General features: G+C 42.9%; 10 protein-coding genes and 1 long non-coding RNA gene across 19 annotated transcripts; 9 read left to right on the forward strand and 2 right to left on the reverse strand.

Annotated features, from left to right (window-relative positions):
• Positions 1-5,833: 5,833 nt before the first annotated feature.
• LOC108035457 (germ cell nuclear acidic protein) lies at positions 5,834-17,583 on the forward strand. 3 transcript variants are annotated; one of them, XM_044095039.2, is made up of 9 exons: positions 5,834-6,002; positions 9,829-9,953; positions 11,273-11,508; positions 11,754-11,906; positions 12,008-12,271; positions 12,725-12,823; positions 15,961-16,192; positions 16,580-17,213; positions 17,281-17,583. In XM_044095039.2, the coding sequence occupies exons 2-9, from the start codon at positions 9,895-9,897 to the stop codon at positions 17,428-17,430; spliced, it is 1,827 nt and encodes a 608-aa protein (XP_043950974.1). In that variant the 5' UTR covers positions 5,834-6,002; positions 9,829-9,894; the 3' UTR covers positions 17,431-17,583. The 3 variants fall into 3 exon arrangements, with proteins under 3 accessions (XP_043950974.1, XP_050742496.1, XP_050742497.1); XM_050886539.1 differs by lacking the exon at positions 9,829-9,953 and having other exon boundaries at positions 5,835-6,002; XM_050886540.1 differs by lacking the exons at positions 5,834-6,002; positions 9,829-9,953 and adding an exon at positions 6,097-6,233.
• A 5,037-nt stretch (positions 17,584-22,620) lies between these two features.
• Positions 22,621-63,653, forward strand: LOC108035387 (zwei Ig domain protein zig-8). Of its 5 annotated transcripts, none has more exons than XM_017110995.3 (8): positions 22,621-22,780; positions 26,275-26,482; positions 53,645-53,856; positions 55,631-55,841; positions 57,302-57,439; positions 59,980-60,107; positions 60,569-60,737; positions 61,437-63,653. In XM_017110995.3, exons 2-8 carry the CDS (start codon positions 26,443-26,445, stop codon positions 61,754-61,756), a joined length of 1,218 nt encoding a protein of 405 aa, XP_016966484.1. In that variant the 5' UTR covers positions 22,621-22,780; positions 26,275-26,442; the 3' UTR covers positions 61,757-63,653. The 5 variants fall into 5 exon arrangements, with proteins under 5 accessions (XP_016966484.1, XP_016966483.1, XP_050742499.1 ...); XM_017110994.3 differs by having other exon boundaries at positions 22,621-22,778; positions 26,193-26,482; XM_050886542.1 differs by having other exon boundaries at positions 22,621-22,730.
• On the forward strand, positions 42,260-43,436 carry LOC108035388 (antigen 5 like allergen Cul n 1). Its single transcript, XM_017110999.3, has 3 exons — positions 42,260-42,426; positions 42,493-42,899; positions 42,960-43,436. The coding sequence occupies exons 1-3, from the start codon at positions 42,277-42,279 to the stop codon at positions 43,234-43,236; spliced, it is 834 nt and encodes a 277-aa protein (XP_016966488.1). The 5' UTR covers positions 42,260-42,276; the 3' UTR covers positions 43,237-43,436.
• LOC108035389 (scoloptoxin SSD552) lies at positions 57,974-59,158 on the reverse strand. Its single transcript, XM_017111001.3, has 2 exons — positions 58,905-59,158; positions 57,974-58,852 (listed from the first exon to the last, which is right to left on the reverse strand). The coding sequence occupies exons 1-2, from the start codon at positions 59,028-59,030 to the stop codon at positions 58,235-58,237; spliced, it is 744 nt and encodes a 247-aa protein (XP_016966490.1). The 5' UTR covers positions 59,031-59,158; the 3' UTR covers positions 57,974-58,234.
• A 19,485-nt stretch (positions 63,654-83,138) lies between the features above and the next one.
• On the reverse strand, positions 83,139-84,956 carry LOC108034461 (antigen 5 like allergen Cul n 1-like). Its single transcript, XM_017109345.3, has 3 exons — positions 84,731-84,956; positions 84,126-84,544; positions 83,139-84,047 (listed from the first exon to the last, which is right to left on the reverse strand). The coding sequence occupies exons 1-3, from the start codon at positions 84,929-84,931 to the stop codon at positions 83,822-83,824; spliced, it is 846 nt and encodes a 281-aa protein (XP_016964834.1). The 5' UTR covers positions 84,932-84,956; the 3' UTR covers positions 83,139-83,821.
• Positions 84,957-114,811: 29,855 nt separating this feature from the next.
• On the forward strand, positions 114,812-116,346 carry LOC108034681 (uncharacterized). Its single transcript, XM_017109622.3, has 2 exons — positions 114,812-115,111; positions 115,188-116,346. The coding sequence occupies exons 1-2, from the start codon at positions 114,812-114,814 to the stop codon at positions 116,307-116,309; spliced, it is 1,422 nt and encodes a 473-aa protein (XP_016965111.1). The 3' UTR covers positions 116,310-116,346.
• A 325-nt stretch (positions 116,347-116,671) lies between these two features.
• On the forward strand, positions 116,672-117,327 carry LOC108034718 (uncharacterized). Its single transcript, XR_001768727.2, has 3 exons — positions 116,672-116,795; positions 116,921-117,042; positions 117,106-117,327. It is a non-coding gene; the product is annotated as an uncharacterized LOC108034718 (long non-coding RNA).
• Positions 117,328-118,202: 875 nt separating this feature from the next.
• On the forward strand, positions 118,203-120,591 carry LOC108034510 (uncharacterized). Its single transcript, XM_017109434.3, has 3 exons — positions 118,203-118,521; positions 118,892-119,064; positions 119,127-120,591. Exons 1-3 carry the CDS (start codon positions 118,260-118,262, stop codon positions 120,249-120,251), a joined length of 1,560 nt encoding a protein of 519 aa, XP_016964923.1. The 5' UTR covers positions 118,203-118,259; the 3' UTR covers positions 120,252-120,591.
• Positions 120,592-120,941: 350 nt separating this feature from the next.
• LOC108035614 (uncharacterized) lies at positions 120,942-122,809 on the forward strand. 2 transcript variants are annotated; one of them, XM_017111301.3, is made up of 4 exons: positions 120,942-121,331; positions 121,398-121,570; positions 121,626-121,649; positions 121,707-122,809. In XM_017111301.3, the coding sequence occupies exons 1-4, from the start codon at positions 120,983-120,985 to the stop codon at positions 122,760-122,762; spliced, it is 1,602 nt and encodes a 533-aa protein (XP_016966790.1). In that variant the 5' UTR covers positions 120,942-120,982; the 3' UTR covers positions 122,763-122,809. The 2 variants fall into 2 exon arrangements, with proteins under 2 accessions (XP_016966790.1, XP_016966789.1); XM_017111300.3 differs by having other exon boundaries at positions 121,626-122,809.
• Positions 122,810-122,903: 94 nt separating this feature from the next.
• LOC108035615 (uncharacterized) lies at positions 122,904-125,720 on the forward strand. Its single transcript, XM_017111302.3, has 3 exons — positions 122,904-123,452; positions 124,245-124,420; positions 124,485-125,720. The coding sequence occupies exons 1-3, from the start codon at positions 123,245-123,247 to the stop codon at positions 125,613-125,615; spliced, it is 1,515 nt and encodes a 504-aa protein (XP_016966791.1). The 5' UTR covers positions 122,904-123,244; the 3' UTR covers positions 125,616-125,720.
• A 553-nt stretch (positions 125,721-126,273) lies between these two features.
• LOC108034605 (uncharacterized) lies at positions 126,274-128,952 on the forward strand. Of its 2 annotated transcripts, none has more exons than XM_017109538.3 (3): positions 126,274-126,691; positions 126,755-126,936; positions 127,426-128,952. In XM_017109538.3, the coding sequence occupies exons 1-3, from the start codon at positions 126,598-126,600 to the stop codon at positions 128,599-128,601; spliced, it is 1,452 nt and encodes a 483-aa protein (XP_016965027.1). In that variant the 5' UTR covers positions 126,274-126,597; the 3' UTR covers positions 128,602-128,952. The 2 variants fall into 2 exon arrangements, with proteins under 2 accessions (XP_016965027.1, XP_050741976.1); XM_050886019.1 differs by having other exon boundaries at positions 127,483-128,952.
• Positions 128,953-140,970: the final 12,018 nt, after the last annotated feature.

Consider the following 140,970-nt stretch of genomic DNA (forward strand, 5'->3'; position numbering starts at 1 on the left):
AGTGCCCGGAGCCAGTTTTTTTTTCGGTATTTTTACTTCTCTTATTTTGTTGTTCGAATTGTTGTCGATGTGTTGCTGATGCTGCCGGCGGACTGTCGGCCCAGGGGCGGGCGGCTTAGGGGGCGGGGCGGGACGGCAAAGAATGTCAATTTCTGGCCATAATGTGCCTCAGACTTTTGCTTTTCTTTGGAGCCGTAAAACAAGACCGAGGCACACACACTCGGATGCTCGGCAACGTCGGCAGCTTTCCCTTCCTGTGCGAGAGCTGAATTCCGCTCTCAGCAGGCTGCACTGAGAGAAATGTCAGTTGAATTAACTCATTTTATGAAGGAGTGTTTGGTAGAGCAGACTGAATTTTTATTTACTGAATTAGGATTTAAAAATTCATATTTTGATAACTTTTAAAATGAAGAATTTGACGTTTGAAACTAATCTTTGTATTATCTTATGTTGTAGATCTATGGACAAATATTTCACTTCAAATAAAACCCTTCTCAGTAAGAACAAAGTTAGTATTTAAAGAACTTTATTAAATGGTAAAGACATTTATTTAATTTCTTACCTGAAAAAAGAGATTTCTTTAGAGTTCGGATTCGAGGTTTTTTATTCCTTTTGTATCTTTGTCCAAATAAATACAAAATACATTTTTTTATTCTATAAAATAAAACTTAATAATTTTAAGGCTACAAATTTTTTCTTACATTTAGCGGACTATAAAATTTCTTTAAAAATCTAAGTTGTAGGCCCTCACTTTTTCGCAGTGTGCCACTTGTCTGTTGACCAACTTTGAATAGGCCTTGGCTATTGGTTATTGGCCCTGGAGAAGAAGTAGAAGCCGCTGGCCTGAAAGTAAAACTAGGCATAAGCAGCTCATTAGGCGGCGTTTTAACGATCCCCGGCCGCCGATGACGGCTTTTTCTTTCCGCTCCGGGTAGAACCCGCTTCATATGCATATCGGACTTTCGCTAATTGAAAGCCGGCGAGTTCTCTCTGCAGTCGGTCCCTCGATCGCTCCATCGTCATTCAGTCAGTCACTCACTGCACTGCGACACAATTAAGCCCAACCTCAAAGAGACATAAAAAAAGTCCGAGTAAAAACGGGAAAAAAATAAAAAACGGAATTGGAAAAAACTCTTCTTCGCGCACTTGGAGGTACAAATTTAGAAAACCTTTTGAGGGCACTTTCATTTACCATTTCTTGTTGCCGTCGCTGCCGTTGCCGTTGCCGTTGATTTTGTTCGCTTGTATTGAAATTGCCTCGGTTGTCTTGGCTTTCGTTCGATGGATGGATGCGTGCGCTTATTGAATGCGAAATGAGACTGGAGGCGGGCAAAGGCGGTTGCAGAGGCACTCGGAAAAACCCTACTGCAGTTGCCCATTTTTCATGACCTATCAGGAAAAACAACGCGCTTGCAAAGACCTTTTTCTGTAACCAAGGGGATAAAATATGTTTAGATATTTAGATATATTGCACTCCAAATAATTGTTCAAAGGAACATGCATAGATAGTATCTATAGATACCACTGAATATAGAATATAAGATAGAGTTAAAAGAGTGAGGTTGTTCAAAAATATGGGATGTTTCATTGGTTGAAGATACAAATATATCTGATGGATATGTACTTAAATAAATTAAACCCATTCATTGCAATGGGTATGACAAATATTAGGAATAGATTTAAGTAAAAATAAAATTATTATAAATTATTTAAATTTTTTTTTGTTATATATTTTTTTAGAAAAATGAAGCTGTCAGGATAATCGACGCCATGCTTTAGATGATGCAATCTGTGTGCTCTAAAATTACCAATTAAGTATTATAATATTATATTTATGTTTATTTCATATCCCCTGGTACATTTTCCTGGCATTCCGAGGGCTCTTGAATTTTTCCCCGTGCAGGAACTTAACGGTCAAGAGGGTTCGCGTTGAGTTGCCTATTGTGCGCGGTACGTGAATGAATTTATAAAGAAATAAAAACGAAACCAAAAGGCAGCCCCTTGCAGGGCAGCTGGAAAAAACGGAAAAAATTGAATGTAATGCGCAAATGAAATTCAACGGCGTCAAACGCGAATCCAAATACAAATCCCGGCGATGTCCGATGGTTTCCATTTGGCTGTGGCTGCGGCGACATGCATGCTCCGTACCACATATATTCACTTTAAACAAAGCGAAATTAGCGGCACGCACTTTGCATTTCATTAGTACGCACAGCGGCAACACCAATTGGCACGGCGGCAACATCGGTGGCAACAGCAGCAGCAACAACAGCAGCAGCCATATTAGCCACTAACTATAAGCCGCTTTTGAAAATCGATTAGTTTTCGTGGCCGAAAGGGGGGAGGCTGCCAGTCCACCCCCCGCCCAATCACTGTCTCAATTTATTGACAGTGGCGCGCGTGAGGAGCAGCCTCCCCCCTGGCTGCCACGCCCCTGAAAAAGTGCCAGCCTTGTATATTCCAAGCACACGGCGGCGCTTTCATGCATAATCTCACCTATAACAGCCATTACACCAATACCACAAATACTTACAGCCAGCCACACGTGGAGTTCGCGTTGCGGCTAAGGAAAAGCCGGGAAAATTCGTGCTCGTGAAAAGCGAAATTCGTTCGAGACAGCGACAAAACGCTGGTAATCAAATAATTTCATGCCTTTAATTGTCGACGGAGGTCGGTTAGTGAGGATAATTGGATTGCCTGAATGAGCGCCGGAACAATAACGAGCGTTAAATGAACAATGTACGTGGCGGTGGGCGACTCTCGGGGCGGGGGCTTCATTGGGTTAATAAGGAGTTTCATGGACGAGCAGCGGTTAAGGACCGCGTCGGGCCAATTAGTGATAAGCTGATAGGAGTTAAAGGGAAGAGGAGCTCAGGGAAAAGCTAGGGAGCAGAGGAGCTGCTACTTTCACGCAGAATTTTAGAGGATTAAAAGTTTGAAACCATTAAATAAAAACGCAGCATTAATTTTTAACAGGAGTTTATGGTTTAGCATAAATTGGCATAATATTATAGGTGTCCAGGAGTGCTTTTCTACTTGGGACTTTTTAAAAAGAAGTTAACACAAGAAAATGTGTCTAAAAACAGGAATAAGATAGAGCAAGTATTTTTAAATTTTTTGGATTTTAAATTAAAATTTATGTAGACGCTACACGTCTTATAAAAAAAAAATACATACATATTGCAATTTCTAGCATTTAGTTACATTTCCCTTTACAATATATATTTATTTTAAAGACTTCCAGATAATTCTTGCATTCTTCTTACTTATAATATTTCCTACTTTCTTAATATTTAACTTTAAATGATTTTTTAATAAACAAAGAGCAAAAACTGCTCAAATTCTTACTACAAATTCTAATAAATAATTTAAAATAATCTTCCCAACAAAACCTCTCTTAAAAATCTTTCTTGCTTCGAAGTTATCTCTTTTTCTGGATAGTTTTATTCCCTATTTGGCCATGTACATATTAAAACTAAGCCCAGAACCACTTAAACTCTTGAAATGTATAATTAATCGACGAATCTATACCCGAATAGAATATCTGCGGACACTCTCAATTAGAACTGCCAATCGCCGACAAAGATTTTCAGCAATCTCGGAAACTAAAATGCCAAGCAACAACAAGTGCAACCAAAATTAATAAACCGGAAAAACTTTTGGCATTCCCCCACCAAGCAACTAAAGCCTGGCAAGTTGGCCAGAAATTAATTAGTCAAATGGAGCGGGAAAATAGCCCTAAAATATTTAGCAGAAGAAGGGTTTTGATTGGCCCTCGTAGAAAGGAAGGCCAAGTGTTGATAGGATTGTTTCTTTTTTTTTTGTACCACCTGGGTGACCCCAAAAACCAGGCAAATGTCAAAGTGTATTAAGCCATTAAAATGTAAAATTATATGCTTTTTGAACTTGCCTCCGGGCCTGACTTCCCCTCACAAATAGTTAAAGTTTGGCCAAGCGAAGAGTGTTGTTTGTTGCCTTGGAATGAAAGTTTGGGCCATTGTTCACTGAGCAGAGCTTTGTTTTCTTCAGATTGTTTTTACTGCATATTTCTTTTTTTTCTGGATTTTTTTTTGGCACATTACATAAAATTTCGTAACATTCTGCAGACACTCGGTTTCGGTTTCTGCCTTTCGGCGGCGGGCTAAGTTGGAAGTTTAAGAAAACTCCACTGACCTGTTAACAGAGAGACTTTACTATGCCGCACAGCCAGTTAACTTGGCTGGCAGCGGCTCCAGTTGGCCAAGAAGAAAGTTATAGACAGCTACACTACAGTAAAAACAGCTTTTGCCCAAGAAGAGGCGGCCGTCGCCGCGGCGTTGGCCATAAACGAGTAGAACACGTTTTACTGTTGGAGTCTACCGTCGCTGCCGCGGTCGGCGTCGCTGCTGCGGTCGACGCCGCTGCCTCGGTCGCCGTCGCTGCTCTCCGGCGACGTCGAACAATTTTCCCAAGTATGTGGGAAAGCTCGGACTCGTGGTGTCAGTGCAGTGACTGTCAATTTTCCTCGTCCCGGACACTGAAAATGAAACGTCAGTCAGCGCCAGGGCGAATCGAATTAATTACACCTCAATCTATCATCGGATGTATTTCTATAAAGCGCCAGAGTACGTGTATTTGCCCATGCTTCCCCACCTGCCCCACGGCGATTTCACTTCGGAATGGACTGGGCTGGTCCGCCGGACAGAAGCAGAAATTAGCACTTGGCTTATATATGCATAATGCTCTTCGATCGGATCGGGGCCGCGATGGGGAGAATGCGGAATGGGGTTAGGGTGCGGAACGATGACTGAATAAATCAATATTAATATAGCACTCTGCGATTCGCAACTCCAGGTGGCGAAAATATTTATGAGGGGCTGGGAGTGGGAGGGGAAACCAGGAAGTCAGTGGGAAGAATTTTATTTGACCACGAGTCAAAAAAAAATAGTCAAAGAATGTCGTCAAAAGAGGGAATGTTAATTTAAGTAAAACACAAATAGTTTATGAATTTTATCAGAAGAAATGAAAGTACAATACAGTTCCAAAACCTGTTTTTACTATCAGGATTAGTAGCCAATATTAAATAATGATTTTATTATATAATATGAACTATAATAATATTGGATTTACCTCCCAACAAATACTTTTTATTACCAAACGTTGATAAGATCTTCAAGAAACAGCACCACAATATATATAAAGTTGGTGTGTTACCTAACTAGGTATTTTAAAAATGATGATTAAAATAACTGAGACGAGAACTTTAAACTATTAATGAGAGTTTTTCAATATTAAGACTAATTTTATTTAACCTGATGGTACCGACGAATCCATCCAAAATAAGGTTAATTGAGTTCCTTAAGATCGGTTGCATCTTTAATCTGCATTTAATCCCACCTCGGCCCATTTCATGCTCGGGCTTTCTCATTTGTGTAACTGAAAATTGGAGTTTTACGATTCGTGCAGTAATTCAAATGGGTTTTACGGCCCGGCCGTGTTCCATTTAGACATTTATTTGTTTAGAGCTGCAATAAAAGCGCCCCGCCGCCAACGAGACTCGCCCGTCGTGGATTCTTAGATCATAGCTCACGAGTGCCTGGGAGGTTGTCGGTCCGCTGACAAGCCGCTAACTGTTATAGCCGGCCGCTTAGTGTGCCAAATACTTTCCCAGGCCAGCCCAGCTCGTCAAATTAATTGAGGAATCGGTCGAAGAGAGCCAAGAAAGCAGCCAAAATGTAAATTCACGCTTCGGGCCGAGCTTCGGGTTTTTGTAAGCCAGCTTGGCTGGTGGGTTGGCTGCTTGGCTGGTTGGCTGGTTGGCTGGTTGGTAAGTTGGTAAGACGAGCTGGCTGCCAGCGATCAGTTGCAGACGGTCAGTCGAGCGAGACAGTTGTGTGCGCGGCGGTGTTGGAAAACCGAACTCGAATCCGAATCTCTGGAAAGCCAACCAAGCTCAGGCCAGAATCCACAATCGACTCGAATCGAAACGAATCGAATCGCCACAAAACAAAAAACCCAAACAGGTAAAGAGAGGCGGCAAAAAAGAAAGTCACTGCCCAAGAATCGGGCAGAAGGAAAGGGGGGCCACCGGGCCAAGACTGAAGACTAAAACCATCCCAGAGGCAGTCCGCCAGCGACAGTCTTTCACGGCAACTCGAGGAGATCGCAGCGCTGCGAATCGGTCTAAAATAATACCACCTACTATCGGTTGTTATCGGTTCAGTGCCAAGATCAGTGAATAATACTTAGTCAAGGTTAGCCTTTGGATTACGAAAGCCGAGAAACACTGTGTGAAGGCGGAAAGGATTATCCGCAATTCATAAATAGTTCGTGATAATACTGGATAAATATTTAAAGTCTATTTTAGAAAAATGGCTTTAATCGTAAAGGACTATCTTGAGTGCCTACTTTCTTAGCTTTTCAAATGGATACAACACCATTGTGTAAAGCCTTGAGGACTATAAACAGATTTAAAATAAACTTTTCTGAGACATTTTGCATTTTCTGAAAATATTTTAATCATTTTATATGTTTTCCCAATCTTTAATTTTTTAGTTCTTAACACTTCTCTTGTGACGTTCTAAAGGTGTGAGTTTCACTTTATTTTTGGGAATAATATTTTTAATAGCACCTTTTCTCTAATTGGTTTCTAAATATTGCTTATAAACATGTGAAATCTGGAGAACATCTCGCCTAGAAAATCAGATCAAGAGCATTTGGAGGGGACTACGCATTCCTAATAGTTTCTGCTAATATTTGCAGTATCAAAAACTGTGAAACAGCTCGGAGGATTATCATCGATTTTGCTGTGTGAAAATATGAGTATCCTTAAAGTCAAGTTTGCAAGTTAGCATTGGACTGAAAAAGTACGTGAAAGTGGAGCGGCATGCCAGCGATTTCGATCTGTTCCATTTAACCCCCACTCTTGTACTGTGTTTTTTTCTGGGAAATGTGGAGCGTTTGCATGCCCCGTTTTTAGTTTTCTCGGTTTTCACCCTACAGGGTTTTCCCTCTCCTGATTTTCCCCCAACCTCAAGGGGCCATAAAGCCCAGCTCGACGCGATGTGCGGCCTTGGAATGGGCCAAACGTCTTGGGCAAGAACTTTTAATTGATTTTCAACTGCGGAAGGCAACTTGGGCCCGGAGTCGGACTCTTAGCTGACCGGGTCATAAATTGTATCTGCGGCAATTTAGGGCCAAGTACAATACACTACAGCACGATGGCAATTTCTCTGGTTTTTATGCGCTCTATTTTCACATGTGCTGCTGATGTTGTTTGGGCTTCTGCGGTCAGCAGAGCAGGCCATCCAGGCCAGGCCAAAAACCAAACCGAATCGTACAGAACCGATGCGAACCAAGTTGAGTAATCATCTCTCGTGGCTCTCAGGTTTCTTCTGCCCAGATGACCCACATACGAGCGACTTGAAGCAGTTAATTTAAGTGTTTCCTGGCCAGCAACTGCGGCAGCTCCGGCAGCATCTCAACCTCCAACCAGTTCCAGTTCCAAGTTATAGTTTACACTGTTTACATTGGCCAGCACTTTGCTGCCAAAACAAAACACACTTGGGACGGGTTGGTCCGGGTTGCTCCGGGTTGGGCAGGGCCAACAGGGCGGATGAGCTGGGGTGTACTTGTGCAGCAAGGACAAGCTATTAACAGAGCAAAGTCTGCTGGCAATTCGAGTGGCTCCAATTCATTTTCCACTTTTCCGCACATTCCCCGGCAGTGCTCTTATTTCTCCGTCTTTTGTTGCCTGCGTTTTGCCCACTTCTAAGTAGTTAGTTCATGACCAAGTTTATGCAGCCTGTCAGTCAGGAGATCTTCGAGGGGATTCCCCTGTCCGGCCGGCAGTGCCAGCTTGTTCCGCCAGGTGGCGCCGCCGTGACGATAACAAAGTCCTAATTCAAGTGACGTGCGAGTGCATGCGAAAAAGAAAGAAGCGCTGCGAGGGGCAAACAAAATGCAGAAAGCACGATAGCGGCTATTTTCCGTAGATAGTGCACTGGGAAAAATAAAGAATTTGTTCTAAAAAAATGTATATTTTGGCCAATGCCTTTGGAGTACACTTTTATTTTCATAAAAAGTGCAGAAAGAATTACCTTACTTATAAAAATTCAACTGAACTTTAATTTTCTTTTAGATAAACAATATTTTCTATAAATTTGTTTATTAAATATTTTTACGTTAAAAAATTATTTTTAATTGGGTTGAATTTTTTGCTATCCATTTAAGCTTACCCTTTTTTACCAGGCCTTTTAAGGAACTGTTTCTCCCTGAGAATCCATTCCCTTCTTATTCTGTGATTTAAGGCCCCCCAAAAACTCCGAGCAACTGCATCTGCTCCCCCCCAAAAAACGCTTACCGTAAATTTCGAGGGGGCGTGGTCGTTGAGGCGGCACGTGTAAAGCTTATTTTTCTGCCCCACCTCGTGGGCCATTGTCTTGGAAAATTAACTGCAACGCAGCTGCGACGACAAGGCTCCGCAAACATATGAGACAAACTCGAACAAAGAAGGATCCCAGAAGCTCTGGGAAATCAGGTGCAGAGGGGCGTGGCAGTGGGTTAGGGTATGCAAATCCTGTCTGCACGTGGCCTTTTGTGCGGCCTGCATATTTATTGATATGACGCTGATATGACAATGCACGGAGCCAAGGAACCCCCACGTCAAGTGGCAGCTGCTGCGCCTCAGGCCACCGCCTTCAATAGTTACCCCAGTTGTGCCCCCAGCTCTCCCGATCCCAGTCGATCCCCCTAGTGGGGCTTAAGTAATTTTTGCTGGCTATGTGACGTGCAAGTGCACAGCAAACACTGCCAAAGTGCACTGGGAAAAAGTGGGGGCAGCTCTTCCTAACTGGAAAAATTTGGAAAAGTACAAAAGTCTATCTTTCATTTTGTATAAGATTTTATTACTTTTTTTTAAAAATGATGAAATATATAATAGTTTAGAAAAGAACATGAAAACGTTGCTTTTGTTTTGAAAATGTTGCAAATGCTACCTTATATTTAATGATAGTTTAATTCATTTATGAATTTTTTTTCTATAAATTATTTATAGCGAAGATCTTTATTTCTATCTGTGCACCCCAACCCGGTATCTTTTCCATCAGCATCACGCACATGAATATTAATGTAGAATGCACACACGGTTAGCTGCGTTTTCTATGGGGGCATTAAAATATTGTATAGTGGGAGCAGCGTTCCATATGAGTTAGTCCCTACAATAGACAACACCATAACGGAGGAGAAGAGGAATCTGATGAGGGAGCAGCAGAGAGGGCCAAGTGGTTGCCAAAGCTAAAGAACTGCAAAAACTTGCAGCCCCCTCGCTTTCTGTCCCACGCTTGTCAGAAGTTTTGCATTGCATTGTTGCCCTGCCCTTCAGCCTTCAGCCTTCTGCCCAAACCCTTTCCACCCACCAGAACCTCCCAGCCCACCAGTAACCCCAAGAACCCCTCGCCTTTCTTGTTCTAGCCCTTCTTGCGGCATGACGCGTGAAATGTTCCGAGTTCGGTGAGAAAAATGGTAGATAAAGGCGCTTTGCTGGAAAAGTGCGGCAACGGTGCGAAAAGTAAATGCAATTTCCCCAAGACTTCAATAGGCAGGAGTTTATAAGTACTTCGAAACAGAAGGCCCTTTGGGAAAGCGGCGGTGGAGGGGGCCTACAGTGGAAAAACTGCATGTTTAGTGGAGTGATTTTAGTGTAGACTTTATTTTTTCACAGATTTCATCAGAAAACTTCCCAACTTTTGGGGGTTTTCGTGAAATATGCACAAATACCTATGAAGTTTTTTGTGTACCCACTATAACCTTCGTTAAAGTATATCAGAGTTTTGATCTATCTCTTTTTAGGCCTCATATTTCCTAGGCATTCAACACCCACTGTCGCGGAGACTTGGTTGCCTGGGCCCGGGTGATATGTCATCATATTTTCCAGAGCTTTCCCCTCACTCCACAGCCCACCGACGGCTCAGAAGGTATTTGCCTAGAGCATCGGTATTTAATAAACACCGCTCAGGAGCTTCGCTCGCTAAAACTTTTAATTAAGCGACGGCGAACTGCTGATGTTGCTGCCGGCTGTCTTCCACTCGAAGAACTTGAGATACTGGGAACGCCATGAAACAGCGACTTGGCGGCTTATCAAAAACCGAGCCCTTAACCCGAAACTAAAACCCACTCAAATCCGTTGAGACGCTGCGAGTTGCAATGTTGCTGCTGCCAGTAGGTCACTGGGTTTTCACTTTGGTTTATGGCCACTTGGCCGTTTGCTTATCAGCGCCGGACTTGATTTCCAGAAAGCGTTTTACTCAGTTTTCAATAAGCAGCTGCAGTTACAAATTGCTGCAAACAAGTTTTTGGGAAAACGTTGCGTCGCCGCCAGCGCCTCAGTCGCTTTCACTAAGCCCGCAGCCGCCGCACTTGACACTGCGACAATAACAGCAGCAACAACTGCGACAGCAGCAGCAACAACTGCGACAGCAGCAGCAGCAACAACTGCAACAGCAGCAACAACAATTGCTGCGGTCGTGTGCTATTGCCGTTGGCTGTTGGTCGTGCTGATTGTCATGGCTAAAAAGCCACCGGCGATGGCAACAACAGGACATCAAGCCGAAGTTGCAAATACTCTTTGAAGCCGGACATCCTCTGTAGACTCTGTGCCAAGCGTTTTTGCCCCGATTCGAGGCGAGTTCAGGGATAGTGGGACCCGACCAGCCTTCATCTGCCGTTGTGGCGCCTGCAGCTGTCCAAAAAGGTGTTGTTGTTGCTCAGGTGGCAGTTGCCGTTGCTGCTGCAACTGTTGCTGCTGTGTGTCAAGTGCCAGCAACTGGACATGTGAACGCCGCCGGCGGCAACTTTGAGGCGTAGCTCAAAAACATGTTTACACTCGCACTCTCACACGGCGCCGTTTCTTTGTCTGCTTTCTTCAGTGGCTGGCTTATTGACCGAAAGACCACTCCACCGACGACCGACGTTTGTCCACTAAATGTAATTTCGCAGTCATGAAAAAGAAAGTGATTGCACAGAGAGAAAAATTAGGGGTATATGAGGTCACCGTATTAAAATATCTAGAGGTTTTGGAGCTTAAATGGCCAAGGGGCAACCTATATTACTTTAAAATCAGTGAAGGATTGCACAAAAAAGTATAAACTACAGGGATATCATGCCATAAGAAGGAGGAGAACTAATAATTATTTAATAAAATGGTCCTAAATAGTAATAGTAGTCAAAAGCTATGATAAATCACAATAAATCTTATTGATCTCATTCTTATCACCCTCTGTTCAATCTCTTGCAGATCTGACAACATGAAGTTCGTGATTTTGCTGTGCGTGCTGAGCGCGTTGCTGCTGCAAATTGAGGCATCGCCCCTTCAGCGACTTTCGAGGAGCGAGCGGGCTGTGTCCCGTCAGCAGGCGGTCAACAACGAGGTGGCTCCAGCGGTCGCCCCCGCCAGCGAAGATGATGATGACGATGACGACGAGGACGATGATGATGAGCCCGATCTAGGGGATCTGATCGATGACGATGAGGGTAGGTCCAGCGATATCAACCACTTGTAGATCACTGAATGCACCCAGGCCGCACCACCAGCACAGCACCACTGTATGAACTGTTCGAACCACCGAACAACAGAACCACTGAACCACTGAGCAATGCAACAAGCACCCAGCCAAATCGATATATTGTCCTGCTTTTATTAACCTCATATTTTTGACTCTCCTCTGTGGCTCCCTTCTCCTTGGGTAACAAAGTTCTTTTGATTTCGGGACTTTCAGATGATGATGAGGAGGAGGACGATGACGACGACGAGGAGGATGACACTCCCCAGGGTCAGGCTGCTCCTGCTGCCACTGCCAGCGATGATGACGAAGAGGAAGACGATGATGATGATGATTATCTGGACAGGCTGTTCGACGACATTCTGGGTGGTAAGTGAAAGTGTACTTGAGCATGAGATATGTTACAAGCCTCCGCCCCACCGGGGGCGCCATAAAATAAATGCAAACTTACTGATATGTCTTTTTTCCAGATGATGATGATGAGGATGACGATGACGAGGTGGCGCCCGCTGCCGCCGCCCAGCAGAGCCCTGTGGCCGCCGCCCCCGCCCAGACTTTGGATGAGGTCGCCCCGGCTGCCGCCTCCTCCGTGGGCGCCGGAATCTCCGATGGCGTCGATTTGCCCGCCGAGTCCGGAAACGCTGCCGATGCCGTGGCTGCCGGAAATGCCGCCGATGAGTCTGTTTCCGCTGCCGTTGCTCCGGCGCAGTCCGCTGCCGCCAGCAACAACGAAGGTGAACAAAATGTTTTTTACGATGAAGACGCACTTGTAGATGGTGTTAGTGGTGGCACAAGTAGTTTAAGTAGCACCCTTGCAATTGACGAACAACAGAAACAAACAAACATACGGCTGCAGCAGCAGCAGCAAACGCAACTGCAACAGCAACAGCAATCACAGGCCTCATCTCAGCATGCGACAACATCAGTCACAAGCACAGTCAACAAGAACACTCTAACCAACAACAATAACAACCACATCATTAACAATAAGCTGGTGGCCAGTGGGACGACCTCGGGGCAACCGGCAACACTTGTTGCCGGTGTTGCTCCCGGGAGTGTTGCCGCTGGCACCGACAACGATAACAACGACACGGACAACGTAGACGATGACGATTATGATGAGGACGACGAGGACGATGATGATGATGATATTGATGATGGAGTCGATGAAATTGGTGAAATTACAGGTATCGCCGGTGACGATGACGAGGAGGCCGACGATGATGATGACGATGACGACGATGACATTATCGGCGATGACATCATCGAGGCCCGCCGCGAAGCACGTGAGTCCAAATCGAAGTCGGAAACGGCGACGAAAGAAACCAAGGCCAAGAAATCAACAAGTCCCTCCAAGAAGGCCAAAAAAGAGCTGAAGCATTAACCAAACAATTGCTGAATTGAACAACAACCGCAACAACAACTTAAGACAGGGACCCACAACAACAACAAAAATAGAACCAACAACAGAGAACGACAAGCCCCAAAAAAGTAGAAAAAGGAAAGCGAATTTTCTAAACATTTTCCCATGGGGCAGGACGCGATCCGGACATTTGCAATTGCATCTTTGCCTGCACTGACTATCCTCCCCCCACCCCACGCTATCCTATAATTTATTAAAAACTGAGTTAAGTACATATGTTTACGCATCCCCCGGAAGATCGGGGGAAGCACTTATCGAGAGTTTGGTGCTAGTCAAACTATCTGCAAAACAGCGAAAACAGCACAATTACCCCAAAAACATACCACTATATCCCTCCAACGCACAATTGTTGAGTTATTTACGCACGGACTGTTTCACCTGACAAAAGAATTGCAACAGCAACTGTACGCACAACAGCAGCACAAGTTGCAGCTGCAACTGCAACAGCAACAGCAACATGTTTAATGCCCAAGCACAAAAATGGTTGAATTCAAAGAGAGCACAAAGCAGAAGACGATGTAGACGAAGATGGCGCTGAAGAATTGAAGGCGGAAGAATGAGAAGAAGCAGAGCAAGAGAAGATTTGACAGGAGATATCGCTGAAGGAGAAGAATTGATAAGAAAGAGATATCGCTGAAAGAAAGGCTTCCCTTGCTCTCTCTTTCCCACTGCATCACACCCACATATCTCTCTCTCTCTATCTCTATCTCCCTCACACACACACCCCACATTTATAGCTAAATTGATGTAACAACTACAAAACACAGCAATAAGAATTGTTCACTTAGTGTAATTTATTTATTCCTAGTTGTAATATCTTTTTCGTATTTATTTGTGTAATTAAACAAAAAAATTGATCCGATTCGGAATTAGCTATCATGATGTAAACACTGCACTCTCACTCGCTCTGTCTCCCTCTACCTGTCTATTTCTATCTCTCTCACGCACACACCTACATACGCAATTAAGCACTATCGCTATCTCTTGCTTTCACACATTTGGCTTACAATTGAACATTTTAGATGAAACAAAAGATGTACATTTTGTATCTTTGGCTTTTCCTCTATCTTTTTTCGGCTCGCTTAATTTTCCAAACGTAAATAACGCAAATTTTGTAAAAATATTGAAAAATAACTCAACCAAATTAAAAAGAACAACAAGAAATTGTAGCTAAAAGTTGAACGCTTGAAAGGCAGCGCAAAATTTCACAAGAAAAATAAAGAATTGTTAAACTTTGCGTTTTAGGTCATTTAATTTATAATTTATTATTTATTTATTTATTTATTATTTATTGTAAAAACAAAGAACAAAAGCAAGATGATGAAGAACAAACCACAAAACAACATGAACATTTGCTTAAATAAATTTGCGAAATGAAATTCCTGTGCAACTTTTAATGGTATTGGAATATGCGGAATTGGAAATTTTGTGTTCTATTTCTCGTAGCATACTTTCAAGCGTCTCCTTAGGTCAGGTACTGGTGTCTCGGTCTCTGTTTGTTCTCTCTAGCCCTCTCTGTCGCTCCTCACTCACACACACTCATCATTAGCAGCATCCGTCATTACAGTAATGTTCCTTCCTATCTAGCCGAAAACCCTCATATACCATCCCATCAGCAGGTGTAATTAGTTAGGACCTGATCCTTAACCATTGTAATTGCGCCTTTCTGACCCCCAGAACTGTGATGTAACCCCACCGAACGCCCACACAATTATCTATTTTAGAATATGCCGCTTTAAATGTAAAATTCCCGCTTCAATTAACAGCCAGAGAAAAGGGCAACTGCTAAAAGTAAACCCTGTTCCGGTCGTGGGCGTGGGCGAGTACTTAACGGACCCACTGTGGGTGGGGCGGGCTTAACATGCAAAAAGTACATTAGTACCTCATCACGTTCAGCGGTGGTCGAGTGTGAGATTATATCCGCTTGTGGGCTGGGGATCCCGCCCGGAGGGCAGGTGCCCCGGCGATGGGTCAGCGCGATAAGGAGGAGACAAGGATTAGGACCTGGGGTCCTGGCTGTCGGGAATGTCCTGCGAATCGCAGCACACACTCTCGCCGCGGGTGACAGTTTCGGAAATAAATTTATGGGGTTAGATGACCACAAAACTGGGACCCTGGCAATTTGTTGGATCTTCTTTAAAATAATTAGTAGTACCAAAATGAGGAAAATAAGTAGGACACTTATATACTTAAAAATACTTTACTTAAAAAAATGAACTAAAAACTACATAAAATGGCATTAGATTTTACTTAAAATATCAAATAAATTAATTATCTAACACTTTTAAACATTTATTAAATTATAAAAGCAAAAATGGCAGCCTATTTTAAGTTGTCCCTATTAATCAGACTAATTCACGTTTGCTAATGAAATAAAAATAATAATCTTAATGGTTTCTTGTTAATATCGTTAAAATTATGGCTGTTTCCTAGCAAACCTTGATATTAAATTATTATTCAACAATAACAAAAAGGCGCAACAAATCACTTAATTATCAGATGATTAAGTACGCTATTAATTAGCACTAAAGTGTCCATGATTTATGATAGGGAAATGCTGTAAATTGCTTCGTTCAGCCATGGTTATTGGATTTTTATTTCCCCGTACACGAATGTGAACTTAACTGCTTGTTGGCGGTGGGGCTTTAATGCTAGTGTTGTTTTTTACGTTATTTGCTAGCCCCAGCCACCAGCACACTCGCACTGTATAATCACTGGGGTCTTAGTGTGTTACTGTGTATCTGTGGTCTCTGGTCAGCACTCACACACCCTTTTGCACTCGAATGTAATTAGAGGTTGAAAACAAAGCGAATGCCTATGGAAAATCACACCCACCCACACACCCTCACGAAAATGAAACCACAATGTCCGCCCACTCCCACAATGTCCCGCCCCGATTTGAACTTTCAATGTTCTCAGCTGAACCGAACTAATGTGAACATTTTTCCGTCCTCGCCGCCCTTTGGCCGCCCTTCCCCCACGACCTTTGGCCCCCCGCAGGTGACCTGAAGAACAACGTCATCGACATGTCCACGGATGCTTTCCAGGCCCGACACAATCACTTCATCGACGCCATCTTCTCGAGAATCAATCGCATTGTGTCCGATAACTACGATCCCTATGTGGTCAACCTCACTGGTCGCACGGCCGCGCCCAATGCCGCCGGGTCAACGGTCAAGGCCGCCAACAAGAAGCAGTCCACCACCAGCAAGGTCGGAGGTCACAAGAAGCTGTAAGTGATTAATATCATATATTTTTTATTATTCTCTATGATTATAGTTAATTAACTAAAATATTCAACACTTAATATGGATAGATTTAAGAGCTCTTATCATTATCATTTCGCGTTCTTAACATTTTTAAAATGACTATTTTTCATTTTTAACATAATCAAAATTACAAAAAAAAATTTATTTAAATTTTTAAGCGACTAACAGTCTATAAATTAATCTCAGTATTTCCATATTTAGCTCTATTATAGTTAGTTTTTTATGTTTAATTAAAGCTCTGTCAACGATTTTAAAGTTTTCGAATAAATTTTCAAAATTTGTTAAAGCCCTGCACGGGCTGCAATCAGTCTGAGTCCCATTTACCAACTCAAATTTGGTCCCTTTTGCAGGAAGAACACGCGCTCGGAGCCTCGTTCCGTCAGCGGGAATCAGGCGGCTCGGGAGGCTGCGGTGAAGCTGCAGGAGCAATTGACGCAATTACAGTCCGAACTGGCCATCAAAGCCGTTGAGAAGAGGGCCGGTGAGGCGGCGACCTCCGACCCCGCAGCCCCGGCAGCCGATGCATCCGATTCCGAGTCACCGAAGGCGGAAACGCGCACCGTTTCGTCCCCGAAAACCGGTCAAAAGAAGTCCTCGAACAAGGCAAACACGAAAAAGGCGGCTGGCCTAAAATCCGGCAACTACAATCAGCCTGCGGGCAGCAGCAAGGCAGGAGCCTCCGGGTCGGGAGTTCAGGTAGAGAAGCTGCAGAAGGCCGAGGGCAGGCTCTCGGGACTGGCATCCCTGAAGCGGGTGGGCAATGTGAAGGTGATCAGCGATGCCGAGGGACGCAACTCCACGATCAAGGCCAAGTTCACCCTGGGTCCATTGGTGCTGCGGGTGGAGAAGTCCTTCAAGAAGGGCAGCGTGAGGAGCGTGAAGAGTGCGACGGCCAGGACGAACGAGATGATGGGACGCATCAAGTTCAGCGTGCACGATGATCGGGCCACCCTAATGTCCATCAAGGTGCAGCAGCCCAAGCAGGTGAGTGGGCAGAGCCGATTCCCCTCGTATCCTTTGACCAATCAACCTTTGATCCTTTGACGCACAGGTGGAGGTGGAGAGCAAGGACAATCACGACCGCACCCGCGAATTCGTGTGGCGGCGCACGCCCAAAATCGCCAAATTGGTCAACGAGAAGCTCAAATTGGCAGCCGAGTCCCTATTCGCCCCTCAGGGCGTCGAGGTTGTCAGGCTCTGAGTGCACAAAGGATCCCTGGGATGTCCTCGAGGATAAAAGCCATTTCTCACTGCTCTGCTCAGCTGTAGTCTACGCCTAATTGTAGTGCCTAATTTATTTATTTATTTAACTTATTTACCCATCTATTTATTGAACCCATCTATCGATAATAAATCAACTCTGTCTATGCAATGCTTTTGTTTTCATAAATCTGAGCTGGTAAATCCAAAATAAGCAATCAGTGCTTATTTAGAAATGCATCCACACAAGTTTTGACTCAATTAAAGCTCACTTTGCACTTGTCTACGGTTTAAAATAATTATTTATTTGAGAGGCTTTCTGTATTTTATTAGTGAGTATAAATCCTTTTGGCTTTGTGTCTACGCAAATATGGGGTTTTAATATGCACATTTTAAATTAGGCATACAGCTGTCTAGAAAATTGAAAAAATCTCTGAAATTGAATTCGAAATTTACCGATAAAAAATCTTTTCAGGCTACCTGCTCAAACTGTTCAACAAATGGTTTTAGCTTATATTTTTGACAAATAACCATTTAGTGTTAAATGGGAAGCATTTTGTGTAATTTATTGCCTCGTACATTTTATCGACTGAAATTGCAAGCATATATTTGCATTTAGAATATGTTACCAACATTTATTTGTTATCTTCTCAAAATGCAGTTGGCTCAAATTGCGGACCCTTGCCAAACCATTAAGCCCAGTTTAGTTGGCAATTATCCTGGATCTCCTGGAGGAAAATCAGGCACTGAAAGTGTCTAAAAATATTGCCCAATTCTGGAAAAGCTTCCCCCTGCTCCCCTTTTTTCTGTAAATAAAGGTGCAGTCATGGTCGTGTGTCCTTCTTCGCCTATTTTCGCCTCCCCTTTCCCCGGTTTTCCCGCTTTTCCCCCACCCCACACGTATCTGTGTCAGGTCGCTTGCAGTTTTCATTAATGTTGCAACTGGGCGAGGAGTTCGTCGGGGTCCAGGTGCGCGTGAGAGGGGACGGTGGCAGAGACAGAGACAGGGAGAGGGAGCTTGGGAACAGGATCCTCCGAACAAAGTAAATATGAGTGCGTTGTATATTGTGTTGCAACCTTAGGCGGAAGGACATGCAATTTGTTGTTGTTTGCCTTTGTTGTTACGCCAGCCATCGCCCCTCCCCTTCCACATCCTATAGCCCCTATGGCGCCCTCTCGCTCTCGCTCATCACGCATGCTGTTTGTTTTGTCTTGTTCTTGTCCTCGTCTGTCGCCGGATGGAAAGAGACGGGGGCATTGCTGCTCTTTGTTGCACCTAAATTGACAACAATATCGTTTCATTTGCTCACTGAAGTGAACTCATCAGTGCCCAGGTCCTGCAGCCTTCTGCCCACGAAACCCCTTTTATACAGTTAGAAAAAATAATAAAACACAAACCAACATGAAAATGTATGTTGACAAACCTGCCCAAGTCCTCAGCCACCAAGGTAAGTGTCCTCTTTAGGCAAAACTATAACATGAAAATGGGTTAAAATTTTGACCACCGTCAAGATAAGAACTTTACTTGTAGAATATTAGAGTATTCAACCACGAATCCAAAGAGGTATCCCACGTCCAAATCGGAATTCAATCACTCAAGTCATGGAATCGGGAAGTTTACTTTTGGGTGCCTATTCTGAAACCACCCGTATTACTGAAATATCTAACATGAAAACGGGTTAAAATTTCGACCACCGCCAAAATGAAAAATTTTAATGTGGAATATAAAAGAATGCATCCACGAACCCAAAGAGGTATCCCACGTCTAAATCGGAATTCTATCACTCAAGTTATGGAATCTGGAAGTTCAGTTTTGGGTGGCCATTCTGAAACCATTGGTAACACGGAAAAATCGTACATGAAAATGGCTTAAAATTTCGACCACCGCCAAAATGAAAGCTTTTAATTTTGAATATAAGAGAATTCAACCACAAATCCAAAGAGGTATCCCACGTCCAAATCGGAATTCAATCACCAAAGTTATGGAATCGGGAAGTTCACTTTTGGGGACCTATTCTGAGCCCATTTTTATTACGGAAAAGCGGAACATCAAAATGGGTTAAAATTTTAACCCCCGCCAAATTTAAAACTTTTGATGTAGAATATTAGACAGTTCAACCAAAAATCCAAAGAGGTATCCCACGTCCAAATCGGAAGTCAATCTCTCAAGTTATGGAATCGGGAATTTCAGTTTCTGGTGCATATTCTCAAACTATCCGTATTAAGAATATGTTTTTTTCCAGTGCATCCCGCACATACCCACACATTGCCACATAATTTTTTGCCAGCTGCTGCCGCTTGATTATATTGGCTCTCAGCGAGGAGGACAATGTGCTTCTACTTGGAGTTTTAGTGGATATCCCCTTTCCTGATTGCTGATGCATGGCTACGATTCCGCTGCTCCCTCGGAAATTTAGCAGGCAACAATTTAAACAAATTCAATTGTCAGGGGAAGAGGGCCGGCAAAACTCATTTGCACTTTTGCCTGCTGTTGCCGAAGGCAAAAAGCACAAATAAGTAAAATATGAGCTTGCAAAAAAATGTATACAATTTTTGCTAACGAAAATTCTTGAGCTTAAAATTTGCATTTGTTATTACTTCGTCGGTTTGCAGATGCAATTGTTGAATATGCAACAATGCCCCAGAACAGAATCTCCAGTCCGCACCTCCTCCAGCGCTATAACTCGGTTAGCAGATTTAATTCCAAGCCAGATCCTGATTGTATTACAATGTGGGCGGAATCACACCCTTCCATTTGAATGTGGGGAGAGCCCAGAAATATTCGTAGAACATTTTCATAAATCATAAAATTTTAGCTCAGCAAATGAACTGCATTTGCCACGGGGCTGCTGAGCTAGGGGAAATGTTTTGTAAGATGCCAAATGAGTGAAGACCTAAGCAGAAACCAAAAATAAAAAAAGAACTTTGGCACTTACTCGAAACAATAAATATTTGGCTTCCCCCAAAGCCATTAATCATTCAAGAAAACTTTTAAAGAGTTTTGCTATTGCAAAAGTTGAAATTAAAAATAAATTGTATAACTCCCCACCTGAAAGTAAGCACCTATTTTAAAGTTAATTATAAAAGCCAATATATACCTCAAGAGTTTAGTTTTCAATCAATTTTAAAGTGCATTTTGTAGTCGCCTACTTGAGTGCTAAACCAATTTCGGCAACAATACTTTCTGTGCAACTAAATTGGAAACTTTTGGTTTTTTGCCTTTTCGTAAAGTTTCTAAAACCGAGCAAGTACCGAATGCTGCTCATTACACTGCAGCCACGCCCCCAGCTATGCCCCACCGCCCACTTAACCCACCAGCGACCCACCAGACTTTTAAACACCTCTGACAATATGTGCAGAAAGTTGATAACCGTACAAATGTTACGGGGTCGTGTCGGTTAGGAGTTGTGGCAAACTTTTCCCAGGTGGACTAGGAGTGGGTGGTGGCAGGCTGGTGGGGGGTCAAGGTCAGCGGGATGCCGGGCCGTAATCGGCTTGTTTAATTAGCTCAGTAAGCCCCACCTGGATGGGCATTATGCGGCTGTCGGAATAAGATGCTCTGATTGAAAGTGTCGCGCGGCTTGCCACAAAAGCGACAACTAATTGCCACATAATCAACAACAGCAGCCGAGGCAGCGGCAACCACAAAAACAAGGGACAACTACAGCCACTCTGTTGGGGGGTGGGGCTTGGCGGCCCTTTGCGTGGGTGGGGGTGCGACCTCACAAGTGGGTGGGTGGATTTTGAACACTTGCGGTTTTTACCAACTCAATTTACGCTAATTACTGCCTTTCGCTCCAGCGATAACTGCTGTCAGCTGCCTCGCTTCCCCGCCATTTTCCCCGATTTTCATCATCCCGATTCCGCTTTCCCTTTAAAAAGCGGGAAATCCCACGGCCAGGTCCCCGGGATCCCCCCGTCTGCCAAGCATTTCCATACGCCACGCGAATTTATATTGTCATTAGCTCTTTTTGTGCCAACTCCAGTGAATTTTATTGAAATCCCTGCCTTCTGGCCACATTATCCAATTCGCCGTAAAAATGGCTAAGGGAGTGTAAGAGAACGTTGAAATTTCCCAGTACATGCGCCGTATTTTTATAAGTTTGCTCTTTGACACTGACCTAAGGCTGTCAGTCTTGCTTAAGATATTGTCTGAGGCAGACGGATGCTTCGTTCCATATAGAAAAGAAGTACGAAAATATGAAATTCAAATTTTAATAAAGTTCTTAACATTTTTTACAATTAAAGCCAAAATTCAAAAGGGCAACTAATAAAATAAATACATATATAATATTTTTGACTTATTTCTAAAATTATTAAGCTAATTAAAAAATGAATAACAATATGGGGTTGAATAAGTTAACAACCCAAAACTCCAACTATTTAAACTCTAACTCCAATATTTTAATTTAAACAAAAAATAAGAGAGATGCTTAGAGGGTCCTATAAAAAATAAAATAGTTTAGTAAGTTCATAAAAATATGAATAAACTCTTTACAGCTTAAACCTTTTAATTTTTTAAGAATGACAAATGTTATTTAATATTCATGAAAGAGGGTTTATTTACTCTTTATGATCGTCCACATTATTTTATTAGGTAACTCTGTCCATTTTAAGCAAGAGCTAGAATTAGGTTTACGTGCTAAAAAAGCTTTTTAATGGACCTCTTTAGAAACCCTTTATAACTGATTTACACTTTTGTGCTACTCTTATCTATTACTCCCTCCCTCCACCATAACCATAAACAAAATTATTACCTTTCATTTCCATTTAATTTCCCCAGCGTTTAAGCTCCCACCATGAAAATCAACTTAACCCCTTAAAAACAGAATCGTTAAACAAGAACATAATTCGGCGTCATTAAGCTATTCCCCCTGTTGCCACTAACAAAATAATCGCAAATATCCAAAACTATTTGAGACATTTTAATGTAAGGCCTTGAAAGAGCATTTGGTTTAAGAGCTAAGAGAAAACATGGATAAAGCACGGCGAATTCAGCGGGAGTGTTTCACTCGGCACACGATTTCCCACCCCGCTTTCCACCACATTTTCCCGAGACGAAGACAACAAACCCGAATCGCCGCTGATAAAGGCTCGTGCGAGTTCGGGAAATCCCCCCGGAGGCCCCAGAAAAGTGCTCCACTGCTGGCAGAAATCAGTTTCAGTTTCTGTTTCAGTTTCAGCGCGACATCGACGGTGAACGAAAGGCGAAGGCGCGGAAAAGAGCGTGGAAAACCCAAATAAAAAGTTGATGGAAATGTGAGGCCCGAATACGTGAGGCGCGACATTTTCCGGACCAAAGTGTGTGTGTGCCAGGGCCTGTGTGTTTTTGTGACTAGGGGCAAAAGTGTGTGAGTGCAAACCGATAAGAAAAGCGGGCACAATTGGGTCGTAAATTTTGGAAAACGTGTGAAAACGCAGGAAAAGCCTCATTGCCCCATTGCCGGCAGTCGAAAATTGAATGACCTTTTGTCGCTTTTGTGCTGTTCCAGTTATTGCCATTGCTGTTGTTGCTAAGTCAAAACGTTCTCGGCACGCGAATATTTTACGACATCGTCTCCAAAAATTATATACCGAAAAGCAAAAAAAATGTAATATGAAATCTAACGAAATTCAGTGCGTGTTAGCAGCTTGTCAGCTGTGGCAGGCGACAAAAGACCAGACTACAAGCAGAAAGCCAGAGCTAGAATCCAAACAAATTATAAAAGTGTTAAACGCCCACACAACGACCTCCGGCCCCGCCCCCTGGGCCGCCTCATTGGCATGCAGCAAATTAAGTTGTTTTATATTTAGACGAACTGGGGGAGCCCAGACCCCAAAACACAAATTAACAAATTAAAACAACACAAAAGAGCTAAAAAGAACGGGGAAATCTATGAATCTTTGATCTGCGTCAAAACAGAAATCGCCGCCACAAATATCGAGCGTTAATACACTTTTTGGTGAAATCCAATATTGTGGCCCCCTGGCGAAACACTAAAAGAATGTGACAAAAATTAATAGAAAACACATAAAATATTAACGGAAAACAAGTGTGCTGGGAAATTTACGACAGACTGATCACACTGCGTATGCGCAATGTGACGCTGGGAAAAGAACCGAAATACACACATCTCATATGATGATACGATAGGATGCTGTGGCTGGTTGGGAAAATCAAGTTTCCTTGGGAGAAACTTTCACTTGTCGCAACTGCATTTGTTGATGGCAAACTTTTGTCAAGTGTCAAGTACTTTGGCTTCTCAGCGTTTTCCTTTCTTGTGCCAGCACTATTGTTTTGTAGTATCAACTTTTAATGCCACCAGCTTATGTGGAATCCCGCCTGCCATACCCAAACACAATTAAGTTCTTTCTTTGTTCTCGCACATAATGCCCATGTTGCCGATAAAAAGAGAAAACCTTGCTCAATAAAATATTCATGCAGCAGGAATTAACCGACACACACAATGGGGCAGAAACAAAGGCCAGGACTGCCCCTGGGGGGAAAAAGGGTACGGGGTGGGTGGCAAATTAAACCCACCCGGAACTAAAGTTGCCTCCTAATCACAGTTACTAAGCATTAGAGCAGACACTGCCCCCGAGCTGAGTAGCAAAATGCAGACGCTTACAATTAGAAAGAGAGGCAGGAGGACACTTGGAAAGAGACGGGCATAGCGGGCCGAGAAAGAGACAGGCAGATGCAGAGCAATTGAGTGCGTTAACACTTTTGAGAGACACTGCTGACGTTGGCAGGAGTCTCAGACTCCGTCTCCGAGTCCTTAGTCCTTGCCCTGGGCCTTGTCCTCCTGACTGCCACATTCCCGGACACCCTGCCCCTCTCTAATTCCATTACGGAAGCAACAGTGACAAGTGGCCAAGGGTTCTAGGCAGGATTCCGCGGATAGTCCCTGGAGCAGACGAGAGGGACAACATGTCAGCTGCAGCCACTTCTGATTGAAGTCACACAGTGAGGATCCTGCAGAGAAACAAATTAGAGACAGGAATAAGGAATGAGTTTGATACTTTCAAATGATAGAATTTCTTTTACTGAAAAATCTGTTAAAAAATAAATTTGCTAGAAACAATCTTCTTATTATAATTTTCGAAATATGTTCGTTTTCTGGTTTTAGTATTTATCTATAATTTATAATTTATATTTAATTTGTTCGTATTTAGATTTTTTTTATTCGAAAATCTTTTAAAAACAAATATTTTACTTATTAAATTTTAAATAAAAAATCCTATATCTCTACCCCTAAAATCATTATCATTTCTATGATTATAATTTGAAATCCATTCATATTTTTCCGTGTACTGTAATTTTTCTTTTTTCTTTGCGTGTCGAATGAGCCCTGCATTTGAACTCGGACCCTAATCTCTTCCCGGTCCTCATTAGTGTGTCTGTCGCTTTCGACCCAGCGAAGTTTGCAATTAATTAAGTTTTAATTAATTTCACACAGTGTGGGGAGCATTTTTCCAGAGAAAAACACACCGTTTTCCAGGGCGTGTGAAAAAGGCAATTCCCCAGCAAATGTTTAACAAATTAGATGTGAGGGAAATGCCGAAGTAGCAGTAAAGTTTTTCCCCTGGGCAGGGCAATTGATTGATGCCAAAGTGAATGGATGGCAGCAGGTCTGAAAATAGCCGCAGGCGGATATATGTGGAAAAGAGGCGTGACGGCTTTGAACAGTCTTCCGAAAACTCCTAATAATTTTCGGGTTCCCCAGGGGCGGGGATTTATTTTTGTAACCGGACACATGCCACCGAAGTTTTGGTCCCCATGAAATATGCAGGGGCAGCTGACCAGCGGCTCAGACGAACTTTGGTCAATAACCGATTCTGCTTTATGCATTAACCATAATTAACTGTATGATGTGAGCAGGTTTTTCAAAGGAGTTACGTTTGGGCGTTGCCCCAAACCCAGGTCCTTATAATTTGTAGTGTAAACTTTCAAGTGTCCAAGGTGAGGGTAAAGTAATTGTTCTTGAGCTTTTTTAATCCTTAAGGGAAAATTATTCTTAGATTTTAATCCCCTTAATAAAGACAAGCAGGAAATTCCTTTCCTTTTTGCCAAGTTTTGGTAAACAATGTATTTTACTTACCAGGCACTCCATCAAAATCTGGCTTATCAGCCCCGACAAAAACACAAATTTAATCAATTTATGTTCCATAACAACAGGGGGAGAGGCGGCCGAAAACAACGGGAACAGGACAAATGAAATTCCCTTTAAAGCCTCTTTAGCCCCAGACGAAAATCAATTCTTTTTGGGTAGGTTCCAGGCGGAGAGAAAATAAAAAGTCGTTCATGGAAATGCGAAACGAACAGGGCAACAAAAAATATTATTCCGGCCTAGGACGAGCCAAAAGAGCAAATACAATTGCAACTGCAGTGCAACAGCAGCAACAGCAATAAGGACGAAAAACAACCAGGACAATGCTGAAAAAGTTCAACAAACGAACGTTAAAGGATTAAACTGTCTGCCATTGATATTAAGTGTTTTAAATGTCATTGCAAGTGTTTAATTCACGCGAAACGAGAAGAGAGAAGCGGAAGCAGGCTCAGCTGCAGAGAGAATAATTGTCCCTTACTTGAAAACCAAACCATTATTTTTTAAAATTATAAGCCATAATGAAATCTAAAGAAATCTTTCAATGGTTTCTGTAAATCATATTTAAATATTTTCTTAGGAGAAACATATACTGTTTTCCAATAGCCTAATAAAATTATCAAAAATAAACAAAAAAAATATTATAAATATATATTCCCAATTGTTCTCTCTGTAGAAGGCCCTAATAGAAGCAGAGACACAAAAAAGTGTTGTGTGTGAACAGGGGAAATCAAAACAAAAATATATCTTGCCCACAGAGATAGCCATAGATCAAAGCTCGCAAAGCAAACAAAGTGCGAATTGATAGGACGCAGAGCCAACCTTATAAAGTGTTAGGAAACGGCATAAATCGAGGATTGGAGGGAAAGTGAAAAAGTATAGCTGCAGCGCAAGAAGAGACCGCAAATCGAGTGGGTCATCGCAAAATGTTGACCCTGTGGACGGCACTTTTCTGCTGCCTGACGGGTAAGTCAAGCACCTCCTCCCCGCCAGCCTCCTCCTCCCACAGGATCCCTGCATATAGCCTGCTTAAGCATGCGTAAGATTATCAGCAATATATATACACATACCATATAGGCCCAGCAACCCGCTCAAGGTTGTTATTGTTGCCGCCTCGCCGGGCGCTGAATCCTTTTAAAAACATTTGTGGTTCGGGCTGCGAAAATCCTGATTTATGTTTCTGCCTGCTGCGTTGTCCTTGCAGTCCTGTGCTGCTGCTCTGACATGGCCACTGCCAACCGCAGCAGGAGCAGCGAAAGCGATGGAACACGCAGAGAAAAGTCTGTCCTTTGTAATGGTATATCAGAACCACTGACTCAAAATTGTATTTTATATTATAAATGTGAGATCTGCCTTTTATATGTATAAAAAAATCTTTTTTTATACGTATTTTTCAGGTTTATTTAACTTAATTTTATAAAAAGAACATAGTTCATTTGGGGTTAATACTATCCATCAAAAAATCAATACCTAATATATACATCTAGTTTAAATAAATTTCTTATCCCTTAAGTATTTGATATTTATATATATATATACATAATTTCATTTATTTTCGGAATTTTTGGCCACATTTTCTCCCTGTGTAAAAGTGAAAGACCAACGTGGAGCCAAAGCAAACAAATGCGGTCGCTTGGGGTCGTTTTTAAGGGCATATCGCATAACAGCAGCTCCATTGAGGAATGAGAACCGGGGGTTAAGGGTTATGGAGTGCGGAGTGCGGTTCGTTGAGGGGTTAAGGTTGAGAGGCGCCTGGTGTCACTGCACTTTAAATTTTAAACGCGCTCCAAACACACACAAATTGCTTTCTACACATAATTATGCATAATTGAAAAGTGTAATTATGCCCGAGACTCTGACTTTATGAGCCGCAAACTGTGAGCTCAATCAGGCGAAAAGCAACAGTTGTGGGTGGTTGGCTCTCACACAGTGGGTGGCTGGTTGGCTTGCTGGCTGGGTGGTGCTGAGGCAGACGAACCACCAGGCCATCCACTCAAGCGCAATGTTTATGAGTCGCAAGTCCTTTTAATTGCGTGCCGCCTGCAAAGAGCAAAGGGCAAGAAAGAGCCAAGGAGTCCTGGCAGTCTGCCCTACGCCCATGTCCTTGCTCCCTCCTGCCCATTAAAACTCCTACTGACATCACCAGACCTTTCTTGAGAATGGCTGGAAATTAAATGGAAAGTATATGGCCATCTCTAAGACTTCGATGTATAAAATGTTACTTTCTTTAAGAGTTGGGCTCTCTTCTAAATGTTATATTTATATTTATCACTTAAAAATTTTATAAGATTATACCAACTTAAAATAATGTATTACAAAACCTTAAAAAATGGCCTAAGAGCTTAGTACTAAAATGTATAAAGGCAATAGGAAGTCACTGCAATACATATTTTAAAGGCCCAAAAATGTTTAGTTAGTAAAGTTTTATGTATTTTATGTATTTTCTGTTTTTTTTTCTGTTTTATTTAAATAAATAACTCTCAAAATGAGCTGACAAGGCAGCACTTTTCCCCAATGATCTTTATAAATGTGTGTTCTCCCTGCCTGTGACAGATATGTTTGTCATTCAATGTTCGAGGGCTGTGTAAGCAAAAACTTATCGATCCTAACACTACGAGTACACCTGTACAGTGCACACTCTCCATCCATTCGGCTTTATTTCTTTGCCATTCTGGCAGCCAACTTTTCATTGTTTGTGTCCTTTGTTTGGGCCCTGGCTCCTGCCCGTTTTGGCCATGTGTTTTTATTGCATTAATTTTTATGGTCGCTTGCTTTTGTTGTTCCTCAGTTGCTTTTGTTGTTGTTATTGCTGTAGCTTTTTGGGGTATTTTGTTTTTTGTGTTATTGTTTTTGTTTGTTATTGTTGCTGGCAGCGTCGCCGTCGACTGCTCTTGTTTTACTTAGCTGCGTATGCCCCAAAGTAATAAAGCGAATTGGTTTTCTTCAAATAATTTCCATTTTAAATCCAGTTGGCAAATCCCCGCCCACTTTGGAGGATTGCTGGTATTTTCTTTCGCTTTTTTTAGCATTTCCCTTTCCGCATTTTGTTGTTGAGTGGCGCTAAGCAAAAGTGGCTTCAGTTTCCCGCCTCAGATTGTTTCTAAAGTTTCGGCCGAGATTTGTTGTCGTTTGGCAAAAAGTGGCAAGTGGCTTCGGCAATTGTTTCCCTGGCGCTGATCCCTCTATATATATCTGCTACTTGAATATTCCCACTCCGATGGGCCCCCGATTTCCTTGTACTGTCAGTTGTCAAAGGAGGCCTCAAAATTTAATTGAAATTTAGTGTAAACACAATGACAGGCAGTCGATTATCCTGCTGCGGCGGCTCCAACAGCTCCTGCTCCAATTCCTTTTCCTTTTCCTGTTCAACTCGCTTACACGCAAAATGCACAATATGTATAGACATAAATGTACTGGAAAAATATATTTAGCTCCATTTTAAATTTGAATTATTTTTTGCAAGCCACTTTAATATTTTTAATATCAAAATAACCGTACTATACTATAAAAAGTGGCTTAGAATAATACCCGAAAATTGAAATCACCTTAAATATTTATTAGTATATTTTTAAGATACCAATAGAAAAATGTAAGCAATGTGAGAGAAGGGCCAAATTGTTCTCCCTGTATTATTCGCTATACTTCCCGGGCAAATCCTTTTGCGCGCAAATCCTGTCAACTTCGGCTTGACTTTCCAATTTGCCATCGTTCGCCCCTTGTATGTGTCAAAAAACTTGGAGTCGACCCCGCGAAGCCCTCGCCTAGCTGGTGCCCCCTGAACCCGCAGAACATAGCATTTCACACGTGTCACTGAGCAGTGAGTTGTTGGCTGTCAAGATGCCACAGCCCCCGGTCCTGCACACCTCCGACTGGAATCTAACCCGCTGCCAAGACAACCACCAACAGAATGGGGGGCAGAACTGTATCGGGTCTGTATTAACATTCACCGCCACCCCGCCCACTTTTTCCGATTTCCCCCCCCTTTTTTGCCACCAGCCCCTCGAAATTGTTTGCCTATTTGCTTTGTGCATATGGAAATGAAATGGCAAACAAGAATGAGAGCTGAAGTGGAGCAAAGAAAGTCAGGGAGAAATTACGTTGACACAGGCAAAGGCTCCCAGATACACGCATACACAAGCGCGGAGAAAGGAAGGCTCACACACACCAACGCCATCGGGAATTGGCCAAGTTAGTACCCCCCACCCCCAATAGCACCCCATTTTCCCTCAACTTACGACAACAGCTTAATGAAATTATTTACTGTTTCACTTCCAATTCACTTTACTTGGAAGGCGATTTTTAAAAAGTAACATACAAGGAACTGTTTTGGAATGCATTATGGAGGAATATGAACAAATTAATCAATTTTAATGAAATACTTAAATATATTACTAGCAAAAAATGAAAACACAAATACAATATATTTTAATTGCGCTCATATGTTTTGCGGATTTTATTATTATTGCTTATATAAAATGCTGTTATCTCATGCATTAAATTTTTACATATTTCTAAATCCCATAGCCCAGGGCTTAGCACTCCAAAGAGTGCCTAAATAACCATCAATACCACGAAGGAATGTGCATTTGCCTGTCCAAATTAATCCAGCAATTAAATTGCATAGTACTAATAAAAGGATAACAAATCAATGAAATGCTTCATAAAATGGATTTAAATTACACAAGTATTGTTAGCTTAATTAAAATGTGAGCATTGTTCAATTTAATTTTGGCACTTGCAAATGCAATGGAATAACTTGAGGGCACTGGGTGGTCCTGGGAAGTGAGTAACAACAGTTACACTTGTTTGCAGATTAAGGAACCAATGGGCACAGCCCAGTGGATCATAATCGCGCCCTGATTAACGATATGCCATAACTCAACCATGATACCGGAACCACTTTATCACGCTCCATTTTAACCCTTTTCTTGCCAATTGCCACCCAGAGCGTTGATTGCCCCTTTTTAACCCTTTTTTAAATGGGCAGAGTGCGCTTGAAAAACTTGAAAAATTCCAGAGCTCCTCGTGTTTCGCCTTTTTGGGTTGGCAGTTCATTTGAATTGTTTTTGTTGGGCTGCCATTCGTATCCCCTGTAATGGGGTTGCCTATTTTCAATTCTGCCCCCCTGTTCATTTCTTTATTCTGCTTATCGGGCGGCGGCAACAAAAAGCTGAGAAAAATAAAGGCGAATAGAAGCATGAACAAATTGTTTACGGATGTGTTTGCGACCCGCTTCTCTGGCAACCGAAAATACAAAGGGTGAAAAAGCAAACCCCAAACCGAAACCGAGAAAAGGATGTAGCAGAAATTCATAACAAACTACATTTCATGGCTTTCTCCGACTGTGTGTGCTCTGAGGAAATTCACTTGACTTTTGGCCACCGTTTTTTTTTCAACTCAATTTTTTCCATTTTTTCTTGGCTTCTTCGACTGCGACTGGAGGCATAAATAAGCTCTGGGCCAGGCCAAATCGGACTGCTGCAGTTTTCGCCATTCCGGGCCAACAATGGCCAATAGGTAGCACACACAGCGCACTTATTTATGGCTATTTGTCGGCGGAGTTGGCCAGGACTTTCATGGCATCTTTATGGGGCCCTCACTGTATGCATATCGCAGCGTCGAAAGTTTGCAACTTTAAAGTCAACAGACTGCGAGTCGCAAAAATAAAAACACATTTTGCCCCAGAAGAAGTTTACTTAGCAGTTTCTTAGTTGGCTTTGCCTAAGCTTTTCTAACTTTTCGCCAAGTTTTTTGTGTTTGGCCATATCCGTTGCCAAGGGTTTCCTCTTAATCATCTCTGCCAATAAGTGTTGAACAAATGTGTATCTTATTTATTGCCTCCTTAATCCTATCCAGACACTTGAAAATCATCACGCATATCAGTTTTTCATTATATTTTCCTTATGGCATTCGGCCTTTTTCAATGGCAATTGAAGTCAATTGTTGACATAATTGCCAACAGCAGACTTCTAGGACAACATCCCTTCGAGCCCGGCTGGCTTTTATTATCACGCTAAATTGATTTTGAATTTAGTCCAATGTTTATGGTCAAATGATTTCATTTTTGTGTCAGCCAGCCAGGGGGGTGGCACAAGGTGGTAAAGCCAGGACGGGCGATGGAAAACCTTGCCTCAATTTTTGCCCTTTGTCTAACTTATAAATCATTTGTGCGGCGATGCGTGAGCAAACGGCCCAAAGAGCTTTAAGAACCGACCGGGCCGAGGGATAATCCCGATCCAGGGGCCCAAAAATAAATATGTGAAACGAGGTAAAAATGAAAGCCGATGCCCCGAAAGTAATCCCCAATCGATTTAAAAAAAAAAAGAGGAAAAGCGAGACTCATTGAATGAATTTCCGTTCGCCATTTTTGGTGACTTTGAGCGAGGTTGCCTCTTTGCATGTGCGCTGCTTGCGGAGGAAGTCTCTGGTGTCGGGGAGTGTGTATACATTTTTCATGTATTTCATATCCATTAAGTTCAAAGCGAAAGATGTGCCCGGACAGGCGGCAACATCGGCGGAAGCGTCTAATGTATTGGCTCCGACTCCACTTGGGCTCCGGTTGCCAGTCTCAGTCCCTGGGATGCTGCTCGTGCACCTCCTGAGAGCCACCCCGAGCCACCTAGCTCCTCCTGATTGCCCCACTCTGCTCGTCGGCTGGCGACGTTGAAATTTCAATTACTCAAGCAAAATGATAAATGAACTTGTAGCCGCAAATTTTTGCTTTGCCTTTTGTCTCGGCCACCTCGACCCGTCCCGCTTTCACCACTCTCCGCCACTTTCTTCCGACCAAAAGCCATTACGAAGACAGCCCACTAAGTGTGTGGGCGTGGCGGACATGTGTGTTTTGTAGCGTGTGCAACTTTTGCCAGCTACCCAATGTTTGACAGTTTTTCGCACGAAGCGGACCAGCATAGTGGCTCATTAAACTTTACCAACTCTTCCGGCAAAAGGCCACAAAAAAGAAGAACATGTCCTGACTTAAATACAACGTTGCAGGATATTATTGTCTGGTAAAAAGAAGTCAAATGGTTTGCGACTTGCGGTTGGAAAAACATGTGAAAACGCATATTTTAAAGTAACAATAAAAAAATTAACATGTTCCACTCATGAAATTTATTTAATACCAAGGTTCTAAGCTTGCTTTCTTATCCGTTTTGTGCTATGTATTTAATAAAAGTTATGAAGCTAAATATGTGCAATTTGTTTAAAATTTGATATTGTTTCATCCCCCTTACATAAAACATTAAGTAAGTTAAAAGCCCTCAGCCGAAGCACTTAATTTCCTCACTTCCAATGTGGCTTTCCACAGTTAAATACCCTTTGAGTGCACACTTTTATAACGCACTGTTTGGCCGAGTTCAACAAAGTTGTTGGGCCCAGAGCGAGAAGGCAGTCCGGTCCTAGTTTATTTTAATAATATTTGCCTGGCCTGCAGCTCGAGTTGTCGTGACTGCAGTTGCAACTATGCAGTTGTAGCTGCCACTGTGCAATTGCAGCTGAAGTTGCACTGTTGCTCTTAATTAGCGACTGAAATATGCGGCAGCGTTTTGGATTAAGCTGGCATGACAACTGCAACTAGAGCGGCTTCATTAGGTCCAAGGAACTTCAACAAACCCACTCGGTGGCCCCCACTCATATGTGCCCACTCCACAGGCCCTTGAGAATTCAATCACTCAAATGAAAAATTCAACATACATTTCCAGGACGCTCATCAATATTCAGAAGCTGTTTGCTGTTGTATCCGTTGGTGCACAGAAAACTAAAATGTATCTATGAGATATTATTTTTATATACTTATTATAAAAATGCAATATGCTGCAATAAGCTTATATTTTTTTTGAGGTTTGGATTTTTTTTACCTCTATTTGGTATCATCCATCTGATATTCACGTTCGTCCTTCTGCTCAGTGAGCCACTGCAAACTCCCTTCGACATCCACTTAATTGCACTTCATTCATAGCTAAGCAACAGCAATCCTGCAGGACGGAGAACGAGAAGGTGTCGGTAATGGTGTGAAGTTTTATTTCCCTTCAATGCCATTTCACACTCGCTCCAGCGAATCGGTTGAAGTAGAATGCACGGAAAAACAAAAAAATATCAGCGAAACAAAGAGAAACAGACTGTTCTGAAGCCTCGACTTGGGAATTACCATTAAAAAATTGTTAATTACCAGACCGAGAATATTTGAGATTGTTTATTTCCCACTAAAAAGATTTATGGCCATAAACATGTGTGGGAAATAATAAATAAAATTTTAATATCTATGTTAATGCCTAGCTAATAAGTTTATAATAAAGTTCTCTTCTTTCGAAAATAGTTGTAAATAGATTTTCTTATTTTATGTTTGTTTTAAAATACTTAAATATGTAAATCTCATTATATTGTATTTTTAATAACTCCGTTGGGTATAAATTCGTTAAGTATAAATATATTATTCGCTCTTTCTTAAATTTGCATATGTTGAAAGTGAATCTGGATATTCGCTCTTAATTCCGATATACACCCAATGAATACCCATTTCAGAGGCGCAATTCCAGAATGCAGTGCCAAGTGGATGCTGGGATGCTCGGTGGGCTGAGTGATGCGGTGGTGGGTGGCATTGGATTCGCAAGGCTGTGGGTGAAAGGTGGGTGGTGTCGGGGTGCCAGGGTGTGGGTGCTAAGGAGTGCGAAGGCGAGGGAAGCTGCCAGAACAGCGAAAGAGAAGTGCCACACAATGGGTGCAATGAGTGCGGCAAGTGGGCAAAAAATGAACAACTTAAGCCGCTCGGCTTTTGTTCGTGCCGCCTCCTCTTTTTTGGCCAAAGTTTGCAGTGCGAAATGTTGGCCACAGAAAACAAATGAGCGGTTTGCTATGCACAAAGTTTGCCGGAAACGGAAAAAACAACATTTGTGTCAATAACTATGGAAGTTTTGGATTTAATTTTAAAAATTTGATACAGCTTCGTGAGCTGAAAGAAAGTTCAGATACAAAGACAAAAGTAGTGGTTATTTTTGAAGAGTGGAGTCTGGAAGAGTGGAGTCTAACTGTGGCCCACTGTTTAAAGCACTTCTCCTCGAGATCTCCACCCTTTTTGTTCCCCTGACTTTTAAATGCGGCACGGACATTCCAATCGCTTTTGCCTTTTTGGCCTGCGGTGTTGGCCGTGGCTAAAAATTGAGACGTCACCGCCAACGCAATGGGAATAAAAAAAGTACTAGTAGACAGGGGAAAAAAGAGAGCAAACTTCGTTAATTGAATTGTTCGCTGCACGACTTCAATTGCAGGCGCTTTCTGCGCGAGTTCGATCCCTCTTTTGGACAATACTCTAGCCGCCAAAGGGGGCGGCTAGATGGCTTAAGTTTCGGAGTCTATTCTAAGCGTTTTGGTGTTTGGCACGTTTCTCGTTTTATCTCTGCTCGCCGCACAGAATCCCTGCCATTTACCATCCCACACCGCCCCCATCCGATTTGGTCTGGTCGACTAAATGTGTTGGGATCCAAAACATGTTATGTAAACACTTACGACCGCACATCTGCTGCCCTCGCCATTCTCCCTTCGACGGTTTTATTAATACAAATATTAATTTTTGCGGCCCTGCATGTGGCAGGTTTGTTTACACCGACGCCATGGCCGAACCACCCAGGAATTTAGCAACCATCCCATCCACCCCCTCCATCCCATTCCAAAGGCACGCCCCCATCGCTGGTGATGGTGTATATCATTATCCCCATTCACGCACTTCAATTTGCATGAACATGGCGAGCGGGTCCCCTTAAATTATGTTCCACAAAGGAGGAGCCGCTGCCCAAATAAGACCCCCTGGCCAGCGACCTTGACTATGGCTTCATTTTTGGTCCCCGGCTTTGAATAACTTAACCGGGCCGAGAACTTTCGAGGCCCCTTCTAAAGGGAGTGAAAGGAAATGCATTTCTGAGTTGATGAACAATGTCCATCAGGCGCAGTTCATCTTCAGATTTTAGATGATGAAGCCAGGGCGGGAAGATGCACTGGGAAAAAATATAGGGAGGTATAGATAAACAGAAAATAAAGTTATAAACTTTAATTTAAAATGATAAGCTGCATAAGATGATTTTAAAAAAGCCATTGTAAAAGCCAATTCAAATAAAATAGTTTTTTAAAATGCCAAGGTTTACTTAGCTCTTTGAAGGAACTTAAACTTATCGAACGGCAGTATTACTGTTTATAATATTTACTTCACAAAATGGATGGGTAAAATCATCTCTCACGAAATTGCCATATTTTTTTAAGATCCTTGCATCAATATTACATCAAGGTAAAAGAATCTGGGGTCCAGTTTTTTCCCCAATGTGCACACGGGCAATCGCACCTGGGCTGACCCACCTGACCCAGTTGAAGGTTGCCAGAATGGTTGGGGAAAAGGGGTCAGAAGGTCGAGGATGGAGGCGGTGGAAGATGAGTAAACTGAGGCGCAGCGAAGGAGGCTGCAGGCCAAAAAACTCGGGAAAGGGGAATCCCATTGGGGTACATTAGCTTTGAGGAAAACTTTGCGGAAAACTTTTGTCCTTTGCGGTTGTGGCCCGGCTCCAAAGGGTTTGTCTTTAATCTGCGGATAGTTCAGCAAACTTGTCGTTGGAAACTACAAATCAAACTATTTTCTACTTAAGGGGACACTTCTGTCGATTTTTTGAGTTCGCAATTGGTTGCCTTATTGCTTTGGTCAGGGCATGGGAGAAATTTCATTTTGTTGTGGCCGAATTTTCTGCTTCGGTTAATGTTGCCATTCCGAAAGATGTTGATTCTCGAGAATTGCACTGGGCCTGTACATCCTGCGCCAGGAGCGGGCCAATCCCAGTGCCTTTTCCCCGACCAATACAAACTGCAGCAGGTCTCGGCAGACGGAATGCGGCAATTGCTCGCCCGGCTGCCTGCTTGGCTGTATCCTTTTTACACTCAAAATAATACTTTATTGGAACCAAATCAATGTTATAAGAGTTAAAGCATTTTTTGTCTTCTGCTATCCTGCTGTCTAGATAATCTTGTTGTTAGAACTATCTTCTATCTATTAAAAATATTTTTTTCTTATTTTAAAAATCTTTAACATCTTTACAAAGTTCTAAGTTTTATTATAAGCAATTTTTTAATATTTTAGATATATTAGATTATATTTTATTTTTGTCTGAGGAAAAAGTGTCTTGATATTAAAACAAAAATTTATTTTTTGTTTAATACATATTTTTAGAACATAAGTTCTGTCACCTGATTTTTTTAAGTGACCTTCCTTTCCCAATCCCAGCAGCAACCCAATTTCTCTCAGCCGAGAGAGCTTGGCAAATATTTTCTTAATTAGTTGCTGCCAAGGCTTTTCCGGCTCACGAAAAAGTGCAGCAAAGCCAGAAGAGAGAGTGGGAGTGGGAGTGGGGGGAAAACGAAAAGGCGGTTGCGTTGGTCAGTTGTCAAGTGTGAAAAATTGCAGCTCAAATTGCAGTACAAAATGGCCTCAAGCACTCGTTAAAAGTCACGCAGCACGCAGAGCAGAAATGTTTCCAAATTTATGCGTATGAAAACAGAAATTATATTAATTACAACAGTCAGCGGGGGGCTAGGGTGGGGCGCACATTAAATTGCAGCTGCGACGGAAACAACGAAAACATCGTCGCCAAGGGGTTAAGCAACACTTGACATTTGGCCCCCTTTTGCGTCCCACCACTGGGCGCATAAAAATTGCATAAAATTTGCATGTCAAAAGTGCGTCTCGAGTTCTCGAGCCACCCCAGCACCAGCCGCCTCGCCCCACCTCTGGTCCACCCCAGTCGGCCATCATCAGTGTTGTTTAGCAAGCATTTGGGGAATTTACTCTCGCTGCGTTGCAAATTCGCAATCAACATAACAATTTTGCGAAAATGCAGAGGGGGAACGCAACTTTGCACCATCAACTTGTTTATGGCTGGCTTATATAAATAAACTTGTATTTATTTCCCATCCCCCTGGCCAACGCCACATGGTGTTCGGCAGTGCATTCGAATTTAAAGATCAAGCGGCTAATTAGGGTGGCGCACACATGTTACCCGGCGGAGGGGTCTGCAGTAACCAGGAGGTACTGTACGGCAGGCCCATCATTGTCTGGCCCACAATCGGATAAGCGGAGCGTAGCACTGCGATTGTCAGAGCGTATTTAATGAGCAGACTCCCGGGTCCCCGAACCACCTAGGCCATAGATCTCCTCGTGCACCACCCAAGTGGTGCTGTTCCTGTGAAAATCACAAAATCAGTTGGCAAGAAATCACGGCAGACAGTGGCGCCTGGGGGGCTTATGAGGGGGGCCCAAAACCGCGGCGACAACATCGAAACAACGACAACGACGACATAATGCTGGCACTCTTTGCCAGGGGATTGTGTTTTTTGGGGTGATTGTTTGGCTGAATGTGTGCTTTAGTGCACTTAGCAAAATATAATATTCTTGAGATAAGTAGTCATTAAATATAGTTTAGTTAAGCAAATATTTAATGGTAATAAATTAAACTAGATTTTATATTTAGGTTCTGTGAAAGCATAAGGTAAGGTAACCGAGCTTAAATACTATTTATTTAAAAATTTTATTATCAGAAATAATTTGATCTTTAAGAGCTTAAGACCTGTGAAATTTTTAAAATAATAAATTAAGCAGAGAAAAACCTTTAAGTATATTTAATTACAGTTTTATGAATGTTTGTTTTTCGATATGATTCGTAAAGAAGTCCTAACTAGATCATATAACATTTTATTCCAGAAGAATTCTATACCAAACTCAAAAAGCTATGGATATTAAAAAATGTAAATAATACTCGGTAGCGGTATAATAATATAATACGTCCCACATTCCCTCACTTTTTATGACGTGTAGAGCAATATTTTTTCCGACTGTTAATGTCCCGGAATGACTACAAGCAGTAGGGGAAAAGCTTGCGGCAAATACCGCGATGCGTGTCTGTCTCCCTCGTTTTCGTCGATTGCATTTGAGGGAGGGAAAACTGTAGTGGCAGGGGCGGGAATTTTCCGTGAGGAAACCGACATTGTCTAGGCCGATGTTGGGGGCTTTTGTTGTTGCCTAGGCAGGATAATGACATCAATATGCTTGACAAGACTGGCAGCAGCCAGGAGCCAGTGACCTTGAAGGGAACTGTTTTGGGTAACACTCCAGAGATACGGAAAACGAGACACTGTGGCGCAACCAAAGTGGATGCCTCGAGTGCTGATGGGGCAGGGCTCCTGAGAGATGCTTCATTAGCAGACCCGCTCGATAAGAAACGGAAGTCAATGCGCTGCCAAGGAGACCCTAGCAACGCCACCTGGTCGAAAAATCTCTGGGGAATTTGACCAAAAAGTGTTACCAAAGTGGGAAGAACCGACCACAGGACTTTTTCATTAGTGCAAGTGCCGCACAGCTGCATGCCGCACACAAGCACGCACACAAAGGCGCTCACAGGGACCCGTAAGCACACACAGATACACACGCACACATGGCCAACTACCAACACGTTCCGGGCATTGCGAGACGTGCCAAAAAGCATTGCATAAGCGCAGGCGGACAACGAAATCAGTTGCGCAAAAAAGGTGGAGAGCCGGAAAAGCAGGGGGGTGGGGCAGGGGAAAGGCAGGGAAAACAAAAAATGAAACGTAAATACGGGCAAGGCGAGGACAATATTTTTGCTGCTCCTCCGATTGCTCCAACTGCTGATTCCTCTTTTTCTCGTGTGAGAAAACAAATCTCAACCACACACACCCAGATATGCGCACTGAGAGAAAAGGCCGAGGTTTTCAGAAGAAAAATGAAGTCGATATCAGGAAGAATAAATAGTATAGAATAGCAAACGAACTCAGGAGGCGATGAAATACTTTACTTTAAGACAAACTACTTGTTTCTTTAGTGATTAAAATATAAATTTGTTTGTGGTGACTAAATTTAATGTTATACTCCAGTTTTATTATTCTTGAAAATATTATACCATATTTATTTATTTACTTAAAGAATTAACACAAAATTATAGACATTCTCAAAAGATATTTTACCTAAACACCTCATCTCATTTTAAATAAAAAAGCATAGTATATACATATTATCACCCATATAATGCTCATGATAAATTTTCTATTTTCCTCCAAAGCTCTTTAAACAATACTTTATTTCAGCCTTAAACCCATCACTCCGATTGCATCACTGTATGATTGATAATTTGTTCTTTATTGCGAAACTCCTTCCGAACTAGACCCTCATATGAATACTTAATGCAGCACCATAATCCTATCTGGAAGCAGATCTCGAGCACTTCTCCGAGTGCAGTCGTTGGCAGTGCGTTTAGCAATCAGCTCACGACTTGGCAGCCAGTCCGAGTCGCAGTGACTGTCTGAGAACTTTCGTTGCGCATACGCCACGTTGCACTGCAACCCGTCCGATGGGGCGTGTGTTAATAATGCGTGACATAAACTGGGGCTCCCGACAAGTCCCGTCGATGGGACAAACGAATTGAGTTGACTCGACTTGAGTGGGGCATTTTAAGTGACAGTTTGCAGTTTGTGAGGACTTGGGAACTGAGGACAGAGAACTGTGGCACTGAGTACTGCAGACCTGGGCTGCGACTCGGGCTGGCAAATGACATTGTCATTGTTTTATTGACATGCCGCACACTCCACTCTTACAGCGAATTCTGAAGAGCTTTTTCCTTCTCCCAAACACTTAAATTTTTACTTAAAATATGCAAATAAGTACTGCCAAAGTGCCAAAGGCAAGTGCTCCTTTTACACGAACTTCCCGCCCTAATGTGAGTGTGCGAATGTGTGAGAATTCCAATTTCCTGCTCACACCCAATGCCAATCAAAAGAAAAACCCCGATCGAAGGGCGGGTGAATAAATTTACAGGCAGCCAACGAGGAAATTAAACCAAATTGAAATTGTCTCGCGCTTACACACCAAACTTTTTCGCCTTATTTTTCGGGGCTCAACTTAAGCCGGGGAAAGTTTTAATTTCCAATTGATATTTTGCAAGTGCATTCCCAGCCCTTTCCCTAATCCCGGGTAGCTGGCCGAAAGGGTGGGGGGCTGGAAATAATTACAAACTGCAATTATTAGCCGGGCTAAGGAGACGCTGCCAAGGCAAATCCAATTAAGTGAAAAGCAAGTGTAAGCCGATGCCTCTTACCTGACCAGCTCACCTGATTCCTCGCAGCCCCCTTGATTTTCTCCCCTCAGTTAACTGGGTAACTCTAGCCGCTGACCTTAGCCTGTTTTTCTTTTTTCCTCCTCTTTCTCCACCCTGGCTGGTTTTCCCGACCCTCTGCTGGTCTTCCCCCACCTCAAGTGTGTCACTTTTTCTTGGGCTCTCCAGATTCCCTCCCCTTGGAGAGCATGAAATGAAATTGCCCAGCTACAGGCACAACAATGCCCTTAGTAATAATAAATAATAATGGCTAAATGTGTTTACAAAAAGAGAGAAATCTTCTGCTGTTATCTGGACCAAAGCCTCCGCCCTGCTCCTCACTTTTTACCCTTCATTCTTGGACTTGGACTTGGCTTACTTTTGTCTGCTGTGAACTGTCATTGCGTGTTGCACACAAAAACACCCGGATATTTAGAGCGGAGGAGGGGGAGGGCAGGCGAAAGGAGAAAGCGGAGAAAGGGGCTCAAGAAGACGGGCTCGGTGAAAGAGAATGAGTTATTATGTGGCAAGAGTTGCTTCACCAGTTGGCAGTCCTACTTAATTTTTGATGCGAAAATGCCACTTGAGTCTGCTCGAAATATTTCAGGAAAACGTACGAGCATTTTAGCCTCACAATTTTGGTAACATGAGGCTTAAAATTTAAATGTGGATGTGTAGGACTTCAGGGGGCATATCAGGTGATCACAATAGATTTTAGTACTACGAGATTCAAATGCATTAGTAATAATCAGTAATTTCCCTTAATATATAAATCTTCCTTTTTAAGTAATGATATATTATAAAAAATATTTTGCATATAGTTATCATAAAGTTCTTACCAAAGATAATACATAATTAAAAATAAATATCTAAGAACACTGCCTTAACTGTCTATCTGCAAGGCTTCCATTAACTATGAGCACTTTAGACATATTCTAAAGCCACCCTCGTAATCTTCTGGCCCATAATGAAAGTGAAAAACTGTTGCAGCAACAGCAAACAATTTCGCAGCCGAGGAGAAAACTATTTCAATTGAGGTAGAAAATGAACGACAAGGACATGGCGGCATTTCCCTCTGGTTTTTTCTCTCGAATTCTCATTTTCCTTTTGCCTTCTATGTTTTTCTTGGTCTTGCCATGAATGGATGCCCACTCCTCTCCGCTTCTTTTTGTATGTTTGCAGTTTAAATTGCACTATGAAAGGAATTTTTTGGATTTAAGCATTCGTTTTCATTTGGCTTCTATTTCTTAGTTTTCCCTTCCCTTTTTACTCTGTTTTTTTTTGGTTGGGATGCCAAGTGGGATAATATGTCAAGTGGCATAAGTCGGCGGGGGCCTCCGAAGGGGAGGATTTCTGTAGGAAGGCCTTTGCACCTGGCATTGATAGGATCGAAGCAGGTGTCATCCCATTTGGCAAGCAGCTCTTAACTTTGCCATTTACGGACGGCTAGCTGTGTTTGTGTTGGCCCGGCTTAGACCCAGTTTCAGTTTGAATCGAGTTGCGGGGGCAAAAACAGCTGTGGCAAGTGGCCCGATTGGGAAACAGTTGTCCCCGGTATTGCTGGGCAGTATAAAATGGGGCAGCTCGGCTGGCAAAACGAGCAGTCAAGACTGAATCAGCAGCAGCATGTCGAGCGTACTCGTAGTTAGCCTCATCCTCTGTGGATTGCTTCGGGTTGTATACAGCCAGGATAACACAACTGTCACGCCCACGGACTACTGTCAAAGTGGTTTGTGTAATATTCTGAAAAAGCACATTGCCTGCAGGAACAAAGGAGTAAGTGCCCCCGTTTACTATGTATAATGAGTAGAAGACCATCAGGGGTGCCTTTATTTTTCTTAGGAGTTCAGCAAGCAGTGTCCTGCCGACGTCCAGTTGGTCAATCTTACTGGCTTGCATGACCTGATCCTGGATGAGCACAATTCCCTGCGAAATGTCCTTGCTGCTGGCAAGGTCACGAACTTGCCGCAACCCGATCGCATGGCCACACTGCAGTGGAATGCCGAACTGGCGGATCTGGCCACACTGAATGTGAAGCAGTGTGTCCTGCAGCACGATCCTTGCCACAATACTCCTGATTTCCCCAACTCTGGTCAGAACTTAGCCTCTATTAACGTAACTCTGCTCCAGGGAGAGGGCAATCACACAGTCGAGTGCCTGATAAAAGAGTCCATAGGCGGCTGGTGGAACCAGAGTGCCAATATCACGAAGGACCAGTTGCAGCGTTTTCCCAAGGGAAAACTCGGAGAGTGGGTTTGGATTTGGTGTGGTTTTATGTTCCCTAATTGATTTTATTTTTCCCCAATCAGTTCCATTAGGAATTTTGCCGTCATGGCCCGTGACAACAACACTTTCGTGGGCTGTGCCGCCGTGAGATTCGAGAAGCCCCCGGGTCATCCTCAATTCCTGCTGGCCTGTAATTATGCCAGCAACTATACCCCGGACTGGCCCATCTACCGGGAGAAAGCCATTGGCTGCCAGTCGGGCTCTGATACCAAGTATCCAGCCCTTTGCAGGGCTGGCGAGCAGTACCAGGAGCCCCCGCTGGAGGAGAGCCCCAAGGTGAAGAGCTATTGGAGGCTGTAGGAGTGCCGAAAATAACACCTAGCCGAAGGGTTCGAGTGGGCGGAGGTGCACTCACAGTCTATTTAACATGTTGATTTGTGTCACAGAGCGTGGCGGTCGTATATCATCTCACAGTCGCATTAGCACAGACACCTGAAAAGCAGTGATGGCAGCTTTTCAGAGCTGCAGAAAAATAAATAATAAATGTTGAACGAAAAAAATATTGTTTACCTTCTTGAAAAGAGATTCTAGTATGATGATTTATTTTTTTGTTTTGTTAAAAGTTTGTCTGCATGCTTATCAATAAGCTTGAATTTAATTCACTCATTTTTGAGCATTTATATCTATTAAATGTTGACAAAACTCAGCAAATCTCATTACATCGTAAAACCAGATAACTTTGTCCAAAAACCAAGTGTCAAAGATCATAATCGCAGTATCCTCCGAGAGGCCCGTGCTTAGACCCCCGAAAAGTAGCTATAAAATACCTGAAACTACAAGTCCAGGCACTCACACACATTTTGCCCCACTTCGCCGCCCCCAGACCATCATCATCCTCATCAGCAGCTAAAATATGATACGCGTTGTTTGGGGTATGAAGAAAAAATGCCAACGAGACGACGACAAGTTGGCATCTAATTTTAACGTCAATATACAAAATGTAAAAACGTGTCTTCATCAGCTCGTAATGTGGACCCCGCCGTCCGCATTTCCCCGCATTTCCCCGCTTTCCACCAAATCCCTAAGTGCCTATTAATAATGCTGCCTCGGCGGGGCTGAAAAGAAAATGTTTTTCCCTGGCTCTGCTTTATTTTTAGTGTCCATCCGCGATGAGGCCTACGTTTAATATGCCGTTACTTTGTCAAATCCGAGGCTCATTAAAGTCGGGCGAGAAAAATAGGCAACATTTTTGTTCATTTTTTCCGGCGCGATAATTAATTTCCTACTAATGCCGTCCACATTCATTATGGCTTAATTAAAATTCAACTGGAATTAGTTGCCAGCACCTCGAACAGCGAGCATTATAAACTTATCAGGCCGAAAAGTATGAATATATCTGTTTATATGTCCATTTTTTGTGCTAATTACGTTTTAGTGCAGTTTCCGTTTTGTTCATTTTGCCAGAATATTAAAATCACTAAAGTGCTGTTTTTGTTGTTGCTCTGTTGTTCTGGCCCCTCATTAAAAGCGTGTAAAACTAACATGGCCAACAACATATTTCACGCGGCTCATAAAGGCATAAATACACGCATAAATAGAATAATGTACAAAGCTACGTCAGTGGTGAGAGTGATATAAATTATTCTCCAACCAGGACAACGATGTTGGGTTTTGTTGGGGCTTGATGGATGTTTCTGCCTTTTACAGGGTGTCATTTAATCTCAGGGCTTTATGGGGCGTACTAACCTGAGCAGCATTTGGTTTGAATACTATATCCTGAAAACATACCATTTTAAAAATATAAAACACCCTAGTATATATAAAACTATTAATTTATTGTTATATCTTCTTTGGGATGATTAAATAAGGTCGTTAAAAGTTTAGCCTGATATAATATGGCATATAATACATTTTTTGTATTCAGCGATTTCGAAATACAAGCACACGCCTCTTTGGATTTCTATGGACTGCTCGTCCCTGAACGCTTCACAAATTTGATTGTTGAAAATGATTTGATGGCCCGAACGAAACGAAAGCGCCAATTTATGGCCCAAAGGAGGACTATGCGTTGCATAAATTGTGGCCGAATTTAAACAAGTTAATATGATATTAGTTGGAAGCGAGCATAAATTATGGAAGCGTGTTTTATTGGGAAGGCGGAGGACCACGGACAATATAAACAAAGCTGGCCTGATTTAGTGCTGGCCATTTGACTGTTTAATGAGCACTCAGATGTGTCAACAGGCTAAATGGAAATTTATTTAATTATGATTCATAAGTCAGGAGGCGGCTTACAGCCGGCGGAACATGCGAGTTCCCATTCTTTCCGTTCTTTCGAGTGTTTGAAGTTCTTTTGCAAAGTCTCGGCTCGGACTTATGGACTATGGCTCGGACATGGAGACATCTAAAAGGCAATCAAAAGTTTGGCCAAAAAGAAAATGGCAACAAGAGTGCCAAAAAAAATGTATAAAAACCAAATTGACAAAGCAAAACTTTTGATTTATGCAATTTGCGCTAAAAATACAAATCCATTTGATGCCACTGCGCGAGTGGGGGAAATAAAATTTGGCCAACAATTCCAATAAAATGGCAAAGCAGGCTTTGATTTATTTGTCCTCGACTGTGGCTGGGGCCCGGGGAATTCCCCAAATGCTTAGCCGGGGATTTTAGCCCGCTCGCCCTTTTGAGTTCCCGAAAATGTCATACATGGAGCATAATAAATGGGCTAGTACAACTTTGGACAGGAATGGGACTTGGGCCCTGTGTCAAGTCAAATGCAAATGACCGACAAATTTGCCAGGCTATATAGGGCGATATGCAAACGGAACGGCGGATATATGCTTTGTTTATGTACAATATGACCGCAGGCCAGGCTGGCCACAAATTTCCACACAATTTATGCACACATTGTGGAGCGGAAGGCAATGAGGTTGAGGATCCCATTGCCGGATCATTTGTTTTATAGTCCGTCGCTTTAAGTTATTTTTCTTCATTATTTTTTATGGGGCTCCGAGGCGGGCGAGGGCAGCCGAAAACAATTGCCAAAGGCATTTGGCAATCAGCGCCAAATGTTTGCTCTGTTTGGGCAAATAATTTATACGCGCAAGGAAAAACCACAGCAGACTTCAGACGGCCATCACACATACGCCCCGTTGGCCGCTCAAGTTCATTGACAGGATCTTAACGGCTGAGTTCATTAGCGGTCCCTTTTGGCCGGGAACTTGGTTTATTAATCCTCCCAGGAGCCAGGGCGACAAAGGACAGCAGTTGTCATTAGGGCTCGTCCTGCGATTTCCTCTCTCTGTGTCCCACATAAACAGCAAATTAAGTTTTAGTGTTTCATTTATTTTTGGCACTCACTCGCATGCGTGTGGGTTATATTGGGTTATACATAGTTGTAGTGTGGATTTCGGGCCTATTTGCTTTTATGGCTCTAACTATGGGCCCTGCGGTCTGTGTAATTTTTGGCCACGCTCCTATTGCCTTTTGATTGTTTGTAATGAGCTGCTCGGCCTGGTCATGTGCGGGTCATCAAGGATATGAATAAAACAGCGATCGAAACAGCCCGATAAAGGTTGTGAAAATGTCAAGTGGGTTTGGTTAATGCCATTCACATGATCCACTCATCGCGCAGGGCTTATAGTGATGGGATTACACATTAAGTTTCCCCTTTTTTTGTGGCTAAAATTTAAGTACCAATAGTATGTGTTCCGGACAGCATTATTGCATTACCCTTGCTTTTTATTGCCGCTTAATGTATACAAATTCCCTGACATGATTTTTCTTTCTACGGGCATTTCGATTAATTTCTGATTTAATTGATTCGTTTGAAATGTGATTCCAGCTGATTTAATTTATTTGCCCATTTTAATTCGCTGTTTATTCAGCTCATTTGAGCATAAAACTTGCTTCGAATCTACGGTAGAGTCATTCGGCAGGTGGATAAATATTTTGTTCAGTATTTTAGCCAATTTTTTTTCGCTTCTAAACCAGTGATCAAACATGTTCAGAGGTCACATTTAATTTTGTTGCACTTGCAGTGGCCAATTGTGCGGCAAACATAATTCAATTAACGCCTGGCCATTGGCTGCCGCACAAATGGAAAGAGACAGCTGTGGCCAAAAGGAAAGAGAGCGCGGCTGAATGGCCGGAAAGTGGCGCTTTACAATTTGTGCAATTTCCGCCTCTGAACAAGATCAAACAGAAAATCTCCATTTCACTCCCGAAAAAAATGTATAAAAAGTGAAAACTTTGCTCTCGTTTGATGTGTGAATTGTGCAAATATTTTCGTTAAAAAAATATTGCCTCCTCGACCATTTATCTTTGCCTCGTTTTGGAGATTTTCGGTGTTTTTTTTCCGCAGAAACTTGCTAAATGGAAAGCAAACAAAGAATGTTTTCACATAATGCGATTAGTGGCCTCGGCTTGGGTCCCCATCGAAATTCATTTGCCGCTTATGCAGTCCGATTGAAGTCTAATTGAAAGCGTAACAATATTTGCCATAACAATATTAATTGACAGTTGATGTTGCGTGTCGGAAAAATATTTCATTTTCCAATTCGATTCATGGCCATTGAACGCGGGATGTCCTCCTGGCAACAGCGGAATCTAATTAGCATTTCGGATGACATGGCTGAATAGCAATAATTGCTTAAATAAACACCACGACAAAGGCGCATTAATAAACATCAGCTTGGCTGAAATATGAATTATGGCCAACCCATCTCGAGTCTGGCCAACATGCAATGGAGTGCACGAAGCACAAAGTGGTTGCCTTTGGGGCTTAGAGTGAGGCCATGGGGAAAGTGCACCGCCATTTGCATGTCGGGTTGGTCATTCACATCGCCTTCAGATGGAGGTAGGATACAGGTGGATACAGTGCCAGTCAGCAGTGCAATGCAACCCAAGAAAAATTAATTCCAATGAGACGGAAATACTGTCTTATTTTAACCAAATCAGTAGGAAAACTTATTTTTTCAAAATTATATTTTCTTTAGAGATAAGAAACCGAATCTTAAAAGTTTTTAATAATTTATTATTTATCTTATAATTAAAATACACTATTTATCCCTTATAGTGGGGATATCGTAAGTGAGTCAACCTTAGAAAAATATTCATTTGCCATTGAATTAAGTTACAACAAAACTATTGCTATAAATAATACATTACCTAATGAGCCCTTGGCAGTTTTCCAAACAATATTCAGCACCCCTATATTTATGTTCCCCACTGTAAACATCATGTACCTCAGCTACATAGACAATGCGTGACGTTTCCCTCGTTCTTGGTCTTCCTCCGTGGACTTTAACATGGCAATTATGCATTTTTAATGAAACTACCATAATGTTTCCCGGAAAAGCTTTTCCTATTGATTTTTCGTATTAACCAATTGACATACATCCGATGGAGAAGGGAAGTGAACCCTTTGAACCCCGACTGGGGGACTCTATGTATTCCAATAAGCCAAATCAAACATTGGGAACGGCAAATCAAGTTGTAAAGAATCATTTCAATTCAGTTTCGGCTTCTGGCCACATTTGCATACAAATGCAGGCGGGATTAAAATCAAAATTCGATATGCCACAGGGCACACACACGCAGGCACACCCACACTTTCTCAGAGAATTTCCCGAACAATATTTTACTGCTCAAGACATTCCATTCCGGCATTGTTGTACGGAAAATGGAGTCCCCCTTCTGTTATCCCCCAGTGAAGGGAAAAACTTACCCAAGTTCTTCAATTACAATTTGATTTGCAAATGACACAGAGAGAAACATGGCAAGAAATTGAAGTGGAAAACTTTGCGGAGTCAAGAGGGAAATGCGACAAGTCGGGTTGCGAAAGTTCAACACGAGTCGCGGCAAGTGGAATTAAATGTTTGTTAAAGGTTTCAACTGATTAAAAATGATGGAAGGCACTCCCCGAAAAGTTTATGAACATAAAGCACAGGGATGCATAACTCTAGATGTCTGTTTACCCTCCTAAAAATATCCACCCTCAACGACTCTTCGGGCAATTGAATCCTTTAAGCCCGGCACTTTTTCCATGGCTGCCGGCAATAAAATGTTGCAACATTAAAAGGGCGGTGCACATAAATAAAAAAATCGCTGAGTAAAAAATTGGGTTAAAAATTAACTACACCAAATTTAAATCAACTGCAGAGGGGGACTGTGAAGTTGGCCTGCCATCCTGCCTGCCTGCCTGCCTGTCAGCGAATCCTTCGAATCCTTGGGCGGCCGTAAAAAATCGACTCGTTGGGAAGGCTGAATACGGCCGGAGTCCTGGCAGCCGTAAATAAAGCGCCGCAAACATTAATAACTCCCATTGGGTGTGTTAACAAGCAATGACCAAAGAGGGCCGTACCCGGCAGGACTGGGATTTCGGATTCGTTTTCCTCGGCCTTCCGCCCATCTGGCGCCCCTTTCCCCCTGCCAATGTGCATAAATTGCAGTAAAAATGGCGCAAAAATTTTACATTTTGTGGCTGTTGTGAAAAACGATGTGCAACAAAAAGTTCCGGAGTGGAGCGAAAACAAGTAACAAGTAAGCGAGAAGCCAGCAGGCAGGTAAAAATTGCGCATACGCCAGGTGCGCCTCCCCACACATAAAATGGCTGAGTGATGGTCTCGTCCAGGATGGAGGGTAATGCATGTAAGACAATCATTTTGACAGCCACTCTCCTCCGAGTCCCTGCCCCCGGAATTGGCCCCGGGCTGTGCGCTGCTCATTGGCCCGTCGCTCGCCTGGCTGCCTCCTGATTACTATGCACTTTGATACTTATCTTTAATTGAGGTAGCATTCAGCACGGCGCAGGGAGCCCCAGGACCCAGGACCCAGGCAGGCCAACAAAAGTCTCGTCTGCCACGCCACGATGAGCACACTCCTCATACACTCGCATTCGGATCCTTCGGTCTGTCAGGATCTGCTTTCGGCTGGCATTTAAACATGGGTTGGGTTAAGAGGGGCCTCATAAAGGGGGGAGATTCCCTTATTTTCTGAACATTGTATGCCGGAAAGAGCACTTTCATTTTTGTTTTATCAAATTCGCAACTTATGCCGAAATCAAAAGAGGTAGTAGTCTAAATATACAATGTTATATGCAATGAAAACTGTTTGATTAGCCTTTAAAGCCTTGTAAATTTTCAGCAAAATATAAATTTGTATCTATGGCAAAAAAATTTTGTTTTTAATGCTTTTTTTTATCGTAAGTCAGTTTAAATTTGTGTTACAGCTGAAATAAGCACAGTTTAATGCTCATAATAACATAAGCTAACAATCCACATCACTTTCCGGGAAATTACAAGGAATACAAATTTTGCCAAAATTTTGGATTTTTCATAAGGGGTAACATCACAATTTTTTGATAAAAATAGTCAAAAAATTAAGTTTTTAGGTTTTAATGCCAATCGATAGGAAATTTAAATACGAACTCAACGAGGTATGACACTCCATTTTCTGACAATTTGTTGATTTGTTTGAAACAAAATACTTCAAATATTTGGTAAGAAGTTCGGATTAAGGATTTATGGCAAAAAAGTGAGTTTTATCTTAGTTCTTTGGTCGTATTTTAAATAAAATTGGTATCCCAGCTAATAGAATCACTGTTTTGCACCTAAACTAATGATCGAGAACACTTTTGAGCAGATTAAAGTAAAAAACAAATTTGACCAATTTTTGGATTTTTAAAAAGGGGTAACATCACAATTATTTGACAAAAAATCGTCAAAAATTAAATTTTGAGCTTTTAATGCCAATCGATAGGAAATTGAATTACGAACTCAGCGAGGTATGGCAATCCATATTCGGACAATTTTTAGCTTTGTTTTGGACAAAATACTGGTTCTTTTTGGTAGAAAATTCGAATTTAGGGTTATTAGTATAATAATGTTATTTATTGTATTTGTCGTTATTAACCACACCTGTTAAAGGTTTCGTGTACTATTGTGATCGATCCGTTTAACTGCCCTTCCTTCCCTTCACATTTTACCGATGGCAATCGTTTTTAATTAAACAGCGAATTACAGCTATATTTGGTTGACATGTTGTTTAAAATGGTTAATTCACTTGACCGGACCTCCGTGAAGCGACCGCAACCGCTCGAATACATTTAATGTAATTTAACGCCCCACATCTGGCCCACTGCCACCGCCCAACCGCCCACTTATGCGTTGACCCCGGCCAAACATATTTGACCTGGCGCCGCAGGAGCAGCCAAAGTTTGTTTCAATTAATCGTTAACCCTTCCGGCAGGGCCGCAGTTCGACGTTTGCCGCTGCGGTTGCCCAGTGCTTGCTTTATAAATATTTAAGACCATTAAGCAGACAGCACACACATGCATTCGTAATCCTCTGCGTTCAGGACTAAGCGTTTTATGGTCCTTCCACAGCCGCTTGCCATTGTTTCCGCAGGGCTGAGCCGTAGTTTTGTGGCCACTGGGAGGGGCAACTCGAACTGCCCCTCGAAGAGCCCTGCCAACGCAACCGTAATCGTCATCGCTATCGTGGGTACCTGGGCCCTCGGTTCTGGACTCCGATTGTTTTGCCATCAGGTGGGCTGCAATGTCTGCGGCGGATGCCAAGGCTAATTTTGCGTAAAATGAGCGCTGAGCAGCCGCTCGAATGATTCATTATGGCTCCCGGGGGACTCGTTGCATGCGCATATATGCAAATGAGCAGGAAGCGGTGGGGGGCGAGTTAAAGGACCTTCCGGTGCCTTGGGGCCACTGCACCCGCACAGCGAATCAATCATAGATTGTCAACGGCCACGATTCGCTGGGTTGGTGGCGTATACGTGATGTTGGCCACGCCACTCCACCGCCCTCCCTGCGGACCCACTAATTGATTTATTGCCCCAAATTAATTCTATCACAGCGCATTAATATTTATCGCCCAAGCTGTGGCACTGCGATTACGATTCGGACGGCGATATTCATGCACCTTGACCTTTGGCTCAGATTTTTGTCATGAATCCGCTCTTTGAATAATTTCCATTTTCCGATTTGCCCGCAGATTTTGCCAGCTTTTTTGCCCGCCCTTAAATTGCTGCCATGAATAAATGAGTTGGCCAAGCGGACCGAGTACAAAAGCCTGGGCTAACGAGTCCGTACAAACAATCTGTGTACTTTGCAAGCGGGGGCTGGGCAGTACCAGTACTCTATGGTCCACCCCATCCACCTGCTATTTGCTGTTTTATAAAAGCAATACGCATATGCCCGGCATGCCAATGCAGCGCTGGTATTTGCATTCACTCCTCTGCAGTGTGTTTGCCTCCGAGGGGCTTTCCCGCCCCCGGGAAAACCCTGAAAAGCGCTTGTCGGGCTTCCGGCTGGCAGCTCTTTAAGTTCTGCGGTCCGTTGCTGGCTTCAGAAAACCCAAGTCCTGGCTAAACGACATTCGATGGGGAGTTGCCTGCGAAACAAACCCGATTTCGAAGAGTGGCACAGGGAAAATCAAAGGGCATTCTTAAACCATATCAACCGTACTCATTTCCAATTATTTGCTTTTTAATTCCATAAAAAATGCAGTTCTGTGACACTCAGTATTTAATATGATTTACGATTCTCTCTCGATGGCCAGGGAAAATTAGGTTGCAATTTCCCGCAGTGCAACTTCTCGAAATGAGCACTGACTGATGCCTATTATAGGTGGCCATTGAATGCATTTTCCAACCAAAAGGCATTTCCTTCACCAGCATACTCGAATTTTCCTTTTTCGGCTTCGGTTTGCGGCAGAATTCCATTTCGATTGCTGGCATCTCGAATGCAGAAGGCAAATACTTGATTCAATTGCCGGAGAAATGGAATTTTTACATATTCCTGGCACTTGTAAATTTAATTTAAGCCATCGGGCATTTCTTGTATAATTCCCTGTGATTTTTGATTGGTGTTTCGGCTTATGTTTTCCGTAAAACAACGTAAAAATGCTGTATCCTATGATTTTTAATTGTTGTTTCGGTTTTATTTTTCTCCAAAACACTGCCGAATTACTTCACCCACCTACGACCCCAACTTAATTTCGTAAATGGCAAAGTTTATGTACCATTTGGGAGCCCGTTTAGATTGTTGTTTGTTTTGTTTGTTAGCTAGATTCCTTTTAGGCGGAAATGAAATTTTTGCAGTTTTACAGTTTTACAATTTTGCCGTAAAAGGGTTCTACGTTTTCCCATTTTTTTTTGTTTAGGGGCGGAGATGTTTTGAGTGGGCTATAAAAGCTTTTTGCTTTGGCCGTTTTACAAATACCGACGTCGAAGTCATAGAAAGTCGTCGTCGCGTCGAGTAATTAGAAAATTAACCCCTGCCAGCAGGCCATAAATGAAAACGAAACAACAACTGTGTTTTCGCAATGCGAGCAACTAACTTAACTAACTCAACAACAACAACCGCCACTCCACATGGTCGCCACTTGGAAAATCAGCCAGGCGAGGGCCACTTGGTGACTCTATTTTTTTAAAGGGGGAGAAAAGCGTGAAATGTATCCGGGAAAAAACAAACGGAAAAAATTACGGGGTTGTGTCACCGCTCTAATTAAAGAACGCTACGTTAAGGTGCAGTTCGCAGTTCGCGGAAATTTCTATTCTATTTTTCCCGAATTTCACATTTTAGCCCAGGGCAATCGTGTCGCCGGCAGGTGTGCGGCCCATTATGGCAGGCCATTTTCGCACTTGAAGTTATATCTGCGGCATATATCTCTCTTATGTCTCCCAGCGTATATCTTATAGCTTATATATTATATCTTTTATCTTTTATCTTATACTCGTCCTTCCCTTGCAGGGCTGGCCGTGTGCTACCAGCGGCAATCTGTGAGCAACAACAACCACAACAACGCCGAGGCGAAGCCCACCCACGCACCCCCCTCGCATTATCCTCATGGCCACAAGTGGAACGAGCCCTACTTTGATCTCACGATGCCCAGGAACATCACATCGCTGGTGGGCAAATCCGCATATCTGGGCTGTCGTGTCAAGCATCTGGGCAATAAGACGGTGAGTCTAGTGCGGGGTGAGGTCCTAAATCTACATAGAAAAAAACAGATAAAAGCAAGATTTCAGTGCCTAGCTTTAAATTATTGTAGTCATAAGAGATGTAACAAACATTTCTACAAATATCAAATTTCTTAAATATTAAAATTAAAAAACATATTTTGATAAAATAATATTTTTAGGAACATAATTTAAGTCACTGTTAATATAATCCTAATACAATCGTAAAAATAATTCTTCAACCGATTTTTTCATTTTTTGAGCATACTTTTAGGCACATTTTAAAATAATTCCAAAAAATAAAGATTTAATCCAATGAAGTGCAAGTAATTTTTAACGTGTGGGTATGCAAATCTGTCTTTATATAAATATACAACAAGTTCAACTTTGATATACATAATGAAATTAACCGAGCTTTTAAAATCACTTTCTCAAATGTCATATTAGGTGTCCAAAAAGTATGCAACAATATTTTAAAAACTTAAAATAACATAGAATTTATTTAGGAAGAGTACCAAAAATTGGATGTAAATATGATTATCATGCCCCAGTACTATATTTCATATGCACCTAATATTTCGAATTGTTAGAATGCAAATTTTCCCTCAGTGCAGGCAAAGTCAACAGGGGGACAACAGCCGGAAACATTTCGTATTAATAATCTTGATTTTTATTTACATTTAATAAACAAAGAGCTCCCGAAATGGGGCTGCAGCAAGTGTGGCGAATGTGTCACCAAATATCCACTTAGATGGCCTACACGCACCGAGCGGGGTTATTAAATTTGCTGCCAGTTTATTATGTAATACGTGACAGCAGTCGACACAGAGACACACACATGCTGACCACTGGCCCGAAGTAGGCCCCAATTTTTCCTAGGATGGCGTCACTTGAGCCAGCCGACCCAATTAAAGTCTCCCCTAGCCGCTTGTTAGTCCTTAAGTTTTTCGGGACCCCAAAACAAAGTGTTGCATTTCGACAATCAAAATTAAATTGGTTGCCATAACAAAAAGGGGGCGGTTCAGGGGCAATGTAGTTTTCTCCCCAATTTTGCCGCAGAAACAATGCGGAAATATTTTACACGCATTTGCCAAATTCGCGGCTGTCTTTTAGTGGGAAAGTTTGCAGGTGCTGGCAGGCCAGAAAGCGTTGATTACGTTAAGCGATTTGGCCACGGTCACGGGGCCCGTAGATTTCCTCTAGGCCAAATCCGCTTCCGCAATCAGTAAACTACACACACATCCTCCAGTTAACTGGCCGCCTGCTCGGTTTTTGGCCAACACTAAATTTATGGCCAGCCCGGGCTAAAGTTTACTTTTCCACTTTTTTTGGTATTTTTTTTAGGGTTTTTCTGCTTTTTCTTGCTGTTATGGCAGAATTAGACAGGCTGGCAGGCAGGAAAGTGGAACTGCACAGATGGATGCCATACAGTTGGCTGACTCTGTCTGTCGTTCGGTCTTACTGTGTGTGTGCTATTGGTTAGACAGTTAGCCGCATAAACAAGAAGGCTCCCACTGCCGAAAAAAGGGAAAAGAGCTGTCAAAAAATTTGTATCAAATGTAGTGGGCAATGTCGAGTGAATGTCGCAGGATGGGGAGTATCATTTTCCGGGTCTGTCATGCGTTCCGCACACTAATTTTGAGGCAGTATGAAAATTCAGTCTGTGAGCTGCATAAATTTTGCGGTTTCTGTGGCGGCAATGGACCTGAACAAACTACAATCGGCGGGGCTCTTTAAAGTCCTGCGAACAGGGTATTAATGAGTGCTCCGCTCCCAGGTCGCCTGGATACGGCATCGTGACCTGCACATCCTCACCGTGGGCACCTACACCTATACGACGGATCAGCGGTTCCAGACCTCCTACCACCGGGACATCGACGAGTGGACCCTGCAGATCAAGTGGGCCCAGCAGCGGGACGCCGGGGTCTACGAGTGCCAGATATCCACGCAGCCCGTGCGCAGCTACTCGGTCAACCTAAACATCGTGGGTGAGTACCTGCTATACACTTGTAAAAATTACTTAGGCCATTATTAATTGGTGAGTTCTCCTTTTATTCTGGAAAAAAACATGTGGTTTGTGGGGTTGGGCAAGCGAAAAGGACATTAAAAATAAAGTATAGACAGTTTTTAAAAATTAAATAATATTATTGGGTAATATTTTAGAAATATTTAGTTTTATAATTTTTAATTAATTTTGTAGGGCGTTGTCCCATCTATCTATTAAATATATTTGTCTGTTTTTTTTTTCCAAATAAAATATCATCAATTATTTGTGCACAGAGTATATTATACATTTTATGGAAAGCTATTGCATCCAAAAAATAGTTTATCATTTTTTAGTTATTTTAAAATCTTTGGATGGGAATAACAATTTATAGGCATATCTTATAATCAATAACGAGTCTCAAATGTTGCAAAATTTGAATATATTTTATATATTTTACAAAGAAAACCGATAGTATCAGCTTATAGTTTATGAATTCACGAACTTATATTTATTCATAGTGTATGAAAATATTATATGACACGCTTGGGGTATCAAGCATTTTCCGTTCAGCTCGCTAAACTTATTATATAAACATGCAGATACAAGAGATACGAAGCATTCAGAGCCTCTGGCCGGGAGTCCTGTTGGTTTGGGGAATTTCGCATATTTTCTGTATTTTTTTTGCATATTCATGCAATTTTCAAGAGTGTAAATTATGCACACTTGGCAATCGTCGCGGCAGGATATAAAAGCGGGGCGCGACTTTTCCGGTAAATATGACAGAGGAATTTTCCGAAATTCCTTTGAGCAGATTGATGGACTGTCAGGAGCTGACAAGAGCCGCAACACACACAAGCGGATGGATATCGACAGGCGACCTTATTTATATATGGAATTAAGGTGTAGATAACAGGAAAAACCGTATGCGCAACGAAAACATTTCGCTGCCATTCGATTTTACAGAAAAAACACACGTCCTCTTTAATCCTGGGGCCACGGAGCGTTTTTGTATTTTGGTGGAATTATTTTTATGGTTTTCCAAATCGAACAGACAGCCCCTCACTGAGCCAGATAAGCGGACCTGCAGCGGAAAAAGCCAGAATAACAAATTTGAAATCGTGATTAGAAAAGCAATTTGATGGAATAAAACTTAAAGTTTTTTCTCCCTCAAAATAACAGCCAACATATTACGTATGAATTATTCAGCAGGTGGTCTTAGCCGCCTAATTATAATGGACAGTGAATTTCTATTTTTGTACCTGTGTGCGCCAAAGTACTTTAGTAGATTAGTTTAGCCGGTGGCTTTTTATAAGCATTCTATTTCCATGTGTCTGCCATTTAAAAATTTATTTGTGTGGCCCGTATTATTTGTTTATTTCTATTTTCTATTTTCTATTTTCTATTTTCCGTTTTTATATTTTGGTTACCCCCGCCCGATGATGCGACGTTTTTGGTGAAAAGATCTGATAGACTCGGAGACCAGCGACATGATGCAGCAGTACTACAACGACGACGCCTTCTATATAGCCGAGAATCGGGTGTATCAGTCCAGTAACGATGAGTTCGCCGGGATGTTTGGACCCATCCAGACAGTTGCGGGTTAGTTTGCAGCACACTTTCATCCGAGTGACAAGTGTAACCGCAGATACAGAACAAAAACGAGGTGCCAGACGGAGAGATGAGAGGTCTGCTCGAGGGCTGGCATGCATGCATATTATTTTTTAATATTTTACAACATTTTTCGAGCCAGTTGAGGGGGCTGGGGCTTCGAGGGGGTGTTTGCGGAGTCAAGTGCTGGGCGCCCCAGGCAAGCACTTTTCTGGCTCATGACGAACAAATTGCTTTCCAACAAGCTTTTACCCACTAACTTTGCCAGCTTGTTACGGTTACTGTTGCTCCACCTATTATTTTCTACCTTTTCGCATTTTCTCGGTCTCGCTTCTCCAGTGTTGCCGCAATTTGAGAGCCAGATGATTGCTGAATGGGCTAAAAAAATAGGGAATTGCCAGAAAAATGGAACAAGTTTTATGTTCAAAATAAATGGCATAGGGAAATTAAAACAAAATATATCAGGCACATGTACGCAAATTATATATTTTTAAGTAAGCAAACACAATCTTGTTTTTTAACAATCTTATTTTATTAGGATTTCGGTTATTGCCTTTACTTTTAACCTATTTCTTCGATTTATTTAAAGTAAAACTAAATTTATTTCCTTTTTAGTTATATTTATCACTCAAATTTAGGAACTTTTGGTCACCAGAGTACTGACATCTAGCTATGGGGAAATCCAACAGTTCAGCACTTCCTCTTCGCATTTATGGCCCAAGTGGTTCGCACATTTAATTATACCCAGAGCCTTTGCAATATTTATTTTGCCAGCGATTCTGGGACTTAGTCATTCAGGGTCAGTGTCTTGCAAAGGTTGGGGTATTCCTGGCTCTTTCCGAAGGGACACAGGCTGGCATTGAATTGGCCCTCATCGTAGAGGTTTCCCTCTGGAGCAGGTCCTGCGCTGTAGTAGCAGACGAGCATGAAGTGGATGTTCCACAGATCGTAGTCCTGGCCCGCAGCGCAGCCCATGTAGGAGCTCCGATCGTTGATGATATTCCGGATTTCAGTTTCCGCATTGTCCGTGGAGATGTCCTCCATGTCGTAGAGCTCATCCAGCCACTGTTCGGCTAGGATCGTCATCTCCCGGACATTCGATTGTCGGATCAGAGGTCTTGGATAGAAATCCTCGGCGTAGTTAAAGTGTGGATCGTCAAAATCGTCGGTGGCCAGGCAAAGGTCATCGGGTAGCTCATTCTGGCAGCGTTTCAGGTGGTACTCGGCCACCACTGAGAGGTAGTTGTCCCAGGCCAACTCGGGCATCTTTTGGGCAGGCGGCAGGTCCACAAACCCATGGCTAGCCACCTCCTGGCGATATCCATTGTGAAGACCGAGCAAGTACTCACGGAAAAAGGCCATGTTTACCAGGCTATGGAAACGCAGGCAGCTGTCAAGGAACATCTAGAAAGAGCTCTTTGAAAACTGCACAATATCTTATGTATGAAAATCTTACCATGTCGTTATCACATCCAATATGCCGCTTGCCATGGCAGGACTTGATGCCACAAAAGTCTATGGCCAGAACGGTTCTCAAGAAGAAAAGGGGGCTTAGAAAAAATGCCAACTGCAATCGTTGCATGTCTGTTAGAAACTAATAACTAACAAGTGAATTGTTGGGAGAAATAAGGGAGGCAAAATCGCCTAGAGGTAATTAAATTAACAACAAAAATTATTGAAAATTGTTTGGCAAAAAAACAAACACTGCAATGCAAACTATGACTAACCTGCTATTTAGTGTTATTTCATGACATTTCATTTAGTGTTGCAAAATGATTATAAAGTGTTGAAGAATCAAATTTTAAATTAATAATATTTTAAAGTTATGATAGCTGGCATGTTTCCAAAGCTCTTCAATTGCTAAACCTTTTAATTAATTTATCTTTTTATCAAATGCTTTACAAAAATGAACTATTAGAAGTTTAAACGTGCTTTTGAATATTTGGATATTTTTGTTTAAAGTATTTGTTAGTTTGGGGATTAAATATACCAAATCAAGAAAGATTGTGTAATAACTCCTAAGGTAGCATAAAATGAAGCCGTAATCCATCTGAAGGTCGCCTTCAAACTTTTGCAACCCTGTCCTCTCGAAACTTTGCGTTTTCTGGCCCCCTGACAGGCGGTAATCGATTATTTAACGAGCTGACTTTGACTGGCACGGCAGCTCCCAACTACGGACCATGGAAACTGCCAACAAAAGCCGAGCTGGACCGGATTGGCCTGGTCAGGAGGTGGGCGACATGGGCGTGGATGCATCCGGAACGGGGGGCACATGTCACTGCTCTGTTCTCGTTGCCCGGTGCTCTGCTGTGCTGTGCTGGAAATAGGGAAAACAAACCGTTTTGCAATTTCACAACTCGTCAGAGTTTGGGGGCGCTGTGAACGGCGCTGATTAGGCGACGTAACGCAGTGATTAGCAGAGCTCGGGAATTTTCGGATATATAAAGGGCATGGGGAATGGGGGATGTGGGATGGATCTAGATTGCATAATGGATGGTAATGTCTCTCTCCAACCCGCTCTCCATTCGCAGTGCCCACGGCCACCATTCTGGGCGGACCCGATCTGTACGTGGACAAGGGCAGCACCATAAATCTCACTTGCATCATCAAGTTCAGCCCGGAGCCGCCGACCCATATCTTCTGGTATCATCAGGATAAGGTAAATATCTCTTAAAATCAATTTGCATGGAAAATATAAGTAAAAAGAAGCGAAAAAGCCAGGATGCGAGGGGTAAAAACCAATTTAAGGTTTTCCTTTTTGGCGCCAAATTATCTTGCAATAATTGAGTTTGTGCGCAGTAAAAAGCGCAAAAGTGGGGCAGGTTGTGGGGGAGGTGGGCCAAAGGGCGGTGCCACGCCCAGCCAATTGCTGCAGGATAAACGTTTTTAACTTTTATGAGCTTTGGGCGAGAGCCCCTCCAGAGCGTGTGAGTGTGAGTTTGCTCGCGCGTTTGTTTACGCGTCGTATACGCAACGTATTTAATTTTGGCTTTTATGATTATGAGAAAACATGCTTTTGCATTTAGCTCAGCACTCAGCAGAGCCTCAGCTTTTCTGAACGAGGGAAAATCGCATTTAATACGACACTCACTGCCGCGCATGTTTTTCTGCTCCTTACAGGTCCTCAGCGAGGAGACTTCGGGCGGTCGGCTGAAATTCAAGACCATCAAGTCGGAGGAGACCAAATCCATTTTGCTCATTTACGACGCGGATCTCCTGCACTCCGGCAAGTACTCCTGTTATCCTTCGAATACGGAGATAGCCAGCATACGCGTCCACGTCCTACAGGGTAAGTTTCACGTCTTCGAACACCCCTTTTTGGCGGCCCGCTCTCTTTAAGGCCTTAATTGGATGCTCGAGTTTGATAATGTGAATTATACATTCATGCATCTGCTTGACCTCGATTTGTATGCATTAAACTTGCATCTCGTTCTCACTTTGTTGGGCCAACTTTTGCGCAATTTATGAACTAGTGGCCACAGCAGAAGTACACTTAGACAAATTGAGGTTTTAAGAGGGGTTTTGCTTGAAAATTCCAAAAAATATAACAAAAAGGATGCCAATTTGTTTTATTTTTGTTTAATTTAAAAATGATGGTTTATGTTAAATTGTCTATTTACAAAAAAGGTAAACATTTTATTTTGAACTATAATTATTTAAAAAGGATCATCAATTTTTGGTATTTTTGGTATAGGTTGGAAAAAAGCTCTATCGATACTATCAATGGAAAATCGTTAAGCCAAGTACCATAATTTGATCGTTTTTCAACCCTACTTAAAACCTTTAATAATATAGAATATATTTGAAATTTTGTATTTGTCTTTTTGGCCAACTTTGTTTCTTAATGTAGAGCCTTTTCGTGAGGCAGACAAACTACAAATTGTTACCCATTCAGCGCAAATCTAGTGCCTCTTTCTCCGCGGCTCTAACCATTTTCCATTTTCTCCGCTCTCCGTTTTCCATTTTCCATTTGCCATTTGCCGGACAGGCGAGCGACCCGAGGCGATGCAAACGAACGCGGCCCCGGCAGCCGTCGCCCTGGCCTGTTGGTCCTGCCACTTTGGCCAGGCCACGCAGGCGGTCAGGGTAATTAGCACAATGGTCGCGGCACTTGTTTTGTTGGAGGCCTGCTCCTCGCTGTTGCTCCAAGGAGGCGGGGGAGGAGGAGGAGGATGTCCTGGAGGCGGAGGACCCGCTAAAATCAGGGACCGACAGGAGAAGCCGTGCCCAAGATCCCCAGCCGACCGCAAGGAAACCTCAACGACGTCCGAGGAGCGTGTCAATAATGGCAGCCGGAATGCACGGTGATAAATTAATGTCGCCCCGTCGGAATTCCACCGCCAATGCAGCGCCCAAATGCAGCGAAATGATTTACAGGAGAAGTTGCAGGAGCAGCAGGAGCAGCAAGGAGCAGCACCTGAGGTCCTTCCACTCGAGCTGCATGTAATACCTTTCAGAAAAACCAACTAATTATGCTAATGATGGAAGATGCTGCTGCTCTGGCTGCTCCTCCTGTTCTCCGCCATCTCACCAAAGTTGTAAGTAAGTGTGTTTCTAATTAAGTGGGCTGGGGATTAGTTAGTTAGGCGGAAATCAGAGCCATGTACATAAACTTCTCACGTAAATTGCCAGCACACTAGCGAACTTAGCTAAATGGAAAGCATTTCGAACGAATCATCAAATTAGAGAACTATATTCAAGTGGTTTGCCTACAAAGCCATGCCTAGGTGTTTAAAGGAATATTAAAGGGAATTAAATGGCAATCAGGGATCGCTTCGAAACGGCAGAGATTTAAGGTGTCCCCAGGAAAGCAATTAAGTAACCCGCTCTAAAAACCCAAGGTATCACATAATTTGTTCTCTAAGTATAAGGAAAGAAGTTTAATTTGTACATAGTGCATGGGACACCTTAACTAATGTAATTGGGTATCTACAGATCTCCAAGAAGACCCCTGACTAGGAACTTAAGTACTTACGTAGCGAAAGTTTACTCAGATCGTTGTAAATAATATTGGGATTCGTTCTTGATTTGTGTGTTGTCCTTGGGTCGCCCTGTATAGCCTAGCGTTTAAGCCATGTACATACTTAGAGATACAAAGTAGCTAACTGTTTCGACACGAACTTCTTCGAAGGTTCCTAAACTAATTTTTGAACAAATTTACATGTCCACTGGTGACCCCTATGAGGCCACGGGGAACTGGGGAGAATTCAGGGGAAATTCCTGCCAAAACCCGCCTCAGTTTGAAGTGCGACTTTCCGGGCTAACAATTTATTTAGAAGAATTTCTCCCAGTCATGTGGTTAGTTCCTGTTCCCATTCACCAGCTCCCAGAACGAGTTCAATGCTCCCCGAGTCTAGTGAAATTTAGAGCTCCCATTTCAGCATGTCCGGTTGCATTTTTACACCCCAAGCCCGGCCTGCTCCGCCGGAAAAATAGGGGAAGACACAACTGGCAAGTCACTTCTCACTCTTGTCAACAAAATATTTGCATTTCCATTTGCCGAGGCGGTCGATTGTGTTCGAGTTGGGCTTGTCTTGAAGGACTTTGTCCGGGAAACCGAGCCGAGCGATGGCTCCTTCATCCTGTGCCACATTTAAAAATGTATGGGGCACCGGCAGTCCGGGCCCTTAAATGGGGCTGAGTTGGACCGATCAAAATTGTAAATAAACCTGCATATATACCATATGAATAAACTATAAACTGTACTCAAGTATTCGTGTGGTAGTCATACATTACATATAATGCACACTGCGCGCGAATCAGTCATATATATATCTATATATAGTTATGTGGACATGGATTTATATACGTACTTGGATGTATCGGTATTAAAAATGTAAACCCAACGCATGCAAAATTAGTCGCGACATGTAAATGAATGTTTAATGGGTAAATTAATGTTGCCCTAAAGGGGACGAAAAAAACCATGAATATAATTGCAATTAAGCAAATAAAATAATATATGTTATAAGCATAATATGGGGAAAAATAGCGAGTATTATAACAGAAGCCGAAAAGCAGAAAGCGGAAATAAAACAAATACAAACTCTGTTGACTTTTGTTGCAAACAAAATGGCAACGCATTATGAGGATTATGAAATTGTTTTTAATTTTTAAGCGAGTAGCCAAGTAAATATGGAAATCGGTATGAAAAATTTCAATAAAGTTTTTTTAGTTACTACCATCCAAATGATAAATATGTATAACAAAAGCACGAGTTTTCTTTGATTTTCGGGTGGTGGTGCGGGGCAGCCACATGCTGAGTCCGGAATCCTGGTAAGATTTATGCAAATATTTTCCATTGCCATTCATGCATTTAGCCTGGGAATTTTAATGGGCCACACGCACAAGACCACAGACAATGGAATTTCGGAGGTGGCGGAGCCACGGGCGGCTGCAAGTTTTCCCCGCTTTTTTTGGCCGGGCGGCATTTTCCATTTTTCAGCCTAATAAAGCCGCAATGCAAAAGGCAGCCGGGAAAACTGATGGCAAGAAGAATGGGCATTAAGTGCCTGGCTGGCAGCTGTCCCGGCGAGTCCTACGAATCCAGCGAATCCTTAGACCAGCAGTGGGCCATGTGTGGCAGGCCTGTGTTTGCGCCTTGGTAAGACATCAAAAGCCGTTAACATAAAAGTTTATTATATGACAAGTAAGTATGGCCGTGTGTGTGAGCCGGCCCGTAATATCATGCCAAAAAGTTTAATAGCGCACAACGCGTCAACCCAGGACCTCTCCCCTCCCCGGCCCACTTTTCCCCCGAATCCATTGAGTGGAAAGCGTAAGGAGCGAGTAAGGCGCATAAGGCTCATGAAGCGGAAAGTTACCCCGCCGCCAGCCGGATGGGGAGTATTACCATAGATGACGACGATGATGATTGGAATACTCTGGTTTCGGGACACGGGCTCGGTGGCAAGATGGATGGACTGGTGGGAGTCGATAAATCGGAGGAGGAAGTTTTAAATGTTATATTTTTAGGGGAGCGAAAATATATGGAAAACGAACCAGAAATCGAATTTATATAAGGATATGTGGCAATAACAAATTTATTAGTATTAAAAGGAGGACCCTTCTAGCTTAGTTTACAAAAGTCCTTTTTTAGAAAATGAAAATGTGTATCAAAAGATATAAAAAGCCATTAGAATTTAGAAATATCTAATATACCTATCAAATGTAAAAGTTAAAATATACAGTTTTATAAAGTTCTTGGTTATTTTATAAAGATTTAGAACTAAAAAATGGTTTTACTTAACAAAATATAGCATATTTGTAGTGCTGACATAATAAAAAAGCTTTGAATAAAAGAACAAAAATATTTTGATACTTTAAAATTAAATACCATTTGTTTCTGTTGGAAAGACCTCACACCTACTATAAGACCACATAAAGCATCGTTTCAAATTTAGATTAAATTTCATTTTCTATTTCCAAACTTAGATCCAACTCATGTAGAGTTCCGTCACTCATGGTCTGCCAAAAAGGCTCCCCCAAAGAGGCGCCAACACAATTGTCGGATATTACCTTTAATTGCGCATAGCCCGGGTCGCAGCTGTCGCCCGGAGTGGAGATGAAAACCGGAATGCCCGGGGAATTCGGCACACAGTTGGGTCCGAGGAAAGGCAATCGCCAAAAGGGAAAATAAATTATCATCATTGTGACATTTTCATTTGTCAACGTAATTTTCCCCGTGTCGCATTCCTGCGCTGCCTAAAAGGACACTACACTGGCTGTTCCCAGAGCCGCAGGATCAACATTAACGTTCTGGAAAAAAGTCTGCCAATTTGGCCAGGAATTTCACTTCACTTTGACTGGCGAGAAAGTAAAAGCGAAAGCGAAGGAAAACACGTTTGCCTTTTATGTGCCGTGTGTCTCCTGTGGCGAAGCCCTCAAAATTGCCGCGTACATTTTTAATGCCAGAGTATGATTTGATTTTATTCGACTCAGCCGAACACATGTATTCGTCTGCAGCTGAAGTTGCAATTTAAATTCGCTTATTGGGCATAAATCAGGCGTCTAAGGCTTCAAATGCAGAGAACACACACACAGCCCGGGCGAAAAGCCAGTACATAATTTATTGACATGACCGTGAGTCCTGGCAGGACCAAAGCCCTGTCAGGGGCTGCCGAATATTGTCCTCCAGCTGCCAACCGGAATATCGTACATTATTTCACTCGCTCTGATCCCCTCGACCGTCCGACGTGTTTGTGGCACTGTCAAAGCGAATGCCACTGGCCAATTTAAATTGCAGCAAGGCGATTTTCCCATCGATTGGCCGCTCCTTAAGCTGCTTTAACTTAGCCAAGTTTCCTGCCAGCAATACACTTTCCCCCTCATTAGTGCTTACATACGACGTTATTAATAAGAATAATTACTTCCACTTCCCCTTAATAGCGCCCCTTTTAAAGTTAAACAATGACGGCAGGAAGAGAAACCAAATTTGTTGGCTATATTGTTTACACATGTAATGAAATTTCTGTGGTTATTCGCCAGGAAAAAGAGCGCGTTTCCCTTGGCAATTATTTTGGCGCCAGTTTCCCAGTCGAATTTCTCATTTTTGTGCTTTAAAAATAGCAAATTAATTATATTTCACGCCGCGTTGTCGACAGCAACAAAACAGAAAGGCGAAAAAACGCGGGGAAAACCCTGACTCATAATTAAATTTTGCATTTGTGCGTGAGGGGTGGCAAAATGGGGGTAGATGGGGTTACATGCGGCGGATACGTATGGATTTGCGGTTTTGGGGCTGGGCAAGTAATACGGCTTTGATTAGGAAATCGGTTTAAATGGGTTGCCGCTCTGGCTGACTGTTTGTTTGGTTGCCCTGCTGCTTTTTGTTTTCGCTGGAATTCCGTTTTATAATTTTTCTGTGTATTCTTGTGGTTTTTGGCTTTCAGTTTTGCAGCTTTTGGCCCTGTTTTTGTGTGTTAGCCCAGTTTAGCCGAGAATTGCTTTTTGAATATGTGCGACATTGTTGCCGTTGTCTCCATAAATGGATAACCGAGCTGGTCCGAATTTGTTGCTCACTCTGTGCCCACTTTGGGCTGTCATTTCTGTGGTCAACACTCCCACGCCCAGGCGAAGAGCCCTCCTAATGCAATTTGTCATTTTCAATTTTTGCCTCTCTGGCTCTGGCCTTTGTCTCAAATGGAATTTTTGGCATTTCGTTCACATAAATTAGGCCCGGCCGTCTGTCCAGGCGTCTTCCTCTGTTTGCTCTGGCCGAGCTGCACTTAAATTGCTGTGTAAATAATTATTTTTCCCATTTCGTTTGGATGCAAATTGTTTACTCCTCGCATATTTCTCCATCTCGTTTGCACTGGGCAATTTCATTAGGAGCTGTGACTGCAAATTACGGGGCATATTCTCTGGCCGTCACGGCCACACGACCGCTGTCATAATCGTTAATCCATATGGCCATCTGATCTGGGCCCAGCCAGATAACTCGATTTGCTGGCAACTGTCGTTCTTGGTCAATTTCAGCTGGCTTCAAATGCAATTACCCATCCGATGTGTGAGAGTGCCCATTAAGTGTGGGGTCTCCAAATCCGGAGCAATGACTCCTAACTCGATTTATACTTATGCAGGACTCTTTTTCAAATAGAAAAGTTGAGAGCTAAAAATATGAAAACTTTTTAAGGGAAAGGGCATACATTTTAGCAACAATATAAATTTTTTAAATTTGGTAATTGGTTAATAAGGAGTTGGCTTTTAAACCCTTTTTTTTGGTTCTGAGCAAATATTTTTTGCTGTAATTTAGTCGCCACAATCAATAAATATTTTTAATATTTAAAATAATATATTTGGGGATACTAAAATATAAGCAATTTGTATAATAAAGTGGATTTCAATATTTAAATATCTATATTCATACTAAAAGAATACCATATAGTTATTTTAAATTACATTCCGTTTGATTCACTTTCCCCGGCCAGAATCTGCTCATCTCGTCATTGTCCCTGCTCCTCCGCCCGAGTTATGAGCTGTCAGGCTGGATGAAAAATCCCCGGCCCTGGTGTGCATTTAATGCCATTTAAGCCGGACCTTTTGCCCAGCGGACAGTGTCCGATTGCCGGGCACTTAACTGAAATACAATTTTTATGGCCGCGCCGAGGAGTGCGGAGAAGGCGAATCCTTGGTGATGGCGATGGCCTCACTCCTTTTCTCACATTTATTGCATACTTTTGCGCGTCGCTTGGCGCTCGAGTTGCTCGACTTTTTCGCACATCCTTGCGACTGCATAATTTTGCCGTACGGCACGCCGGCATATTATCATCTTTCGTTTGTATTTTGCATGATTTACTCTGATTTCAGCCCGCTGCCAGCGCCCCATTCAGACTGCTTTTGTAGTTTTATCACACACTTGACCCATAAATCAAACATGTGTAAATGTTTTCACTTTATATGCGCACTCGTACGGGGCACATCACATGCCTGGGCCGCCGCTCTATCTATTTTTCCCAAGTATTTCCTTAGCGAAGCGGATGGCGAGCAAGGTCCTTGGTCCTCGAGCGTGTAAACGGAGTAGAAAAGCGTGTAAAATATGCCGCAAATAGCTGGCTTCTTGTTATTCCCAATCCTTATATATACGGAGCCTGTCCCCAGAGCCGGGCGTCAATCCCTTTTGATGGGCCACTGACATTTTCGCCGCCTCGTCATTGCGTTTCTCTCTTTTTTGTGCGAATTTTCATTGGCTTAGTGGGCATAAAGTGGAATGAGAATGTGTTTCGGGCACAAATTCCCCATATATCATATATATAGGCTGTGGGCTTTGATAAATAACCGAAAAATGCCTCTGCACAAGCCGGAACGAACCGCTAATTGTGTCAAAAAAAAGGCAAATATATTTTTATCAAATTGTATTTTCAGCTGCCAGCCCCCGGGGGTGCCAAACTCAATTTGTTGCAATTTAAATTCAAACTCTTTGCAATCGACGCTAATGACGATGCTGGCGGCGTGATTTTATGAATTGAATTTATCGCCGAACTCAATTAAATTAACCTGGTTAGGTGCGATGTGTGTGTGTGTGTGTGTGTGTGGTGGACAAACAAATTGTTTGTCACTTATGCGTGGCATAAATTCGGGCTGAGAAATGGCCGCAATTTGTTGGCTGTGGCATGTTTAGCAGCAGCTGCAACTTTGTGACCAGGCGGTTGACCCTGAATCTGAATCTCCATCTCCCTCTCCGGTGGCCGAGGATCCCTGCCAAAGTCCTGCCAACCCGGCCAGCATCTGCAACATCACGTTTGTGTCATAGTCATTATAACGCCACTCAGGCGATGGCAGGGCCACTAAAAGTTATATGTGCCACTCTCTGCAGGAGATGACCTCCAACCTCTGTCCTCCGTCCTCCTACCTCCTGCTGCAGGCTGTTAAATGACAAAAATGCAGGAGCAGGACGAGAATGAGGACAAGGAGTCGGGTTCTGGTCGGGAACTTTTTCCATTTTACGCTCGACAGCCTTTTAAAATGTAATTTTTGCCTAATTAGCAACAAACAACGAGACAAAGTCTTCGAGTCTCTAATTTTGCCTTCGCTCTGAGGACAGCTTCTTTTCTGCACGGAAAGAAATTTCCAACGGTTTATAGATCATATTATTAGGGAATAAAAAAAAAAATTGTTAAATTATACAATTGAGAGGAAACTGTTTGGGTTTTTTTAATATTTTATTGTATTAAATATATACTATATAATATTAATAAATATTTTTCAATTTTTAAATGTTATTTTAATGCATCTGTGAAAAATAAAACCCTGCGACGTAACTATCTTATTTTATACTTATTATTGAAAGATCATATCATGATTTATATAAGTTCACCCGAGCCTGTGAGCCTTTTTCTATACGTAATAAATGTTATATACATAAGAAGAACTTGGCCAGCTTTTCTTTTTATTTTATCAGAGCATCATCTGCGTCTCAAGTGACATTTATTTGGCTTGATGAGTACAAACGTAACATTGATTAGTACCAAACCTGCAATTATCTTTGGTTTTCGCCGTGTTCCCGCGTCCCCGGCCCTTTTGGCCCTGATCTGTCATGGCTTTGGCGGCTTTGTCTCGGCGCACGGTTGTCCCAGCCAAATCTAATTTGCGCCTTAGCAGCTGCTCAGCGACAGACGACCTTGGCGCTCGGAGGAACCCTAGACCTGCGCCGAAACGCCTTAAACGGATCCAACTCACCGACTCCCGAGCAGACAGCCCTGCGGGGGGATTAAAGCCCTTTTGGCTGATGAATTGCAGGAGTCTCGGCCCCCTCATTTCCACCTCGTTCTGGCCATGTTGTGCTTTCATCATCCTTTCCCCGGCCTGTTCACAATAATAAACAACAGCGAAATAGAAATGAGTATTTCACATTCGCACGTAAACAACGCATTGAGTGGCCAAAAGAGGGGGGCTTGGCTAAGCCACATTCAGCTTGCCAAGGCATGTGTGCTGGTAATAGGGTTGACTTTAATTGAAATCCATTACCTTTAAATTGATCTTTACATGATAGCACCCGCACAGTATAATTATAGCGAATTATACCCAATTATGCTTTTGTCAGCAGACAGACACACAATGCAATTTTTCAGTAATAATGTTTTTTTTGACAATAATCTTGTCGTTTTCAGTTGTTTAAAATGGATATTTGCATATTATTTTAAGGCCATAATCACACTGCCTATGAGTAATAAAATTCCATTGGCAATTAAATGGAACTAACCAATTTCTAGCAATCCGACAAGATAATTACTTATGTAAATGTACAATATGTATTGAAAACATAGAAATAAAAAAAACAAAAAACAAAAAAAAAACAAATAAAATAATATATCTGAACTTTAAATTTTGTTAAAACCAAAAAAATAATTAAATATATGTTAGATATATATTTTTTCTGTTCTTCCTTTTCCGGGTTGCCTATACAAGGTCCACCCCAGGGAAAACTCTCCCAATTTTCAGACTCTTCCGCCTTTCCTTGCTTTCTTCGCACCGCCCTTCCTAATCCGCTGGCCCGGCTAATAAAAGTAAACATTTCTTTCCGCGTGACTAAATACCTTTCACTTGCTGTCGCTGTTTCTGTCGCTTATGCCGGCCACGCCCCCTGCCGAGGACCCCTCCCACCGACCACCACCCACCGCCCAGCACTTGACTTGCCGCTTGGCCCCTTTTATTAATCGCGTGTCGAGGCGCGTCATGCGTCGGCAATATGAAGTAGAATTTTGCAGCTTTCTTCGCCTTTGTTTTTGTGGAAAGGTGGGCTGGTGGGTGGTTGGGTGGCTGCTGCCGAGCTAATTAAAAATTATAATTAATTGCATTTGTTGGGCGCACAAGTCACTCGCATGTGCGTATATACACATAGCCGAGTATATATGTGCAGGGAGTGCCCAGCATATCTTGGGAAATTCATCTAAGTTCTGGCTGTTTGTCCTGGCAGAAGCATTAAGCTTATTAAATTCGCCTACACCAAGCTGGAAGGTGGGACGTGTGTGTGTGTCTGCATTAAGTTATTAAACGGAAAAGGCAACAAAATGTTATTTAACTTTGTAAGCCAAGATGTTGGGCGGCGATTAGTTGATGTCCTCGTTGTGCTAACTGCTTATTAAAAAATGTAATTACAAGGCTCCGGCAAAGTGTACAGCAGATCCCGGCCTGAATTGGTATTGGGCCACTCATAAATTTCCGCAAACATAATTTGAGGTTGTTGCTGCAGCATAACTCATTTTACCTGCCATTCGTGCTGGGGCGGGGGCGGGGGACTGTAATTAATCGGATATAGCGACAGGCGAATTAATGAGTGGAAGGGGATTGTGATTATGCGAAGCGGGAATACGCTGAAGGGGCCAAGGGCCAAAAGGGTCTTGCCAAAATCCGAGAGCATGTTTAATTGCATTTACCACGTAGCTGCTGCCCCAGCAGCTCTTAACCCAATTCCCAAAAAAAGGGGAATATTTAACCTAGTACATTAGGGGATTAAGTTTAATCCCCTTCCGATTTGCAAATGTCCCCGACGCTACACTATCCGCGACTTAATGTGTTCTGTCAGCATTTAAATAAAATGCAACATAACTGCAGAAAAAGAGGCCGTTGCTCAATGATTAATGCCGCTGAAGTTTGCTGATCAATGGCAAATAATAAATTAAATTACTTTAATTGCACATTACGGGGATGTGCGTGTGAGGGCCCTTAAGAGCGCCCCGAATGGGCCATTAAATGTACGAGCCAGCACTTACAATGGGCTTGAATGCAAATGTCCATGCCAATGCCATTCGAGCTGCGACAGATGCCAATGACAGTTGCCAGTTTTCCACCTATTCCAGGACCTCTTTCCCGCCATATATGGCATCAGATGTTGACTTTAATATTTCATTCACCTTTGCCACGGCCACCGCAAATCAATTAATTCATTACGACTGCCGGAAAAACTGCTGACAAAGGTTTCGTGATTATCGCACTCATCATCATCATCGGCAAGGAAACTACATCGTTGTAAGAGAAGCAAAACTGCTGGCCAAGTTATTTTCCTTGACTTTCGTGTTAATTATTTCCGCTGGGGCCGTGGCTTTTATTTATTGTGTTGTGCCCGGGAAACTCTTCTTTTCGGAGTGGTAACTGCCATAAATTATGCAGATACTCCTGTCCGAATTTGGCGTAAACTGTGTTTAATTAAAATTTACAACCCGATGGCACAAATCATTCGGCGTGGGAAAGAGTCACCAGTCCCTTTAAAGTCATTACATTTCCCCTGATTTTATAGGAACTTCTGAAGAGCATTTTCCCAGTAACTAGAACAAGCTGCCCCACATGTTCTTACTTTCAAAGAGATACTATACATTCCCCCTTTTCCCTCTAAAATTGTTTCAGTTCTTTGTCTTCTCGTGTCGCAATGTCCTGAAGTCCTGGGAAAGCATCGTATAAATAAGTAAGGGAAATGAAAGAACATTAAATGGGGATTCAGGGAAAATCAATTCAACACACTGACAACAGTCTTTGTATATTATTAAAATTTTCAACTGCTCCGCCCGCTGAATAAATCATGAACAGCTGTTGCTGCTGGCTGATTGATTTGCTTACAATTTACATTTGGCCAGAGCAGGATTTTCCAACCCTCATTATGGCCAGATATTATCTCCAAAAAAAGGGAATAAATAAGAAGGAAAATTATTGGAAATTGCCTTAGCCATTTGGCAACTAATTGACGTTGATCGACAGTTGCCATTTGTATTGAAATCTGCACAGTGTTTATACGCCTCCGCCAATGCCCTGGCCTCGAGCCGTGGGCAAGGAGGAGTCCTTGCCAATCATTTATTCATTCATTAATTTGTGTTTGTTTTATGTTAATTTATTTATTACACTTTGGCTGCCCTCCCTTGGCCCACCTGCCTTCGGCAAATTAAAGGTGAGCCAATTACGAGTGCCGGGGAAAGTCGGACTCCCTGCGAGCCGTTCATGTGCGCATTAATAAGCTCTTTTTGGCAGTTGCCAGTTCGAGCTTGGCAGATGGCAGGGGGAATTATGACCCCGTATTCTGCTGTAGCACTTAACAAGTTGCTTTTTGATATGCGCACGCAATTACTGAATTTTTATTTACAGTTAATTTGCTTAATTAATGACAGAAACAAAGCCCAGCATTGATGTTCAACATACGCGAGTTATGAAATTTAAGCCGCCAACTTATCACATCAGCATTTCTGCCTCTGTCTCTGCTTGTGAAATGCTCCTCTTGTGCTGCCCATTGTATTGTATTTTAATTAAAGCACGTAGTGCAGCAATTAAAGCCGAATAATGGCAGCCAGCAGTGCATACAAAAAATGGAAACGAATGAAAATGGCAAGAGGCCAGCTAACAAGGCGACAACGCCGCCGACATTGCGTATACGCCGCGTTGGCCCATTACATAACGCTTTTCTTCGCCCGGTGCCTGACCCCCTCGGCGGTGCCCTTTCAACTGCAGAGCCCTGTTTTCTGTCCTTTTTGCACGACTGGACACGCGTAAAGGTCGTGGCGAAAAGAAAACAAAATTCACGCCATTTCTCGCAGAAGAGCCTGGGGCGAGAAAAGGGGAAATCGAAGTTGAAAACGAAATAATTTTATTGCTTTTGCTACAATTAAGCAACTTTCGGGGCTTTTATTAAATATCATATAATATATATGTATACTTTAAGATCTTTGCAAACATTTATATATCTCATTTACATATTATAAAGCCCATATGAATGAAAAACGGTACATAGTTTTAGTGTTTTTCCGCAAAATACTCTGTATCAACCCAACACGATTTTAAAGGATTTGTTATTATTTATTACCTTTTATTTAAAGATTTTAAAAACAGCAAGAGGTCACCGATGGATTGGTTAGGATATAATAAAAATATAAAATCCATTTGTCAACGTCAAAATATTTTATATTCTGGTCTGCAGAAAATCAATACATACTACAGTTGAAATAGAATACTGTCGAACTTGCCGAACTGAGAAATGGTATAAATATTTAATTTGCTCACTTTGATGGTGTATCAAATGTTTCACAATGGTACGTCACAGTAATCCCCGAATCTTAAGCAATTTCAGATACAGAACCTTAAATGTTTTTGGGGGCTTAACATTCCGAAGAGTAGAAACTTTGGCCGAACCTGGTGGCATTCAAGTTAATACCCATTTGCAGCGTTGTTTAATTATGCCAATTTATGCAAACAATCAGTGCGCAATAGGCAGACAAGTGCCAAAAGCAGCAACAACCGATGGCATGTGGCAGCACAACGAGCAGAGGGCGTGCCTGGGGCCAGAATGGGCTCAGATAACACGTAAATAAAGCCCCACACAGAGATACAACAGCTACAACAGCTACACAGAGCTGCGGAGAAAGTGCGACACATGCAGAACAATTGACTTGAGCTAACAAAAAGATACAAGATACAACGCAGACACACACAAAAGACACAATTCCAGGCCATTGTTTCACAACTGCCAACAAAAGCAGCAAATTTAACTTCTTTGCCATGTGTGTGTGCCTTGCCGTTTGTGTGTTAAGTGACTTGTTTTACAATGCCAATGATAACGCACATGCATACACACACACACAACAGCACCCCTGCCCCCAAACAGTTGCAGTTACACAGATACAGAAACACGGATAAGCTATCTGCGGCTCGTCTGACATTTTGTAATTGAAATTCAGCTGCAGCCTACTTTTCAGCGCTGCACCCATTACGCATACGCCGCGTTGGGCACTTAAAGGAATTAAACTATTCGCCAGGCCCTCAGCAAATCCGTCTGGCCGAGCACGGGTGGGAAAAAATAAGAAACGTCATTTTTTAAATTAAAAAGTATATGTGTACGGTGAGGCATGACATTGGCTTCGTTACACTGGCCAACAAAATATTTAGGGGATACCATATTTAGGTTATAATTCTTATAAGTCTGAAAGTCCATAATTTCAAAAATAAATAAATGCCTATTATTAAATACAATTTCTTGAAATAAAGTAATGAGCCGCAGAAAAGACAAGATTTCCTGTTTTGTTTTAAGCTTTGTCTTGTTTTTAAATAATAAAAAAATAATTAATTAAATGTAAGTTAGAAAGTTTAATATTGTCGATTATTTAAAGTATAAAATTGGTGCATGCCAGTGGTAACAAGTATAGAAAATTAGTTATTTAAATTTGCATCTCTTTACCCCTCAACTTTGTTGGCCAGTGTGGAGCTTGCACGCCCTGGCTGTTGGCTGTTTTGCAGCCTGTTAGCCAGATTTCCAGCCACATACACGAGACAACTTGTTGCCCGACAGGCCGACAGACAGCCGCAGTTGGCATGAGTGTGCGCAAGTTTTCAACTCAACCCAAGGTCAACTCGGGCCCATGTTAAAGTGAAAATTTGTTTTATTTTCCCGGCCGAGGTGCATGAAAAATAGATGAAGCTAAAAAAAAACCATGGAAAAGAAGGCAGCAAGAAAACGGCCCAGCAGAGACACGAAGCAGAGGACAGGGCTTCATTGAACCTAATCAGTTTTGAGGCCAGAGCAAGTTTGGGCGCTGGCACGTGGCCATTGGGCGAACGGTCTGAGGCCACTAATCCCATAAATAATGCACAGGCCAAACAAGTCCGGCAGATTGGCAGGGACTCGGGAAGTCGGGCCATCGCCGGCGTGGGGGACTCTCAAAGATGCGGCTGGCCAATCATTTCAAGGACATAAATTCACGCAAATGTTTCAATCAATTTTGCGCTGCCCGGGCACAATACAAATTCAATTTGACCCACAAATTGCTGGCGCAGCCCAAAGGACTCGCCCGCTCATGTTGCGTTGTTATTGAGCCATCTTTGTGCGATTACAGCAACAACGCACACAGGGCGCTGTGGGAGCGCAGTGCTCCACTGTGCGGTACAGTGAAGCACGGAAGGCAGAGCGGCGGAAAACAGGACACGGGCTGGACAGGCGCAGGATATCGCACACAAAGGACGAGCCGAGCGTGGCACTAAAAAGGGACAGCGCAACGGAAATGTCTAACGATTGAACCAAACGGACGCCAAGGGGGCGGGTCCGGAAGGGGGCGTTAAGAGGGTTGGGCATGGTCACGGGGGAAAGCGGTGCGGGGGGAGGAGGTAGAGCGGTAATAAATGACATGACAGACAACGAGGCGAATTCCTTTGAGGCAGCCGGAGCCCTGCAACGGAGCTCGACTCCTGTCAGACTCATAACCGCTTACCCAATGCAAATGGGCTGGCGGGTACACTCAGAAATATACCTAAAAGCCATTCAAAATCAGCATTAAAAACGGAAGAATTTAGGGAAGAAATATCAAGTTCTAACAGTCAATAATTATGCTACAATTTAGTGTTATTAGAAACAAAATTATTGGGAGCTATTGTGAGCCATAGCTTAACATAAAGCTCTAGTTCAGTATTTTTATAAAAATAAAACATATTATTATACATTTTAATATATATAGTTAATATTATCCCGAAAAATATTTGATTTATTGTTTTCAGTGTACAAAGTTGATTTAGGTAGTTTTGAAGATGTTACTTTCAACAATATAGTTTTTTAATTACAAAAGTATTTTAAACACGAAGTCCGTTGAATTTTATAAATCTAAATATATTTGATTTGACTAATTCCATTTTGTACAACAAGGTGCATGATAGTCGCACTCATTAGATTTAAGTAAACTCTTCTTTGTTGCACGAGTGTATAATGAGGAGGGTGTAATCACCAGAGTGCAGCAAATGGGTGGCAGCGATAGGGGGAAAATGCATACTGAGTTTCCTCATTAAAAACTGACTAAATTGAGTTGTGTGTGAGCTGTCTTACAACATCGCCGAAAAAAGAGAACCCTACCGTTTACATTTCTTGGTAATGCTCTTAGGTTGCCTGGCGAAGAAGGGGCGGCGCAGGGGATGGGTTTATCCACTGGTTACAAGTTGCGACTGCCACTTGCAAAATGCCTGCCAAGGATTTATAATGTTGTCCTCGTCCTCGAGGCGCTCGAGTTGCCGTTAAGTGCACGAGTTAACCCCGTTTTGTGTCTTTTGCTTGCTCCTTTTTTCATTTTTCTCTAGTTTTCCAGGACGAAGAAGTGGGTCCTGCAGCAGCAGTCGCAATTTGCTGCGAGGTGGATAATCGCGGGAAATAATGGTGTGAGCGTAATATGCGAATGGTTTGCTAATCAGGCGTGCGATAAATGCCAATAATCAGGTTTAATTTTTTCATTTTATGCAGTGCCTGCCAAAATAGATAAGTACTTAAAAATATAAGTATTTTATAAAAACTGAAACGTTTTTTAAATTTTAAAAGCGTAAAACTCTAAAAACAGTCATAAAAAAGGATAAAGATTAGAGAGAGAATAATGTTAAATATATGTATTATGAGATATGAGTTGAAAAAATGACAAATGCATACAAATCACAAAGAAAATCGAAACCTTAAGTATGGATACCACACGATTTAGAACATCTCTTTTTGCCATTGAGTACCACTACCTCAACTTCCCTGAGCCAGTGCAGTGGCACAGAATGTTCACCCCAGAAAACACGCAGAGCAACATCCACGTGCCCTGGGATTTATTGAATCAACGCGCGTGGCATAGACAATGGGCAGCTGCAGCACGGGCAGGGCTAGGATAATGGGGCGTGGCAAGCGCCTAAATATAGAACACAACCATTTCCTTATTGCAGATAGAAGGAGCATTGTCTGAATCCCGAATCGGAACACGAAACAGGAGTTGCCGCGGGAAAAGGACCGCAGGACGTTGAAGAAAGTGCAACACATTAGCCGGTTCTGTGGGGCCTTTGTCTCAGCCAGACAAGTGCAACAATGGAGCGAATAGTATGAAATCTGAATGGGTGGGAGTGGGGCAAAGTGGGTTGGTCCTTATCCAATTGGGCCTGCCGCATAGTCCTTTGTTCGGCACCCCTTTGTCTCACCTATTAAGGTTGCTGTGACTGCAAAACGTGTGAGTGCCCAACCGCACTACAGATATTCCCCCTGTTTTTGAGTTCTTGTTTCCCACAAAGCATAGCTGTCATCATCGCGAGTATTGCCATTAAAAATTCGCTTCCTTCCCCGGGGGCTATTTGCTTTAAACGCAATTAGAACTACATTTTATTGGCTTTTTATTGAACAAAAAAGTCTTACTCAATGAGTGATATTAATAAACTGTTCCCTTGGCCAGGCAAAATGAGCAATAATCAAACAGAAGGCAGAGTAAAAAATTCATAATTGCCAGTCTAGAAGTGGAAGGCGAACAAAGGAAAAGGTCTTCAGCGGAGTATAATAAAAGTGGTGGCAATGCGTAAGAGGCGGAAAGGAGTGATTTTATCATTTCCAGAAGAGTTGGAAAAAATATATTAAATTCCCCCTTGCTCTTTCAATTAAACTTTAAAATACTTCCATTTCGCCCTTATCCATACTTGACTACTGATTAAAAGTTAAGCTGAGCGTTGCTTTTCCACCTGCTCGCCACTAAAGTTTTCCCAGCCCAAGGCGTTGGAAATTTTCCGCCTCTTGTGTTTCAGTTGGAGCTTACATAAATTGAGATATTTAGGAAAGTACTTTAAATTACCACATGGATAAAATGTTTTTCATTAGAGCTAACATTTACTTATTTCTTTTTCTGCACATACTAATGGAAATATGATCAATGATGATTTATGTAGATTCTTTTTTGCCCATTTCTTATTTAATGATGGTTATTTATTCCACATTAAATAGTAACCTTGAGTGAAAATAAAAACCCATCCAGAACCTATTCAATTTCAATCGAAGCTTTTTCTGTTTAGTGACCTAATCAACTCGTTAGTAATTTTATAGCAATTTCACCAGCTTATCCGGGCAGCATCCTTATGGCTGGCCATCAACAGCTCATTTATCCATCCCCATCCGCAGCCCCATCCCCATCCCCATCTCCTGCAGAGCCACTAGTTCTTCGGTTCATTTTCGCCTGCCAGTTAATGACATTGCTCTGCGGTTCTATCTCCTCCAGTGGTCATAAATTCACCCTGCTTTGGTCATTGGATAGCCATTCCTGGAGCCGTTCTCCAGTGCTCGCCGGCATTATGAATTGATTGCTTGCAGGTGCTGGCCCGACCACACCGACCGTACAAATATCAATAACTATCTAAGGCAAATCCCCGTCCATGCCAGCTCACCCACTCACACGGTAAGCTATTTTTCATTCTCGCCGCCCAACTCTTTCCCCTCTGGGTGTGTACATTTTATACATCAAATAACTACGTATACACTTTATGTGCTGGCTGGCTGGGCTATGTTTTTTCACCCGATTCTCTCTCTTTTTTTGCATCATCAAAACTTAGTAAATTAAAATGGTCAGCGAGGCGTTTTTTGTTTCGCTGGCATTTATTTTCAATTTGTGCGGCATGCTTTTAGGCGCTCGCACCTCTTTTCCCTTTTTTTTCTGCTTACCATTTAGTTTTTGTTTAGCCACAATTTTGGATTGGGAGTTTTGCTTTTTTTCGGGCATTGTATCTGTACTTCCATTTCTGGCTGCCTTGTGTGTTTGGAATATTGATTAAATGGAATGCGAGCAGAAACAATGGCGGAGGGCACAGGGTTTCATTGCATTACGGCCTGATTGCACAAATAAAAGCTTTGGCAATTGCCCTGGCAAAAGGTTAAATTCCGGCAATTTATTAACACACACGTGGGGAACATTTGTTTGCCTGTAAACGGGGGGAGAAGCAATTTGTTCGCCTGCCGGCTTTGGTTAATTGAAGCAAGAATTCGTCGGGTTTAAAGGAGCGAAACATTAGCTTAATCATCCGCCCAACCAGAAAGGACCTCCATTCACGCTTGCCGCTAAGCCTTGCCGCCGGAAAATGCTCGCTTTTCCGCCTCTGGCTGCGCGGGTGCTCCATTAAAAATGCATTTATCATTTGGCGTTTTGAAAAAGCTTCCTTCCTTTCAGGCTGTCTGCCGGCAGAAGACTGACACCTTGTATCAGGATGCTCATCCTCATGCTTATCCCCATCGCCATGCCCGAGCACTTTAAGTTGTTTGTTTTGCCGAAACCGAGCACAAATTGTATTTGGCTGCCGCCAGGCCAGAAAACTTTCCCTTTGCCGGAGAAATATGCTCGACCTTAGTTTTTCGGGGCGAAAGTGAAAAGTGCCAACGCCATGCAACTTGCGCTAAACTGTTACTTCCACATGCTGAACCCGGATCGGAGCGGGAAACAGGTCGCCAATCTGGCTCCAGCTGGCCATCGATGTCGGGCTTAGCTAAGCCAACAGCCGAGACAAAGGCATTCCCAGGGTGTTCATAAAAACCAGGACTGCCTCTCCTTTCCCCGGCCAGTTAACTAGGTCAGCCGAGCACTTGAAAAAATAGGAAAGCCTTCTAATAAGCCAGTAGTAAAATAATGGTAAGAAAAGTGCGAGCCAATTTCCAATTCCTCAATGTAAAATTATTTAATTAAAACTGTTGTACCGAAATTTAGAGCAAAAGTCTGAACTCTGTCATAGAAAACTTTTAACTAAATATTTGTCAAGTCATTTGGTTGTTAAATCTGTTTTATCTATAACATTAGTTTTTATATTTTACTCAATTTCAGTTCATTTTTAATGTGTTATTTTTGCAAGTGCAGCCATACACACCCTTGCCACATTGTAAACTGGAGGAAAAGCCAGGTAAAAGTTGCCGCCACATGGGCAGGTGAGTGAGAGTGAGAGTTTGGGGCTTCCCATTCATGTTTAGCCGCAATGCAGCGCCTGCATAAATTTCATTAGATTTTAGCCCAGAGCCCACTCTTGCCTTCCCGCCCAGAAGCCCCTTCGGTTCTATAGCAAATCAATTGGCCTTCAGCACGGCCCCATAAGGGCTCGAGAGAGAGAGTATCGAGGAGATACATATATTTATTCAGATGTGTACGGCAAATGGGCGGGTGGACGGCATCTGAAGCACACACTCGTAAATGGCTTCCTAATGAAGTCATAAAGTGCCCGGCGGAGGCAGCTAGATGTCCGCCATTAAACGCACCTTGAGCCACGGCCAAAGCCACTGCGAAGTATGCTAATAAACGTAAACCGAGCTCCATTACCAGCGGAAGTTGAAGTCGTAAAAATAAAAATAACCGAGAACCGAATGATGAGTGCCGGGAGCGATTTGCAGCCGCTTCTCGGCAGCCAGAGGCAATTCCCGATGAGCTGATAATCTCAGAAGTGGCAACTAAACTTTTTCAGACCAACTAAAAGTTCAGTTTTAAAGAAAATATAGATAAAGCTGGTTGCAGGCCACAGGGGGTAACACAGAAAACGTTCTCTTGCCATGGATAAGGATATACTGATATCATAGATCTACGGATACAAACTCCTTTTACAGTGCATTTGTTTCTAGAAGGATTTGTTTCCTTAAACGAGCATTCCACTTTAGTTATATTGTAAATATATTCTAGGAATTGACCCCCATCGCTTAGGATTTGTTTCCTACTTCAAACATTCAAACGTAGAATTTGAAACTTCTTCTACTTCCCTACTAGCATTAATTTTCTAATGGCTAGCCCAATATTTTGTAGATATTTCCATGCCTTGTAGGAGAACCCGGTTCTTTACAAATGTAGGCCAAAATGCCAAAAGCCTCGGCGCAATAAACTCTATCCCACCTTTTAGACCTTACCTCAGGGGCATAAAAAGCAAAGACTTTCAAGTGGCATTTACCTCTTGGGGCCGGACACCTTAGCCACCCCGGGGCCTTCGTTCAGTGTGTGGGTCCTTTGCGGAGAAAAGAGAAAAGCGAAAGACAAAAGAAAAGTGCGGTCAGAGGCATAATGCAAAGGGAAAACCGCGAAAACCCGACTCACACTCAGCCAGTGAAAACACATATTGAACATGCGAGCAAGCTTTACGTGCTGACAATGATAATGACTTCGGTCCTTGGACCGGGTCGAAGAACGGGGGACTTGGTCTGGGAGTGGTTCTGCTGCCACTGAAACTGAACTGTCGCCGTGGGAAGTGCATCGAAAACGCTTTACACGCTAATGCACCATTATCAGGAGTCGCAGGCCCCGTAAATCTTCACTTGCATCTGGGGACTTGGGGGGCTTTAATAGATATTTATTCGAGGGGTTCATGACGGGTCCAAACATTTGCTCCACTTCCAGATCCTCGGCCATAACTTTGATAAATTGCAGCCGGCAAGGCTTTAAGTTCAAGTGCTTAAACGGAAACGGAAAAGTGAAAAGCGAAAAGTGAACGGGGTTCGGGGAGCGCTGAACCGAGGCACAACAAATTGTGGCGAAACAAAAACTGCAAACTACATGAACAATTTGGCATGCAATGCGAGAGGAAAGCGTCCAAAAAAAGTAATAAAGGGGAAAAAATGGGAAAAAAAGGAGGGCTAGGGACAGCGTCTAGTATTTTTTATGCAGCCCAGCTTGTTGCATTTTTTTCCACCGCGGTTCAGGAAGCCTTAAAAAGCGCGCAGAGCTTCAAATTTATGTGCTGCGGAAGTGGTGACTTTCAGGTTTTCCCTCGCCAGGTGTCAGACGGGCGAATGTGGGGGTGGTGGCCAGCTAAATGCCAAATCCACCAGCTGCCAGGTGGAAGAAGAAAAGTCGATTTCCCGCTTCTGCCATCCCGCCGAACTCTCATGCATTTCAATCAAATGAAGTCGCATAAAATAATGGAATGGCGGTGCAGCGGAGAGTGCTAATCGGATTGCGAAACAGAGGGGCTCTGTCCCGCGGCTAATGAATATCATTCAGCCATTCAATCGGTGTGGCTCTTTTAATTAACTATCTGGTATCAGCTCGTCGAAGCTCTTTGCCCCTGCAAAGAAAACACGTGTTTCACACCCCGCTTGGCAGTTGGCTTTTATGATACTGTTCAGCAACAGCATCCACTTAGAAGGGGGTCTCCCGGGGGGCCCCCATTGCAGCGGGTCGGTTAATGACCCGAACGCCACTCGATTGGCCATTAAATAGCAATCCTAAACAAGCCATAAAGTTTATGCAGAAATAAAATTAAATTAAACGAGCTCAGCCCTATCGAGTTGTCCTAATCAAGTTGTTTACGCCCATCGGGGGCGACGGAAGTGGGGCTGGCGATAATGAAGCACATTGCATCATTTCGCCTCGATTTTATCCACTTAAAGGCTGCTCTTACCGACACCGGATATGGGAATAACTGCTGCTGACGTTTTTACTATCATTTCCCCTTCGTTGCAGGTAAGTGTACTCGGGAGAATAAAAAAATAAACTTTAATGGGTAGAAAATATAATCCGGCAGAGCTTTGCTTTTATTTGGTGTATCCTATTTCAAAAACTTTACACTAAAATGTATTCTCGTAAATTATGAAGGCAAGACCTTTAACAAAGTATTATCAAATGTATATATATTTTTATTATAACGTATCAAATTAAAAAAAAAATAACATTTAAAATATATTCTTAAAAATATACAACCAAATTGTTTTGCGAAATCTGTTGATACATACAATCGAAATATTATCATTTACCATATTTTTAAATATTTTAAAATTTTTTTATTAAGTATAAATCTAAATCGTCTGTTATCATTGTCAACATGCAACAATTAAACTCGTACGTTATGTGAAACATATCTTTACTTTTTTAAATAAATAAACAGCTAATAATCCTAAAGATAAACATATTTTTTCATGCATCGACAGTTATTTTTCGAGATTTTAAGACACATTTTCGCAGTGTTGCTAGCTTTTCCCGGCTGCTATGCAGGTAATTGCACCGCCATCGATACTTCCTGCCAAGGACCTCGGGCCTGGTTCGTCACAGGAAATTGGCAGAAATTCCATTCCGATGGAGTTGTTTGAATTTTGCATGGCCAGGCATGGATGGCCGGTATTTATGGCCAGGTTTTACGGACAAACATGGATAAGCAAGATGCGTTAATGTGGCTTTCGGAGCCGAAAATTCAGCGGAAGAGCTCCGTGGGCGAGCACAAGGACGAGTGCTTCTTGTTGCGACCCGTCTGACAGCCCACGGGCCGGAAGCGGTAGATCGGCTGTCCGCAAACCGGACTCCGGGCGTAGTTGCAGGTCAGCTTGAACTGGGTCAGGTTCTTGACCACGTAGCGCAGTCCGGCGCAGCCCACGTGCGAGTTGCCCTCGATGGCCATGACCGCAAAGTGGCGGTACGCTCTACGGAATGCACAATGCAGTTGAAGTTGGTTTGGCTTACGGATCCCAAAAGGCGGCTTTGTGATGCAGTTAACTTACTTTTGCTGCTTCTCATCGCAGGGATAGAGTTCCATGTCCGCGGCGGTCATCCTCTCAGCCTCCGACCACCAGGTGTTCATGGCAATGGACATGAGCTCGGGGTAGAGCATCTCCATCACTGACTTCTCCACGCGGCGCGTCATGTTGAACACTATGATGTTTTGGCCGGATCGCGGAAACCTAACCGTGTTGCGACACTCGTCGTGCTTGGCCTGGCACATCCTCACATTGAAGCCCGCCACGGCGGCCAGGTCCTCGTCCCACTGCATGGCCACCATTCGGGCGGCATGTGGGAGTAAGGAGTTCTTTCCACTGGCTAAGAGGTACCTCCGCTCGTTGTGGTGCCTCAGAATGTTCTCCGCGAGAGTGGTCAAGTTCACAAAGTTAATCTCCTTGGCGGCACAGCTGCGGTGAAGGCTCTGTGAAGGGGTATAAGGGTTTTACCATCTAAAATCAACTTGATAATGGACAAGGATAATAAGAAATATAGAAATGGCTTTCCCATAACCCCATCCAATATCGAAATACTAATCTAATCTAACCTATTCTAATCCAACATATTCCAAAAAATTAAATAAGAATATATAAATTACTTTAAACCTTACCTTGTAATAGTTTTCGCAGGCCACATGGTGTTGTCCTTTGGGGCACAACTTGGGCTGGCAGTAAGGACTCGGTGGCTTAGGAGTCGTTTTGACTGTCGTTACCATTTCCTCAATAATCACGTCTTCCGGTTTGACAGCTACCTGACTTGTAGCGCCCAAAAAACTGGAGACCAAAGAGATTAGCACTATGGATATCTTCATGGTGAAAGGCCTGGCAAAAGCGGACTGTTCTGTAAGCCAACCGTAATTCTTGCTTATAAAGCCCAGTCAGGTATAAAAACAGCTGAAAGTTGTTTTCCCATTAGCCTTATCGATATCCGTTCGCGAATCGCCATTTAATTGACACTTAACAGATACGGAATAAGCAGAAGTTTGTGCAGTGAAAAACAGTGCTGCCATTTTTTTGAAGCTGAAGTGGAAAGTATTGAAATATGTCATGGGCTCGCCATCCAATAGGCTAAATAGGAGTCTAAAAAAATGGTAAATTCTTTTACAATCAGTAAAAAATGCTGTGAAACCACTTGCACCTCTTTTCGTGTTTTTATCTGATTTATCCAGTTTTTTAATGGCCGCTGGCAGCACTGACACCAAAATCTAATTGTGTCTGACATGGGAAAAAAGCCAGCTAAAGAGCCGGCGAATGAGACGACAATAGCGGCGGAGAAAGAGACAGCTACAGGCTTTGCCACTTCCCATTGTCAGTCAGTGAGCCACGAAATTGGCCGCGAAAAGTTGTAGCAAACATTCTGTTACCAAAAATGGCTGTCATCATCGTTGTCGCGTTTATCAGCTGAGTGCCTTCAGACGGAGACTCACTTTCGTTGGCTCTTACACTGAGAAAAAAGGGTTCATTATGTTATATTTTAGGGATTTATCATTTTTTGTTTGGGAAAGATTTTTAAAATAAATTATAATAATATTGTAATCAAAGTTTGATCTTAGCTAAATAAATTTGAAGAAACAGGAGGTGTACCAAATATTATATTTGTTACACATGGTTAATAGTAAATATAATGAATACCAACCTATGTTTAATAACGTTTATACATTGCACTTACCAAAATTTCTCTTTTTAATTAAATATTTCCTTATCATAGGTTATTTTTCGCAGTGAAGCGGATGTCAATGCCATTCGCATTAGAGCACATTAAATGCTCTTTGGGGGTAACCAGACTCGCAGAGACTTTACCAAAAACACACACCAGCGCCCCCTTGACCTCCCCTCCGCCATAAAAGCCTAATAACTCAATATCGCCCAATTGATTACGGCCAAAGACGCTTTCGCCGGGTTGCCAGCTGAGTCGCCTGAGTCGCTAATTGTCTGACAACTGGGGCCCCAGTTGATTTGCGTGTAATTGGCTCGACAGCGGAGTTCCTGGCCACTTACAGGGGACTTAATTAGCCCACCGAGGCGTGGACTTAAGGCCACCGCTGGCTGGCCTTCAAGATGAAGGCCGGAATTATGCGCAATCACTCATACCATTTCCACTTCGCCCCGAAAATATACTGGGCGCGCGTGCACATGTCAAGTGGGCAACTCTGGACGTCTGTCTTGTTTAGTAGGTTGTAAATTTTAATGCAAAAGAGCCACATTTTTTGTGATTTATCGCTTTGGGCCCGGGGCAGCCGAGGAGCCCGAGGAGCTTGAGGAGCCACGAACTGCCGTGGCAAATCCATGTGAAAAGGGCATGCATTAAACAGCAGACAGGGGGCCAGCCTCTGGCCGGAAGTCCTTCAGCCAGGACGCCTAGATGTGGCCAGCACGCGTGCACCTGTTGCCTCGTCCTGCCGCCCATCCTGCCCATCCTGCTCCTCCTTTTGGCCACAAAGCCAGTTTGTTTTGCGGAAATTTATGGCCCCGAACGGCGGTGGCCAAGGCAAATACAATTTTTGTACCCCGGCCCCGTGTCTATAATTTATTTTTAATAGAGAGACAACTTTCTTTTTCGGGCTGGCCCATAAATTTGTGTGCCAGCCAGTACGCCAGAAGTTGGGGATCGACGCTGGAATTATTATGCAAGCGTTTTGCATTTAAAATGTCATTATCGGTGGGTAGACTAAAGCCTTTGTCTTTTGCTATCTGGCCGTATCCCCCGGTATGTATCCACGCACTGTATATCTGATATCTGGCATCTGGACAATACATCCGGCTCTGCTGTCGGGATTGTGCAATTGAATAATCAAATTGAATGGCCACAATTGTCCGTGTGTGTGGCCGTGTGAGTTGATTTATTGGCCAGGCCAAAGCCGCAGTCGGGTCTTGGCCATAACTCAAAGCGAGCTACTTGGACCACAAATATTTGCTAATGAAAATGGGGGGTGGTGCGAATGCTTGAGGTTCTTGGGATGGTGGTGGTATTCTCGAGATGCAGAGCCGTGTCAAAGGATTGCCGGGCATCAATATGCGCATAAAGTTCAATCTTTCCACGCCCAATGCCCCGAATCCGGCTAACAATAATCCCTAATTTTATGCAAATCTCGTCAAAGTACTCGGCTCTCTCGCTTTTCAATCCCCCGCGCTTCCCCACAACTCAACAACTTAGCTGGGCAAATCCTCTGCCCAAGACTTTTTCAGCCGGGTTGGGTGCGGCGAAAACTTTTTAAGCGCCAGCGTGGAAAACTTGTCCGTGTCTTGCATGCCAAGGAAAATGTGTCAAACTCAAAGTCCCCCCTTTGGGTTGGCAATCGTAAACATAAAAGGGAATCCGGCCTTCTTAGCCGCCGAATTTAAGTTAATTAAGTTGCTACACTTCTGATCTAGCGCACAAATCGCGAAATAAAACCCGTGTCTGTCTGGGGAATTTCCCTTTACTTTGGCCATCGAAGGCCGAAAGCCATTTGGCGAGGCCGAGGCCGAAGGGCAGCGGCGCAAAACTAGAACTCATTCATTTGCATTGCGTCAACTCATAAAAAATTAAAGGTCCTACTTAAAAACACGAACTGCGAAAGACCTCTATTGAAAGTGCAAAGTTCTCTAAATAATTCATGAGGTGTTTGCAGAGTGACTGTTTCTTTTAGTTAAGTTCACCCCTTAACTAATGTAAAACAATGTGCAAAGTGGCAAATAATTGATTTACCATATCATTTGTTATGGATTTCAATTATTTGCATAGTGACGCGAAAGTTGATTTAACTTTTTATGCATATTTATTTCACATTATAAAAAAGGTTAACGTATATATACAAAATAAATGCATTTGTGGCTTACAAAATACAATTTCCTAAAATAGTTTCCCGTGCAAAAAGCAATAAAAGTTTATTTTTATCAGCTGACTTAATTAAAACAAAATATTTTAATAAACGAATTTCTATTGTGTTCAAAGAAAACAACTGAATTTCCCATAGATAACCAACTAAAAAATATAACTAGCCCCCAAAAAGAGTCAGTCTGCTTAAAATGTTAAACAAACTGTGGCACAAAAAGTATCTCAGGATCACCGCAGCCCAACTACCCCCTGGGTATAATTATGCCAACGTTTTATTATGTAGAAACGTGTGACTGTGTGTCCATACAAGTTTTTTAATTCTTTCGAGTCCGCGCATTTTTTAAAGCCTCGCAAAAATATGCAAAATTTGTGTGTGTGCTTATGCTTTCTTTTTTGCACAGACTGGTGCTGCGATGGTGGTGGTTAGCATTGTGTTCACACATAAATTTTAGGCAAACACTGGCAACACACACATGTGCACATTCGCTGGTTTATTTGGGTTAAGGCCACGGGGAGAAAGCAGAAAAAAATAGGGGAAAAAGCCCGAAGGCAGCCACCACAACGGGCAAATCTCAGAATTAAATGCAATTTAGTGCAGCAAAGTGGCAACCCGCAGCAACACACAACAAACTGACACAATCACATTTGGTTGGCCGGGCTGAAATGTTGAAAAATGCGAAAAACTTTTCCACTTTGCCAGGCATTCGAATCATGGCCGAAATACGCATTCAAAATTACCCAATTCATTTCTGGCATAACATGTCAATTTGTATTTGCCAAAGGCTGTCGGGGTGAAAAGGTGGAAACGTCAGGGAAATGCTGGAAAATGTGGAAAAGGCTTGAGAGTTTTTGGGGCCAACTCGGAGCGGCAAGTAAACAAAAAATGCCCCAGCTTAGACGCCACTTACAAATGCCATTAGGCCTGGTTCGAATGCAAAACCAAGCAGAAACATGGGCAGAAAATAAGGACCACATATCGAATCCAATGCCAAGGAGAAAGTGCTGTAAGCCTGCGGATTTCTATAACAATGTTGAATTTCAGAACACGGCATTTGATGTTGTCTTCACATTTGAATGTTAAGTGGCCGCTTTGTCAAGGCTCAGACCCGGGATTTGTGAACCCTTCCTGCCCTTGGTAATCTCGCTCCATCATCCGTCTTCATCTCTATCTTTTACTGGCAATCAAAAGGGGCGGCGAACGGGGCAAGAAGTACAAATTGAAAATGCAAATCTTTGGCACAGCTCAAAAGTGCAAAACAAACAGCCAACTGGTCGGGCAGCAGATACAAGTAAAAATACAAGGACGAGCAGGGGATTTGAAGTCGAGCTGAAAGTGCATAAATTGTTGCGTACTTTGCAGCGCCGTAATAATTGCAAAGCGCTTGTAAGCACCTGGCTAAAACTTCTTGCCAAGAGTTTTCGCCCTCGCTGATGAGCTGTGCAAATTTGTTGGCCCGGCTAGGGTGCTAATTGGCTAAATAAGATGTCTTAAGAACGCCCGCTCGGGGGCAATGAATATTGCGTATACGCCGGGTGGGGGCAAAAGTGACTGGTCAGCAGTAGCTAAGGATTAGGAAAATTGTTTATGGCACTTTTCTGTTACTTCAATTACCTTTGTGTAAGCAAGATTATACCAGATTTTTTCTAGACTGTCTGGTTCAAATAATGTTAAATGGATTTCTTTAATATTGTATATTATATATGTTTTAGTTACTAACATATATGTAAAAGCTTTTTGTTTTGTCAAGGCAAACCTAAAATTAATTTTTTACAACCACTTAAAAATGCCAAACAAATTATTTTTCTATACAACTTGAGTACGTCTTAAAATGTCTTTTATTTCCTCTATGAAAACAACCAATAACTTAATCTTGTTTGCCATCCGAAAGCCTAGAAAAAACACTTTCGATAATAAGTGTGTTTACATAAGCCAGGGAGAAAATGTCCAACAATTTTAATTTGCCAGCCAAGCAGCCGAAAATCAGAAGCTTATATTTTTCAAGTGACCGCTGTAATTGTAAATTTATTGCAGTCCGCTCCACTGATTCCTTGGCTTTTACAATGTCCGAGAAGCCCTGGTCTTTATTTTCCCCCAACTTCCTTTGTGGCTTTTGTGTGCGGCTACATTTTTATTGCCTCTTCATCTGCTTTGTTTGTTTTGCCTGCGACTTTAATGCCGCCTAATCTTTGCCGTTTACCAAAAACGGTGCCCCAAGGAGCGCTAGGCAAATGAATTGCATTATGATTGCCAGGCCACAAAGGATCTGGGATGGGGTTTGGTGGCTTGGGGAGGGAGCAGTACTCTTCGTTAGGTGTGCCCCGGCCAGAGTGCACCGTAAATTCCAAGAAAATATTGTCATCTTTAAGCCAGATCAAGGAAAGTTTGTTCAGTTGGGAGCTCCCAAAAACTTTCACTGCGTTCCGGCAATTGATTAGGAACACTTCGAAAAATTATAATTTTTAAAGATTTTTTAGAGGGTTTATTTCGTGCTTGTGTCCTTTAAAGAAAATAAATACTAAAGCAAAATAAAAAAATAAAATTAAAAAAAAAAACCATATTAACAATGATTATTATATCAATAATTAGAACAAGTGATTTCACTTGTAAAAAATATTTATATTTATTTATATATTACTTGTAAATTTATATTTAGTTAATACAGGTTATTGGAAATTTTAAATACAAAGTAACAATTAAATAGATTTTATCATTGGCTAAAATAATTATTTTTACAGTTTATGAGCTGAACTTTGACTGTTATCCTTTCTTTAATTATTATTATTATATCCGTAGTCTACAGAAATTATATTGGGGGACGAAGGGTTATGGGGTAAATTATTTCAATTTAAATACATTTACTTTGCTTTAAAATACTTTACTAGTTCACCACTAAGCCCCTTAGGCAATATTAAATTTTAAGAGTGAAAAACACAAGGTAAGCATCTCCAAATACTAGGCATAAGGGCTTGGACAAAAAGTGGGTCACGTTTTAAAGTGGATGAAAGTGTTGGGAAAGCGGTTTCGAGAACCACTCGCCATATGCAGCCCCGTGCACATTGCCGCCGTCGGTTATTAGCCAGCATTGTTATGGCCAACGTTGTCGCCGTTGTTGCGGCCATGTTATCGCCGGCTGGCCGTGTTGTTTATAATGTGGCCAGAAAGCACCGGGAAGGACCCGGCCAGCATGGGCCAGAAAGGCTTACCAACTGCTTACGGCCTGCGGGCAGGCTATTAGTTATTTTATGGCCCCTGGATGATATCGGTGCGGCTTCAATGCATAATTTTGCACTCAATTATAATGGAGGAGGTCCACCCCAATGGGCTTGGGTAATGAAGTGCTCGATCCGTAACTTTGACGGCTTTGGGGCCAAGATGCCGGCGCAGAGTTTGTCATGGGAGAAATTATCATTAGTTACGTGCAATCAATAGATCAATCTGAAGATGACTGCGGCTCGGCTATAGAATACAGAGCACCAGCTCGTCGAGGGGGTCAAGTGTGTGTCTGTTAGACTCGCCCCGAATTGGGGTTAAGCTGGTGCATATTAAAAAACATTTCCTGCACTTTATTGCCACCGCGCGGTGAATAATCGCGGCGATGATGATGATGTTGCATCGAAGTTGCAACTCCAAAGGCAGCGGCAACTTTTCGCTCGGTTGATTGAAACTTTTTCGATTTCGTGCTCATAACGGACACAACTTTGCGCGGAATTAGCATAATTATTGTGCCATAAAACGGTTACTTGCCACAGGGAAAATGACTGCAAAACGCTCGATCCCTTTGGCTTTTTTCGCAAAATGTAAATTTGTTGCTCTCGGGATTGATTCGCACCGCCAATGGGATTTATTTCAAATCCACTCCAAGTAATTTCCCGTCCTCTGCATTCGGCTCTTTTAATCTTTGGCCAGGAAAAGTGCTCACAGCAATTTTATTACTCGCCCTAAAGTGGGGGAAAAAGTTTTTGGCTGACATATTAGAGTTGCATCCGCAAAAACCGCAGCAGCAACTGCTAAGCAGGGAAAAGGACTTGAAAATGTCTTTCCCCCGCTTTTCCTGGCCCGCTTTTCCCCCCGAATGTTTTGTTGCGACCAGGACGACGGGCCACATTTCTTCCAACCGAAATTGTCAGTCTTGCTCTTATAAGTACATAAGCCTGGCCAGGAGCATCTGTGTCCTGTAAGCCTGCTCCTACATGTGTGTAGGGTGCTCGAGCACTGCGCGAAAAGATTTTGAGTATGTGATACGATCTACTTTGATTTTTTAATATTTTTTGTAAATTTTTGAACATTATTCTTTAAAACAAAAGATTTTTTGAATTTTCACAATATTATAGGTGACTTACACTAAATTGTAAAAAAATGGCACCTTTTCAAAGTTTATCGAGCTTACAATACGTTCAATGTAAATTCATTTATTCGGCACCTTAGAACTTTCAAGTTTTTTGCTCAGTGTGACAACTCTTTCGCATTCATTCTCATAGATTTTAGCGCATCTGGCTGGCCCCTTTTTTATAGCATTAGGACATGAACTGCCGTACAAGTGTCTGCGGCCAGTTGGGACACTTTTATTGCCCAGCATGCGACCAGAAGATAGTTTGCGGTGGATTTGGTGGCCGAGTGGTGCCGAAAAGGGATATGGCTATGCCATGGAAATGGAGACACTTTTATGGAGCCGCCGGGCCTGGGGGTGCTGGGACCCGGAGGACAGTCGTTTTGCGTATAACCAAAATGGCCAAAAACCAAAACACAAGAAACCCCGAGATCATGTGCTGAATAGTTAAGCATGTGGGGCAAGTGGAATGCGAGATGAATATCCGCCAGATGCTGGGTTTTTCCAGAGGGTGGTGGTGCTGATGGGGCCGCGAGTCACATAAATGTCGCTCACAGCTTGACCTTGAGCCACCGAGAGTCATCCGGATTTGTAGCTCCGAGTGGCCACTGGTCCGGGGTCTTGACAATCCGATTGCCAGGCAGGGCAGCCCGGCATCCATCAGCCAACCATAAACTGAGGGCGAGACTCTGCAGACAAGTGATGGATAAATGCTGGCAAATAAAGAAATAGTTAAGCTTTCCGGCGAAAACGAAGGGGAAGTTGGCAAGGGCACTTGTCTTGGCTGAGATGGCGTAGTAAAAATGCGAAAAATGGAAATGAAAATTGAATCACTTCAAGCCATTTCCCAGAAATGCAAAACAGTTTCGTAGTTAGAGTCATAAAAGGCAGCTTTAAAAAATATTTGGCTATAATATATTTTGGTTCCTAATATACAGTTTAAATTAGACTTCAGCATTGGTTAATACAATTCCAAGTATTTAATAACAAACACACTTAAAATTTAAAATGAATTTAAACAAGGTCTTATCTCTATATACTACAATATCACTGCTCTTTGATTAGATACAATGTGTAAAAGGCATTTACCCGAATATCGATAAAAGCTTGCCAGCAAGATAATGAAGGCTATCAACAGCAGGGAGTTGTTCGGCCCCACCTATGATTACACATATTCACCGGCGCACAGTCGCCCGTTTAATCGCTTTTCCAGTCTTAAAGCCGCATCAGGCACATCCGGCCACGCCCCGACCGCCCCGAAGGACCTCAAGGACACCGAGAGTGAGGGCCAGGAAAATGGCGAGTGAAAGAGCCGGACGGATTCCGTCGGTGGCAGTTGCAGATTCGGATTCAGATGCAGCTGCAACTTGCCATTTGCCACTTGCCGCTTGCCGCCTTGGCGGGGAAATGAAATCTCTGGCGCATGTTTTAAGCTAAACGACTTGGATTTAAAAATAAATTGAGGTCAGCTAAGAGACAGTGTGGAATGCTGATTTTGTTGCTGCCGGCTGGCTGTTTTCCTTGACTGTTAGTTCGCTTTTAGTGCAGTTGGCCGGAATCGTAAAACGAAATTCGGCGTACATAATGGTAATTGCGTGTTTTTTTCCACTCTAATTACGAGTTATATGCCCTCGCACAATGGCACAAACACACCAGCACACCAGCACACACACATCCGTGTGCGGTGAAAGCGGAGAAAGCGACGCAAGAAATGCCAACCTAAATTTCCGGGCCTCTCGCAGTCTCGCAGTCGTCGTCGTCGTCGCACTGGCATAAAAATGGGAATTAAAAGAAAAATGCATATAAAGTGTTGCATTTGCAGTTGCTCCTGCTGCTGCCTTGTTCTTCGGCTCTTTTCACACTCGTCTCGGCCCTTCGCTGCTAATTAAAAACAGCACATAGTGCCATTAAAGCCAAAAGTTCGCTTCGTGTGCCTGGCTTTTTTTCCGGGTCAGGATAAGAGACAGGACCAGGAAGCAGAAGGAGGTGGCTGTGGCTGTGGCCAGGGGCGAGTGGGCGTGGCTGGCCGCCCTGCATATGCGCTATTTGTACAGAGATTATCTCATTATGTTTGCGGTTTTAGTCGCACTGCCACTTTTTGGCCATAGGCTGCACAACATGGCGTATAATTAATTACGTAATGAGCACGCCTGCCAGACACAAAATCCACCAGAGGAGCGTAGAGAGAGACGGGCGATGCGGTGGCAGAAAGAGACGGGGCAGCACACTTGGCAGCTGCTTGAGGCCACTGCAGTGGAAATCTCTGTCTGAACTCGCACTCCACACCCACGACTCGTTGTCCTTTTCCAGTTGGTCCTCGGAGAGTTCTTTTTTTCTGTTCTGTACCACAGTGAAACTTCCGTAACTCCGACGGGTGTTTACCCAAAGTTCCACATTAAATATTAATTTTTCCCCACGTTCGCTAAGCCAAAATATTTACAGGTGTGTCTAGGGAAAGTTACCATTAGGTGCTCAGGGAAGAAATTTAATTAAAGTATTAAAATTAAAAAGAAAAAGTTTCAACCACAAACTCATTGAAATATCCAACGTCAAAATCGTAATGCAATAGCTGAAATAATAAAATCTAGAAGTAAATTAATGGGATCCCTCGGTGTAATGGGATCCCTCTTTAAAATAACAATTTGAACGGAGAACGTTAGGGAATTTCACGACAAACTCATAGAGGTATCCCACGTCAAAATCGGAATCAAACTACTGAAGTTATGGGATCTAGAAGTGCAGTTTTGGGGTCCCTTTAGAAAACCGTTGCAATTATGGAAAAATCGAACATGAAAATGGGTAAAAATTTTGACCCTCTTTAAAAATAACATAATGAACGCAGAGTGTTAGGGAATTTCACGACAAACTCATAGAGGTATCCCACGTCAAAATCGGAATCAAACTACTGAAGTTATGGGATCTAGAAGTGCAGTTTTGGGGTCCCTTTAGAAAACCGTTGCAATTATGGAAAAATCGAACATAAAAAGGGGTAAAAATTTTGAACCTCTTTAAAAATAACATAATGAATGCAGAGTGTTAGGGAATTTCACGACAAACTCATAGAGGTATCCCACGTCAAAATCGGAATCAAACTACTGAAGTTATGGGATCTAGAAGTGCAGTTTTGGGGTCCCTTTAGAAAACCGTTGCAATTATGGAAAAAGCGAACATGAAAATGGGTTAAAATTTTGACCCTCTTTAAAAATAACATAATGAATGCAGAGTGTTAGGGAATTTCACGACAAACTCATAGAGGTATCCCACGTCAAAATCGGAATCAAACTACTGAAGTTATGGGATCTAGAAGTGCAGTTTTGGGGTCCCTTTAGAAAACCGTTGCAATTATGGAAAAATCGAACATGAAAATGGGTAAAAATTTTGACCCTCTTTAAAAATAACATAATGAACGCAGAGTGTTAGGGAATTTCACGACAAACTCATAGAGGTATCCCACGTCAAAATCGGTATCAAACTACTGAAGTTATGGGATCTAGAAGTGCAGTTTTGGGGTCCCTTTAGAAAACCGTTGCAATTATGGAAAAAGCGAACATGAAAATGGGTTAAAATTTTGACCCTCTTTAAAAATAACATAATGAAAGCAGAGTGTTAGGGAATATCACGACAAACTCATAGAGGTATCCCACGTCAAAATCGGAATCAAACTACTGAAGTTATGGGATCTAGAAGTGCAGTTTTGGGGTCCCTTTAGAAAACCGTTGCAATTATGGAAAAATCGAACATGAAAATGGGTAAAAATTTTGACCCTCTTTAAAAATAACATAATGAACGCAGAGTGTTAGGGAATTTCACGACAAACTCATAGAGGTATCCCACGTCAAAATCGGAATCAAACTACTGAAGTTATGGGATCTAGAAGTGCAGTTTTGGGGTCCCTTTAGAAAACCGTTGCAATTATGGAAAAAGCGAACATGAAAATGGGTTAAAATTTTGACCCTCTTTAAAAATAACATAATGAAAGCAGAGTGTTAGGGAATATCACGACAAACTCATAGAGGTATCCCACGTCAAAATCGGAATCAAACTACTGAAGTTATGGGATCTAGAAGTGCAGTTTTGGGGTCCCTTTAGAAAACCGTTGCAATTATGGAAAAAGCGAACATGAAAATGGGTTAAAATTTTGACCCTCTTTAAAAATAACATAATGAATGCAGAGTGTTAGGGAATTTCACGACAAACTCATAGAGGTATCCCACGTCAAAATCGGAATCAAACTACTGAAGTTATGGGATCTAGAAGTGCAGTTTTGGGGTCCCTTTAGAAAACCGTTGCAATTATGGAAAAATCGAACATGAAAATGGGTAAAAATTTTGACCCTCTTTAAAAATAACATAATGAATGCAGAGTGTTAGGGAATTTCACGGCTAACTCATAGAGGTATCCCACGTCAAAATCGGAATCAAACTACTAAAGTTATGGGATCTAAAAGTCCAGTTTTGGGTTCCCATGCTGAGAGCCTTGGAATTACAAAAAAATAAAACATGCAAATGGGTGAAAATTTGGAACCTCTCTAAAAATAACATTTTGAATGTAGAATATCTAGGAATTCCAACACAAACCCATAGAGGTATTCCCCTTCAAAATCGGAGTCCAATAGCTCAAGTTAGGGAATCTACGGTCAGCTGGAACTGAAAAAGCCCACCTGTATTCTTAACTATCCTGAGCACCTTGTTTCTGGCATCATAACACACAGAACGGCTACAAACAATTACATTCAGACTGCAATTGTGCAAGAGCTCTCTTTTTTCATTATTTTCATGTTGGTGTTATTGGTTGCCTTTCTTTTTTATTTTTTGATGTTTTCCAAGAGCTTATCACGCCGCCATTAAAAATTGTTTGCTTTTCCTTTGTGCTCAGCAAACACGACGAACGATTTACACAATTGCAAACATATTTGACAGGGACAACAACTGTAAAAAACTGCGAAAATATTTATGGATGGATAAATTTGCCGTGCTCTCAATTGGCAAAAGTGGCAGTGGGTATATGGAATTCATCAGGAGGTTGGCAACTATTAAAATTGTCAATAAATAAAAAACCAAACGGAGAAGTCTTGTACTTAAATATATTTACAGGGTATTCTTTGTTCTTTACCTCCCACTAATAAACCCCTTCAGTGCGACTATTTGCAAAATGACAAAGTAATTACAAACATACAGACATTTTTATCCAGCTGCGTTTATGGTTTCTGCATGCTGCGATTGAGTGCCACAAAGGTAGGGAGTCCATAAAAAATGTATCAGCATTGAACAGGGTGATTTGGTTTCCCAAAAGACACACGAGGAGCAGGAAATATATTTCAAAAATGTTTGTGAAATACCAAAGAGAATAAATCATTTTCACAAGCTCATGTGCTGCAGAGTTCTCTTGAAGAACTTGCAACTTAAGCCACCCTGCAGGGCCTGCAACTCATCGCCCCCTTATCACCCAAGTTTATATACACTCAGGTGGATACATGTGTCAATATTTATGCACCCACATTCACACTGCCGGAGAGCGCGAATAAATAAAAGCAAAATATTTTATGGCAAATGAATTAATTTCAGTAGTTTGCATTTTCAATTCGCTGGCACTCACATTTAATTTCCACTCTCTCCTGGGAACTTTTTGGCGAAATCAATGCAAATGTGCACTGATTTCAGATTTATTCAATACAATTGGCGAAAGCTGCTTTTTTTCCAGCGCACAACAAATATAATTACGATTTAATGCAGTTGTTAAGCAGAAAAGTGCGAGAAGTCCGCAAATATGGCAAACAGCCTGACTTAAGCCAGGCCAAACAATTCAGGCGTAAGCTTACACGAAACTGTAAATAATCATCTTTATATTTGCTTTAATTGTGCTGACTATTATATACATTTTTTTACATGCCACCGAGGCGGTTGGGAAAACCACGACCTACATTACACTGTGGTGTGCTGGCCGCCGCAGTAAAGGGATTCCCCTGCCACGAGCGAAGCTCGGAAAACAAGAAATAAAATGGGGAAACATCCGAAGACCCCTAGCCACCGAAACCGAGCCTGACAATAGTTTATGGCACAAGTGTTAAATATTTTTGTTTGGCACGCCAATGCCCCGAGCGGAACTCACAGGACCTCCCAGTTGCCATTTTCCATGCCCTCCCCCAACACCAATCATGCCCGACCCCGTGGAAAAGCCGACAGCCCGGGCTTAAGCTACAATTACAGCAGAGCTGGCATCGAATGAATGTTGGAATTATTAAATACGAGCCATTGCCTAGCCATCGATTGGCCCTATCGATCTAACAGTGTTTCTCGCCCGCAATTCGCCAGCAGTTTACAATAAATAACCAGGCCGTAATGCCTATAAGACTCCGAATGGGGGTGGCTCGTAAATTAGAGGCCCTCCAAATTGTAGGCACTTTAAATGCCCCGCAGGATTCGGCGGCAGGCGCCTTCCATTTAATTCAATTTATCCAAGTTGCCGCTCTTGGCAACTATTTTCCAACTTCTGCACACAACAAGAAGGGTGAGGAAAAAGGTAAGCCAAATTATAATGCTTAACCTTTAAGCCTGCCGCGGATTGCGTGCCAAGTTCTTTCGGTTGCTTAACTTGGCCGGGTTTTCCTTGCCGCAGGACCTCTTCCCTGCGCCAGGGCTGGTATAATGTTGTTCGCGGCGAGTGCAACAAGGATAAGTGGGCGTGGCCGGTCCGCTTTCGGGCCGCGAAATGAGGCATCGATGGCCAAGTCGGCTCAGACAGGCTCGCAGGATGTCTGGGATTAGCGCTGAAAGGATAATGAACGGCTGGCGACTCCTTCGGCGGGTAAACAACAATTTCGCCTGTTCTATATCAGTAATTATCGTCCATCTGAAGGGCAAGAGTCCTGGAAAGGAAAGGGTATGCAGATCGAAATTATAAATTTAAAACATTTTTCAAAGAATAACAAGCCTTAAAGCCAATTTCTTATTTAAAATTTTAAATATTAAAATACATTTAAAATAATTTTATTTGTTGTTCCTAACTACCTTATTAAGAAAGCTCTTAATCCTTAACCGTTTTTTCTGTCCTTTCAAAACACTTTTTGCGTTTGGCAATTTAAAATAATTTTTATGGATCTTAACTCTGAAGTAATTATGATATTAAACAGTAGTAAGTTTATTAGACCTAATAATAATATTGTTTAACTACACCAACATTATATGCATTACATTAATTTTGTTTAAACTTATATTTCCCCTAAAATTTCCCCATTAACATGATTCATAATTCTCTCGTTAAATCCTAACTAGCCACATCTTCCTTATTTTACTGCCAGCAATTATTTTCCATCTCCTGCTGGCTCCTCTCCGCGAATATTGGCTCTTCCGCCATCATATTAACATTAGCATATTTTTGATGGCTGGGGCTGGTCCTCGAAGCTCGGAGGCGTGGCAGTGTATCCCATGGTCGAGGTCAGAGCAGCTTCCCGCGGCCACATCCTCTAGCACTTCATGCTCCACGGTTGTTTGCACCGCTCCTTGGTTTCTGTTTTTTTTCTCCTCCAGGCATTGCAGTCGTTGGCTTAAGCCCTGCCAGCTGTTAACGACCTTTGCTAGTTGTGGCTCGTTTGGTGGATAACTCCCGTCCCGCCCAACAACTGGCGCCCGACGAGGGGCCTCAAACTGCAATTGCACGGCGAACTTTATGAAAACGACTCCGATGCAGAGTTGGGTTTCCAGGAGATGGGTGTGTATATAAGTTCCCTAAATTTATTACAATTCGCGCGCAAGCTGAAAGCTATAATTTTCGAGCGGTTTCTGGCGACCACGCCTCGAATGTCGAATGTAGAATGTCGATTTTTGATATTTGCGTTTGGCACGCAACACGATTTAAACTTTACCCGCTCCCCGGACGCCGCGCCAGCTAAAAATATCCATAAATCAATTTGAGTTGATTCCCAGCTCTTCTGCCCCCCGCCCTCGGCCGACCGAGTGTCTCGTCTAAATTGAAGGCTGGGCGGGCTGCACACAGGATGGCCTGGCATAAGTTTGCATAAATTTCGCAGGCAGTCCTTGGCTTGGATTCCGGATTGAAAGAGGCTTTGCCGGCCTTGGGTGTTTGCTTGGTCAATAGTTTTCCCGCCTCCGGGGCTCTCGAGTGCTCGGCACTGGAGCACTTGATGCACATGGCGCAACTTCATCAGTGTCGCCGGCCTGTCAAAAGATTTAACAGTTTAATGAGGTTTTGCGCAGCACTCACATCTGTGGGCGAATTCATCTGTCCACATGTGTATTTATTGTATTTATTTTGCGCTCTGCGGTCGTGCTGCTTTCGCAGGACCCGGCCCGACTCCCCCGGTTAACCAGCCATCCATCGACCCATCCATCCAGTCTGCACTACCATCCTCCGGCGGGTCATTCGATGTTCGGTATTCGTTGTCGACTGTCATCCATCGTCCGTCGTCGCATGTCAATGCTGCTGGCCATTGTTGACAATGGGATTTATATTTCAACAGTCTCGTCGGGCAGCCCTTCTTATAGGGCCGAGCACATGGGAAGTTTCGCCATTAACATATTGATTTTTATAGCTCGCAAATTTACGACGCTCCGACTTGCGTGGGCCGCTTTCGGCCCTTTCGCTCCCTTTTCTGCTGACGTGCATAAAAGGTTTTAAAAGTAGCGCCATTAATTTCTGGAATGTTTCAGGAAATACTTTAACATAAATTTGCTAAAGTTCTGTGGGGCGAGTATATATCAAATGCTCCTTCCTAGGAGTTCGATGATTGAGGTGCAAAGTTGCGAAAGTGAATTTCCTAATCAGAAATGCCTCTCATTTTCCCATTTATTGTTATTGATAGTTATCTGAAAGTTCCTAATTGATAGTCGAATCAAAAACCAATTAGGCGTGCTTCAAATTTTCAATTTCTCTAATTTGTCTGGTACTCTGGTCTACACCGATTTTGCTTCAGCATTATCTAGGGTATTATTGAAGCTTATTTTCCACCGAGAAACAAGGCACATTCGTCTAATGAAACACGCTGTGCGATATGCAAATCAGGCATATTATTTACAGTCTCAATGCGAGGCCAATAAATAAGCAAATAGTTTCATAGCTATCATAAATCCAAATAGATAAGTTTACGCAGCCTCAAACACATGTGTGTGTATCTGAGGCTGGACAAGTAAATATTGATACTTTGATTTGAAATTGAGTGAAGCAATGGCCCCGGGGCGTATGCTTAATATATGCAGAAACTAAAGGAACTCTTTTGACTTTGCCCCCGAAATAAAAGCCAACAAATCATGTTAAGCGAACACTTTAGCTTTTGATGATGAAGTTTGATTAGCTGGGTGGAAGGTTTTCAATTAGAAAAACTAAAGCCACCGCAAAACCAACTCGAATTTCGGTTGTCTCGCATGGGGTTTGCCTGGGCAAATATTTGCCAACAATTATTTGCGATAAACGGTTGCCTGCGGACGTCGCCGGGTGTATTTGGCTCTTAAATAAATTACCGGGCGGGGGGAAGTGCCCTTCACAGTTTTTGGGATGATAAACACGTTCAAACCGTTGCGAACCGCATAAAACCTTTACAATTACTTATAAATTTAAGGCATTTATAACATGGTTAATGAATTTCCAGCCAGGCGAGGACGAGCTTCCTCCGCAGGACTCTCTGCTCCTTGCTGGCGGCTGGCTGGCTGCTTGGTAATGTTTTCGTTGAATTATGATGCTTTTAAAGCGTAATTTATTTTTTTAAATAAACACTGAAAGCGCTGCTCTCGCCGCCTCTGCTTTCTTTTGGCTTCTGATGTTGCCGGCTCTTCTCCGCTGCGGCAGCAGCAATCTGAAATGAATTTAATTTAATTTTATTATTTCAGTCAAAATTGCTTCGACTGCTGCATCTTGGCCCTGGTCCTTGAGCTGAGCTCATAATTCTGTTTATTTTTATTATGCCTTTTCTTTTATTGGTTCATAATTTGTGAGTGCCGCTTAAGTGGATAAAATCGATGGCACATAAAGGAGATCCATAGCTTATCTCATATTACAGGGTATTTTATTGGAAAACATTATAATTACCGCGATTATTTTGTAGGGATTCTTTAAACTTTACCAGTAATTAATAATTGGATTTCGATTTTTGGAAGGAAATATTTGTACTGCTTCTTGGAGCAGTGAAACCCTAGAAGGCAAACCGCCAGCAATTTATTGATATGGTCATTACTGACTGAACATCTTCACATTGGAGGGTCTGGCTGGAAATTGCATATGGCTCGAACCGAACTTTGAGCAATCAAATTGGGCAAACATCGAGAGGCGGACGGGCCGGGAGGAAGGACGCAGTTGTCGTACTTCAGAAACTCGAGTCGTGCATATTTATCAAAACATATTCGATATGTGGAGAGGAAATGGGAAAAAATTACACGTGCATGCCAAGAGCAAACACGGGGAAATTGTTGGCACTGAGTCCTTGCACATACACACACTCTTAGAGAAAATAAGAGAGCGCCAAGTCCAGGACGAAGGATATGGCCGCTATCCATCTGCAGTTGACGTTGTTGGCGCTTCAGAAATTTGTAAAATATTTTTCCCATCACAGAATATGGCACGCGGAAAAGTGCAGCAAACAATATTTATTATGGAAAATAGCAAAGGAGGCGGAAAAGTCCGGGGGCCACTCCCTCCCACCCGTTTCGCCTTGATTAATGCCTTCCATGCGCACAACATGGCGTATGCGTAATGTGGCAATGAGATACAAATCGAAGGCAGGCAGCATTAATGGCAACTATTAAACTAATCGCTTTTGTTGCCCTGCGACTGGCAATTATCCTTCGCTCACTCCCTCACTTGGCCGAAATCAGGAAAATCGACAAAATCAAGCCATAAAACACAACGAAGGGCATAAAGAAAAGTGAAACACGAAAAAAAATCCTGCCAAATGCTGATCCCTTGGAAAGAAGATGGCTGCTCGAAAGTCTGGGACTAAAGCAATTTTACACCTGTCAGCGAATAAAACGTTGATACACAAATAGAAAAATCCGTCTAAGTAGCAAAATTATTGTTGAGGGCACAAGGCGACCGGGAAAAAAAGAGGCAAAGTTGAAAAGAGGACTCAACGAAATCGCTTCCAACGCCTTTGCTCTCGTTGTTTAAGACAACTACCGCGCAGCAACAAAAGGCCAACTCATTGTTATTGTTGTTGCTCTTGATTCACCTGGCTGCCACGCCCCCGGGTCGCCCACTTCTAACGCTCGGGTTTTTTCAGCTTTTTCCCGCTCCTTTGTGCTAAATAAACATTTATAAAAACAGCCAAAAGTTTTTATTCGCTGATGCTGCTTCTGTTGCCACTTTTTGGACCTTTTTTCCCATTCCGCTTGCACCTCGATTCTGGCACAGAATTTCATTTTGAATTTCCACCGAACATTTCACGGGACTTTGACGCATGCCAAAGTTTATTTCTAAATATGTTTATACAGTAGGAGAGGGCATATTTGATAAGTGGATGAGTTGGTCTAAGATAAGAATCAGCTGAGGAAATGTGATTATTGTTATCTCGTTTGAGGTAGAAATAAATTTAAGTGTGGTGATTCATCTAGAGAACTTTGTGCTCACTAGAGATTGGATAGTGAGATTAGTGGGAAGCACATTTATTATTTCTGAAAGTTTAAATATAATTTCATGAATCAAAGCTAAAGGTTTTTAGAGCTGATCTAAGGGTAACTAAAAATATATTTTATTTTTCATTTTCATTTTATTTTCATTTAGTAAATTGTCATGACCCTTTATATTTTTGTTGCATATATTTTAGGTACCTATTAAAAAGTTTAATAAGTAGGGCATTCCAGGACCGGCTTTATCCCACATCGGACATTTAATTCCTGTTCGCTCCGTGTTCTATTTCAAAATTGTTGCAGGCGCTGAAGTTGTACAAATGCGTGGGCTGTCATTTTGATGGGGCCGTTTCGCAATGGAGTGGCACAGCACATCACTCGCCTGTATATGGAGCCATAAACTGCCGCAAGGCAAACATCTTGGCGAGAGATCTGTGTCGTCCTGGAAATGATAAGACTGTGCAAGCAGCGGCTATGCAGCGCCACAAACTATGGCCGTGCTTACAAGTCCGGGGAATAGTTATGGCCAGAGCCGGGTGATGGATGGCAGCTGCATTGTTTGCTTTAAGACTTGCCCGATGACTTGGCTCCGATAATGGCTTATGAATGCCAGGCAATTGCGCCATGTAAACGAGCATGGTGGGCGTGGCGGCCAGACGCGTGACGCCCACTTACCAGTGAACCCCACCCACGGCCCACCGCCCTTCGGCCTTAAACATGTGCCGCCGTCGGAGGGGGCGGGACCACGCCCCCTGTATGTTGCTGCAACGTTGTCGACTGCAGCAAGCTGCAAGGCGTTGAACAACATGACGCGCTGCGATAGCGATAGCAATTGCGAGCTGCTTGTGGCCACCGCATGCCGCAAAACACTGCGAGAAATAAGCGAGGAATAAGGAAATTACTGAGAACAAGCTTTTGCAAATTTGTGTTTTTTAATATGTTTAAAAAGATATATACCAACTGTAATCTATTCATGTTGCCCAGAATGAAAACGAAATAAATGTAATGCTCAGAATTAAAGTAAATAAAGAATTATGATTATTCTTTAGGATTTTTACTTGTTATAAGTGTGAAAACATTATTTACAAATTAATTAATTGTATTTTTACTATCATTTTACCAAAGAATAATAAATTAACTCTGGTTAATAGAATAATGGGTATCTGATAGTCGAATCTAGAGACCGTGGCGTTCTATTTTGTGTAAAACTTCAAAACTAAAGCTGCTTAAAATAGACGGACAATGAAATATGAAAATATATGAGAAGCTCGATCGCCTATAATAATAATTTAACGCCAGGTACAACATGTCTAATAAAATAATGGGTATCTGATAGTCCCACCGCGAGACTGACTTTCATGTGTAACACTTCAAAACTAAAGCTGCTTAATACAGGCAGACAATGTAGTATGATAATATATGGTAAGAACTAAACTCGATCGCGGATAAGTGTAACTGATAACTTTGTACTGAATATGTTGGAGACACCCAGTGATTGCAGTGTTCTTGGTAGACCGCCTTTGATAAGCATGGGCCAACGGCATCTGGCAACTCGACGGGCTATCAATGTTGTTGTTTGTGGCCCTGCAAGAGTGTGTCACTGTGTGTGTACTTTGCCAAGTTGATGTCTAATTTAACGCTATCGTAAAGTTGCCAGCGTTTGCTTTCTATTATCCATCCCACTCACCCGTCCACTCACACACTCAGTCTGTGTACCCCTTACTAAAAGTTATTTAGCTAGCTAGGATTCTAAAAAAAGCGTGTGCATACTTATGAAAACATTAAAATATATCAACCTGCGAAGTGTTTTAGAGATATCATTTCTAAGGCTAACCCTTGTAATCCCTGAAGTATGCAACATATATGGCAGAGAGAAAGTGAGTGCCAGGTATTTCACAGTCGAGCTGTCTGCACCAGTCTGCATTTCTTGTTCGGCGCTGTCAATGTGTCAGGCAGCCCAAAATCGAGACTCGTTCGGGAAATGGTGAAAAACACATGTAACTGCAAATCGTTATCGTCATCGTCATCGCCGGTACGGGTACTGTTGTTGCCACTGGTTTTCCCCCCACACACACTCACAGAATCGGCGGCAGACAGACATTGTTTCGGTAGTTAGCACATGTGTGTGAGGTCCTTGTTGCAGGACGTGTAACGAGGAAGTGTAAGTAAAATGTACATAATAGTTGGCATGACTGTTCTGTTTGCTGCATTGCCTCTGACAAAGATGCAATGATCATTTGTTTGTGCAGCCCGAAATGAAGCCCATCACTTGTTGTTCGGTTTATCGAGGCGTCTGAGGCTTTGATGCCGTTCTAAACACTGCACAATGCAGCAGGAATGCTAATGTCATTCGTGTTTATTAGCCAAAAGGTGTTTTTCGATTACTAGAATTCCATCAAACACTTGATTGGGAGTATTCATTGTGTAGAAAAGTGTATACAAATGGAATCTATATGGATTTATCACACATTATCCATTTTAAGCTCTTCTATAAAAGTTACACACATTGCCAGCAGGTAATAAATTATGTTAACAACGCTGTGATCTGTGCAGCTTTTCCCTCACAAGTTATTAGAAACTTTATCAATCGAACTCCATTTATCAAGGACTTTAACACGTTTTTCCCAGTCACAAAACTCCCATTACCTCTGACCGTTGTGATAAAAGCCCCTTGAGCCCTCTGACAATCCGCTTATATGAACTGCTTCAATTGACCCCGGTTCCAGGCCGAAGTTGCCAAGTCAATCCATCACTCCCCAAACATTCCCTTTTATATGTCGCAGGGAAGTCTCAAAAATGTTTCCCCTGCCCCGGGCCACATTTGTCATCTGCTCAATAATTGTCAACAGACAAAACAAATTTACATGTGCAAATGTGTGTGCGAACTTTGCCCATGTTCGGACTAATGTCTTGCCAAGTGGCCGAGATGTTTTTCCATTTATAAGGAAGCAGACTCAATTTAATTTCCCGTAGAGCTGACAGGAGGCAGAAAAGTTGCATATACGAGGGCTTAGCACGGGCCAACTGCTAATCCCACGGACAAACTGACCCAAAGGCGAGACCCATTTACGAGACCCAAATATTCTTTGACCCTTTTTTTTGGGCTGGAGTGTAGCGAATCTGCATATTCCAACCGTGTTAATCCTACTTGGGAATTTACAAAATAAATTATTTACTCTGCTGGACGGGGTCAGACAGAAAAACATCACTGAAAAATCACCCAAAGATGAAAGCAAGCTGCATAGTTTTGGAAGCCGTTCCTAGGGCGTCCTGTGAGCTTTAAGGTGAAAGGCCTGTGTGCGTGGTCCAGATCCCGCTGACGGGGCCAAAATGAATTGCACTTGATTGTGGCAGCACAGGTGGAACTGCCAGTGCAAAGTGCATCGTTAGCCAAAATTTACGTGGCACCTTAACCCCCGTCTGCCAAAAACAAGCCACCTAAGCCGGCATTCGCTTAACCCTTGCCCTCTGCCCGCCACCTGTTCCCCACAGAATTTATGCTTGTGAATTATGAATGGAAACGGCGTCTTGGCCCCCCTTTTTTTGTGGGCGATTTATTTGATAGTCAGCTGCAGAAAATGTTCTCGCTCGTCGGTGTTTTTCTTTTATTATTATAAATTCATATGCGTTGTCGATTAATTTTCATTTTTCCCCCATTTCTCAGGCCCCCCCGGCGGTGCCCCATTACTTATGCTGTTTTTAATTTTCTGGGTTCAATGCACGTGCCACAGCCCCCGAAAAACAATCTCTGGCATAAATACCCACAAACTACAATGGGCAGAGTAATCTACGAGGGTCCCAAAGCAGCCCATCCTAAGTATTTTCGGGGCACCCTTTTTGCCAGATGTCGGCAAAAGTCGAAGGGTTGGGTTTATTTGCCCCTTGTCGCATTGGATCCACTTGAAAACAGAGTTGAGTTAATGGAATTTCCAAGGGAAAATATGATTTTTAGTTTGGGCAGAGTGTTTTGATTGTAAAGTAATAAATTTAAACCTTATTGGGTAGCCAGTATTATTAGGACTTTGAGGTCTTTCCCTAGAAATGAGCTTTATGAATATAATTTTGTGCCTGGAAGGGCTGAATATTCCCCCTGTTCTATGAATGTGTTTCGGAAACTAGATAGCTCCCTTGCTGTCTGATTTAATGCAGCTCGAGCAGGTGCACTCGACTGCATTAATCAGTCGACTGTTATCAGCGAACTATAATTCCCGACGCGCTATCAACGCCACCCTTGAGTGACTCGCATTTTGGGATAATTCAATTCCCGATGGCAATCCATTTGGGCGGCATTGTAAATGATTATACTCCAGTTATTCCCACTCTTTGGCGCCCCGAGGGCAAACATTCTTCTCGGATTCAAAGCAATTTTCCATTTGGCTTTCTGCTCTTATTTGAGCAATCAAATAAAAATCCCAATGTAAGCCTTTTTTGGCAGACAATCGTTGCACAGGCGCCTAAATTGGCAAATCCCGCCTGAAATACAATAGAAACAACAGCCTTCGTTTTTTCTTCAATTTTTCTAGATTTTTTTTTTCGTTTCTGGGCCTGTAAATATTTTTCCTTTGCTTAGGCGAATTGCCTTCTGTATTTTTGGCAAGCGCCTTTTAATATTGTCTTCCGCAGAATTCGTGCGCCATGAGTTATGCGATTGTTCTTCATTAGATTTATCCAACTGCTGGATAATACATCTCAGCCAGCTGGATGTATGCATTATCATATTGAGCTCTTTTTACGGGGCGACAGCAAATAAACACGCAAGCAGCACCCAGGGACCTCTTCAAATGAAAAGTCATAAAAAGGCACAAAGGATAATGCGTTTTTAATGGCAATGAGTTTGGCTTTTGTGCCCGACGCGTTTTTCCCGGCTTTTGACGGGCATAAAATACAAACAGAACCAGGGAACGTCGAATAAAAATCCTTAACAAAATGAAACAGAAAATTTGTTTTGGAAATGCACAAAGGTCTGCTTTTCTTTTTCGGCAACCCAAAGTTTACGAGCTTATTTAATTAATTTTTCCCTGGAAAAAAAGCGTATGTAGGTGGGAGTACTTGCATCTGGCAGGAAGTGGGGCGCATCCTTTTTCAGGCTCCCATGCCAGGCTCCATGTGTTGATTAAGCGCATTCACTTGACTTTATTAACAAGGCAGGAAGCCTGAAAGAGACTGCGGCCGACGTCTGGCAGGATATGGCAGGATATGGCCGGGACCAGGACTCGAGACCACTAAGCGGTGTACGGGCCCAGTTTCAGCTCTACTCATTCAACTAGAGTTCCGCATTGCAGCACTGCAAAAAAATACTTAAAATACTTATATAATCATAATTTTAATAATCATACATTTTACTAGAATATTTTGTACATTTTTTAATTGTTAAAACAAAATGATCACTTCTACCTTTTAGAAAATATACATATAAGCGTCTTCATTTAAAATACTACATTTAAAAAATGCTTTAAAAATATATATTTTTGGGAACATTTTTGTCTTAAATGTTTAAGATACTTCAAAGTTCTTGTTCTACAGAAGCAGCTAAATACATATTTTTTATAGAATCAATATAAATTAAGAAACCATATTTTGTTAGTGAAGGCTGTCAGTTCCCGTGCTCTTTTAATTGTTGTAAAAGTATTCAAATTTTCGCTGAAAAGTTCCCGTGTCTCACATGCTCAAAGACGGGGAGTGATGGGAGCTGCTCGTCCTGGCAATGAGTGGGTACGGGTTGGGCTACGTTGGCATCCCGGGCACGTGACTACTCATAAGCCATTAGCCACGGGCACAGATGACCTGAGACAGGCTGCCATTCCTGCCGGCCTTCAGGGTCCTTGCCGCCCCGGCCCAGGACTCGCCGATGTCCCGGCCAGTTTGGATTGTCGCTGGTAATTGTTGACTAATTGAGCCGGGCAACGGAATCGAAGGCCCAGCGTCGTGTCAGTGATTTAGAGCCCGCTTAGCAGTTCGGACATGTGTCGACTCTGTGGCTGCTAATGAGCTGCAAATCGTGGGCCTAGCGTACGTGCACGAGTCCTTTTTGGACGCACATCCGCCTGAAGGTTGAAGGGTGAAGGATGCGTGGCCGAGTCTTGAATGTCATGAGCAGCGACTGATTAACCCATTCATTTACTCAGTAAAGCTCTTCAGTTCGGTCAAAGTTTAAGGCAGACAGCTTAAATAAGACTAAAGATTATCCAGTAGGAGGTATTGGGAAATAAACAAGGGCAAACAATTTAAATAAAGTATTACATTTTCATTAAAATATTTTGTTATATAAATTTCAAATTTTGAATTATTTTAAAGGGCATATATAATCACTAGTTTTTGAAAAAAATTATAAAAAGGTCATACCTCATGGAGCTCACAGCTAAATCGCAACCATATCCTAAACTACTTTGATATTTATGAAGCAATTTGGCTCTCTCATTTTTAATTACCCGTGTGTGCAGGAATACATTTTTTCAAATGATTCCCAGGAACTAGACCCCTTCATTCCAACCCACTTGACTAATTAGGGCTTTAATTCAATAATTTAACCACTTAGAGAGCATTTAAGCCACCATCCCTTCGACTTCAACTGCCAACTATTAAGGACAGTTTTATTGCCTTCCGAGGAGTGAGCATGGAAAAAACCCAATTAAACCGAGCCCGCATTTAAGTGTGCCAATGGCAATTTAGTCGGGCTCTAATTTCAGTTTTTGTTGTCGTCCGACGACAAACAAAAAAGCCCGCCACTGTTGACCGACGACTGTTTGGTGGCTTTTCGCCGCTTTCACTTTTCACCGCTCGCTCGCCCTTCCCCATCTGCCCATTGAAACGTTTCACTTTTGATTCGGAAGGGCAGCCGGGGATTGTTGTTATGCAAATGGAACGCACTGAAAGAAAATCAATTAACTAAAGCAAACACGGGGCGTGGCCAAACACAATGGCGTCCTCCTGTCAAACGCTCGCCTTCGGTGTGGGCCCGAAAATTAATTAAACCTCATTTGATGCAATCTTTCGCCGCTCCTAATGCGGGTCCATATCCATCGGATACATGGCCAAAATGCGAATTCGAAGCGGCACAGGCAGCAGCAGCAATTAGGCCCAAAGTCCGCAGGCGAATGGAATTCCTGGGGAAGGATATTCGGGGCATGGCGATGGGAAATGTTGTGCCGTGTTATGTGTGCGGCTATGTATATGGCATGACTGTCATTTGCTTTATGCACACGCCGAGGAAATATTCATGATTGCAGTTAACAAGGACAATTATGATTGATTTATGGCCGCCGCCTGCTTTGTGGGCCATGGCCATTAGTGTGGGCCGGCTTTATGGCAGGTGTGATAAAAGTTATTATCCCAGGAGGAGCCAAACGGGCACACAAAGTTCCAGTTTGAGTGGCTCGTTAAAAGTGTAAGTCATCCTGGCAACTAAGATACGCCGCGAAATTAACATTGTAAGTGCCTTGTATTCCAGCGAAAACACAACATTTAATTAGATTAGCCATATGAGCGCGAAAAGGCGTACAAACTCATTTACATTTTGTATCTCGCCGTTAAGTTTATCGGCCTTTATGGCCCAAAGTTTTGTCATAGCGTATGCAAATGAGCTGGATAGGCGGCTTTAATTATGCCCAATCCCCTGCGAGTAGGTTTAAATAAATCAAGTTCAAGCTGAAAAATAAAATCGGAGTTCGCTGACCCTTTAGCCTGCAACATATTCCCCCGTAATATAAATATTCATTTATTCTGTGCAATCGAAGGCTGTGAATAATTAAAATCCAAATTGTTTTCAATTATTTTGCGAAAACTTTTACGTTCCATACGGTTGGGCAATGCAGCATTATTAAACGCTCCTGGCAGGGGACTAATAAAATAACCGATTGCCATCAGGACAGGTGCAACAAAAAGGACAACTCCCAAAAAATAAATTGCCAAAAATGCTTTGCACACATAATGCAATTTTAATGGCAAACAATGCTTAAACCCGCACTAATATGCAGGTAAAGGGAGAGCTTTTGTACAGATATACGAGTATGCTACATTTTGCGGCGAAGGACTCATAATTTGAGGCAGGCGAATCCTTTTTTTTTTGGGCCCGGCAGCCATGTCGTTGGTCGCAATCGATGTCGTTTATCTTCTGATTTGTTGCCAAACGAAGCAAAACAAATCACTTGCTTGAGCGGAGCGATCCAACAACTAAATTCCAGAGGTCCTGCCGCAAGGAGCTGCAGCTTTCAAGGCATTCTTCCGCCACCCCCTCGCCCTTCCCAGCTGCTGTAGCGAATGAATTGTAGCCATTTTTCAGGCATCTTTGGCAGACTCGTGACGTCCGACGTGGCGCAGGCGAGGAACAAAGGCAGAGGAAAGCGGAAAAAAGCCGGGAATTTGTGACGCCTCCGCCTCGTGTTAACAATGGCTGTGTGGCCCGCCCCCTCGAAAGGTACAAATGTCGCCGAAATTTATGAGGTTGCATTAACCGACACAAGGACTCGCTGGGATATACACCATATATTAATAAAAGAGCTCCTGTGTGTGTGAGCTCTGCGCAGCAATTGTTTTGTCTTTCTGGCTCCGGCTTAAGTGCACATTTGTTGTCTTCTTTACTTCTGGCCCCGAAGTTAATCAGGATTTGTGACTCATCCTCGCACGCACTGATAAATTAATTTGTGCCCGGGCTTCCTTGACATTTTATTGAAATTTGCATAAACATAATTTCCGAAAGGCCCTGCGTAAATCCTCGGGCAAAACAAAACACTACAGACTTTTTGCTGGGTAAACACATGCAGCAAGAAAAACTCTATTATTTCACTACATTAACTTGGGATTTATTGCTTAGGGCAGGCGGGCGGGGTTAAGGGGCTGAGCGATTCAATGGACACGAACATCGATGGGCCAAAGTCAAAGTTTCACAAGAAATGTTTACTGAGAAGTTGCCTGAAAAGTTGAGCAAGCCGCCGAGGCCTTGTCCTTGGCTGCACTTTCTCCCATCCTTAAGTTTGCTCCTAATTGAAAGAGCTTTGTCCTGGGCCGGCTCCTGTGTGTATCCTCCGCAGTCACCGCATCATAAGGCTGCCATAATATGCATTTTAAATTAAGTATGCACACGCGGCGTATGCGCAATATGACGAACAGCAGCCGCCGCAAATTTCCGCGCCAGTCTGTTTTCTCTACCCCTGGTTCTTTCTTTTTGGCCCTTGTTTCTGGCCAAGTTTATGTTATACAATTTTCGTTTCCATTTCCCCTCTTGGCATTGCTCCGCCCCAAGCTCGTAAATCTTTGAGGAGGCGGCGGGAAAAATGGAAAATTGCCCATTTTGTGTGTTGGGTCATAAAATGGCAAACAGATCAATATAACATTTATTTATATTTTCACCCGAACGACCATAAAAGTGTTGCGCCATTCAAATGATCGCTGGATTGCCGGCGTGCTCTAATTAATACGGCTGCGTCTGAGTGTGGGAAAATCTAGTCAATGGCGGGCACTTCAAGGGCTGCCCCGGGGATTTATGGCCTGCAGCAGGCCGGAAGTGTCACTTGGTATCTCTGGGAAAGCTCCCTGTCACTTCGCCAGCCAGCCTGTATTTATGTAGCGATAAAATTAAATTTATTTTAACGCCAGCCAAAGGTGTGTGCGCACATAGTCAAACACTATCGCCAACTTGGTGGCAAGTTCGGCTCGGAAAACTATCCCTTCTTGGCCAGGAAATCGCTGGAATCGCCGGCAGAGCGGCCGGGAAAAGCACCTGCGATAAAAGTTTCTGCGCCATTTTCCACTTTCTTTATGTGGATGTGTGAGTGTGTATCTGTGTGTGTCTGGGCATTTGTTGCCCGCTTTTTTGGGCATACGCACGAGTCTGGTGCCCCGGCAGTCGCCAACTGTAATGCAGCCCATAAACCAGGCGGCAAATGCAATGATATTGCCAATGCTCGTGGCCGTGGTCGTGTTTAATCTGCCAGGCGGAGTTAATATGCCTGCCGCAATGCAGTGGCAGACGGGCTGGGAAAGGGGCCTCGGGGTTTTCCCACTTTCTTGCCAGTCGGCAGAAAATTTTGCTTAGCCACAGAGTGTTACCAAAAATTGATGCAAATGTAGGGGAAATTCACCAAGGGAATTCGAGCCTTGAATAAGCACGAAATATATTTAATTCAATGAAAAGTTTACTTAAAAACTCCTTTTTTAATTAATCAAATAAATATTACAACTTAATCGACTTATTAATAAACTCAATGTTTAAATGGCTTAACATATAATTGCTGATTAAAATTGTGTAGGCCTGTGCTTTCCATATAGAAAAAAACAATCAGTTTCAAAGACTTAAAAATGTGCGAAAAAGAGTCATTTAAAAAAGGCAGAAATCAATTAACAAACAGCACTTTTTGCCTATATACCAAACTAAATTTTTAATCATACACATAATGGCATTTTATTAATAATGAAAATAATTTTTTAAGATGAGTCTCTTTAGTTTAAGAACATTGCATTTAATCCAAAAATTTTAACAGCCATTTAATATTTTCTTCAATGCATTAATTAATTGGTGGGCTTTGTGAAAAATGAACAACTCGGCAAAACGATTAACTGCGTTAATGTTTCATAAGCTCAGCTCTCTTACGTTTCTTCTCCTCTCGCATAACAGCTAATTAAATCCAGCAGTTGGCCATTATGGAACAAGATGACATTTCCATATCGCACTCGACTTCAGGCACGTGTGTAAACAAAACCCCAATTATTTACTACTATAACCAAACTTTGATTAGCTATCGCCAACACCCACCGTTTGTGATTTATGCCACCCGAAAATGTGTTAATTAAAACTCTTCACTTCGCCGTGCGGAGTGAGCATATTGATTTTAGCTGTTTCGATTGATGGCTGCTACTGTATATGATTTTATGGTCTCGGTTATGGTTATGGATAAATGCAGAGCGATAAGCTGATAAACTATCCCATCGCGACCCCTTATAAATAGCAGTGGATAGAGCGGCCGCCTCGTAAACGGATCACAAATGTCGTCCAAGAAGTGTGAGCCGCCGCCCCAGGATCCGGTTGCCACGCCCCAAAAGGCCACCTTTCTCCGCTTGGGCCACAAGAACCACTCCCAGTGGAACGCCCTCGGATCGGCCTCCTTCATCCTGATCTCTGGGGGCATGAGCTTGGCCTGGGGCGCCGGATTTGCCGTCCACTCGGCCCATCGGGAGCAACTCCTGCTCTCCGTTCACATGCAGATCGCCTGGTATGTCACTGCCATCCTGGGAGCACTGTTCGGGGCTTTCTACACCCATCGACTGCCTCAGCAACCCATCTATGTGAGTAGATCCTTTCAAAACGACCTAAAATTACTTTAAATCGCATCTATGATTTTCAATATCTTTTTAATTCCAGATTTTTGGCTCCTGCTTGGTTATAACCTCGGGAATACTATTTCTAGCTTGGCCGGAGAGTCCTGGCGCCGTTATAGCCGCTCGATACCTGGACGGATTGGCCAATGGTCTGGTTTTTGTGCCCGCCTTGAGTACCGTGGGTGAGATTGGGGTCAACGCGATCCGAGGACTTTTGGCATCCACTGTGGAGCAGCTGAGCTCTAATACTGGCATCCTGATGCAGTTACTCTACACGGCCGTGTGGCAGGTGGACTGGAACGTGGTCATTGTGGCGGATCAGGTGCACGGAGTGCTCTCCATAATCTACGGGGTGATAGCCCTGGCCCTAGCCTCCACCCTTTGCGTGGAGTCACCTGTGCACCTGCTGCTGCGATCCAATGAGCAAAGGGCCGTGGTGGCCCTGAGACACCTGCAGAGACCATATATGGTAACCAGTGAAACACTCCTGAGACTGGATGAGCATAAGCTGTATGTGGCTGCCAATCGAGAGATGTGCTTGGGGCAGAGTCTAAGGAGAGGATTCCCATCGGTCATCAAGCTCCTGGCCCTCCGGTTGCTGGGCATCCTGTGCCTGAACCTCATCATCTGCTGTGCTCTCTATGAAACCGCCAGCCAGCTGGTGAGCAGCTTCCACGCCTGGCCCTATGTGGTCTTTGGGGTCCTGCGCTGGAGCGGATGCTTCTTTGTGGTGCTCCTGATGGACACCACGGGTCGCAAGAAGCCCACACTCTTCGGAACCTTCTCCACTGGGGCCTTCGCCATCGCCTATGCCAATTTGTTCGGGAGAACTCCCCACATGATCACCGCTCTGGTGATGCTCTTCAGTTTGCAATTCTTCGCGTCGGTGGGTCAATGTGCCTCGGCGGTTTACCTCACGGAAGCCTTTCCTCTGGGAGTAAAGCCACACTTGGTGGCGGTGGTCTACATAATGGAGCTGATCACTCGACTGCTTCTCTGCAGCTTTGCACCTTCGGTTGGTGGAATTGCGACCTACTTTCATGTCCTGGGGGGACTTTCCATGGTGTTCTTCCTCCTGGGAATCTTCTGTCTGCCAGAAACTAGACTCGTAACCTTGGCAGAGGCGCAGATTAAATTCTCCAAGTGGTTCAACAAAGATTTCTAACACATTTGAACATGGGGGTAATAAAGGTTTATGAAGTACGCGATAAGAATGTTTATTGGGTAATTACTTTATTGTTTTTATCTACAAATAAAGGAAAGGGATCGCCCTTACTTTAAACAATGGGGAATAGTAAAAATAAAAACAGAAAATATATTATACTTTTAATGCAACTTTAATAAATATACAGATGATATTTAGAATTGTCAGTTATTAGGGAAGAAATCGATTGCATTTCTTTTGTAGATAGTTTTTTAAAGCTCTAATCAGCTCTGATAACTAACAAAACAGGCCATAAACTAATCTAATACGTGCTATTAATCAAAGGCATTCTAACTATTTGCACAGCCGCTTAGTCAGTTGGAATCGAATTGGTGCGGGAGAAGGTTGCAAATACGATGAGTCGAATGAACCACCACAAGCCAAAGTGGAACGATAGCCACAATTCTGGGAGAGGAAACAAATTACGGCCAAATGCATGGGAATCAGGTAGGTGATGCCCCGAACAGTAATGCGAAATAATCTTATCTGGCCTGATCGAAGCCGGGGAAATTCCTGGAATACTTCATGGACGGTGTGGGCAAACCTTTTCATTGCAAAATCGATTTTACCAGTTACAGGTGGCCTGGGAAACTTAACCACAAAATACAATTATTTAGCTTTGTGCCTGGTTGGAGTTATTGGAGCTGCGTTCGACTTCTTCATCAGAAACAAGAAGGCCAAGAAACAAATACTGGTACGTGGTACTTAAACTAAACTTCATTCAATTTTTGCTGAACCAAACACTTATTTTTCACAGAAATTTTGTTCTCTTTTGGTTGCGATTGGAAACCTTTTAATGGTGTGCTTTCAAAACAATGGAGGTCGAAACCAAAAATATATGCGAGGATCAAAAAAAAATAAATGAAAACGGAAAAGTATCATTATCAGCAATATAATGATTCAGATTTGTGGTTGAACTTATCGAAGCTGTTAAAAAATTAAAGGCGAGCTAATAAAGGCAATAGAATTTTAACGAAGAAAACAAATTTTAATCTTAGGGAGGCATCGTCGAAGCATTTCGCCGAGGCGAAGTTCGTATACCCTTGCAGTTATAAGAGATAATCAACGTTAGAAACGCCATGTATCTTCCGACCAATTTTTCGATTGTTCGTATGGCAGCTATATAATGTAGCCGTCCGATTTTCATAAATTCAGAACTAATTAAAAAAATGTTATTTCCAAGCTAGTAGGTTATATGGTACGAAAAAACTACAAAGATATAATTGTTTACATTTTTTTCCGATCATTCCCATTCCCATAACATATAAATATACACATTTTTTAAATTTTCAGCCAGATAGCTTCAAAACTGGGAGACCAGCTTGCGTAGAAACTGACGGACAGACGTACGGACAGACGGACGGACGGACGGATAGACGGACGGACAAACTTCTGACTGAAATCATTATACCCTCTAAAAGGATACAAAAATGTTAATGTTAATATTGCTTATCTAACGCGTTTCATGCAATTGTTATATGGCTCTTTTTGAAAATGGGTGATTCAGATTTTATGGCGGACTTTGGCGCAGTAGATCAGTCATAGCCATAGAAAAAGCTGGGGAAGAACCTGATTCCGGCACACTTATTTGATTTAACTGCCTATACATGAACGTAGCAATGCCAAATCAGAAACGCTTTGATCTGAAGAGGCTTGTATACCACACACAAATAGCGTTCGCAATCATAGCCATAAAAGTCCTTATCAGGCACTCATGCTTCGAACCTTTTACTATAATCGGTGACACCCCCAAAGATAAGGGTTGGCCCCGCTCTTTATCATCAATTGGAACTGAGTGTATCCCATAGACGTATAAATATCATTTGGCCAGCCGCCGTATTAGCCAGTTTCGAATCGACCTCAAGCGAGGCAGGTTGCCTTTTAGCGGAGTGAATTTAAACGCGATCGGCAATGCAGAACGACAGATTTGCACCACCGCCGTTGGGCACGCAAAACGACAAGTACCCTCCGCCAATGGGTTTTACCTCGGCACCACCACAGCCAGGATATCCACCACAGGGACATCCCGCTGACATCACACCGGCAGATACATATGAAGGCCCTCCACCGGCACCACCTGAACCTCCAAGGGATCCACTCACCCGAGTGGAACCACCACGCGATGGATGCTTTACCCAGAAGAACAAACCACAGCCCGAGGCTGTGGGAGCAGGTGAGTTCTGTTCCACTAATCCAACGATCCACTAAGTTAGTCACCTGCCAAAGAGTCGTCAGGGGAGATAATCTTATCTGCAGCCCGAAAAATAGGAATTATTCTTGGAACCGTATAAGATTACCAGCAGTGACGTAATTCATTGCTCAAATAATCCAATTTCGCTTTAGAAAATATAGATAAAATTAAAGAAAATCACGCGACCTTACAACAGTATAGCAAATATCAAAAACGTTTTAAAAGTGATAATTGTTGGATTGGTCACTATACCCTAAACTGATTGTGAAATGAAAAATCCTTTTTATTTTATTTCTATTCCTACCTTTTTATAAGCTTTTAATTGTAAAATCTACCTCCCATCGTCTTTCAGCTGGTCTCATCTTCATGTCGGGAGGCATGAACATAGCGTGGGCGATTGGCTTCCGAGGATCCATCGGCTACCAGTCCACCAAGCACAATTACGTAGCCTGGTTCATTGGAGCCATTATTGGAGCAGGGGTCAGCTGCTTGCTCACCAACAAGGTGGCCAAGAAATATGTCCTTGTAAGCCAGAAAAACACCTCTTTCTCTTAAACCCCCTTACTAACGCCGGTAATCCTTTCCAGCTATTTTGCTCGGTTCTGGTGACCATCGGTGGATTGGTCATCGCCTGCACCCACAATAATGGCCCGGGAACTGTGGCCGCCTGCTATTTGGATGGCATAGCCAACGGATTGATATTCGCCCCTTTCGTGGCCCTCGCCGGAGAGATCTCAGTGCCCTACAAGAGGGGCATGATCACCTGCACTTTGGAGCAACTATTCTATAGCGTCGGCATCCTCCTGCAGATCCTCTACACCAGTAGCTGGACTTCAGAATACAGACAAGCTTTTACGGCCGAGAATATGAAGGGAGCGCTGAGCGTTGTCTGTGGCGTTTTTGCCTTTATTAGAGGCTCCCTTAAGATTATCGAATCGCCAGTTCTGATGCTGGCCAATAACGATGAGCAGGGAGCCATTGACGCACTTCGTCGCCTGCAAAACCGCTCTGTTCCGTCCGAAGAAACCTACGATCAGCTGGCCGAGCACAAGCGGTACCTGGCCCACAACAAGGACATGTCAAAGAGTCAGAGCATCTCCCAGGCCCTTCCCACCTTTGCCCGCCTCGCTCTCCTGCGAGTCCTGAATGCCATGAGCATTTCCAGCTTTGTGATTTTAACTTTGTATTTTTCCATCATCGTCTCCTATGGACTTGCGAGCACCACTGCGTGGTACATAGGATTCGGTTTCTGCCGTTGGGTGGGAAACATCATCCCGTCCTTCTGCATGGACTGTTTGGGCCGCAAGAAGCCCACTTGCCTTGGCCTCCTCGTGAGCTGTGGCCTGTCCTTCGCCTTGGGTGCCCAGTACAATGTGTACTCCTTGATGAGCGGAGTGGCCGGCTTGCTGCTGGTCTTCGGCTTCTTTGCGGGAATGGCCTCGGCGGCCACCTCGTCGTACCTCTCGGAGGCATATCCCCTGGGTGTTAAGCAGCACTTCATCGCCCTAACCTTCGCCACCGAAATGTTCGTCATGCTCATCATCAATGTGTGCGACTACAATCCGCTGGAGGGATCCACCTACTTCTACGTAATGGGTGCCATGTATCTGGTGGGTTTCATCCTTGCAGTCGTTTCCCTGCCGGAAACGAAGAAGATGACCCTGCGAGGTGCCCAGATACAGTTCAGCAGCTTCCTCAACACGCGATTCTAGTATATACTCTTCTATTACTTAAATATATTTAACACAAAGAGCTTGAGAGCATATTTCACCAAAAAACGTATTTTATTGGTACTTGTGGGGGAAATCCCTACGGGAAAGCACCTTATCAATAATCTCAAGTACAGAATGTACTTACTTTTCCTTCCTATAAAGCTCTTTTGAAGACAATAAACAAACACACTTTAGTATTTTTCGAGAGCAGGTTGAATATTCTCATTAATTAAAATAAAATTACTCAAGCAATAATCTAATAGTTTTGGCGCTTCAACTTTTTTAATGTTAAATAATAAAGTTCTACAACAGTCATAAATAAAGTAATTATCTATCTAAACCTACCGTTTGATAGCGCTATAAAATATTTGGTGGGAAGGCCCTTACTAGATTATGCTATCACCAATTTGTTATGAGTTTGAAATATAAGTAAAAGCTTTACATATTGAGAGGAACGCTACATACTCAACTATTTTAGAGGCAATAAAATCAGTGGGAGGTATGTACATTTTAGATGTCAATTTCACGATCAAGTTTCGATAAGAGTCCCTGGTTTTATCGCTAGCCATTTGCGGCTTATCAAAAACGTGCCGATAAGCCTGGGTCCCACTCAATTATCATTTCGGTCCCATGCCAATTGGCTAAAAACAATCGGCTTGGTCATTTTGTCGAATAGTTCCCAACCAGAAATCGGCGGGGTCGGTTGTCCGAAAGCGAAAAAAAACAACCAAATGAGGAACGATAAGTTTGCTCAACCACCGCCAATGGGCTTTGCCTCTGCACCACCACAGCAGGGATATCCACAGCCTGGATTTCCACAGCCAGGATACAACCACCCAGGATATAACCAGCCAGGGCATCCCTGGAGTCCCCCTTCACAACAGTCGGGATTTTCCGGCTATCCGCCACCACCACAACATGGCTATCCGCCGCAGTTCTACGGAGCTCCACCTGGTTATGGAGCACCACAGCCGCCACCACCTATGCATTTGCCGCAACAAACCACCACGGTGGTGGTGAATGGTGGATGGTACAGTCGGACTCAGAAGAACAAGCCACAATCAAATGCTGTTGGCGCAGGTGAGTCATGGTTCAGGGTGCAAGGAACTACTTCATCACCTAATCCTCAACATTTGCCCTCTCCAGCGGGTCTCATTTTTGTCTCGGGAGGAATGAACATTGCGTGGAGCATTGGGTTTCATGGACCCCTCTACTATAGGATCAACGATCTTGACTGCGCAGCCTGGTTCATAGGTGGCATCATAGGAGCGCTGCTCAGCTGTTTTCTGGCCAACAAAATAGCCAAGAAGTATGTCCTGGTAAGTAACCAATAAACAGAAGCCCCCTAAAAAGCTAAGCCCACCTCTTCAACAGATCTTCAGCTCGATACTGGTGATGATTGGTGGCATTGTGATTGCCAGTACCCGGTATAATAGTCATGCCAGGCTGGCGGCAACCTATATGGATGGCATAGCCAATGGACTGGTGTTTGCTCCCTTTATGGCCTTGGCTGGCGAGGTCTCAGTTCCCTATATGAGGGGTCTGGTGGCAGCCAGTATTGAGCAGATGTGCTTTGGCCTGGGCATCTTCCTGCAGATCGTCTACACCACCTCGTGGAACTACTCCTCGTACCCATCGTACAACTCCTTCTCGTCCGAGAACATGAAGGGAGTGCTGAGCACTATTTATGGTCTGCTGGCCTTGGTTATAGGCTCCCTGCTTTGCATTGAATCGCCGGTGATAATGCTGGCCAAGAACAACGACGAGCAGGGGGCCATCGATGCCCTTCGGCGACTCCAGAGGCCCTACACCTTGACCAACGAGACCTACGAACAGCTGGCGGAGCACAAGAAATACTTGGCCCAGAACGAGGCCCTTTCGACGGGCCAGAGCATTGGACAGGCTCTGCCCACCCTCGTTAAACTGGTCTTCCTGCGCGGTCTGAATGCCATGAGCATTTCTAGCTTTGTCCGCTTGACCCTGGTGTATTCCTCTGGATACTATGGATATGGATTGAGCTATTGGTGCTGGGCCATTGGATTCGGGATCTGCCGCTGGATGGGCAACTTTGTAGCCACCTTCTGCATGGAATCAGCGGGTCGCAAGAAGCCCACCCTCCTGGGTCTCATTGTGTGCGGTGTCCTGGCCTTTGTGATTGCCGCCCAGTACAACATAATCACCTATGACACCGGTAATGTCATCATGCTGCTTGTCTTCCAGCTATTCGCCGGAGTAGCCTTCACGGCCACTTCACCCTACCTGTCGGAGGCCTATCCCCTAGCAGTTAAGCAGCCCTTTATCGCCCTCACCTTCATTGGCGAGATGCTGGTCTTCATAGTGCTAACCCTTATAACATGGAGCCATTCTGGCGGAGCCAACTACTTTTATGCCATGGGAGGACTCTACTTCTTCGGATTCGTCATCGTGGCTCTCTGCTTGCCAGAGACCAGAAGGAAAACTCTCAGAGGAGCCCAGGATATGTTCAGTACCTTCATCAGCAGGGGTTTCTAGTATGCCATGTATGTGTCAGACCAAAGATAATAAATATTTATAGCTAAGCACTCTGTGTTTTGGCATTTCCCAAACGTATCTCAGCCATTGATAGCCTTGTATATAAACTGACAACAAAGCAATCGTCATTAAAGTGTTGGACAATGAAAAACAAGTTCGTTTACTTTTGGTAACTACTGAAAGAGAGTTTCACAAACTAAAAGAGAGTGTGGAAAAGGTGAAGGTTGGCCAGCGCAGTTTTACCTGCCAAGGTACACAAACAAATCGCACAAAACACATGCTCGTCTCCCAGGCATTCGTGATAGGGAAAATCGGTCTCTGCGAGATAGCGAGCGCCGAAATATCTAAGCACCTACTTATCAATCAATACCCGATAAGATTAGTGCAGCGCCGATAGATAAACCTGTTCAACAAGTTCGCCTACAAGAACCGAAAAACGCCGTCGCGTAGTATACTCCGCGAGTTCGACCACAAAGGGTCCAATGCAGACCGACCGACCTTCCCCGGACGACGGCTTCCACGTCGTGCCCATTCACAGTGACTCGGATCCCCGCCCTCCCAGTGACTCGGAGCCACACATCACCAGAAACTCAGATTACCAGCGGGAACGGATCCTCCTAAATGCCCAGACGAGTCCCTGTTGCAACCGGGATCTCCGCAACCAGCCGCAGGCAAATGCAGTCGGAGCTGGTAAGAATCTTTTGGGATAAAAGACACCAGAAGCTAATGAAGAATATAACTATAATATAAATAATACTGATAATAATTCCCACGCATATCAGTGAAAATGACAAAAGCCTTCCCTAGAAATAGACCATTGGGACACTCCCTATTATGCATTCAATAATGTAATAAACCTTAATGATCATAATAAAATTATTTGGAAATATCTTTTTTTACATTTACGAAAATACACTTTAATAATGATAAATAGTTATCTGCAAGTAATAAATCAATTCCTATCTGTAATAATCTCTACTCAACTATGACTTGGGGAATACGCGTCACATAATTTTGGATATGTGGAAGTCCCAGTCAGTAATGATTCATTCTATGTGTCAGTTATTTATGAGGTGAAATTTGATATCATCGGAAAGGAAACTGGCCTATAAAAGTCAATCACAAATGTTGTATATGAAAAAATAATTTGATATGCAGATATTTTAATTGATTAAAGCCCATGAGTACACCATTTTACAATCCTAACAAAGTTCTCTAGTATTTAATAGGTATAAACTTTTTTTTGTTTTTTATAATACAATTATTATAAAATATTATGTGCCATTTATTCCTTTTTCATATTTGCATTTTAAATCATTTGTACTTAATGAAGCGAAAAATAATACTACGGTTTAAAATGCCACTCAAAATGTTAGTCGAAATCTTATCTTCTGAAAAGGCAGCAAGACTTTTTCTGTTTTAAATAGGTAGCCCCACACAAAAAGTTGATTAAATATGAGAAATATTTTATTTATTATACAGCTGCCCTGATCTTCCTGACCGGTGGCATTCACATTGCCTGGAGCATTGGCTTTGACAGTTTGTATGCAGAACTAGAAGTCACCAACCATGTCAGGATCTGCTGGTTTATAGCAGCCATTCTGGGGGCCCTGCTGGGAGGACTCTGCAGTCGATGGTTTCCCTACAAAGTACTGATGGTAAGAGCAGTAATAACCGCATATCTTGGTAGTTAATAAGCGAACCTCTTTAACCATCCTTCAGGAATTCTGTTCCCTGCTCACTATCACTGGTGGCATAGTGATGGCTGTGAACGGATTGGATCTCGATGCGCTGCTGGCGGGCAGGTACCTGAATGGCCTGGCCAATGGTCTGGCCATAGCGCCCACTTTGGCCATGGCCGGCGAACTGTCGGTCTTCTACAAGAGGGGCACCACCACATCGGCGGCGGAACAGTGGCCCGTCACGATCGGCATCTTCGTGCAGATCGTGTGCAGCAACAGTTGGGACATGCAGAGTGACTTCACGGAGGAGCAGTTCCAGGGAGTGATAGGCGCGGTGCTAGGAGTCATAGCCCTGCTCCTGGCTTTCCTGCTCTCCATCGAGTCGCCGGTGGATCTGCTGGAGCAGGGCGATGAACAGGGAGCCATCGATGCGCTGAGCAGGCTGCAAAGACCCCGAGCTGTGACGGCTGAGACCTACGACCAGGTGAGGGATCATCGCACCTATGTGCAGCACCACAGATCCTTGGGCTGGCGCCACGCCCTGCCCGCCCTCGTTCGCCTGACGGTGCTGAGGTGTCTGTATGCCCTCAGCCTGAGCATGCTGGTGGCCTTCACCCTAACCTGGACAAGCACAGTGGTTTATGGCGAGAGTTCGGGACCCTATGTGCTCTTCGGCTTCCTGCGACTCATGGGCAGCTGCTCGAGTGCCTTCGCCCTGGATTCTCTGGGCAGGAAAATCCCCCTGCTCCTGGGACTCGTGATCTCGGGCGGTCTGTGCTTCGGACTGGCCAGCAGATTCACAAGCAGCTCCCTGCTCACCTACTCGGACAGCCGCATGGCCCTGTGGCTGCTGCTGATCTACCAACTCTTCGCTGGCCTGGCCTTTGCTCCCAGCTCATCGTATCTCTCGGAGGCCTTTCCCCGCCGCCTCAAGAGGACCTGCATCGCCGTGTCCTACATCATGGAGATGATGGTCCAGCTGCTCATCTGCCAAGTGGATCTCAGTGCGATTGGCAGTGACAGCAGCTTTGTGGCCGTCTACTTCTTTAGCCTCGGAGGTCTTTTTCTGGCCGGATTCCTCTTCTGCGTGTGGTACATGCCCGAAACGAAGGACACCACGCTGCTGCAGGCCCAGTTCAAGTTCCAGGAGTTCGTTATCCCACCAGCCTGAAAGTAGGCAGCTCGAAAACAAGACTAGCCAACCCGTAGATATAGCTAGGAAATAAATCTGAAATCTGTAAAATAAACCAAGCGTGTTACTTATCGCCGCTGAAGTGACTGGTCAGATTTGGTTGTTCGAGTGTTTGCTGCACTCTTTTGTGCCGATCACCGTGAAGAGCTAATGGTTATTAGATTCAGGGGAACACCGGGGCGTAAATTCGTCAGATAAGAGCGGCGTGGAATAAGGTTTATTTCCAAATGACCATTAAGTCGGTTCCCATACATCTGCGATAAGATTTCCACCTCATAAAGGTTTGCAGGACTTTTTATAGATCCGCTAAAATATTTTAAGACGGGAACTGGTTCTTGGTTTATTTTAATTTTTATTAAATGATGAAGAATACCAACTGCAGAAAATATTGAGATAAGCAATTAATAATGCTCTTAATTAAGATGTAGATTTTTGTTAATACAAATTTACTTTGTTTCGTTTTTTACTGCATCACTAAAGAATCATTTCTATTTTGTACCACACTTTGCAGTGCGTTGGGACCACTGTGGGAACTGTGACTTTTCACCTTCATTCAAATTTAATTAATTTATTTATATCCACTAATCAGGCTGATAAGTAGGCTGGCGAAAAGTGTTCTGCCCAGCCTTATCTTATCGGCGTGTTGGCCATTTCGAGGCACTCGCTCAATAGCCGCCCGATGCTCCTCCATTTGTCAAACGGCGTCTGAACAGTCGGCCAACTTGATTCGCGGCGTTCGCAAGTGTGAAATTTACTATTTGGCCAAATATCGGTGACACAAAGTGCAAAAATAATGACAAACTCAAGTGGACAAACAAGACAGTCGCGGTTCCAATGAAAAAAGTGCCAAGTAAACAATCAACAAATCAACTGGACAAATAACTGAAAACGGAAACGTCGCCACAATTGTTAAGCCCCAAGCTTTTCTGTTACGCAGTGTTTTTGGGTGATTAAATCCAAAATGCCCATGTTACCAACGATTGAGGAAGAGGCCAAGTTGTCCTGGCTTCGGCTCATGTGGAAATATCGCCTTCAATTCCAGTCCATGGCCTCGGGTAAGGATACCCGAAGAAAACCAGAGAACCTCCTGTTTTCACCCTGCTCTATATATCCAACAGCTTCGATTGTCTTCGTGGGCTGTGGAATGCGCTTGGCCTGGTCAATCTTCGACACGCCCGCCGGAAAGTTCCCCAACAACAACAATACCCACAACCTGATGATGAGCTGGTTCATCGGAGCGGCCTTGGGAGCCCTTTTGGCCGCTCTTTTTGTGCAGCGTGTCACCAAGAATGTGGCATACGTAAGTAGCTCTATAACGCTAGATTTATTATTTTATTAGCACCTATTTTAACCTACTGTGGGAAGCACCGCAGAGCTGCCACTAGCTCTGCCCTTTTTCATGCCCCCAATAATTGATTCTGCAACCATTAGCACTTAGCCATTAGGCGGCTTATCAGGCCAATAAACTGATAAGGCGATCGCGCTCAACCTGCATTGGCCATTAAGTGGCGATAGGAAACTGGGCGGTGAGCGAGGGCGGATCGATCGATTGCTGCGATTTGCCAAGTGGCAACTATTTTACACCAAAAAGCTATTACAAGTAATGGGTGGCAAAAAAAAATATAGTGGGTGTTGGGCTTGAAGGGTTATGCACCATATCTATATACGTAAACACTTTTTAAAGAGTTTTATTTTCATAAAAACAGTAATATTTCATTAAAATTTACCCAAATTCAAAAGGTTTCTTAGATTTTTAAGACATATGTACAATTTTATTTTTGTTTTACAGACCTCCAGTGGCTTCCTAATGATCGTGGCTGGCATTCTGAATATAGTTCTCCCCCAGCACTTTCTGGCCGCCTGCTATAGCAGTGTGAGTGTGGGCGCAGCCTATGGACTGACCCAGGTTCAGGCTCTGGTCACGGGATCTGAGGTGGCCCACAAGTCCATCCGAGGCATGCTCCTCAGCTGTGAGAAGATATTCCTGTGGCTGGGCGTCTGTGTGCAGGTGTTCTACACTCGAGCTTGGCGCAATATGAGGCCGCTGGACTCTCAGGGCTATGAAATGCACATCGATCAGATGCATGGAATAGCCTTGGCAGGATTGGGACTGGGAGCTGTTATCCTGGCACTAGCTCATCGACTGGAATCACCACTGCTGCTGCTGCATCAGGAAAGGGATATGGCCGTGGGTGAGACCCTGAAAGCCCTGCATGGACAGTCCACCACCGAGTTGGTGAGACTGCGGGAAGACTGCCGACAACTACACAGTGCTCGGGACTGGGAGAGATTTGTGGAGGAGCCGGAAGAAGCGGTGGCCGTTTGGAGAGTCTGGGCGAGGAGAATTCTGCCCTTCTTCAAGGTCCTGCTGCTGCGATGCTTTGCCACCTTGGCCGTCTCCTTGAGCTACAATCGAGCCTTCGTGGTGGTCAGTTGGCATGGCCTGGAATGCGATATGAGCTGCACGTACTGGCTGGCCTTCGCTGGTCTCATAGGCAGTGTCTGTGGAGCCTTCATAGTGGACTGGCAGGGTCGCAGGAAATTCTGTTCCCTATCGCTTTTCCTCTCCGGCATTGTGATTGTTATGGTGGGCGGTGTCTTCGAGCACCTGGAGTCCCTCAGGAGATCCTTCTATGACATAAACCTACTGGCCATTGCCCTATTAATGCTCCTATTCGAGGTGATAGTGGCAGGAGGCGTGGCCGTTCCCGCCCTCATATACACAGCCGAGGCCTTTAGCATCGCCCACAAGGCCAGGTGTCTAGCTGGAATCCTAATCCTCGAGCAAGTGCTCCAATTGGGCCTTCTCTTGGCCACCTTCGAGCACTACATCACCGTTTCGGTGTTCTTCTTCACGATCGGTGGTCTTAGCTTCGTAGTTGGCCTAATCGTATTTATGTTTTTGCCAGAGACCAGGCAACTGACACTCTACGAGTGCCTGCTCAAGTTCAAGAAAGTTCCTTAAGGCCTCGCCGTATCTCTGAGTGCCAAGTATCTGTTATCTCTAGCTATCTGTTATCTATTTTTACGTACTCTACTCTACTTGCTATATGTATTTTATTCGCGTGCATATCATTGTCTACTATATGCCTGTTCCTACGATTTCAATTGCCAATCTGGCAACCTCATAGAATAAGTTATTATCTAAGAAAAATACCCTTGTATCTTTAGCCTTTAATTCAAATACTTAGGTTTTCAAAACATAATCTATTAATAATCTATAAGTATTGATTGACTGTAAATAAGTTTAAATAACTTATTTATTTGAAACGAAAAAAGGTATAAGGCTCACTTTTTCTCTACCTTCGGTATAAGTAGCCACAGCGTTTCAAATAAACTTAAAACAAAAAGAAAAAGTTTTTGTTTGATCTGAAATATATAGATAAATGGTACATAAATTATTTTTAAATTTATACCATAAGTAAAACTGAAAGAAATATTCTTAGACAACTACATTTGTTTTCGAAGGAGCTCTGATATTTTAATCAAGGCGCCCTGCGTTCTTTCTTTCCATAAAAGAGTTTACTTTTACTCCCGTCTGGTAGCACCAATATCCTTTTTCTCAATATACATTTACCTTGAAATTCATGTAAAAACAATACAAGTAAACTGCTTATATACTTTACCAAAGCGAAAATATGGTTCGCTGCCGAGCTAAAGCTTTTACCTTCTTCAAGCCATTTTGTCCAGCTTTTCTACCATAAATTCCACAGAAGTGTTACCACTATTCGCTTTCCAGAGCTTTTCCTGGAAGCCATGCTGAAAATAACCATTCCGCGGTCTATGTAAACAAATGGTTTTTTACGATTATGCTACCCTTGCCGGCTAGTGAAAGCTCCTCGGCTCATTCATAAAGGCCATACTACTGCGCCAGGCCCTTCCTTTTGCATCCTGGCACTGGCCCGAATTTAATGCTGATTTTAGAGCGGAAAAAAGGGCGAAAAGGAGAGCAAAATCGAGTTGATTAATATGGCGTGTGATGAATATGCATTAGGTTCCCAAAACGCCGAAAGGGAAATGCGAACCAGCTCCCCAGCTGGCCATCTAATGATGTGGAAAATTCGCTCGGCTCTTGTTTTCTTCTTTCGGTTTAGCATACCAGATACTTTTACTACTTATCGATATGCAATTTTTGTGTTCCACATTCCGCTGAGCCAGACAAAAGCACTTCGGGATGCCATGGCCCCAGAAGTGGTTGCTTTGCCATTCTGTGTGCTCGCTCCGTATTTTGTATGCCACATTATGTTCGGAGATGGGTTTGTTTGATCATGTGGATGGGCGTGTGGCCAGGATGCTGCGGTTGCTTTGTTACTCAATTGCATCTGGCCGCAATTAGCAATTCTCGCCAACACTTGTCAGCCATTCAATAACATGCGGTCAACAGCCAGGAGGCTCTGGCCCAATTGTATCCAGTTTAAAGTTATTTAATTTTTAATTGAGTTAATTAGTGGCAGTACAATTTCTTTGTTTATGCGGCAGTAGTGGCAAAAGAAACAAAAAAGCCAGAGAAATAACAAACAGATATACAGAGAGAAAAATATAAAGCCTTAAATTTAAGTAAAACAAGAAAAGATAAATTCATAGCTACATTTATTTGACAATAAAATATATCTTTAAAAAAATCATAAAATCTTATTTGTAAAAAATAAATACTTAAACATATTCTAAACATATTTTTTGTTACCATCATTACTAGGCTCGCCTAGTTATAGGAACACTGATCCAAATTCCGTGCAGATTGCAACATCGTTATAAATTCCACATAGTTTAGGGAGTTCCTCTGCGTATTTCAGCTCACGCAAAGACTACTATTCCCCGCTTAGCTGGACATTTGCAGCACGTAAACCTTTTCCATCCCGAATAGCTCCCTTTATCCCTTAAAGTTTGCTGCTGTAAACTGTGGCAGTCTTTTCAGGGCAAACGGAATAAACTATGGCAGCCAGGGCAACGCTCAAAGACGAGAGCTGCAAACGAACAAAAAGTCACGGGAAAATGTGAGGAAAATCGGCAAGGCAAAGAGGAACATGGCTAAAATCCTTGGCAGAAGTACGGCTCATATGAGCTCCCTTTGGAGCGGGCTTAATGCACTGGTCCTGGTGGCCCTTGTTTCAATTAACTGAAATTGAAAACGACAATCGTAAACATTAACAGCAATGGGATTCCCCGCCGAGCAGCGGGCGAACAACAATCGCAATGCAAATCGCTTTGGTGCAGCACAGAGAAAACCCGCTGACGGCCAGAAGTCAAGGAGAAGCATTTCCCACATTTCCACTCTCCCGCAAGCCAAAGGAAAAACAGGTTAAGAAATGCGAAAAGCTGCGACGGCAGGCAGGCGAAATGTTTGCCGGCATCGTAAATGAAAAAAGCAAACAAACGTAAAATTTTATTTGTGCGCAATTTTCTATAAATTTTCATCGATTGCCACTGGGATATTGGCGACATTTGCGTTTGGCATTTTGCAGCGTCCTTCAGCCAGCCAGCCAGCGTTTTATATATATACATACATATTGGTGGGATCCTGGTGGCTCCTTCAGCCGCCATAACTTCAGCTGCACTTGGAATTATGTCTTGCCGCCCGCGCCGCACACGAAATTGAAAAGTACATATACTATATGTGTGTTACAAGTTTCCAATCAACAGCGAATGAAGTTTCCATAATGGCAAATAAATTATGTTCTGCTCGCCGCAGGAAGGGGAGATGGCGAGGAAGAAGAAGAGGGGGCAAAATGAAACAGAAACGGAAACGGAAACCCGGTAAGCAGCCATGGCTGGCATCAAATTAATGTCTCAGCACGCCGCAAAATGGCCGACGTGGCGAAATTTATGAGGCCGAAAGACAACTCTAAAGTGGCCAAGTGTCCCGATGGCCAAGTGCCTTTGGCCGCCCACTCCCCTCGGTGGTGTGACAATAAAACGGAGTCAAATGGCCATAAAAACGAGGGCTGCCACTGACGGACCCAAAATCCAAAAACCACAAAGAAAATGGCCCATACATAAGCATATAAACGCGAAATAATAAATAAGAACGTAAGAACGTGAATTCCTTGAGAGCAAAAAGGGTTTTGGCGATCGTAAACATACAAAGTGCGGTGCAAGCAAGCTCCTACAATCAATTGGCCGCAGGCGTTTCGAAAATCGAGAGCTCACAATTTTCGGGAAATTTGAAAAGTTGACAAATTAATTGGAAATTAAAACGAGCAACTGACACGCATCTTCTGGGGCGTTTGTTTCTGGTGTGTCTGGGGTCTGTCAGAAAGTAAATTGACACGTTTTCATTTCATTTGTTGCCGGCCCGGAGTTTTGGCCTTTGAGTTCGGCGTTGGCAGTTGCCGAAAATAAACGCCGCCCGGCTAAAACTTTTCCCTAACAAGCCTATATAAAGTTTTGCTCGCCTTTCCGGCTGGAACTTTTCCTTTAAATTGCTGAGAAGGCAAGCTGGCTTGCCGGGTGAAAAAAAAATGGTTGATCAAAAATTAAAGAAGGTACTGGACTGTCTTGCAGATTGACTACTGCGCCACAGAGAGCGCATTAAATTTAATTAGCTCACATAAATCCCGCTTCGAGGTCTTGGCTTTGGGATGCCAGATTCACCGGGCCCAGGAATCACTCGACTTGACATTTTTAATGCCAACGGGGGAGAGGCGGATGGGCAGGTTGGGCAGATGAAGTCGCCGGGTTTTTCCTCGTTTTCCAGGGCTTTCATGACTTATGCAAGTTTTGACGACAGGTGCACGCGTCTGCAACTCGGCTGTTTGTGTGTGCCTTCGTGTTAAATCAACTGTCGCTTCCTCTCGGCAAAGTTGGTCCTGCGAGGACAGGACATTCAGAAGCAGAGCCAGTGGAATTCAAGTTATGATAGCTGCATGCGTTTCAACAATTTACTTAACAGCTAACTGAGAGCTGAAAGTGTCGCAGGGGAAAATAAATCGGAGAGGCGTGAGAGAGTGCGCCAAATGGAGCAGGAAGTTGGCTCGTTCAATGGGGTAGTTGAAGTAGGAAAATAATAAAAATGCATATTACATTCGCTTATAAAAATATCTGAAAATATTTTGGATGGCGCTTTAAGCTCAGCCCAGTTGCATTCTCGCGAAAATCGCCCAACGAATGGTGGCGTCATCAATTTTTCCCTCGATTTAATATTGAATTTTAAGCCCGCGCGTCTGCGACTGTTGCTAATTAAATTCTCCTTTTTCCCCAGATTATTAACGCAACCAATGGAGCAGTGGCGGCTGTGTTCTTTTGTTGTTTGCTGGCGAGTGTCATTTATGCCATGCAATTAACGCCATTAAAAATCGGAGAGCGCTAATTAAGTGCGGCATGTATTTATGCATTTTGCATGAGTGACTTGTCCATTATTTATGGCTGATTTTTCATCATTTCTGTTTACCAGTTGTGCTTGCGGTCGAATGGATCGATTCAAGCGGAGCCCTTTCAGAGCGCCTTTGGAATTCAGTGCCCCTGCAGCAGGGGGTTGCAGCGGCAAGGCACGAAACAATTCACTTCCGCTTTGCTCGGCAAAGTTCCGCTGCCAAGCCCCCGAGCCACGCCCCCAATCCCAGGTCCCGCGAATCGAGGTTGCGGAAGTCCTGATAATGTCTGCCACCCGGCCATTGACAACCGCTGCAAATGCAACCTGCAGCCTGCCTCAAAACAGTTTGCTGTAATAGTACACAGGGAAAATAAGTTGTCAGCTTTATTTAGTCATAAATGCAGTAGAAAATTATATCTTCTGTAAATAACAGCATACTTTTAAAGCTAAAATACATAAAAGTATATTTTATTAAAAATAATGCAACATTAAATTCCATTTATATTTATTTATTTAAGAAATCATTTTTTATTTATTACTGAATCGGTACTTTACAAATTAATAAGCAAAAACATATTTTTTTTTGTAAAGTAAATACATTTATTTTTCTTAAAACCAGCATAAATTTAAACATTATTAATCAAAACTTGTTTAAATATATAATTTCGAATTAGTAACCGAATATATTTATTTAAAAAAAAGAAGAAATTTTATATTTTCAACTGATTAAATATTTTTTTTGGCTAACCAATTTTGCACTTTATTTCTCCCAGTGCATCGGCAACAGCTCCGTGTCTTCTCACCGTTATTTGACTTAACTGACAGCGGAAACGTCGCTTCCAGTGGGGTTTCCCCTGCTTGCTTTCCACTTCCCTTCTCCTTCCGCCTTTTGCTCAGTGTATTTCCACGCTGTTTACAAAATAAGCGAAAGCTGTGCCAATAAGCCTCAACGTCGCCTGCACTTAATTTATTTGCCACAAAAGGGTGAAGAAACTTTTACGCAAGTGCAACTTTGCTTTACGTCCTTTTTCATCCGCCACCCCCGTCGTTCTCACTTCTTTTGGGCCATTTGTCTGCTTTTTTCCCTTTTTGGTTGCATCCACATCAGTTGGCTTGTTTTCGACACAGACACCGCCACACACATACCTGTCCTGGCTTACAAACGCGAATTTGGCGACCGCAAACACGAGAACAGGATGTGGGGGTTGAACCCACGGCGTCCTCCACAGGATCTGACAGATTTTTACGCGTTATAGCTGCGAAATGAAGGCATTTGCATATCAGCGGCTCCATCGGAGCGGCACACTTGAAAAACATCAATGATTTTCGAATCGTCCCCACCTGTTGTGAATGCCCCATTTTTGGCAACCTTTGCAGGGGGAGATTCCCATTCCCGTAGGCCCTGTTTGCCCAAGCATTTGGCGAAGGAAATGTAATCAAATGAAATGTGTCACCAGCACTCGCACTCACTTTCAGATTCAAATGCAGACAAACGCTCAAAGAGACTGGCAAAAAGCCCGGTCTAATTTTGCATAGAAATCACCAGCAACAAATAATCAAATGCAAATATGTATTCAGGAATCAATTTGAGTGCAATCAGTGTGGGGCACAGAGATATATGTGTGTACACTTCTGGCTGAGCAGAGCCCATTGCTGTGGTTGCCCAGGGAAAGTTTGCCATTCTCTTCTGAGCAGTAATAAAGAAAGGGGGGCATTTTAAAGCCTGCTGTTGGAAAATGTATTCCAAGCGATAGAAAACTTTCAGGGACTCGTTAGAGAAGTGATAAGCGAGGGATGACAAAGTGTACTGTGAAAAATAGCACTTGATTCCATCACATTATAACTTATTATTTCTGAGATTTGTAATTATATAGTAAGCCTCTGTAACGTTGTTTGTCCGATTTTGCTGGCCAAGCAGATTTACTAAGCAACTTATGCGGTTGTCCTAGTTGGCTTAGCCAATCTATTTCGATCTCACAGCACTTATCTGACCGACTTGTCACTGACTTCTGCTGGCAAATGGGAAGCTGCTCAGTAGGGCAGCTCGAAATTAGCACCTAAAATGTCCTTAAGTGAATTGAACGAACTGATTTATGGTCGCACTCAATGCAAATGTGCGGACCCCAAGGGGCTATCCATTCGTCTCTGGGCCAGTATCTCTATCCAGCCATCTATCTGGCCAGTTAGTTGTTTGTTTATGCAGCCTACAAATACTCGTACACCAGTTCGATGGGGCGGGCCTGGCAGGGGGTTTGCCTAAGCAGGCGTGTGAGAATCGACCATTAGCAATGCCATATATTCTGCGTCCGGCTATGATATAACCTCCAGACCAGGCCCGCACATCTGGGGCGGTGTGTGTGTGTTATAATTGGTGTAAATGCCACATGGCTGAATCGGGGGCAACAGAGCTGCGACTTGGATTCCGATTCGGAATCGGCATCGGCATCAAAATCGCAGCCGGGTGCTTAATATGCAGCTGCATAACTTATGGCGCTGCCAGCCATTAATTTGAGCCTGTTTATATGTGTCGTTTCCAGGGGAATTGCATATAGCCACAGGCGCACGTGCGTGACCCACCTCGCCGCCAATACATTTTATTTTAATTTGTTCGACAAGCGAAAGTTTGCGCCTTCGTCTTCGGCGTCATCACGATCGGTTCATTTGCCTCATTCAATCTGGCACACGTTCCGCCGTCCGAGTTGTATGTTGTATGGTTATACATATGGGAGCAGGACGAAAAATCACAATGGCCGAAACAATATGCAAACAATTTTTACGTTACATGACCGAAATACACAAATATCTTCGGCCGAAAGAGCGCCAAACCGGCAGACGCACTTATGGTCACGTGCGATTATAAGTATGTCCAAAGCGTACATCTATCTGCATTGGAAAAACTGTCACACACAGTGATGATAAATACAATTTATAAAATACTACAAAATAAATTTTATTTCTAGCATTATTTCAAATGCATGCCAATTGAAGTATTTTATAACTCTACTGATTTCGAATATTAGATAATTGATATGAATAACAAATTGTGGTTGTGTTCTAATCAAAATAAACGCAATTTAAAAACATTGATTTAAAGCCAGATCTATTAATTTAGGTCTTTATATATTAAGCTGATTTAGCACCAAAACGTATGCAATAGTTTCCATAAAATTATTCATATTTTTTCCCTGTTTAAGTCCCTGGGATATGTAAAAATAGCAGCTGACCAGGGGGAGACGAAAAGGACCCCAGCAGGCGCCAAAGGAACAAAAACAAGGCGAAGAAAATTGCTGAAGACAAAAAAAAAGGATCCAAAAAGGTCGTGGCATGGCACTTTTCCAATATGCCAATAGATACAAGCCCAAGAACAGTGGGTCATCGGTACAAAAAATTAGGAAAAAATGGTGCCCCGGGCTCCAACTTTGACTTCACTCAGCAGCCTTCCCTGCATGTCCTTTACAGGACAATAACAGATTTGCTTTAATTTTAATACAAATTTTTTCGTTGCCAAAATCCTCGTGGTCAGCAGGCTAAAAGAAGAAGGGACCGTGAGAATGGCGAAAATTAAAATAGGAAACTGTTTTGCATTTTAATTAGTTTGTCATTTTGGGCAAGTTTTTCCAATTTTTTTGGCAACAAAAGCGTATATGTCCTCGCCTTTGGCCGGACTTTTACCCTTTTTTATTGGTCATGTCTCGAGAGTTGATCGACGGTTTTTCTTTTCCCGGTCAAAGTGGGAGTAAGCCCCAAACTGGAAGTTGTCCGTCATCCTGATGTTGGTCGTGACACCAATAAGTGCCATGTGTGCGGGAGTCCTGGACTGCGGGTGTGTGAGAGCGTGTGTGCTTAGGTGGCCCGCCTTTGTGGGCCTGATTGATGATGTCCTTGGGAAATGCCCAAACAATGCGAAATCCATAAGTTGACAAGACAATTATTTTGCAGCCCGCTGCGTGCTCAAATCAGGCGGGATTCAGCCATTTCAATTCAAATTGAGAGTTTATCTTGGATAGGTCACGATTGGCTTCCTTTGAATAATAGGGACTGAAAGGAATTATAGAAATATAACGAACATTATTGAGGCGCCACATACTGAGCATTGAGTATGACTTTATATAAAGTTATTAATTAAGCTCCCAGGGTTCCTCTTATTATTAGAATAAACTGGAGTGCCACACAAGACTGAAAGCCACATCGAAATTCATTTTTCCAAGCCACCTACACGGTGGACTTAGGAACCTGCATGTTGCGCTGCAATATCGCCAGATGGCGCCTTCTTTACACGCGCATGTTGCTTTGTAACTTTCAAATTGATGTACAACTCCTTTTCAAAATGAAGTGATGAATGTTTTATTGTCCGATGTCATCCGATTTGTGTTTATGAGTTTAATTTCTAATTTCTAAAGGCATCTACAAATTTATCTAAACAATATAAAAAACTAATAGAAATGTGATTACTTAAATTAACTCCATAAAATCACTGTTTTTTAAAGTTAACTTTCTGTCATGACGAATCTCTGGTGTCATCTATGAATTTTCAAGATTTTCGAGATATGCAATACACTGACATTGATGAACTATTAATGACAGCCTTACTGCTGATGACAGACTATCTGCTACCATTGGTGATCTTTTAATGAAGAATGAATTGTTGATGACAACCTATGTATGTGCTATTATTGATGTCATTGATGAATTATTGATGTCAGCCTATTAAATATTTGTAATGCTGTACAACATGAGCTGGGGATGAGAGCCTATCTAGCTCAGAAACTATGCTTAGTATACTAGATTCTGGAATTATCCTGGATGAAGTTCATCCCTATCCCCAATATTAAATATAATTGTGCAGCGGCATTGGTATTTCTTGACACATATTAACTACTTACGTTTTTATACTTACACTCCCAAACCAGTAGGCCGTTTCCGAACCTCGTGTCATTGCATCCGGATGCGGCGATGGCAGCCAGGAAGTCCGTGTCCGCTCGAGTCAACACGGCGGCGCTATCGCTGATCCTGCGAGTGGTGGGATTCGAGGCTCATGTCGTGTCAACGGCGCTGCCTTCCATTCAAGACGTCGACAAGTGGCTCTCGGGAGGGCATTGAAATCAGCTGGCTGGATGGTTGAGGCACGAGTGTAGTAAGCCCACTTAACGCTAAGTGCAGTCGATTGCTGCCGAAGGCGAGCAAATATGCCATAAGTTCATAGTTCATAGTTCTAGCTGAAGTCGCACCCACAAGCTCAGGGCACTAAGCCTTATTTATAAAGCGCGGGAGCGGCGGAAAGCCTCATCATTTATCATGCCCCGTCACGCATATCTCGTATCTTGAGCGTTGAATAAGATCTCCTGCAAGGCAAATACTTACTAGCAGCCAGTAAGTATTTGCCTTGCAGGAGATCTTATTCAACTATATATAAATATAAATATAAATATTTAAAAATGAAATATTTAATGAAATAAATGAATAATTTTTTGTAGTCTTGACAAACTTATGGAATATTTTCTTGACAAACCTAATGCTTTGAAAAATACTTCACCCATTAAATGTTCATTAGTATAATTGCACTTATTTTGGGAACTGTTCTACTATTTCCCGAGTTGTTTGGTTAAAAGTGCAAGGTCGAGTTATGTTATACTGTCCAGCCAATTTCGCAGTCCTTCCAGAAGTATAAAGTTGGGCTGACCTTTGCCCTCGCCATTATGTTGTTTTATTAATGTAATGCACGAAGAGTGTTTGCAAATATTTGCCCCATCTGTCCATGTCGATTCATAAATTATGGAAACATTGCATTTATCGCCGCTTCAAGTGTCGCGGTGCATGTAAAATATGCATTTATTGATATCACGCATACGCCGTGTGCTCCATTAGAAGCCAGCGATTCGATTCGCTTCGGAGTGCGGTGTGCGCAAAAATGCTTTCATAATATCGGCGATAATTTGTACAAATTATAGGCGCAATTGCAAGTGGTACCTCCGTGCTTCTCCCGGCGGAATGAAGCTGTGCGCAATTTTTGGCGGAATTTATTTCCATTGTCGAGCTAGTGAAAACAATTATCGGCCATGGAGTGGAATGGAGTGCAAATATGCAAACAGAAATATTTTGGTTAAATTCTCGATGGTGCTCCCAGTCCTTTTAGGTTCCCATTTTGTGCCACCGCCACCGCCACCTCCACCTCCACCTCCACCTCCACCTCCACCTCCACCTCCACCTCCCCCTTTTTGCAATTTTCCTCCATCACCCTAAAAATGCTGCTTTGTGGGCTAACAAAAGTCCGCAAAAGTGGCGGGCATTAAATGAGATTGGCCAATAAGTGTGCCAGTGGCATGCTCACACTTTCTACTTTCCGCTTTGCCGCACCCACTGCCACGCCCCGTGTGGCAGTTTCCCGGCCCGCCCTTCAATGCACCGCAGCATTGTTGAATTTTCGGTTTGGCTGCAAAGTGATTTACGCAATTAAAATAATTTCATTCAAATGGTCTATAATTCAACTGGCATTTCGTGCGGTTGTTGTAGCGGCCAGTTTATGCCCGACCGCAGTGGGCGTGGCCACGCCCTCGCCGCGGACAACACCCGGTGACACTGGCCGCCCCCCCGAAAAATAATGCCATGTTGGCCATTTACGGGCCCTAGAATCCGTCGTAATCGGGACATAGATAAGGACTTTCTAAATGTTTTAACAGAACTAACGTATTTTCAGCATTTAAAATATTCAATTCACATACTGTAATTTATTTTTAAGCTTTCTAAAAACTTATATAGTAATTAATTTTTTAAGAGCATCCTATTTTACTATTCGTTAAATTGCATTCTTCAACATTTTATATAATATTATTGTTCAGCTTATTTTTTCGATTACAAAATTAAAGCTGCTTAATTTATTTTGGTCAAAAATCGCTTTGTTAAAAAGATAATCCATACCTTAAAAACCCTTTAATTAATCCCTTGTAAATAGGGAAATGGGAAAAAAGACTTTCACACAAATAATTAGGAAATAAGTAAATAAATTCAGATTCCTAAGGAAAATCCTTTTCCGGCTTTATTACGTATTCTAAATTAATCCGAAAATATATAAATAAATTCCTGGGAAAAAGCTTTACGGATTCTTTCGAATTAATTCCACTTTTTCATTTTCCTAGCTGATTTCTCGGAAGTACTGCCAAAAATACCGGCCAGCTGTGGCGTTTGATTTCCTGGAAATGCGCTTATTTATTGGCCTAAATTCCCCACTATCAGCCCACTTTTCTACCCCCCTTCAGGGTCATTCCATGTGCAACTGTCGTTTGAGGAATTCGCGGGGATTACATGCATAGTTTGTTGATGGCATCTACATTTTCAGTCAAATTAGCGTGCGAGTGCTGGCAAGGAATGTGGTCAGACGCGCGTGTGTGCAAAATGTTTTGTCATATTTGGCATATATGGTATGAAAATGTGAGAGCGAAAATCTGAGGTTTGCGGCCCCCAGAGGGCTGTTTAAAACTGATTTCGCAGGACCCCCCGGGCTGTTCCCGAATCAATATCTGGCCAAAACCATGGCTGCTCCTGTTCCTGTGGCCGTTGCCACGCAGGCAACAAATGTATCTAATGCCCGCCATTAAGCTGAATCTATCAGGCCAAATTACATGGCCATGTCTGTAGGCCCCGGGTGTCGGGCCTATTCCGTCCGAAATTCAAAGCCAGCCAACAACAGCTTGGCACTGCGGTTGCTTAGGCAACCAGAAATTTGCATAAGCAGCGCGCATCAATTTGGACTCAAGTGAGCGTATAAATATTTTTTTTATTTTTATGCCAACGCATCCGCAAAATGGCCCTAAAATCAGAAACCATCGCTTTCGGGGACACATTGCAGTCGGTCGGAATACGGACCACTGGCATTTGGGTTGCCTGCGGTCAGAGGTCTCCGCAGCTTTGCATTATTGTTATTATTTTGAATGCGAAATCAGACAGGCGTGGGGATAAGCTGCGATTTGCGGCACAATCTAATAGAATTACAATGCTGCATTCCTGCGCTTCGCAGCTGCCCATCGAGAA

This window comes from Drosophila biarmipes, chromosome 3L (assembly GCF_025231255.1).
Source record: "Drosophila biarmipes strain raj3 chromosome 3L, RU_DBia_V1.1, whole genome shotgun sequence".
NCBI classification, from domain to species: Eukaryota; Metazoa; Arthropoda; class Insecta; order Diptera; family Drosophilidae; genus Drosophila; species Drosophila biarmipes.

Excerpts from the sequence above, each read along its gene's own strand:
- LOC108034461 (XM_017109345.3), bottom strand. The coding sequence starts at position 84,931 with ATGAAGATATCCATAGTGCTAATCTCTTTGGTCTCCAGTTTTTTGGGC. Across the intron at positions 84,545-84,730 it reads CCTGCGAAAACTATTACAAG|AGCCTTCACCGCAGCTGTGC; the intron begins GTAAGGTTTAAA and ends ACCCCTTCACAG. Across the intron at positions 84,048-84,125 it reads TGCGATGAGAAGCAGCAAAA|AGCGTACCGCCACTTTGCGG; the intron begins GTAAGTTAACTG and ends TGCATTCCGTAG.
- LOC108035388 (XM_017110999.3), top strand. The coding sequence starts at position 42,277 with ATGTCGAGCGTACTCGTAGTTAGCCTCATCCTCTGTGGATTGCTTCGG. Across the intron at positions 42,427-42,492 it reads TTGCCTGCAGGAACAAAGGA|GAGTTCAGCAAGCAGTGTCC; the intron begins GTAAGTGCCCCC and ends TATTTTTCTTAG. Across the intron at positions 42,900-42,959 it reads CCCAAGGGAAAACTCGGAGA|TTCCATTAGGAATTTTGCCG; the intron begins GTGGGTTTGGAT and ends TTCCCCAATCAG.
- LOC108035614 (XM_017111300.3), top strand. The coding sequence starts at position 120,983 with ATGAGGAACGATAAGTTTGCTCAACCACCGCCAATGGGCTTTGCCTCT. Across the intron at positions 121,332-121,397 it reads ATCAAATGCTGTTGGCGCAG|CGGGTCTCATTTTTGTCTCG; the intron begins GTGAGTCATGGT and ends TGCCCTCTCCAG. Across the intron at positions 121,571-121,625 it reads TAGCCAAGAAGTATGTCCTG|ATCTTCAGCTCGATACTGGT; the intron begins GTAAGTAACCAA and ends CCTCTTCAACAG.
- LOC108035615 (XM_017111302.3), top strand. The coding sequence starts at position 123,245 with ATGCAGACCGACCGACCTTCCCCGGACGACGGCTTCCACGTCGTGCCC. Across the intron at positions 123,453-124,244 it reads GGCAAATGCAGTCGGAGCTG|CTGCCCTGATCTTCCTGACC; the intron begins GTAAGAATCTTT and ends TTTATTATACAG. Across the intron at positions 124,421-124,484 it reads TTCCCTACAAAGTACTGATG|GAATTCTGTTCCCTGCTCAC; the intron begins GTAAGAGCAGTA and ends ACCATCCTTCAG.
- LOC108035389 (XM_017111001.3), bottom strand. The coding sequence starts at position 59,030 with ATGCAACGATTGCAGTTGGCATTTTTTCTAAGCCCCCTTTTCTTCTTG. Across the intron at positions 58,853-58,904 it reads TTGGATGTGATAACGACATG|ATGTTCCTTGACAGCTGCCT; the intron begins GTAAGATTTTCA and ends AGCTCTTTCTAG.
- LOC108035387 (XM_017110995.3), top strand. The coding sequence starts at position 26,443 with ATGTTGACCCTGTGGACGGCACTTTTCTGCTGCCTGACGG. Across the intron at positions 26,483-53,644 it reads ACTTTTCTGCTGCCTGACGG|GGCTGGCCGTGTGCTACCAG; the intron begins GTAAGTCAAGCA and ends CTTCCCTTGCAG. Across the intron at positions 55,842-57,301 it reads GGTCAACCTAAACATCGTGG|ATCTGATAGACTCGGAGACC; the intron begins GTGAGTACCTGC and ends TTTGGTGAAAAG.
- LOC108034681 (XM_017109622.3), top strand. The coding sequence starts at position 114,812 with ATGTCGTCCAAGAAGTGTGAGCCGCCGCCCCAGGATCCGGTTGCCACG. Across the intron at positions 115,112-115,187 it reads TGCCTCAGCAACCCATCTAT|ATTTTTGGCTCCTGCTTGGT; the intron begins GTGAGTAGATCC and ends TTTTAATTCCAG.
- LOC108034605 (XM_017109538.3), top strand. The coding sequence starts at position 126,598 with ATGCCCATGTTACCAACGATTGAGGAAGAGGCCAAGTTGTCCTGGCTT. Across the intron at positions 126,692-126,754 it reads ATTCCAGTCCATGGCCTCGG|CTTCGATTGTCTTCGTGGGC; the intron begins GTAAGGATACCC and ends TATATCCAACAG. Across the intron at positions 126,937-127,425 it reads TCACCAAGAATGTGGCATAC|ACCTCCAGTGGCTTCCTAAT; the intron begins GTAAGTAGCTCT and ends TTTGTTTTACAG.
- LOC108034510 (XM_017109434.3), top strand. The coding sequence starts at position 118,260 with ATGCAGAACGACAGATTTGCACCACCGCCGTTGGGCACGCAAAACGAC. Across the intron at positions 118,522-118,891 it reads GCCCGAGGCTGTGGGAGCAG|CTGGTCTCATCTTCATGTCG; the intron begins GTGAGTTCTGTT and ends ATCGTCTTTCAG. Across the intron at positions 119,065-119,126 it reads TGGCCAAGAAATATGTCCTT|CTATTTTGCTCGGTTCTGGT; the intron begins GTAAGCCAGAAA and ends AATCCTTTCCAG.
- LOC108035457 (XM_044095039.2), top strand. The coding sequence starts at position 9,895 with ATGTCATCATATTTTCCAGAGCTTTCCCCTCACTCCACAGCCCACCGA. Across the intron at positions 9,954-11,272 it reads GCCCACCGACGGCTCAGAAG|ATCTGACAACATGAAGTTCG; the intron begins GTATTTGCCTAG and ends AATCTCTTGCAG. Across the intron at positions 11,509-11,753 it reads TCTGATCGATGACGATGAGG|ATGATGATGAGGAGGAGGAC; the intron begins GTAGGTCCAGCG and ends CGGGACTTTCAG.